The sequence below is a fragment of the Neovison vison genome, chromosome 1 (genome assembly GCF_020171115.1).
Source record: "Neovison vison isolate M4711 chromosome 1, ASM_NN_V1, whole genome shotgun sequence".
Taxonomy (NCBI): Eukaryota; Metazoa; Chordata; class Mammalia; order Carnivora; family Mustelidae; genus Neogale; species Neogale vison.
This window is the reverse complement of record NC_058091.1, coordinates 81,174,484-81,318,662: the sequence shown is the minus strand read 5'-3', so window position 1 is coordinate 81,318,662 and position 144,179 is coordinate 81,174,484. Positions and strand designations below refer to the sequence as shown.

Sequence of the window (144,179 nt, the reverse complement as noted above, 5' to 3'; positions counted from 1 at the left end):
CCATCTTTATGTTCCCCGAGAGGCCTCTCTCTCCCAGTTATTCTCCCCACCACATTTTCCTTGTACTAATTTTTTTTTTTGCTGTCATTTTTTTTAATGTTAATTTCTTGACTCCTCACATAAGCTTCATAAAGACAGATGCCAGAATGAAGTATTCACATTTATATTTGTTGACTGAAGTTATCATTAAGGCAAGTACCATAAAGGTTTTTGTTTTGTTTTGTTTTTTTGGTTTTGGTTTTGGTTTTTCTAGGAAAGGGTGTGGGGAAATGAGTTTGGACGTATCCAGTGGCATCTGTGGTTTGGTCCCTAATGTGACAAGGCCATGTACTGGGCTGGCGCCTGGCCATGGGCAGTGTGGAATCAGCAGACAGAACTGAAGTTGTGGCTCAGGCCTCATCAGCATGGCTCAGACTGGCAAAGCCTTGCCTTGGAAATGAAAGGTTTGTGAGGAACCATCAGGAAGCTAATGGGATAGGGGCAAGTGAGCTGGGCAGTGAGCAACATGGAACATCTGGCAGCCATCAGGGCAAAGGGCAGAGGGTAACCCACTCAGACCTGCCTCTTGGATGAACAGAGTGGGTCCCGCTCTGAACCAGCTCTGGGCGAGGAGAATTCCAAGTCAGGGAGGGAATTCACAGCAGCCACATTGCTGACAGCAGCCACTCCACCGAAACCCACACTCCACATGCCAGAGCTCTCTCCAGGCCAACACAAACAGCTGTGAGAAAATGATTCTTCAGGAAGTCTCTAACACAGTGTCCTTCTGGAGATGCTCCTAGAAGTTGGCACTCACTGTAAGTGCCAAGAATTAGCACTTAATCTTATCATCTGCGTTCTGGTCTTCCTTTCACTTCTGATTTGGGAGATTTACATTGGGTACGAAATTTTAAAAATTTCAAGTAGGTAAAATTAAATAAATATCCTGTCATTATGTTCTATCCTGACTGCCCTGTATCCATGAATAGAATAGAATCAGCAAAATCAACAGCACATCAGAGGAGAATAATAAATGGTACCCAACCTTTACGCCATTCATGAAAGGTATCCTTTGGAGAAACTGAACAAATGAGAACAGCTTGCCATAGGAAATATGACTACAAAGAGTTGAGACTGTTGTTAATAGGCTAAGTAGCTTTCAAACCAAGGGCAATGTGGGCAGAGGCTGATTATCTCCAAGTGTGTGAGCAGTATGACCTTGGGTTTCAGAAAAGCAGGGCAATTAATGGCTGGTTAGAACTCATAAAGGCTGCCTACTTGCTGGCATTGTCCTATGTCACTGAATGTATAGAGAAGAAATGGGTTTCTGTGGTACATGAGGAGAAAAGTTTTATTAGAAGCTCCAGTGCAAGTGGTGTTGCTAAATTGTAAAAAAGCATACATTTGCAAGAAGAGAAAAATCCAGATGTTCAAGGCCCTGGATCAGGGTGTGAGAACGTGTCACATTAACATGTTCACTGTTACAAGTAAGCCTCAAGGGCAGATTATTCAAAGAAAAGTGACAGCAAAGAATTTCCTAAAACTATCAAGAACTTTCTCTCTCTTTAGTGAGTGCACACCTATAAATTTCCTTTGTTCATTTTCAGTGCACATTATTCTTTTTGTTCAAACTGATAATAATGATATATTCTAAAATCATGTTCTTTAAGTTAAATTTAGAGCTTCAAAACAAGCAGGCTGCTATTCAATCTCATAAAGCCATGAGGTTTCTAACCATGTTTCCAGATTTACTGCCAAGAAAAGAGATTGCTTCTAAAACCACATGGAGACAACGGCTGCTCAGAGCTCCCTAACCTCACAGCATTCTCAGCTCCAAAGGCATCAATTTCATTTCAATCCATTTCAGTTCTTCCTCAGGATGGCCACACCTGTCCTGAATACTCATATCTCCAAGTCTGACTACAGCTCTCTACCCTTTACATTCTCCTAGTCAATCATTGCCATTATGTACACTATAGCCCTTCATTAAGAAGTCCATTCATCAAACAATGTATTAACAGCCTCCTCTGTGCTAGGCATTGTTTTTCCAAGACATCAATACAAGGCAGACAACAATCCCTGGGGGGTATGGTAGCCCAAGGTAGATAATAAATAAAAGATATATGGTAATAAGTAACATGTTACATGAGAAGGTGATACGTGTTCTGGAAGAAATAGGGCACACTAAGAGGGATCAAGAAATGGAAGCAGAGGTGGAGAGGGGCTTGCAGTCAGTGGCGTGCTACAGTCATCAGCTCCTCAGAGCTGGTGTGGCTTCTCTTCCGCACTGCCACCTCAGCAACATCAATTCAGTGACATCACAGTGGTAACACGAAATTGCTGAACACTTGCACCATGAAAACTTGCAAATGACATGAAGTGCAGCTTCTCTTTTCCCAAAAAAAGCACCTGATAAACATTTACCAGCATTTCACTGGTGTGATTTTAGATCAAACATGACATTTGACCAACGACATGAATGAGGTGAGGGAATTAGCCTTGTGGGATCTAGAAGAACATTCGAGGCCACGGAACAACTGTAGGCAAAGCCTGAAATAAGGAGCAAGACAAGTGTGGTAGGAATAACAAGAGATGCAGTGAAACTGAGAGCAAAGGGAGCAGTAAGATGAGCTCAGTGGAATAACTTGAGAGGAGATTGTGGAGGGCATCGTAGGTCACTGGAGGGACTTGAACTTTTACTCTGAGTATTGGAAGGTTATTGGAGGTTTTTGAACAGAGGAATGTCAGGATCTAATATACTTTCAACAGGACTATTTTGACTGTTACGTTGAGAATACAGTGAGGTGTGGGGGAGAAGATGGGAAGTAAAAGGTGTAAGCAAGACAAGGTATTCTAGGTATTCTATTCTATTGTGTAAGGGAAATATGATGACTCAGAGTACCAGTGATGGATGTAGTGAGAAATGGTTGGTTTCTAGATATATTTCAAAAGAACCTACAGGATACTTGGATGTATAGTATCAGAGAAAGGAGTAAAGGTTGACACCTAGACTTTTAGTTTGAACGATGAAAGGAGGGAGTTGACATTAACTGAGAAGTGGAAGACCAAGAGTGGAACAGATGCAAGGGTAGGGAAGGGAGGGATGCCCAGAAATTCTGTTCTGGACAAAATTAGCTATTTGCTGAGTAAAAGGTAGATGTATGAGACTGAATTTCAAGAAAACGTTCTGGCCAGGAGACAGACATTTGAGAGACATAGACAGCAGTTAAAGTCTTGAGACAGGATGGCAATGCCAAAGAGTGAGTATAGATAGTGAAGAGAAAAAGAAGAAGGATTCAACTTGGGATATGCCAAGTTTAAGAGGTCAGGGAGAAAAGGAGGGCCAGCAAAAGAAAGGGAGGAAAGGCAGCCAGAAAGAGGTAGGAGAAAAACCAAAGGAGAGAATGGGAGAAGGGAAATTTAAGACAGTAAGTATAGGAGACTCTTTCAAGGGCATCTGTTGCAAAGTAGAACAGAGAAATGGGGCAGTAGCTGGCAGTGGAATTGAGGTCATGAGTAAGCTTTGTTTTGCCTTCTTTAAAGATGAGAGAATAACAGCAAGTTTGTATATTGATGGGAAAGGGCCAGTAGAGAGAGAAACTTCAATAGAAGGGAATTTTAGTCCCTCAGCCTCTAAGGCTGGTTTCATTTCCCTCTTTTCTTCATTTCTCTCCTTAGTTAGCGTGGTCCCATGACTGGCTATTTCTATTATGCCTTTACTAACCCCCTAAAATGCCTCCTTTTTGTTACTTCTTCCTTCCCAAGCCCACCATTTTCTTTCTTCTCTAGAACTCTTGGGTTGCCATTTGGCTTTACTGCAATAGATTTATGCTACCAACCTCAGATGAAACTACAGAGCTGTCCAAGTCTTCTTTTATTCTTATATTCTTTCATGGTTTATTTCCTAACAAATGACCAAGTGTTTATTCTAATTTTTTTAAAGAAATTCTCTTAATCAGCATTCATTCAACACACATTTATTGAGCAACAAATGTATTGCAGACACTGGGGGCTGGACACCCACGGCCCATGTCTCCTCATACTCTCAGCAGTTGACCTTTACTCCACTCTACTGAAATGTCTGATGTGAATTTTTTTAATCTTCTCCCTTACATTTTCAATTTTTTAAAGACACTCTTCCCATCATTTATAAAAGATGAAGTTTCTTTGCTGGTCTCAAAGATTAACTCTTTTATTTGGGCCTTGATTCTACTGCCTCTTAATAGAGGCACCCATCCTATATCATGTATAAGGCTCAGCTCAAAGACCACCCCCTACACAGAGCTGCCCCAGATTCCCACAGCTAAAATGACTTCTCCTTTCTCACACCATGTTTATCCCTCTCAAATAGTGGTTAACCATACCTGTCCTTGCATTAAATGGAGCTATTTAATTTAATAATATTTACTATATTTAATATCCTACCAATTAATCTCACTATGTCTTTAACATTATTCCTCCCCAATTGCAGTCCCCTTCCTTCCTCCCACAGGTTAACAACTATATTGACTTTTGAACTAATCACTCTTTTGTTTTTCCTTGATTTTTTCATATACATATCTAAGTATAGATGAATACATTTTCACACACACATACATATAAGGTAAATATAAATACATATGTGAGTGTATATGTACATATATATGTGTGTGACAATTTTGCTACTACTAGAAAATCAGCTGAAAAGATTCTCTGGGTTATAGTCTGGCTTCAGACTCTAACCTTTTGGACCATCAGGACAGGTCATGAGTGAGTCCTGGAAACATAAAGTTGGGGCATTCAGCAGGAAAATGGTGAAGAATGGGGTGCTCTGCATTTCCTCTGCTAAGCTCACCATGGCTTGTCTTCACATTAGCTTGCCTAAATGTCTGATCATTTTACTCTCCTTCTTTCCCATCTTTAATTTCTCCTGTGGTGTCCAGAATTAATTCTAAACTATGTAGACAGCATTGCAGGGTCTCACTACCTTTAAAGCAGAATTTTCCACTCTTCCTCTTTTTGTTCCTTATGTCACACTAAACTACTGAAGCCGTTACATTGAACAGCAGGATTCACAGAGCACAATCAGAAGACAACCTGGTTCTTCCCTGCACAGCCCACTCCACCTGCTCTGGAACACCATCATTGTCCTCAGGGAAGTTTCAGGCAGATAGCTCATGGATAATGAAAAGCCCTGTCGTCAGTATGAGTCCTAATAATAGCCTCATTCCAGTAAACTGTTGAGTCACATATAACAGTCAGAACTCCAAATCTCACTCAAACCCTCTCTTCCTCATTGTAGGCTGCCTCACGCTTGCTGTGAGAAAAGACAGCACGACTGTCTTCTTCATTTTTTACCGTATCTGAGCTTCTGACCCTGCCTCTCCGTCCTCTGCTCATGGGGCTAACCTGTATCCTCACAGAAGGGGAGAGAGGAAAGGCAAGTAGGAGGAGAGTTTCTGCCTTGACTGGCAGCAGGGGACCTGGCACTGGTTTCCTCCAGGAAGCAAAGGCTTAAAGCTGATATTCCTGTTGGAATGTATTTGTGATCTAAGGAGGCTCACCTGGAATAAACCCTGGCATTTCTCCTGAGACAGGGTGTACCTGCTCCTCCAGCCAGTACCCTCCCTCAGCCCCTGGGGCCTCGGAATCTACTCCTTCTGTTAAGGTAACAGCCTGCTCTAAGCAAGGCTCTGGGGAAGGCTACTCTCACCATTGTGGCCAACTCTGGCCCATGGAAAAAGCACTCAAGTGCCCTTTGTCCCAACAGTCTCCATTCCCTATGCAATTATTCAGCCACAGACTCTTGACTTCGGGATTTTCCAGTCATGGATCCAGTAGCAGCCTCTTGTCCTTATAGAATCCAGTGGACATAGGTCCACATCTCTGAATGGTGTCCTTAAAGTCCAATTGGCTCAAGAGGAAAGGAAATATTTCCAAAGGGGAGGGAGACTGTTGTAGTACTCCCACAACTTTCTCCAAAGAAATTATCTGTCAGATTTCTAATCTCTTGCTAACAATAATCTCTCGTATGTAAGTTTTAGTCTTTTGTACATCTTCCAATTCTGTAAGGTTCCAAGAGATACAAAACTGGTTTTTGTCCTATGAGGGTGGTCTGCATATTTAACTTGGAACCAACAAGTGTGTCTCATCAATTCCTTTGATTCTAATTTTGGGGAGCTTCAGCTAAACCAAGACAGAACTTGTTATAGGATATTTATTTTCCCTAAAAGACTCTGGTTTGTTGTTTGTTTGTTTTTCTGAGCCCCTCTCATGTCACTTCTTCCACCTGGAATATCCACCCATCCTATATCATGTATAAGGCTCAGCTCAAAGACCACCCCCTACACAGAGCTGCCCCAGATTCCCACAGCTAAAATGACTTCTCCTTTCTCACACCATGTTTATCCCTCTCAAATAGTGGTTAACCATACCTGTCCTTGCATTGGGCAGAGGATGCCATTTCCCCTACTGAATATAAAAGCCTTTGCCATGGAGAATCTGCCCATATGATTTTGCCAGGGTTGCTATGTCAAGTACCACAGACTGAGAGACTTATATAATAAAAATCTGTTTCCTCCCAGCTCTGGAAGATTGAAGTCTAAGATTAAGGTGGCAGCAGGGCTGGTTTCCTCCATCCTTGTCTTGGAGATGGCCATCTTCTCTCTGTGTCTTCCCATGGTCTTTCCTCTGTGCTGTGTCTATGTCTTACTTAATCTTCTCTTCTTATAAGGTAAGATTGGCTTAAGGCCTACCTCAATGATCTCATTTAACTTCAGCACCCCTTTAAAGATCCTATCTCCAAATACAGGCACATTCTGATGTCCTGGGGGTTAGAACTTCAACATATGAACATTCAGTCCTTGACAATGCCTTATTATCCTTATACCTTAACATGTTCTCCACCACATAGTGCTTGTTGAACATGTGCTTGTTATCCTGTACTGAAAAACTCCTTGAAGACTTGATGCCAAAAACCCTGAGATGACAGGATGAATTATAATGCTAGTAATAAGAGAGTCATGGAAGGAGCACCTGGGTGGCTCAGTAGGTTAAAGGGTCTGCCTTCGGCTCAGGTCATGATCCCAGAGTCCTGAGATTGAGCCCCATATCGGGCTCTCTGCCTGCCTCTCTGCCTATTTGTGATCTCTGTCTGTCAAATAAATAAATAAAATCTTTTAAAAAAAAGAGAGAGAGAGTCATAGAAGATTCTGACTTCCCTCAGGGTTGTAATGAATTGGGGATAATTTATCCTTTTTTTAATAACTTTGGTTTGGAGTATAAAGGGACTAGTAATGGAAGGAAAAGAGGAAATAGTGCTGATGAATAACGCCAGTGAATATAGCACATTAAGTATCCCTGGAACATAAAAACCTGGCCAGATACCTTTTCCCTCTGATATGGCATATTGCCTCATAGAGACATTGAGGGACACACAGGAGAGCCCAGCTGCTCCTAACATTAGAAACCTCAAAGCAAATACCACCTCCCAGAATTGCCACTGCCTCGATTGGGGTCTGTTACCTCGGAATTTGTTTTTTTGCCCCAACATATAGGACTTAATTGTTTTTTTTAATACATGTATTAATTTTTTTACTTACATTTTTACATTTTACATACATTACTTACATGTTTAATACATGTATTAAAGAAGAATTACAGAAACTAGGGGAGTGAAAGTCTTCTTTTCAGGAAATGTATAGCCTCAAGAACCTATTTTAGAAGAAAACACAAAAAATTTATGTATTAAACTTCCCAGTAAAGAAGTTTGAGGAACAATAATAAAATAAACACTAAGGAAACAGGAGGAAAGAACTAACACAGATAGGGGCAGAAACTAACAAAACCGGAAACAAAGATACAACAAAGGTAATCAAAAGAACCAAAGGGGGCGCCTGGGTGGCTCAGTGGGTTAAGCCGCTGCCTTCGGCTCAGGTCATGATCTCAGGGTCCTGGGATCAAGTCCCGCATCGGGCTCTCTGCTCAGCAGGGAGCCTGCTTCCTCCTCTCTCTCTGCCTGCCTCTGTCTACTTGTGATCTCTGTCTGTCAAATAAATAAATAAAATCTTTAAAAAAAAAAAAAAAAAAGAACCAAAGGTATTTCCTTGACATAACTAATAACATAGACAAATCTTTGGCAATATTGATCAAGGAAAAAGAAAAAAATGTAATTTTTTTTGTGTTTGTAATGGAAAAAGAGCATAAGTACAAATACAACAGATAAAAAACTGAAAATACAATGGAAAACGTCATGCTAAGTGCTCAAACTTAGATGGAGTGAACAAATTCTTAGAAAAATATAAATTAACAAATTATATAATATAATAATTTAACAGTTCATGTGTATCATCTATATGTAGTCTATAAAATTAACAAAAACTTTTTATATGTACAGATATGAGTATGTGTGTGTATACATATATATAGTTTTTTTAAAAAAGATTTTATTTATTTATTTATTTGAGACACAGAGAGAGAGAAGGATCAAAGGGAGAGGGAGAAAAATATAAATAGTCTATAACATATACCTCAAAGAGGAACACCTGGCCCAAATACTTTTAAAGATAAGTTCTAGTCAGATATTCAAGGAGATTATTGCAATATTAAATAAGCAAATTGCCTTGTGGAGGAGGACAGATAAAATGAATCCTGACTATATGCCACACATAAAAATAAATTCCAGGTGGACTAAAACCTCAACATGACAAAATGTACCATGTCCCAGGTTTAAAAATTTTTTCATTTTCATACCCATCATTTTGGGGAAAACACTAAAAAGGCTGATAATATCAAGTGTTGACTGATAAGGGGTTAATATCCAAAATATATAAACTCAACTCACACAACATATATCGCACAACTCAATAGCAAAAACACAAATAATCTGATTAAAATAATGGGCCGTGGACCCGAGTAAACACTTTTTTAAAGAAGCTGTACAAATGGCCAACAGGTGAATGAAAAGGTGCTCAACATCATTCATCATCAGGGAAATGCAAATCAAAACCACAATGAGATACCCCCTCACACTGGTCAGAGTGGCTACTATAATAAAAGACAAGGAATAACAGTGTTGGTGAGGACGTGGTGAAAAGAGAACCCTCGTGCCCTGCTGGTGGGAATGCAAACTGGTGCAGCCGCTGTGAAAAACAGTATGGTGAGCCTTCAAACAATGACAAATAGAGTTCCCACATGATCCAGCAATCTCACTGAAGGAAAGGAAATGAAAAAAAATCATGAAGACATAATCTCTGCTCCCATGCTCACTGCAGCATTATTTACAATCGCCAAGATATGAAAAGAAACTAAAAGCTCATCAACGGATGAATGGATAAAGATGTGCTATATTCCTACAATGGAATATTATTTTTCTGTGGGAAAGAAGAAAATCTTGCCATTTGTGACAACATGAATGAAGCTGGAGGGCTTTATGTGAAGTGAAATGGGCGAGACAGAGTAAGACAGATACTCCTTGGTGTCATTTATTTGCAGAGTTTTTTTTAAAAAAATCAAAATTCTTAGAAACAGAGTAGAAAGTGACTGCCGGGACTGGGAGGTGAAGGAAACAGGGAGAGGATGGTAAAAGGTAGACTTTCAGCTGTAAAATGGAAAGGTCTGAAAGTGTAACATATGTAATGTAAAACATGGTGGCTTGAGCTGATGACAGTATTTTATGTCATTGATGTTTGCTAAGAAATTAAAACTTAAATGTTCTCATCAAAAACGAGATAAGTATGTGAAGTGATGGGTGTGGTTGGTTTTTTTTTTTAATTTTTTAAATTTTATTTGAGACAGAGAGAGCATGAGCAAGGAGAAGAGGCAGAGGGAGAAGCAGACTCCCTGCTGAGCAGGGAGCCTGACCCATGGCTGGATCCCAGGGCCTTGGGATCATGACCTGAGCCAAAGGTAGCTGCTTAACCAACTGAGCCACCCAGGTGCCCCAATGGATGTGTTAATTAACTACATGAGGAGGATTCTTTCACAATGTATAGCCACTCACCACGATGTACACTCTAAATATCTTACCATTTTATTGGTCATTTATTCCTCAAAAAAGCTGAAATAAAAGAAAATACCAAGTGTTGTCAAGGATATGGCCCAGTAAGAATGCTCAGATACTCCTCTTGGGAATGCCAACCAGTAGAATCTCTTTTGAGCGTAGGGAGGTGGATGGATGTTAATTGAGATTAGACATTTCACTCTTCTTGTATACCAAACCCCAAAATTTTTAAGGCAGTAACATCCTGAGGCCCAGTGTATGAATCATGTCTGGTTTAAGCTGGTTATAACCATCCCATAATCTTTTGCCAGGCACTTGCTTTCCCATTTCCTTGACACCAAGGGTTTGGCAACCTCATTTTAGCCAGTGCAATGTAAAAGGAGCTCTGATGAGGAACTTCCTGTTGCCAGGACATGAGATTATCCAAGGGCAGGGCAGGAGTAGGCATGTCATTGATTCCTCATCCATGTCTTCATCCAAATTCCAAAGTTGGATACCTCGAAAACATAAGGACTTTTTCCTCCCCCAAACAAAAGCAAAAATAAAACAAAAACAAACAAACAAACAAACAAACACACCTTGTCCACCTACCCTATTCTCTTTTTTGGAACATTGATTGGAATGAGACTGTGATGCCTGGAGTTCTAGAAGCCCTTGTGTGACCATGAGGTGGCAAGCAAGAGCAATAAGAGGATAAAAATTGGCAAGGTCTTTTGCTGACAGTCAGATAACTAAATCTTTATTACTTAAGCAATTGTTAGTGAGCTTTCTTTTAACCCATAATCAAAAATTTTCCTGATAGAACAGTTGTCTAGTAAAGTGAAAGAAAAGCTTCAAGTTCAGAAATTCTATTCCTAGAATATATATCCTAAATAATCCTCACAAATAAGCACAAGAAAACATGCTCAGAAATACTCACTGCAACACTGATTTTAATGGTGAGAAACATTAAAATGAACTAAATATTCATCAATAGGAAATATGGATAAATAATTTGAGGTCTAGTAATTCAAAAGAATGCTGCAGGAAATTTAAATAAATAAACTGGAATTACATGAATCAATGGACTAAATCTTACCAGAATCCTGAGCAAAAAAATGCAAATTGCAAGAGGATTTATACAGTATATTTATATAAAATTTCAAAACATGGAAACAATATTATATATTGTTTAAAGATGAATTAACTTATCATACACATGTAAGCCATGCATGGGAATGTTAAATACCAAATTTATTATAGTATTTATTTTTGTGGAAGAAGATAAGGAAATGGTATAGGGAACTCAACTCTATCTATAATGTAAAATCTAAAGTTGTCCATGAATACTAATTATTCTAGATAATAACAAGACTATTTAAAGAGTTCTCTAGAAGCACATTTATAAGACGCATCAAGTCCTCCTTGGCTCACTCCAAAGTTTACAGTATTTAAATTATAAAATTTGAGGCCCATAATTCATGAGAGATAACAGACAGAATAATCCATCTTAATGTATTAGACACTCCCAAGGTAATTTCTGTTGGTATCAGAATAATTCGGTAAATCATAAGTTTCTTTGCAGTGTTGATCAGAATCCTTTGTAAAGTGCTCCAATCCACACAACTCTGGATTCAATGTGCATATAAGTGTCATTCCTGCCATTTTTCTTATTCTCATTATCCTTTATTTTTCCAAGACATGTTATAAAATTGCAGTATCTTCACCCCTATCTCAGAAAGATGCTTCATTTCAAAATCACAAACCTTTCCCATGTTCTGACATTAAGGCAAGTAAGAAGCTACAAGGGAATTCAAGTTTATTGAAAAAAAGGAGATGAGAGAAAGCACTGTTTGTCCCAGGCAAATAAGACTAGTCTTCGTTCTACATCAAAGGCCAGATAAATACCAGATATAATTAATATTTTATTCTTTCAGTAAGATTTTTCCCACTGTCTTACAAGCAGTATTTCTTGAATTAACTTCAAAGTGAAGTTTCGCAAAACCTTTTTTAGACCTATGTGCTAAAAGAATTGTGTAGAAAAGAGGTGGGGCCTTAAGGGGGCAAAGAAATACCAAAGTCCTACGTTAAGCAAACAAAAAGGTTCCAGGGAATTTTGGATAAATGAAGACCAATCTGCGAATGCCCCAACTGTGAGTGTGAGAAGTAGAAGACGGAAGAGACTTCCAGAAGAGTGCTCATCCCAACCTAGTGGACAGAGATTACTGCGGAGGCGACCTTGACCAGCCCCAGAGTCCCAGAACTGAGTGGCTCAGGTCTGCTTCCTTGGGCTGAGTGAAGCAAGTGTCCCTTGGAACACTTAGGAATTCCCTGGCCATTAGAATCCCTTAATAGAAGTGCCAATTCCAATATAGTGATAACACTCTGAGTTAAAAGGACCATTAGCCTCCAGAACACAAACCAGGAAAAACCCCATCCATCCCCTGAATCAAGAGGATGGAAACACAGAGTGGTGCCATATTTCAGTCCAACGGTGGTACCCCTGTTGTCAGCTTCTGCCATGAGAGCTGGGAAAGGGCGGGCCAAGAAAGTGACAGTGGAAGATCCATGAGCATGGTCTGGGAAGCTGATCAAGCAATAGAATTGGCATGTAGGCACCAAACGAGGCTGGAGATAAGGCGTGCAGAAGCACCAGAACATAGCGAATAAGGAAGGCAGGTACTTAGGAAGAGGGGAGCTACAGAGAAAAGCAGAAGATGAAGTTAGGATAAAGAGAGAGAGAGATAATCAAGACAAAGAAGGCCAGTGGAACTACAGGGTATTATGCTAAGCGAAATAGGTCACCTAGAAAGGGACAATTATCTGATATCTCACTAATTTTAAGAATTTGAGAAACAAGCCAGAGGATCATAGGGGAAGAGAGGGAAAAAGAAACAAGATGAAACCAGAGAGGGAGACAAATCTTAAGAGACTTTTGGTCTCAGGAAACAAACTGAGGCTTGCTGGAGTGGAGGGGGCTGGGAGGGATGGGGTGGTGGAGGGAAGGACATTGGGGAGGGCATGTGTGATGGTGAGCGCTGTGAATTGTGTAAGACTGAAGAATCACAGACCTGTTCCCCTGAAACAAATAATACCTTATAAGTTAATTAAAAAAAAAAAAAAAGACAAGACCAAAGGTCACAGGGTAGGATGAGGCAATAGTTAATACAGTGTACAGAAATGACAGAGAAAGGCAAGTTCTCGTGAGGAGGATTAGGTGTGAGAACTGCCCCTACCTGTCTCACTCAGCAAAGCTTCCATCACCCTGAGAACCATAGTGGTGTCTCCAGAGGTTGGGCCTCGAGCTGCAAAGCCCCTCTTATGCTACAGCTTAGTTTCCAGCCTCAAGGCTGCTGTCTTTGTAGCTCCGCTCTCCCCCATTCCCATCCCCTCTGTGCGTAACTGCCAGCACAGGACTCTCTCTCCTTTCCAGTTCCCGCGCTTTGGGCATTGCCTCTTCCCGGGGCACCTGTGGTCTCCAATGAGTCTGAGCAAGCTGTTATGCTCAGCCTTCCACTCATCGTTCCCACTTTCTCTATTCTAGCAATCTGGTTTCCCCCTGAATCTGACTGCTGACCTTCCTTCTGAACTTGGCCGCTGGACTTGGGCATTCTCTCCAAAGGCCAGACTTTAGAATCTCTTCCCATTTGGGAAAGAGCTTGCTGGCAGATGCTCTGGAGTTCCACCACCTTGTAGAATAGAACGGTGAGCAGCACAGATAGAACAGAAATGTCCGAGAGAAAGCCGAAGATGGAGGCAACATGATGGGTGACGTCTGAGTGAGCAGTTTCAGGAACACGAGCTCTGCAATAAAGGGAGGGGCAGGAACTGATGAAGGAAACTGGAAACAAAAGAATCTCTCCAAGGAGCAGGTGGGCTGAGGCAGTCTTCTGACCTACCTCTACTTGTCTTCATTTCCCTCTTGGCCCAGAAGGACCTGCTTTCTGAACGAGACATGGGGGAGGCCATCAGAAACGGCCGGCTTGGGTGACTGTGGGATGAGAAGGGAGTATTTCCTTACAGCAGCTTCTGATAAGGACGTACTTTGAGCTGCTGTCTGCTTACTACGACTCCTTCAACGGAAAGCTCTAGTGGCCCTACTAGTTCTAAGCTTTCAGTAACCTATCTGTCTTTTCTTGCCTTCGGACACAGGAAGAGAAGCTGAGCTTCTTGGCTCCACAGGTCCCTGCTCTAGAACTATCTTTTCCAACCTACTTTGGGTAGCTAACTTGCTTTCCGAACATCCTCTTCCTGGCCTTTAAATCTCAGTCTGAACCAAAAGCTACTGTATGGGGGCGCCTGGGTGGCTCAGTGGGTTAAAGCTTCTGCCTTCGGCTCAGGTCATGATCCCAGGGTCCTGGTATGAAGCCCCGCATCAGGCTCTCTTCTCAACAGGGAGTCTGCTTCCTCCTCTCTCTCTGCCTGCCTCTCTACCTACTTTTGATCTCTGCCAAATAAATAAATAAAATCTTTTTAAAAAAAGCTACTGTATGGATTTGAAAGTTGCTAAGAGAATAAATCTAAAAATTTCTCATCACAAGAAAAAGAAATTCATAATTACATGTGGTGGTGGAAATTAATTATGTTCTGTGTGGCGATCATTTTTCTGTACATATGTGTATCGAATCATTATGTTATACAACCAAAACTAGTATAATGCTATGCTAATTATAACTCAATAAAAAATGTAAAGAAAAGTACATTTTTTTAAAAAACAGATAAAGAAGCACTGATTGTTCACATTTACCAAAATAGTTGCTCATTTTAAATGCTATCACCGTAAGGCACCTTTAGAATTGAAGGCACATAAGTTTTCTATAATTATTAGTTGACCAGCCCCCTGACTGAGAATATGTTCGCTTTCTGACGATTATAACCATTTTTCCTGTCAACAGTCACACGGATAAAATTAACATTTTGGGCTAAAAAATACATTTATGTCTGTTTATAGAATTTTTTTCTCAGTTCAAATTTGACATCGCATTCTGGTTTGGAGAGAAACTTGCTGGGTCATAACTTTAAGTCTGCAAGAAGTTCACGAAGGGTAAGGAAAAGCTCCTGTCCTAATTTATAGAGTTTAGATCATTGGAGTTGCTTTTCCCCGAGAGAAAAATCAAACGTTTAAGGGTAAGAGCACTTGAGCATTCCGAAAAACACATGGTACATTTATTATCACATGCTCTCTGTTCTTTCAATGGAGCCTCCAACATTTGTTGCTTGGCGGCTCTTATCAGAGTAAGAGAGATGAAAGCAAAGCTACAATTTGTGTTATTTTCATCCCCTTCAGTAATTGAACTTTGATTATCAAACCCCTGTCAAGTGCCATTCAAGAAACTGCAGGGAGAGACTGAGAATATGTGCAAAGATCTCTCAGACCCTGGACCCCTCCCAGAAGCAACAGCTTTGCGGGAATCACAAGCTGCCACCACACCGCTCTTGCTCCGTGGGGAATGAGCGCAGCTCAGAGATGTGTCTTTAAGGAGATGGACAAGCAAGGGTTTGGCGTCCAACGCACCACCAAGCCCGATTTCTCTGCTCGTTCACATAATAGCTGCAATCTTGGGCCAATCAGTGAACTACTCTAAACTCCAGTTTTCTCATCTGTAAAATAAAAGTAAAAATGTATACACTATAGAGATTTTGCATAAATTAAATCAGTGTAATTTAATTCAGCGAGGCCCCTGGAGTCAGACTCCTTGGGGTTCAAATTCTGGCTAGATCACTTACTTGCTATGTGATTCTGGGCAAGTTGCTTCAAGTTGTTAAGCCTCAATTTCTTCAATACACGCAGTATTGATAAAAATGATTCCTACCTTCTCCAGTAGTGGTGTAGAACAAGTGAGATTATCCACAGGAAGAATGTAGTAGCAGCGGCTGGCAGGTCGTAAGTATTCAAATGAAGGTTAGCTGTTATTCTAGAAAGCACTGCACACAACAACTATTTCCGGTTCTCTTAACTAGGTTGCACATTAATAGAAGGCAATGGTGCTAGAAATGCCAGCAGGCAGACCCTTTTCTTTACAAAGCATTTCTTTCTCTTTTTTTCTTTTTTCTCCTTTCAAGAATGTTCTGGTACACATTAGCAAAACGCCGAGGGGGAAGGGAGCCTAGAAATGCTTTAAGTGTATTTCCTTCACAATGAAATTCATGTGCTTTCCAAAGAAATGGTATCCTGGAAAGGGGCCAGTTACCGTAGGTGCCTAAGATTGTAAATAAAGCATTAAGGAAGAGACTCCGGGAGTCCAGATTAAAGATAGGTCATTATTATCATTAATATCTTCATTAACATTTTTATATGCTTTTTTAAACGTGTGAACTGTGGTTGGTTTAGGGACTGAATTTTATTCAAGATGTAATTGTGTAGGTGTTTCCAACTGTAGAACAATGTTCTTTGGGGCAGTAATTAAAAGTATAGTTTTGGGAAAATGTTGAGACTGAAGTTTTTAGATAAAACCGAGGCCTTGCCCCCGCTGCTGGTCCCAGGCAGGCCCCCGCCTCCCAGTCTTGCCTGGGCTCCTCTGGGTTCCCCAACTTCCTTACACTGTGGGAGCTTCCTCCGTGGTCAGCAGACACATCTAGGATTGGGTGTCACTTTCATTCACTTTCTGCACGCAAGGACCTTTCACATCCTAGAGGATTCTTTTTTCTTTTTTTTTTTTTTAATTTAAAGATTTTTATTTATTTATTTGATAGACAGAGAGAGATCACAAGTAGGCAGAGAGGCAGGCAGAGAGAGGGGGAAGCAGTCTCCCCGCTGAGCAGAGAGCCTGATGCGGGGCTCGATTCCAGGACCCTGAGATCATGACCTGAGCTGAAGGCAGAGGCTTAACCCACTGAGCCACCCAGGTGCCCCTCTTTTTTCTTTTTTTAACATTTTTATTTATTTTTAAAATTTCTTTTCAGTGTTCCAGAATTCACTGTTTATGCACCACACCCAGTCTCCATGCAATACGTGCCCTCCATAATACCCACCACCAGGCTCACCCAACCTCCTACCGCCCTCCCCTCCAAGACCCTCAGTTAGTTCCTCAGAGTCCACAGTCTCTCATGGTTCGTCTCCGCCTCTAATTTCCCACAACTCTCTTCCCCTCTCCATCTCCCCATGTCCTCCGTATTATTTCTTATGCTCCACTAAACTATGGAACGCTTCACAAATTTGCGTGTCATCCTTGCACAGGGGCCATGCTAATCTTCTCTGTATCATTCCAGTTTTTTAGCAGATGTCCTGCTGAAGCGAGCACACATTCTAGACAATTCTGATGATCATTCTGGGTTAGGAGAAGATGGGCAAGATGACAATTTTCACTACAATAACTCTTGCGGAGTTTTGACATTTTCTGACTCCCTTGCTTTTCCTTTTTGCAAAATGACTTTCTCACACCAGACATGCTAAATAAATGTGCTTAAAAAGTGGTATTTCATGGTTACCAGAAGGAAGTGGGTGCGGGGTTTAAAAAGGTGTTGGGGAGGAAGGAGGGCACTTGTCCCATTGAGCACCACGTGTTGTGTGGAAGTGCTGAGTCACTATATTGTGCACTTGAAACCAATATTACACTGCATGTTAACTAGCTGGAATTTAAATAAAAACTTCAAGAAAAAAAAGTGATATTTCATGGTTACCAGGGGCTAGGCTAGTGGGGAGTTATTGTTTAATGTTTAATTCTGTTTGGGATGATAAAAAAAAATGTTCTGGAAATGGATAGTGATAATGTTTACACATCCTTGTAAGTGTACTTAATAGCCACAGAATTGTACACTTAAAAATGGCTAAATTGGTAAATTTTATGTGTATTTTACCACAATTTCAGAAAGTGCTATTTCAACATTGTGGCTTAATCACTTTTTATAGACACAATACTTTCTAGTCAGAGAGCATTCAGTGGCCCCGGTTCGAGCGGCCTGCCGGTTGAGGTGGCCACCTGCAGCTACCATGCTGCTTCCCACAGGTACCAGGGACCCGATGGAGGTAACCAGAGGCTGTATTTCCTAATTTGCATATTAATTAATTGTATCTAATTAGATGTTTTGAATTGGAAGGTTTGCTATTTTTAAATATTCTAAGCACCCTCCTTTCAATGTCATCACCTAAAGGCAGGGTTTTCACTGATGGCTTCGTTGTCAAGCAAAGGATGGGTGTTAAGGGGCACAGCTTCCCACTTCTGGTGAGTCAGTTCTGACCTCTCATTGCCATTAATGTGAGATTTCAACTCGAGCCATCTAATCTTGGTATTTGGTTGGGGCATTAATATTGTGAAAGAAAATTAATCCTCCTGGAAAAGCATAAACATGTTTTTGAAGTTCTGATGCTTGAACAATATTAGTAAAATCACCTCATGAACCTGGCATGAATTATTTTCTACTTTTCAGAGAAAGTTGTCTTAGAATAAAGACAGGGTGGGGTGTCTTTCCATCCCACAGGGTGCTTGCAAGAAGGATGGTGTCTGCAGAGCTGCGACATTTTTCTCTCTCTCTCTCTCTTTCCCTGTCCGTCCCTGAGTTTCTCCTTTCAATTATCTGTTTCCAAGTCTTCTCCCCAGCTTCTCTTCTTTCTTTCCCACATGGGCCCTCTGAGGTAGAAGGTGGACAAGACAAATATTATTATTGCTATTTTACAGATTTTACAAGTGACATACAGGGAGGATAAATGAAAACAGGGCTCACTATGGGAAGAGCCAGTCCTAAACCCCATGTCTTGTGACTCTGGCCTGATGTTGGTTCCACAGTTGCAGCCAGGATTCTGGTGGTCCTGAAGTCCAGGAGGGGAACAGGGACGCAGAACCACCAGACGTAGGGTGCCAGTGACTTGGACAACAGGCAGGTATGGTGCTGAGCACAATTCATCATTTAGTTTCCCTGAAGATGCTCCCAGAAGCTCCCCTCCTGGCTGCTGGGCAGCCCTCATCCATCCATCCAGACTAGAAGAGGGTGTAGCAGGTGTTCAGGGTGGGGAGGCCAACAGGCACATATGCCCTCTGCATTTGGGTGACTGTGATGCTGAGTTCCTTTTAAAGTCAAAACTGTCCACCAAAGTCAGCCATTTTTAGCCCACATAGCTGGGGAAATATCACAATAAAATTATTTCTCAAAAAATAAATTCGGTTGTCACATTCAATTATTATCTAGTTAATTCCAGCTACACAGATACCTGATATAGGAAAAAACTTTAAAACATCTCTTCCAGGGGCGCCTGGGTGGCTCAGTGTGTTAAAGCCTCTGCCTTCGGCTCAGGTCATGGTCTCAGGGTCCTGGGATCGAGCCCCACATCTGGCTCTCTGCTCAGCGGAGAGTCTGCTTCTCCATCTTGCGCCTGCGCCTGCGCCTGTGCTTGCTCTCTCTTAAAGAAATAAAATCTTTTTTTTAAAAATCCTTTCCATTTCCCTTCCCCCAAATGATCCATTTAGTTATGTAAAAATGCGAAAGATTAGCAACATCCTGTTAATACTATGATAATCAATATATCTGTGATACAAGATCGTCGTAACTTAAGAACTCTTCATCACGCTTCCTGAATCAAGTCTGTATTTTCCCCTTTAATTATATTAAAAAAAGAAATCCTGGTCTGAAAAGCCTGAAAAGAAACTTTCAATGGGCGCCAAAAGCATTCCAGCTTTTTTTCGCCATTGCTATTTGCAGTCACCCAGAGAGGAAACATGTATGAGAGATCCCACCCAGAAAAGTCCCCTTCAGGTCACAACTGATATTCTCTTTCTTAAGGTGCCCTGCTGCGACAAGCAAAAGCCAGGTCAAAGATAGATCTTTGGGGCACCCCCTGGTGGCTGAGAAGAGTCAAGAACTCCGTGTCCTGACCCAGAAGGTCAGTAATCTTTGAGGCTTTCTAAATAGCCATCACCAAATTTTCCGTTCAACGTTGTAAATGCATTCAGATCAGGAAAACAGGAGGGAGTGGAAAGAATTTGGAATCACAAGACTTGGATTGGAGTCAGAGCTCTGTCATGTTCTAGCTATGCAAACCTGGGGCTGGCTGGTCAGTTTCCGCAGCGCTGAGGTTGAACCTGGGGTTTCTCACAGGAGATAAGAAGCAATGTCAAAACGATTCCATTATCTGATATGACCAGAAAAGGCAACTTTATGGAGATAGAGAGGAGACTAGTGGTTTCCTGGGGCTGGGGATGGGAATGGGGATTAACTATAACTGGGCATGAAGGATCTTCCTGGGGTAAGGAAAATGTCCTCAACTGGACTGTGCACAACTCAGTAAATTGACTAACAATCATTCCAGTGTGCATTTGACCTGGGTGAATTTTCTGGTATGTGAGTTATATCTCCGTAAAGTTGTTTTTTCAGATAGTAACTGGAAGGAAAACCAGGAGGGGTGGCCTGTGTAAACCCAGGTACAGAGCCAGGAAGCCTACACCCTGCACTAAATAAAAGGGAAAGGGAATGTGGGCTAAGTTAGGGATGGACAGGAAAAAGGCCCAGGACGGGTGCTGCTGTTTGGAACTGTATTTTGGCCACTTTACATTGTCCATAGCTTGTGTCCAGGAAGGTTGCATGTGAGGGGCCCAAGGTGCATTTCCCCTCCTGCAGGCTAGGGGCAGGCCTTCCGTGCACTGGGTTGGAAGTTCTGGCCATCATGGGCACTTCTGTTGAAGGGAAGACTATTTAAGCAGCTGGCTAGAGGCAGCTGCTACAAAATGACTATCTTTTTTTTTTTTTTGAAATGTAAGAACTGTGTTTTCCTTACAATATTTCTCAGTATGAGGTAATTCAGTGTGGTTGGGGATTAGATGACACTAAGGCACTGAGAAGTGGGCTGGGGGAGAGCATGGCTTTTTTTTTTCTTTTCTCTTTGCATTACTTACTAACAGAAAACTTGAAAGTGTGAGAATTTATGGAAGTGCAATAAGAAAATTCAGGAGAATATCTCTAGAGGTGGGTAGAGAGAAACTTGGTAGGAATAACACCCAAGTGAAGCTGGAAGGAAGCAAGGAAGGAAAGAAAAAAGAAAGAAAGAGAGGGGGGAGGAAGAGGGGGAAGGAGGAAGGGAGGAGAGAAGGAAGAAGGGAGGGAGGAAGGAAAGAAGGCCCAGATGATATAGCAGGAAATAACATTGTATCGTACATACCAAATGAGTTTACTATCTTTAATATAACAGACACAATCCAGAGAAAAGTGGGCAAAGGATGGCTATAGATAATTCACAAAAGGAAAGATAAGTGAATAAATACAATCTATTGTGAATAAAGTGAATAAATATAATCTATTATATTTATATTATATATATTTATGTAAAATAAAATATAATCAAAGGACATTTAGCCTGGCTACTGATTAATAACTATTATTAACAGAACAATGAGCAGGGGCTCCTGAGTGGCTCAGTTGGTTAAGCATCCATTCTTTTTTTTTTTTTCCCAATTTATTTATTTTCAGAAAAACATTATTCATTATTTTTTCACCACACCCAGTGCTCCATGCAAGCCGTGCCCTCTATAATACCCACCACCTGGTACCCCAACCTCCCACCCCCCTGCCACTTCAAACCCCTCAGATTGTTTTTCAGAGTCCATAGTCTCTCATGGTTCACCTCCCCTTCCAATTTATCCAAATTCCCTACTCCTCTCTAACGCCCCTTGTCCTCCATGCTATTTGTTATGCTCCACAAATAAGTGAAACCATATGATAATTGACTCTCTCTGCTTGACTTATTTCACTCAGCATAATCTCTTCCAGTCCGTCCATGTTGCTACAAAAGTTGGGTATTCATCCTTTCTGATGGAGGCATAATACTCCATAGTGTATATGGACCACATCTTCCTTATCCATTCATCCGTTGAAGGGCATCTTGGTTCTTTCCATAGTTTGGCGACCGTGGCCATTGCTGCTATAAATATTGGGGTACAGATGGCCCTTCTTTTCACGACATCTGTATCTTTGGGGTAAATACCCAGGAGTGCAATTGCAGGGTCATAGGGAAGCTCTATTTTTAATTTCTTGAGGAATCTCCACACTGTCTTTGGAGAACAGTGTGGAGATTCCTCAAGCATCCATTCTTGATCTCAGCTCAGGTCTTGATCTCAGGGTCATGGGTTCAAGCCCAGGATTGGGCTCCAAACTCCACACTGGGCTTTGGGCTCCAAATTGGGGGATGGAGCCTACTTTAAAAAAAAGAAGAAGAAAACAGTGAGTTATTTTTCGCCTGTGAGATTAGCAAAGATTAAAAAGATTGCTGTTGATTATCCTTAGATAAATGGTATAGCCTTGCTGGGGGGAAATTTGGCACTCTACTTCAAAATGTAAATATGCATGCCTTTTGGCCCAGCAATTCTAGTTTGGAGAATTACCTGATGGTAATAATTACACATGTGTGAAAAGATATATATGTTAGTGTGTTCATGATTGAGTTATTTGTAAAGACAAAAAAAAAAAAGAAAGAAAGAAAGGTTCTCAAATGCCCATCAACAGGGACTTGATGATTATACATCTATTCAACAGACTATCCACGTGGTTAAAAATTAAACATTTTAAATTAATAACTAAATTAAAAATGAACATGATCTGTATTTTAGGTCATGAGGAAAATACAGATATTATGTTGCTAAGTAAAAAATGTCAGTGCCATAAAAGCATAGATGACATGATCACATTTTTGTTTTAAATTATACTGTGTGTGTGTGTGCACGCGTGTGCATGTGTGTAATGGCCACGAAGAGGCACTGCCCAGATGCCCCTTCAAAAAAGGACTTATTGCCCCAACTGTCAGCCCTTTCGGAACGGCCTCACTGCAGAGCCCCTTCCTAGTGTCCCTCCCTGCTGAGCAGAGCTGATGGGCACATCCTGACAGAGGCGGGGACAAAAGGCCGTCATTTTACCTCAACGGAGAGCCATTCTGATGGGCGATTTTCACTGCAGCACTCCCTGTGGGGTCCGCTGAGGCTGTCATCAGGCCTGAAACACAGCGGTTTCCCTCAATACCCAGTGCGGCTCTCATCCCCGTCTTTCCACCAGGGTTGCTGACCCCAAGGATAATCCTTAAGAAGTATCTCTCACGACAAACTCCATCTGAGAATCTGCTTTGTAGAAAACCTAACCAGTGATTTTTATACAGACCCAGTGGACAAATTCTGGCAAACACATATCCGGCAAATATTTTACATTGGATGGGTTTTACGTTATAATTTTTGACTTTGTCTGATTGTTTTAAAATGGGTATTTATGAGTTTTGTCATCAGATGAAAATAATAAAGTGGTTTTCATTTTGGAAAATAAAAAGAACAGTTAACAGTTTCGTTTTATTCTGGTCCAGACGACCACATGGGAGTACCCAGGTTGCAACGGCAGCACCACGCCCCCTGGCGTCCGCTCTTTCCAGCAGGGAGGCGAGCGATTGTGAACGCTCTTCTGGCCCCTAGGACCCTTCCTACTGCTCCAGGTCCAGATGAAAGCTTTACTCCTTCCTCCACCAGGTTGTCAGCATATTGTTGAGGTTGCCTGTAGAAGAGCAATCTGAGAGGACTGTGAGGACCCCCTGAAGATGCTGTGTGTGCGTCCCTGATGGGAGTAGATGGACACAGGATGCCACATGTTGATAAGTTCTCAAACCTCCAGCACTTACAGGTTGCCCCACGCGTTTCATCACCACTGGGAGGAACGCACGTGCTGGGGATGAGCCCAGTGGTGTCTGCTACTCCGATTTCTCAGCTTAGAGCCTTACCTGTTTGCCAAACACTTTGTGCAGCCTGCACTCAAAGTACCTGTCTTCGAGTTTCCGCTTTGCCAGATTTGGGCTGCATGCGTGATCCTGTTCAGGGGCAGGGGAGTAAGGAAACGATAGGGTTGGAAGCCACGGCTCCTGAGAACCAGGTGTTTTTGCTTGGCCAACGCAGTCTTAGGGAATAATGAGCTAGTTATCCATGGTAGCAGAGTCCGGAAGTTGTGCTCCCCACATCCATCCTTTGTGTCTTCATTCAAAAAATTCAAAATCCAAGCTTTTGCTGGCCTCCCTTGCAGCTCGATGGGATGAAGTGAGTCAAGTCTTACTGATAGTATGTGCGCAGAATCCAAGTTCTGGGCTGTCTCCTTACCAGAAGCAGTTTCTCTTTACCCCTGTCCTGCCGGTCAGAAGGCAGGTCCAGCGTGGGTGGCCGGGAGGTATCTGTGAATATGCAGCCCAGGGCAACGCCCCAGGGACGAAAATGTGCTCCAGAGAGAAGCAGCGATGGTCCCTGTCGCGGGGAACCTCCACAGCGTCCCTTGACTACTCACACGGGGACTGTTGTGTAAGAGAGAATGGAACTCCTTTCTTGTGTAAGCCACTGAGCTCAGGGAATGGGGATGTGCAAAAACCAATCATTGTTTTTGTATTTTACTCTTATACTCGATTATAGTGTTTGCTACGCTGATGTATTTACTTCTCTGTGTCCTTCTCTAGACTATTTCTCTTTCTGAATTGCTAGCCGGGAAGAGGCATTCTGTGTTTGCCAAACATATGAATAATTGAATGCTGGGGAAACTTTGTAGACAAGGGAAGCTGGAGAACTGAATACAAAGCTTGATTTCAGTTTCCGTAACAAAGGTTTCCCCAGGTCTCTCTAGCCCATCCGCTAGGGCCCCATCAATAATGCAGGACCCAGAGATGATGAATGTCTAAGTATTCATAGCCTCCCCTTCCCTTATCCCTGGAGGAAGATGCTGGTGTTTTCCTGCTCAGCACGCTGTACCACGACACCTCCATCCGGACCAAAACCCACACCCACATTTCAGATCAGATTAATTTGCGTAAGGAGCACAGCAAAACGAAGGTTTGTGTCAGAAAAGCCTGCGAGAAGGAAGCAGGGAGCAGGCTACAGGGCAGGAATTTGTGGGAGTCTGGGAGGATGGGGAAAGGAGATGTGTAAAGAGATGAGATTATGAACGGTGTTTCTTTTTGAAAGTCGCTTGAGAGATACCAGTAAAGTCCTCTCTGACAGTGACTCCCCAGAAAAAGATCAGGCTCAGGACCCTGGGATTTTGTTTCCTGACAATAGTCACAGCTCAAGTTTCACGGCTTTTAAACCACCTCTTCGTGGAGGTCTTCAGCTCCTTCCTCTACTCATAAATTATTTCTGAGAGTTCTAGATACTATCTTTCTTGTGGCCATGAATCCTAACCCTCACTGTGATGCTGGCTGCTCATAAAATCACAGGAAAGCAACCCGCACCCTCCATCACCGCCATGGTCTCCCAGGCGCAGCTGATGTCCCTGCCCACAGCAGGGTCTTCCTGTGCTCAGGACATCTTCTGTCCTGGCCCCTTGGTCCCTAGGATGGACCAGGGAACTGACATCTGAGATACAGGTCCTTGCCATCTTCACTTTTCTCCCAGGTACATAGGCAAACGTTGAAAATAAGACTTCTTCTTTTCTGTTTCAGCTGAAAAACCATCCCTCGGTTCATACGGTTATGGTTCTATCTCCCATGTGAAAACACAAGGCAGACTCAAGCTGGCTTCAGCCGGGAGCCGGCGTTAGTCGAACTAAGCTAACTTGCAGCGTGATGAGTGGACCCCGAGTCTGCGTGAGCTCTTCAGCGGCAGGTGAAAACCCTGGGCAGGTTAACACACCTGAGCTGTGGTGTGGCTCGGGGGCACGAACCGCAACTGCCAATGGCTGGCCGGGCCTTCAGGGGTCCACAGGCACCTCTACGAGGGTGGGCAAACCCCCTTTTGTGATTCCTCAGTCTGAGGAACCCGCAGTGTGAAGACTTGGCTGGACGCGGTTTCTGAGCTTAATTAAGCATTATTATTAGTTTGTGCAAAGGAGCAAGAAGCCTAAAGCCAGGTTATGGAATATGGAATATTCAGGATATTGAGGTGATGGTAAACAAGACTACTGACTTACAGAAATGCACGTTGTTCTTGACATTTGACAAACACAATTTTGCTGTAGTTATTAAAGATACAGCTTCTTGTGGTTGGTAAGGAGACAATCTGCTGAGTGCGTGCAGAACAGTGACATTTGGGTGACATGGGACCTGAGGGCAGCAACCAGATGGCTTATTTCTGTGACAAGTAGGATCCCTGCAAGGCTGTGTGTGAAGAAGTACAGGCATTATTGGAATTTCTGTTTTACCATAGAGAATTAAGGAATATTACTGAGTGGGTTTCTGTCTATCCATCTTTATTAACAGAATTCCAGAGAGTATAAGGCCATAAAATTAATCATTTATTCAGTATTCTGTGTGAAGCATTCTACTCGGTACTGATATTAAAACATTTCAGTAAATATATTTGCTCAATAAAAAACCATGACCCGTCCTATAGGAAGAACAGAATATTTGAAATAACTGCCCTAATGTGTGGTTAACTTATGTAGAGGGCATGAAGTCCGTAGCTGTTGGCTGCTCCCAGCATTGCAAAATCTATGCAAAAATAATTGAAATCACACACACACATACATACACACACACACATGGAGTAGTGCTTGATGGGAACAGAGAAGGAAACTAGGTTTTTCTTAACTAAATGAGGTATTCCCTAACCTTTTGGATATTTGAAAGCTAATTTAAGCTCTGAAAACAAGATAAGTCTCATCTATTAAGTGATCTTTGGGATGCCCCAGGGCAACAGCAGATCCCAAATATACTCACTGAAATGTCAGCATTTCTGTTCCCCTTTTCGGCGGTGATACAGAGAGCCTCATTGTGTATTCTCCCCAGCAGCTCTTGCTGGCAGAGTCTGTGAAATCACAGTGGCCAGTTCTCCTTCCCTGGGAATGGGAATGCTGGGGCAGGAGGACTCCCTTTAAAGCTGCCTTAAAGTAAAGGGATTTTTTTTTTTTTAAATAGGTCACTGAAATTTATTTATCATATATCTAAGCCATGTCTGACATATGGGAAAATGCTATTTACACAAAACATTAAACACTAAAAAGAAATAGTATTTGTTTTTTAAAACAGTACTAGGATCCCAGGATTCTAAGAAGAAAGTTTGATTCCAGGCCTGCATTGTAGTTATCTGCCCTGCTACAAGAAACTAGAGTGGAGGTAACTGGCAATATATTTTTCTGGATTCAAATATGAATGGAATTCATATGTGTGTTTCTGCATCTATAGTTCAGATGCAAGGTTTGCCCCTCAGTTCAGTTCACACAGCTCTAGCTCACCGGTTGGAGGATGGGCTTGGCTCAGGCCCAAGGCAAGCTGAGGACACCTGAAGCTGGGGCTGGACCTTGGTGGGAGCCACTGTCTCCGTATCATTGGGCCAGCCAAGCCTCCTGCCTCGTGCTGACAGTCTGCACTCGAGGGGCTCCTCTTGGATAATAGCTAGAGGGAAAGGAAAACCGAGTTCTGGGCAAATGGAAAGAACGGGCATGGAACAATAGGAAGTGTTGTCTCCCACTGGTGCGCAAGCGCGCATATGTGGGGGTGTGCGTGTGTGTTGAGTGTGCTGTGGAAGGGTGGGGGAGTTCTAAGAGTATCCTGCCAACTCTTCTTGGAGCTTGGGAAAAATCTGATTAGATTTTTACCTCACGGGATACAACAATATATAAATATATATAAAACACCACAGAAGAATAAAGAGGAGAACTTGGCGAAGACTAAGAGACTGTGGACAGATCTGAGGAACATTTAGGAGTGTCAGTAGCACTTTGCGACTGACTGGATATGGAAAGCAAGGGAAAAGGAAGAGTGATAACCAGATTTGTGCCTTTAGCAACTGGGGCCTGTGTCCTTCTGTTAGCAGTGGAGACAGGAGGACATTGCCTGACTCACCTACCTCTTTCCTGCCACCCACAGCCGGCTGCTCTGTCATCAAACTCTCAAATAAGACTGTCCCTGAATTCCTTACTGACAATTACTTCATCTTACTTAATGACATCTTACTTAATGAATTACTTAATGACAATTACTTCATCTTACCACCGATACTAATTTTTTTAAACTAAAACTTGGGATACATATTCCTGTGTGGTCTGACATGGGCAAAACTGTCTTCCAAATGAGGATGAAAGATCCTTGAGGTGGTTCTTGTTTTAGGGCTCCAAGGTTAAGCTCCATTGGATCTGAAATGCCAGGAGTTCTTTGGTGGGGTGTGCCCTGGGTTCTCAAGCCGTCAGGAGAACCATATCTGACCTTACAAAGGCATGTGAATTAGAAGACTGATCTGGATAAATCTCAGGATTCCACAATCTTCCCAAGTGGCCTCTAAAAGAATTCTTTTCCCCAAACCATTTTTAATCTCATAAGGCCCAAAGAAAGTTAGAAAGTAACAAAGCTGCTTCTTTCTTTTTTCCCTTGGATAAAAAACAAAACAAAACAAAATGAAAAAACCCTAATGCATTTTCTTTCAATGGGCTAAAGTTCCATTTGACGATGATTGGAAATTGCGTGAAGGAAACCATCCCAGTAGGCCCTTCGGTAGCAATGGGGGTGGGGGGGTGCCCTGTTCCATTCACACAGCTAAAGTGCTCTGATGTTGTGCAGGTGGGCGCTTCCATACCAGTAAGTAATGGAGAGATAATGGCCTTTCTCTGTAACTATGGAACTATGTTATTTGAGGTTCTTTGTGAGTTATCAATTCTATTGATTAAATAAATGTTTCAAGACATCTCACTTGATCACTGCATCTTCTTTTGAGTTCTGCCTTTGGCTGTGTCTCATTTGTTGGAGGTGGGGGACAACTCCCCGTGCTGTTTTTATATGTCTTATGACAGCTCTTGTTCCAGATGTCTTTTCAAGGATATTTGTGTATGGAAGAATCTTGAAAGACAGAGATAGAGTCTCTCTCTGGGGCAGGGGACAGATTTGTTTCCTGGACAGGATAATGAAGATAATGTCCCTCTGGGACAAAGTCTGGGTAGGTTTGCTAATGTTGCCAGCAGTTCCGATCCAAGGCTCCAAGGGAGATCCAGCGGGACCCGCCAAGAGAGTCCTTGGCTTTGCGCAGGATAGAAATCAAATGCAAGCCAACAGGAAGTGGGAGCAGAGTTCACTGAAGATCTAGAGAGAGCAGATACAGATGCAGTGCCTGGGAGACTCAGAAAGGAAGGTAGCATGAGTATTGTCTTTGTTTATGGTCTGGGGATTTTTACTGAGGATTGCGGTCTGGTGTGTGTGTCTTCTTAGGCATCCAAGAACCTGTTAGAACAAAGACAACAGCCCAGGTGTTATTCCTTGCAGCCAGGGGGTCTTGGCTTTGGATGCCTAGCGCTGGTGGTCTGGAATATGCATGTAAGAGCTCCATCGGGTCATTCTCACCTAGTACTTCCTTAGATTTTACTTATTCTAAAGAAACTGTTAAGTCCTTGTCCCTTCCAGGAGGACATCCATGATTTGCATTCTGAGGCATGCATAAAGTGGGGTGAGGGAGCAGGTCCCAGCAAGAACAGAAGCAGGAGCTATGGCGAGTGCTGTGAAGTGTGTAAACCTGGCGATTCACAGAACTGTACCCCTGGGGCTAATAATACATTATATGTTAATAAAAAATTAAAAATTTAAAAAAATGAATAGAAGCAGGAAAAGGAGCAAAAGCAGATTTTCATGGAGTCCTTCAGTTTCCCTGTCTCACTAACATCTCACTATAAGATTGGGTGTCTCCTTCCCCCTAAGGTGGGGGGGTTCGGGGCGGACCTTATGAGAACATGGAGCTCATTTTGCCTTCTGTGCTGTGATAAAGTTGTTTGTCTCTGACCATGAGTCTCATGTCTTCTGCCAGCTTCAGTGAAGCTGTGGTTGGCTGACTTGTTAGCTTGCGAGCAGGGTAGAAATTTCAGACCCTTCACAATTCTTGATACTATTTTGTCTTGTCATCTCTTGAGTCATCATTTGACTTGAAGTTAAGGGAAATGTTGGTGAAGTTGTGATGAGAACAACAAAAGGCAAATTGAGTGTGTTTAATGTTGCTCTCGTGGGGGGCAGCTAGCTTCCTGGTTATGTCTCGTCTTTCCCTGCCCCCATCACAGTGAGCACCAGGCCAGTCCACCAGTGGGCACACAGTTAGTATTATTATTTGTTTCACCATGTACTGAACACCGCTCTGTACCAACTGTTCTTCATGCATGATCTCTGTTTCTTGCTACAGTTTTGAAAGTTTGGAAATTTCCCTGGCAAAAGACTGAGAAAAGTAAAGGAACTTGTCCAATCTTACAGAGCCCAGTAGAGGCAGGTTTCCTACCTGCATTTATCTGGTAGCAAAGCTCATTTCCACCTACTGTAACCCCATGCTACCCCAGTTATGCAAATGAAGTTGAGAGCAGAGCAAGAAGCCTTTTAGTGGTGATGTTGACCAGTCCGCTTAACCTCTTCTTCTTAAATGACTACCATTACCCCATTTCCAGATTTGCCATCCTATTTTATTTAACTCCGGCTATTGCCAGTTCAGAGCAGCTTTTCAGCCCTTATTCCGCTAACATCTCTTTTTGAACATACAGATATTAACAGTATTTTTTCACAGCTGATTAGAAATCTGTATGTGAGGAAATGGGCTAAGAAGGATTGAGTCATGCATGATCTAAGACAATAATGACAGGAAGTGTAAGTTGAACTGACCCTTGATGGCACTGAGAAAGTAATCTATGACCTCAGCCTCCAGTCCGTGGGATTTAAGACGCATCCACCGGAAATCCGAGTTGGGAGCTCACGTCTCCAAGTCTTCTCCACGGGGGCTCGTTTGAGGGATGGCTGCCGTCCAGCCCGGTATTTCCAGGAAATGAGATTTCAATTCCTTGTAATGTTAACTTAAAAAAAAAAAAAGGCACTTGGACGATTCTTGAAAAGAGATGAGCGTTTGAAAGAAAGCTGAATGAGAAGATAGAAAAACCTACAGCTGGCTTCCATCCTCTGCTGCCTGGACCCTCCACCACATAGGTACTGGCTGTGAAATGCCCCATGGCCCGAGAGTAGGTGGTGGACCATCCCCTACATGAGCGACCAATACGTGCATCCCCAGAACTCCCCAAACTCCTCAGCTCTGGGGATGTCTTGGGGGGAATGGAGCATTTGAAAACAAAAGTGTGTTTACACATTCACTCTCGCCACCCGTTGCGTTACTACTGTATTTTCCTAGCAGATTTTTTATTTTTGTTATTGCCTTCAGAATAATTCCAAGGTAAACACACTCTCAAATATATCAGGATTCAGTAGTTAACTGTTAGTTTAAACTGTCAGCAGAGTTGAGTGGGCGAAAATCATACAGTTAAGCCATTTGGAGAGACAGAAATGTAAGAAGACCAGTATACTATGTAAAGACCATTAGACTATTATTCCTGTAAGAGGACTCAGGAGATGCTTTCAAGTGGTACAGAATGAAAAATATCGGTACATGGGACTTACTGGATTGACCCACATCTCCGAGGCTCATGGAGAAGAGCCAATCAAGGGCAAGATCTTCCTTCTCCCTGCTTGGCTATTCCTTCTTGCTTGACTATTTCCATTCTGTCCCAGCCACGAAGCACGGCCTCTTGAACAGCGTGGGAGTGCTCTAGAGAGAAGTGGTGAGACCAAAGGAGGGGAGAGGACTGGGCCGGGGAGGGTGCACCCAGAGCAAGTTCCTAACAAGAAAGAACAGAAAATCAGAGAGATCTGCAGAGAGAATGAGTGAAGATTTGAATGCAGATTTGAACACAGTTTAAAACAGCCTCTGGGCCACTTCTACATACAAGTCAAAGCAACTCCAGTTGGCAGCCCTGTGGGCCCCAGCCAGCAGCTGGCATATTTGGGGGTTGATGTGAATCTTGATCACTGGAAATCTCATTCTGCCTGGCTTTGCAGAGCCATCCCATGGTTTGATGGGCAGAACAGTAGAGTCTCTCATTATCCAAAAGCACTGAGGGTTGTGTGTGTGTGTGTGTGTGTGTGTGTAAGCATGCATGTGTGTAATACACAAATGTAGAAGAGAGAAAATCCAGCCCATTCAGATTTGACCTTCCATATTATTTTACTTTAGTTTGTGAAACAATGTTCATTTCTTATTAATGTTTTTTATTTGCATTTTTTGTTTTTGTTTTGATGTGAAAAATGTGACGTAGCTTTGAAAGCAATGGAGTACTGGAGATGAGGCGTGAGATGTTGTGGAAGTTGGGGTGTCTGACCCCGGTCTGACTTGGTGTGTCATCTTCTCATCTATGTATCTCTGCCCATATGTCTCTGGGCCGGGGCACATCTTCCTCTGCTTTTCTCTCTGTATTAATTTTTTGGTAAATCATCTGTCTCCGTCTATTTCTCTCCTCTGTTTTTTGCCACTTTTCCCTGAACTTTCCCTTCCTTTTCTTCTCATTCATTTATTCAAAGTTGGACTGACTGCCAGCCACTGTACATTGTTTCCAGAAATTATAAAACTCCTCCTTCCCCCCAACTCTGAATCCAGTAGCTTTTTCATGCAGGCACTTTGATTGGTCTTATTTTCCAAAGTCAATGACATTTGAGGGAAAAAAAAATTGTTTTGACCATTTCCCTGACCTGTGATGGAGTTTTCTAGGGCTACACATCATGTCAATCCTGTGTTAGTCTACACAGAATGTTGATACCCTTCAAGGCCAGTAAGAAATAAGGTAGTAAAAGGAGAACTAGAGCTTTCAGGCATAGAGAAAGAAAAGACAATCATTTCTGTAAAAATGGAACATTTAATCAAACTGTTTTTAAACGTTTAAAAACTTTCCCAACATAAAACGCATGGCTCTGTAAAGCATGGAACAGGAACTGAAAATAGGACAAACTGGTCAGAGTTTGAGTTTTTCCAAATCTATAAACAAGGCTTTTCAATCTCCAAACAATTCAGACTTGTGTCTGGGATACTTGCTAATTTATTTCTCGGAAAACAGACGTCCACGGGGCCTCCGTTCTGAGTACTTCCAGAATCCTGTCCACCGTGAAGCCTCCAGAAGCCATCTTGCAGGTAGTTGGTACTAAACACATGTGGGTTCTAATTCATTAGAGAAAAAATAAATATGCTGGCAATTACTTTTCCTCTGGAATACTACGCTATTGCCCTTTCTAAGAATCTCTCAATGGCCTATAACTCCTGGAGGCCTCATGTTTCACACCAATAACTCCAGTGTAGTGGGAAACTTAGAAGACAGAAGGAAAGACAGTATTCATTATTAATGAAAGGACTGTGCCCTTGAAGGAAACACAGGGCACTTAATGTTCAGCTTACCTCATCTTTCCATCAATAAATCCATGCTCCCTAATTGTTTATGGCATCCTTTGGTAGGCTCAGTGGAGAGGATGACAACTAATTAACAAACACACTTTGGCCTTAATTAAGCTGCCCTTTCCTGCCTATGACACTACTTCAATATAAATGAAGATCTATCCTTCTGTATTTGACTCCCAATATAGAACTGAATTCCAGATTAATTTGCTTAAAGCATAATCCAATTAAGTTTCACTTAACTAATGTAATGTACATATTTTGTGTTTTAAATAAGGATGGGAATTCACTTAAAAGATTAATTTCTATTTTTCCTCCCCCTTCTCCTGCTCCTTCCTAACCAATGGTCAATGAGGGTATAGTCTTCTAGGGCTACTGTAACAAAATACCACAGATTGTGGGGCTTAAACAACACAAATCTGTTTTCTTTGGGTTTTGAAAGCTAGAAGTTCATGAGGTCCTTCTCCTTGGCTTATCGATGGTTCTCTCTCCCTGTGTCTTCACACCATCCTCCCTCTGTACGTGTCTGTGTCAAAATCGCCTCTTCTTATAAGGCCCCTAGTCAGATTGGATTAGAGCCCACTCAGATTGACTCATTTTAGTACAAGCACCCCTTTCGAGGCACCTTCTCCAAATGCAATCATATCCTGAGGTACAGAGGTTAGGGATTCAACATGGGAAGTTTGAAGGAACACAATTCAACTCATAACAGGGAAGAAGAGGTGACATTTCCAAGGGGAGGGAGTGCAGTTGAGTGGTTGAGGGCTCCGCTTCTGGAGCAGACCACCTGCATTCAGACTGTTGCTTTCCCACCTGCCCCCTGCGTGACCTTGGACCAACCACTTAAGTTCTCTGCCCTCCAGTTCTTCCATCTGTGAAATGGGTTAATAATCATGCCTACCTCAGGGGGCTTTTATAAAGATTATATAAGTGCTTTATACCCATGAAAGCCCTCAGTAAATTGTTTGTATAATTATTTCAAATTTTTTCCTTAAAATGTTTGAGAAGTGTTTATACATTTTCCTCATGGGGAAATGAATGCTGTGCAATATACTATAAAAACGTGATTAGTGAATTGAGATTAGTGGTCAGTGAATTGAGATTATTTTTTTAGGACAAGGGCTCGGATGGTGGCAGAGTATAGGCTTGAGTGAAATCTGTGACATATGGCCCAAATCCATTTCATGCCCTGATGCAAGGGTCATTATGTTTTGAGCATAAAAGAAAATTGTGATTATAAAATCAATTAAATTTAAAAATATAATCACAGATTTCAGTCCAGCCTGTCCCCTGCCATCCTCCTCATGCCTGTCCTAACTCTCCTCCCTCATCGAACCAATGGCAGACTGCAGCTGCATGCGTAGTTACACCTGAGCAAACCAGTTCCAAGATCGGGGCTTCCAAATTCAGATGTCTGCCTTCATTTTCATAACAAAACCCTAATTCTGGACCAAGGTTCTTCTTTACTGCTATACACAGGTAGCTAAATATTTCTGGAGAAAATGTGATGACCCTGTGGGCTGGCTTCACTAAAATACCACGGTATCCAGCCTCTCCTGGGCCCTCTGCACCCCTGAATCTTTTTCCTTATCCCTGGTCCACATTGTCTCCCATTTTTCTAGGCAGCTATTTCCCATTCTTACCTCACATTCAGTCCTGTACCCATGACAATTTTCGTATTCTTCACAGGGAATACAGTGGTTCTAGCAACACCAACCTGTGTGACTGCACACACCCCATGTTGAAAAGCTCTCCTCTGGGCCTTGGCTCTTGCACAAGGGAATGCCTTCTTTTCTCCCAGACTCCTCTGCTCTGGTCTGACTTACATTTATTCTTCTTCGAAGACTTGGCTCAAACATGGCATCATCTTCTCCGAAGCCTTCTTCAATTAGCAATAATCACGCCTCGGATAACCCTCATTGGCTACAATACTGCCACTGCGCAAAGCTCGAAGCCTTCTTCAATCAGCATTCCCACCTGCCTTCAGCGGGGTTGTATCCCTCTGTGGTGCTTCCCCCACACCCTGTCCACATCTCTGGTTCTGTCTTTATGACATTGCTATGCCATTGTCTATCGACGAGTCCATCTCTCCCAATACACCGAATTCCCTGTGGCCAGCAACGCTGGGTGTTCATCACTGATTCTCACCATCCAGTGTAGGAGATGTCCCATCTTTCCTTCATTCCACAGACTGCATCAAAATCATTTATGGGTAGATCTCCTAAGAGACAGAGGTCAGAATCTTACTCATTTTTCCTCCTGGGTCAACTGGGGTTCCTGGGAACAAAATCTACCTGTGTTGATTTAAATACACAAGGATTTTGCTAAAAGCAATTGGATAGCTCGCTGAACCAGTAGGGAGATCAGAAAGTCAAGCTTGAAAATAGGTGTGAAGAAAGGAAATTAAAAACAGCTATGGCCACAGTCTAAGCCACAACACGAAATAGGCCACTTGACACCAAAAGGCACTGCCTTCCCACTGGCACTGTTGACTGTTGCCAGAAACTAGAGGCTGTTACAGCATCTGCCATAGTCCTCCCTCTTGGTGGGTGATCCACCCTCCTACTTCCTTCCTACTTCCTTTGAGGCTCCTCTGGGTCCCAAATCACCCTGCGGTACATACATCTGATTGGCTGAGCCTCAAAGTACCAAGAGTCTGAAAGCAGGAGAAACTGGGAAGGTGAGTTGTTGATGTTTGCAGCCTAGTCAGAGAAGGTGGGGACATTTCTCAAATGAGGAAGGTGAATCAGATAATGGTGGCCAGAAAAAACATGACAAATATCTACTACAGATCCCTCAAGATTAGCACAGCCTGGCAATAGTAAATGCTAAATAAAGACAGATAAAAAGTAAAGTATGAATCAATCTCCTCTGTGTTTCTAGGAAGCCACACTGCCCAGGGGAATCTTGACCTGGCCCTACAGTCAATATTTTTGAGGAGGAAGAGACAAGGAGGGAAAGGATGGGAGAAAATGAGTAACATGTGTGACATGCTGTGATGTGCTGGCCACGGTGCAGTCACATTAGGTAAGTCCCTCCTGGTGATATGACTCTCACTGTCCATCAGTGTGATGTGTGGGAGGCAAGGACCAGTCATGGCTGTGTGATCACTGGGCTCATCCGTGGGGCCTAGCACAATGCTGGCACACTGTAGGTCTTTGATAAATATTTGTTGGTGTTGAGCAATTCTATAGAGGAGATACTCTGCCGTTTTGCTGATGTTCAGTACTCTGGCAGTCCCAAAGCCAGAGAGTAGCAGCTTCCCTAGCACCCAATCTCGTGTTCTTTTCATCATCACACCTGAATGGATGCTAAAGTACGGATAGCCAATATGCCGGTTATTGGGAGGAGTGACATCAGCAACATGGCAGCCTAAGATGCTCCTCATTTTTGTCCCTTTTAACATCATAAATTTGGCAACTATCCACAAACAGAAGGGATTCTGCGGGAGCTGTGGGGCCCAGCAGCATATACCAAAGGACCCGCTACCTGGGCATTGGGCAATCGACAGACCCTAGTATGGGCTATGAAACTGCCAGCAGCCTGTCAGCTGGCTCCAACTCCTTTCAGCTTGCTGTAGTCCAGGAGAACCCAGAAAATGTGGACTTGGGCAGATACCACAAACAAGGGAGACTATGTAGAAGTTCCAGGGTCTACAGAAGAAGTTCCAGCACTCTGTTGGGGCAAAAACAAAATGAAAACCAAACCAAAACAAAACAAAAAAAGAGTTTGGATGCGTTTGAGTAGGTAAGAGGAATTTGGCCCACATTATCCTTCCCCCCCTTAGACAGCACAGCTTAGAGAAAGAGGAGTCCAAGGATCCTTCCCCTGGGAGACAGGGAGCATTGAGTGAGCGCCTGGGATGGGTTGGGGTAGTGGGCACAATAAGTGAAAGGGATTAAGAGGTATAAACTTCCATCTATGAAATGAATAAGTCATGGCGATGTAATGCTTGGCATAAGGAACACAGTCAATAATATTGTAATAACTTTGTCTGGTGACAGATGGTAACTAGACTTATTGTGGGGATTGTTTCATAATGGAAAAAAGAAAAAGAACCAATGGGCAGAGGAACAGAATAGATATTTTTCTGAAGAAGACACACAAATGGCCAAAAAGTACACGAGAAGGTTTTCAACATCACCAATCATCAGGGAAATGCTAATCAAAACCATAATGAGATATCACTTCACATCTGTTAGAATGGCTGTTCTCAAAAATGCAAGTATTAAATGTTGGCGAGGATGTGGAGAAAAGGGAACATGTGTGCAGTCTTGGCAGGAATGTAAATTGGTTCCTCCACAATACAAAGCAGCACAGAGGTTCCTCAAAAAATTAAAAAATTAAAAATCTGTATGATCCAGCAATTCACTTGGGTATACTGCAGAGGAAATGAGAACAGAATCTTGGAGAGCTATCTGCAGGCTTCACTGCAGCATTATTCACAATAGCCAAGATATGGAAACAACCAAAATGTCCACTAGCAGATGGATGGGTGGATAAAGATGTAAGGTGTTATACATGCATATATAGAACAATGTAGGATGTTTGTATATATAATGGAACATTATTTGGCCATGAGAAAGAAGGGCATCCTGCTGTTTTGGACAACATGGGTAGATCATTGAGGACATTACAGTGAGAAAAAGCAGACAGAGAAAGACAAATATCGTAATGATATTCCTTATATGTGGACTCTAAAAAATCTGCACTCCTAGAAATAGGGAGTTGAATGGTGGTACCAGGGACTGGAGTGCTGGGTGGATTGGAGAGATGTTGGTCAAAAGGTACAAACTACGGTTAGAAGATGAATAAATTCCAAAGATCTAATGCACAGCATGATGGTTATAGTTAATAATACCATATTATATACTTGAAAGTTGCTAAGAGACTAGATCTTAATTGTTCTCACCATAAAAAAGAAAATAATTATATGACATGATGGAGGTGTTACTGTGGTCATCCTGTTGCAATATATCAATTATCCAACTAACGCGCTATACATTTTAAGCTTATACAATATTATATGTCAATCATATCTCAGTAAAATATGCAGGGTATGGCTTGTGTAAAATTCTATGGATTGTTTTAAGCTTCTGATTCGCAAAATCTTTCTGAGGATCTTGTGGAATTGGAATCTGACTGCTTGCCCCCCACCTCCCAAAGCAATGACATTATTAAGTGCATCTTCTTTCAGATTATAGGTTTTTATGAAATAGACTCTGATCTCTTGGCTCACAAGGTTTCAAAGCTCAGTTATATCCTGGCTTTTTAGGTAGGCGTTTTCAGTCTTCAGAAGACGGAGCCGGTTTTCTATAATGACCAAATGGCGTGTCCCTTGCGGCACCGTCAGCGTTCTCCTGGCCCTCTCCTGGGCTGGCCTGTGTGCCTGTTGCCCAAACGAGACTGGTTTTGGAAGAAATGTTTTCATCATGAGAGTTGCATGCAGGCAAGCCTCCAGCCTTTGCTGGGCATTTTACACGTTCCAGCCTTTTTAGTTCCTCTATCGGAGAAGCTTCATGCCCCCTAGTGGTGAGCAGCAGAAAGCACAAGCTGACCTAGATTCCCTTCCACGCCGGCCGTTCTCTTGTTAGAGACGTCACTGTCCAGAGCGAGCAAGCGCAGGAAACCAACAAACAACTCGCCGCGCCCCTGTTGTCCAGGGCCTAACAGTTGAAAACCTTTTAATGAGGAAAATATCTCCATGGACAAAAAAGTATTTACGCACATTTGATGAAAATAAAAGGGAAACTTCAGCAGGGCACACCTGACTATCATATGTGGACAGGGCCTGGAGGCCAACACGCTGTGAATGGTCGCCTGGCGTGGCACGGTTCAACCCCCTCACGGTGTTCCTGTATCTCCTGAGGCGCTGAGCCAAGGCCAAGCCATTGAGGGCTCCCCTGCTTCAGGGTGGGCTTGGAGAGGAAAAGGAGACCGGCCCTCAGCCTGGACAGCTCAGTGACCATCAGGAAAGGGCTGAGCCATGGTTTTCTTTATGGAAGCACACAACGACTCAATGGGAGATGACTTTGGCCTGGCCCTGATACAGTCGCATTTCTTGTGGGAGCTGTCTTGATACAGTTGACAGCACACTGGCTTTGAAATCAAGTAGTTCCTCCTGCACCAGATACCACTGGTTAGCTGTGTGCTTGTGAAAAATTAACTTAGTCTCTCTGTAAACAGGGTTAATGGTACCTTTCTCGCCTAATTCCTGTGCGAACTAAATATCTATCTACCTACCTACCTACCATATCATACAGACTCACACACATATATGAAGCGTCTAATATGATTCCTAACACTTTGTAGGTGCTCAGTGACAGGCAGTTCCTTTATTCCCCCACATTTTCACCATTGTATATGCTCCTCTCAGATAGCTCTGTGCTGGAGAAGCCAGCAGTCCATACACATAATCGGGCTGGACCCTATGAACATTCCTGCAGTCTGCATATACGGCTCTTATTCCACAGACAGACAGGAAAAACAGACTCAGTTTACCTGTTTATGAAATTTCTTAGGCCTGATTTTTAAAAATTCCAGTATATATGCCGTGTTACATTAGTTTCAGATATACAATATAGTGATTTAATAATTTTATATAGTACTCAGTACTCATCATGATAAGTGTACTCTTAATCCCCTTTAAAGGTCTCAACTTGTATTTTTCAGGTTTGTTTTTGTTTTGTTTTGAAATGACAATGGAGATCTGAAGCTTGGAATTTCTTCTGTAATCTAGCCTTGGTAGGGCACAAGCAATCTTATTTTTCTGTGGCAAATATGAGTTGCCTTTAACACACTGAGATTCTTATCTGACCCAAAGACTCCCAGGTTCCCTTCACTGGCTAAAAAGGAGTTAGGATTAGTTGTGGGTGCCAAAGAGGTCAAGTGTGGTGACAGCAGGCCCTGCAGTGAGGAGGGGCCCTACTGGAGTCAATGCCCAGCAGCTCTGGCCACAGGCTCTCCTGGCATCCTGTGCAAAAATGCCAGCCTGCCCACACCCAGAAGCGTTCTCTCCACGTACTCACACCAACCTCGGGATCCAGATAGGTCTCCCAGGATGGAGTGCAGGAGAGGTGGGCAGCTGACTGCCCATTATAACTGCCCCTCTGTGTCAAGTTTTTCTGTTCAACTTTTGGTTCAACTTTTAAGTCCATCTGTACTTGGGAGTAATCAGGACGATTTTCTAGGATCAACAGAGCAGTTTCTGGAAATTATTTCTCATAATTATGCAAGCTGACAACAAATAGGGTGGTTAATACGGCGACATGTTCTTTGTATATCCCTTAGACGGGATGATGAAATCAATTGGAAAAATATTTTCAGACACCTCACAATTGACCTTTATAATAAAATATATTCTATTTTTGTCAGGTGCTTTCCCTGAGTTGTGCCTAACTAACTCTGAGTCTCCTGACTCAAAGGTGAAGGGAGCCTCTTGTGTATAGTCAACCCTAATGGAAAACACTGGGGAGGAAAAGAAGAGAGGCAGAAATGTGGAAATGTAGATTAAATGGTCATTCTTCTTTTAAATGTCTGAAGTGTCTCATTCACTAAGTATTTATTCAACATCTACTATGGACACCGGAACTCTTCTAAATACTGGGGGCACATCAGTGAGTAAAAGAGACAAAACCTCTGTTTCCCTCATGGAGCCTGCCTTCCAGGGAGGGAAGACAGTGCCATGATGAGCCCTCTTGGAGCCCAAGGCAAAGGAGAAATCAGTAACATTGATCCTGCTTTTCAAATGTTGATATTTTTGCTCATATCATGGACTTTTTTTTTTTTTTGCATTTTCATCTTTAAAAATACTGCATCAAAATATTTATCTTGCCTTTTTTTTTTTTGGTGTCCCTTAAATTTTGTGCCTGAAGCAACCCTCACTCTCCTCATTAGCCCTGGCCATAACACAGATGCAGGTGGAAGCGCGGGAGGGTCTGAAGGGCAGCACCCTCATCTCCCCTTCCAGACCTCTGTAGGCGTGGTTCCCCAGCTGCTGGAGTGCTGACCACTCACAGCTGGATCCCTGCCCCCAGGGAGGCTAAATGACAATGGTACCCATCAAAAGCCAGGTGAGGACAGATACCTCACTGAGCCCCAAGTCAGAGCCACAGGCAGAGACGGATGCACAGAGAGCTGGGGGAATGGTTGGATTCCCTAGGGGCAAGATCAGTCTGTGCCAGTGATTCTTGGACTAGTGGCATCAACGTCACCTGGAAACACCAGTTCTCAGGCTCCAGTCCAGACCTACTCGATTAGAAACTCTGGGGGTGGGGACCAGCCATCTGTAGTTTCACAAGGCTTCCAGGTGATTCTGATGTACTGATTCGTACAGTCAAGAGAAAGGACCAAGAGGAGGCTAAGAGCAGCTGTGCCAACAAGCAGTCAAAATTTTTTGACAAGCTTTGGATCTGAACTAATTTTCAGACTCAGAGCCCACTAGCTGAAGGGAAGGCCAGGTCCTCAGGAAGAAGTATCTCAACACCTTGACATGTCTGCATGACAATGACTACCCCAGTCCTTCCCCAAAGGGACCAACAGATATTTACTTGGGTACCCATACCTCGGGCAAAGGAATTAGCCCCAGACTTCGGGAAGTGTTGGACACAAGGTCTTAGTTGATAACGGGAACCAGTATGCTACAAATCACGGTCCTCAGGCAGAGCAGATGTGTGTGGGGTTCAGGTAATAAATGGACTCCCAGCCCAGGTTCACTCCACAGTGGGTCTAGTCAGTCCGGGGACCCACCCCGTGCTTATGTCCCTGGTCCTTGTATATAATTGAAATACTCAGTTCTTGGAAGTTGACAGAATGCCCACTTGCTTATATTGACCTGTGAGCAAAAACTATTATAGTAGGGAAGGACAAGTGGGAGGCTCTGAAGCTTCCCCTGGATCCCTCCTGTGGGCAGACTGCAACTTACAAACATCCCAAGGCAAATAGCAGAAACTAGTGTCATCCTTAAAGACTTAAAGGAAGCAGAGAGGTAATTCCCATCATACCTTCTTAACTCATCAGTCTGGCCCCTACACAAATTATGTCCTGGAAGATGTCAGCAGAATATCCGAAGCTCCGTCAATTAGCAGTTCCACTTGTAGCAGCTGTGGTATGATCCACAGGCCCCACTACAGCAGCTGATCTAGAGGCCTGAAACCCATGGCCTCTTTCTTCTCCTCTCCATTCTAAGTTTCCCTCACCCTTGGTTAGGACCTGTGATGGACAATACCATAAATGAGTAAATGTTATAGTATGTTAGATGATGAAAATGCTATGGAAAATTGGTTAAGGGGAGAGATGTTTTACACTCTGGGTTAGATAATTTAGGTATTGTAATTTATGGTTATGGTAGGTTTCACTGAAGTGACATTTGAACAAAATCTTGAAAGTGAGGTTGATCACCTCCCGGGGATGGGTGCTCCACAGATAGAGCAATAAGGGTAAAGGCCCAGGGGCTGGTTCATGTCTGGAGAATTACAGGAACAGCAGGTTTGGTGGTAGCATGTGGCCAGATGTATAGGGCTTAGAGGTCATGATTATAAGGACTTGGCTTTTACCCGTAATGGATGGGGAGCCACTGGAGGAGGGTCTGAGGTAAGAGTTATCATGACCTGACTGCATTTATTTTATTAACAGGATCGCTCTGATTACTGTGCTGAGAACAGCCTGTAGGGAGTCAAGGAGGGGAAAACAGTGGCTTGGAAGGGGGGCAGATAGTAAATTTGGTGAGAAGTGTCTAGATTCTGGATATATTTTTAATAGAGAGGCCATAGGATTTGCTGACAGATGGGGTGTGAGATACAATAGAAAGTAAATTATCAAGGATGACTCAAGTCGTTGACCCAAGCATCGGCAGGATAGGGTATCCACTTAATTTACCAAGATGGGTAAATCTGGGAAAGGAGCACATGGAGAGGGACAAGATCAGGAGTAGAATTTGGAACACATTGAGGTTCAGACGTCCTTTAGATAACTAAGCAGATATGTTGAACAGGAGCTTGATCCTGGCATTTGGAGCTCAGGAAAGGCATCATCAGCTACTAGGTAGGTTCTGAGAGCCCTATGATTCTGTGAAACTAATGGGGATAGAAAAGAGCCAGGGGCCACTCAGACATTAAATGTCTGTGAAAAGAAGAGGAACTGGGTAAGTTGCAAAAAGACTGAGGAGGCCGGAAGAGGTAAGGAAAACCACAGGAAAAACCACAGTAGGAAAAGCTACTTCCTGCTTTGTGGGCAATTATGAAGTTGAAAATTTGGAAAATGTTAAAATGTATCTTAACTGCAGAGATTATTCCTAAATGTGCTGTCCTGTGCTGTCCTGGAGGACAAGTGAAGAAGGGTTTCAGGAGGGGAGAGTTATCAGCTCCATCCAATCAAGAAAGATTAGGACAGAGAACGAGCACCGAAGGTCACCTTGATAAGGCTATTTAGACAGTGATGAGGCCAAAAATTTCAGTGGAGTGGGCTCATCGGAAGGCAGGAGAACTGAAGACAGGGGAATAGACAACTCTCAAAAAGTTTTGCTAAGAGGGGAAACACAGACATAGTGAGGAAATAGGGTCATGTGAGGTGTGTGTGTGTGTGTGTGTGTGTGTGTGTGTTTTACCCAATGGTGGAATAATACAGTAGGGAGGGAGCCTGGGGAAGAGTGCTGAGTCTGTGTCCAGAAGAGGCAGGAGGGGTGGGATCTGGCACACAAGTGTAAGGTCATAGCAGTGTGGACAGTCCCTCTGTTGCCGCGGAGAGAAGGTGCAATTCCTCTGCTATTCCCAAGGAAACAAGGTTTCTGGTAATTCAGAATTGCCTCAATTTAGCTTTTTATTCAGGTTGACACTAGTAATGTCACTTTGGTCAGGTTATTTAGTATCTCTAGGTTACAGTTACCTAATTTATAAAATGAGAATAACAGTACTACCCATTTTAGAGAGTGCTGGGAGGATTACATGAGTTAAGAATAAATATTTTCATCTAGGGGTGCCTGGGTGGCTCAGTGGGTTGGGCCTCTGCCTTCGGCTCGAGTCATGATCTCAGGGTCCTGGGATTGAGCCCCGCATCGGGCTCTTTGCTCCGAGGAGAGCCTGTTTCCTCCTCTCTCTCTCTGCCTGCCTCTCTGCCAACTTGTGATCTCTGTCAGATAAATAAATAAAATCTTAAAAAAATTTTTTTTCATCTAAATATTGAAAAGTGCTTAAGGAGTAACTAGCATACAGTAAGCAATCTAAAATAGGTAACTTTACCCTTTACCAACAGATATTTTTAATGGAGCAATAAAAAGTGAGGGGAGTTGAGATGTTCCAGAACCTATTCTTTCAAAAAAAATTACTTAGGGGTGCTTGGCTGGCCTGATTGAGAGAGCACACAATTGTTGATCTCGGGGTCATGAATTTGAGCCCCCTGTTGGCTTCAGAGATTACTTAAATAGACTTAAAAAAAAAAAAAAAAAGAAAAGGAACAGTCTATTAAAAAAAAAAAAAGAAACATCTCCACTTTAAAAAAATTACTTAAATGTCTGAGCTTTTCCTTCATTTGTCATTGGGATCACCTGAACTATGAATAGTATTGATGTGAAAATAAAGTATCATATATTAAATATGTTTTGAAAAGTAAGTACTAATATTATGATGATTGATATGTTACATTATAGTTAAAATTTCATCGGGGTAAATACGTACTTAAAATCAATTTAGAAAAATTTCAGTTGCAGTGAATTTAATTTTGGCTCAAAGTTTCTTTGAAATTCAGTTTATTGTAACATTTTTGGGGAAAACTCAAACATCCATGTATCTAATTATAATGGAATTAAAATTTCACAGCTTTTGTAACCTTCATGAACACATAATGATATTGGAAGAAAAAGGACTGGATAGCGTCTGGCAGCTGACTTCCCATTCAAGGATGTATTGTGTTATACAGATATTTTATGTTTTTCAATCTTTACTAGTTCTTGGGGGCAAAGTCTATAAATAAGGAAGCGTCTGCAGGAGTTTACTGTGCTCCAGGTGTCATCCCCCATCACACAGAATCCTCTCAAGAGACAGAAAATCAAAGCTTTCTGATGCGCTGGAGCCCTTAAGGCAGCTTTGCATTTCCTTTCTTGCAAAGCAGTTTAATTTCCCAACAATGATAAAATAAGATCATCACAGATCAATGTTATGTGAATCCTCAATTTGAAGTTAACCTGGGTTATCTGTAATCCTAGAAGGACTAAAGTAGGCCTGAGACACATGTATCTTCCCGTCACCCTGGGTCTACTTCCTGCTTTGTGGGAAATTATGAAGTTGAGAATTTGGAAAATGTTAAAATGTATCTTAACTGCAGAGATTATTCCTAAAGAATAGTTTCAGAGTAATATCCTTCACACACTCCCATCTATTTTTATTTTTGTCCAAGTGTTTCTAAAACCTGTAATAGTTTGATAAGAAAGTAATGCACAGGAAAATGGAGGCCTGATAAGCAGTGACACAGCAGACAGCTCCCTCTGTGGCCGGCAGTGTGAACTGCGCTTCCATCACGCCCTGAGAGGTTTGCAATCCTCGGAAAATCGCGTCTGTTGTTAGGTCAGGAATTTACATGTTTCTTTTAGGAAAGATGATCCAAGTGCCTTTAGAGACATGCTCTCTCAACTCAGTAACTATAATAGAAACAATAAAGGTCATAGAATTATAGAACCAATAACCCCAAGCCCTGTGAAGACATTAGTGTGACAGAACCGCCAACTCAGGACTCCCAGCCCATTGCTGGAGACTGACCCCACCCACGGCGCTGGGTGCTATGTGGCCTGCTCACTCCCACACCCTCCACATCCCTCTTTTTTTTTTTTTTTTTTTAAAGATTTTATCTTTATCAAATGACAGACAGAGATCACAAGTAGGCAGAGAGGCAGACAGAGAGAGAGAGGAGCAAGCAGGCTCCCTGCTGAGCAGAGAGCCCATTGTGGGGCTCGATCCCAGGACCCTGGGATCATGACCTGAGCCGAAGGCAGAGGCTTTAACCCACTGAACCACCTAGGCACCCCCTCCACATCCCTCTTGAACCGAGTGAACGCTGATCCTGAATCTGTAACATGAGGATGGGTGAATGGTTGGGGAAGATTAGAAAAAGGCACAGATGGGGGCCAGCCCCAAGGTAGATCAGAATCTACAAAGCACCTGGAGCAGAGTAACCCAGAGTTAGCACAGAAAACAGGGCCACAAAGAGGGACAGTAAAAAAGCAGCAGCAACAATGGACCTTGAGAAGGCCAGAGAAGCTGAGAGAACTTTCCAGTTCTAGGATCATGGAGCCTGGTTAGAATTCCTTTTCTGCCCTTAATGAAAGTCCGTGCTATACCCTTACAGGGAACATTTAAAAAAAAAAAAAATTAAGATTATTTATTTATTTGGTGGGGAGGAGAGAGAGAGAAAGGCGGAGGGAGCAGAAGGGGAGGGAGAAAGAATCTCATTTAGACTCCACCCCGAGTACAAGCCCAACTGGGGGCTCGATCCCAGGATCAAGAAATCACGACAGAGGGGGCGCCTGGGTGGCTCAGTGGATTAAGCCGCTGCCTTTGGCTCAGGTCATGATCTCAGTGTCCTGGGATCGAGCCCCGCATCGGGCTCTCTGCTCAGCAGGGAGCCTGCTCCCCTCTCTCTCTCTGCCTGCCTCTCTACCTACTTGTGATCTCTGTCTGTCAAATAAATAAATAAAATCTTAAAAAAAAAAAAAAAAAGAAATCACGACAGGAATGGAAACCAAGAGTTGGGCGCTCAACTGACTGTACCACCCAGGCGCCCTTACACTGAAGATTTTATTTCAGTTAGCCTTTTAAGTTTTTCCTTTTTGTAACTCCATAATACCTGAGTCAGAAATGTCTAATCCTCTGCTTCATGGAAAGATCCTTCAAGACAGAAAGGTCATATTGCTGGCTAGTGATCATTCAGTTCTAGAACTGATTTACCTGATACCCAATTTGCAAGGCTCTCTGGTTTCCTTTATGTATCAGTAGGCTCTGAAAAAGTTAGATCCAAAGTATTAAGCAATATTTTGATACTGGCTTGCTTTATTATGAAAGTCTTAAACCATGAGAGCTCTCACATAAAAAAGCACCTGGTACCAATGTTTGCTTCTTGGTGGTTCAGCTTGAACTCTAATCAAACAGAGAGAAAACTGGCCTAAAAACCATTCATGCTCACAAGATAAATAACTCATACCCGAAGTCTTGGGGAGATCAGGCCCAGTGTGTATATCCTATTTCCCTTCTGGGACTGTATCCTGAATTGGCGTATTAACATAGACATATCAACAATTTTGTTAAGTCTAACTTCTCTGTCGAGCTCACTTTTAAGTAGTAAGTACAATATTTAATACAAGCTTAATAATAATATTTAATACAAGTATTAAATTTAGATGCATCTTTAAGCTTTTAATAAAGACAGTGGAAGTGATAGAAGAACAACAGAAAAGGGTGTCATAGGGAGCAATTACCACAGCTTCCTGTATATAGGTCTTCTGAGAAACAGGGAAGGGAATGTGTGGGCAATGGCGCCCCCATATACCTGAGGGGCTACGGCATGTGTCACATGGGCCATGGACAGCAAAACCCCTAGTGGAGTGAGTACATATGGGACCCAGGAGCCTTCTTTCATCCTCTTGAATGTTCACAATATGGAAAGCAGACATGGAAGAGGTGATTCTGAACACTTAGGAATACACAGTGGCCTAGCCTGCCACACTGTGAGTTTGTTAAATTTGGAACTTGACTGTCTGGTAAACTGAGGTTAACCTGGCTGCAGGTCGTCCCTGGTGATCTAGACTTTCAGTGTAGTTTGATTCTGAATTCTTAAGTGTTGTGGATTGGCTAAATTTGAGTTTTAGGTATCCCCTTTGTGGTTGACCTAAGATTTTCTCTAGAATTTGTCTTCCAGCCATTCTATCAGCTAGGTGGGTTTTGCACTTGAGGAAGGTATTAGAAGACAGTGTTTATTAGAATTAAAACTCATCAACAAAGAGTAGATATCTATTACTAAATTTCTGGCATACCTTCAGAAAAAGTTTAAAGTTTAAATTAGGCCAAACAGTTAAAGGTATCAGAATAATAAGCTGATTCTGTCTGTATTTCTAAGAAACACTAAAAATTACAATAATAAAATCCCTATTATAAATCTTAGACTATCACACATACACTGAAGACCCTATCTTTCACAGAGTCAGAAAACTCATTTCATAATTATAATAGAGTTGAAATTCTGGTTTGGTCTCATAAAGGATATTAGGTAAAATTTTTATTGTGTTTAAATAATTTTACGTTATTGGGGCACCTGGGTGGCTCAGTTGGGGTTAAGTGTCCAACTCCTGATTTCAGTTCAGGTCATGATTTCAATGGCTGTGGAATCACCCCTGCATTTGGCTCTATGCTCAGCATGGAGTCAGCTTGAGATTCTCTCTCTCTCTCTTCCTCTGCCCTCCCTCCTCTCTATCTTTCCCTTGCTCTCAAATAAATAAATCTTAAAAAAATAATTTTATATTATTAAAATGCTTTCAAGGACTTCACTGGCCTGAAATAAAAATATTCTTTTTTTTTTTTAAGACTTTATTTATTTGACAGAGAACACAAGTAGGCACAGAGGCAGGCAGAGAGAGAGAGAGAAGCAGGCTCTGCACTGAGCAGAGAGCCTGATGTGGGGCTCGATCCCAGGGTCCTGGGATCATGACCTGGGCCGAAGGCAGAGGCTTTAACCCGCTGAGCCACCCAGGCACCCCTGAAATAAAAATATTCTTACATGTTGATTCAGAATTAAAGGTTATTTTTACACTTTCCTTTTTTGACCAGAAATACGATTTTTGAGATTGTACCTATTTCCCTCAAGATGCCCGTGTGCAGGAGGACAAGGGGTGTTAGAGAGGAGAAGGGAGTTGGGGTAAATTGGAAGGGGAGGTGAACCACGAGAGACTATGGACTCTGAAAAACAATCTGAGGGGTTTGAAGTGGCGGGGGGGTGGGAGGTTGGGGTACCAGGTGGTGGGTATTATAGAGGACACAGATTGCATGGAGCGTGGGTGTGGTGAAAAAATAATGAATACTGTTTTTCTAAAAATAAATAAATTGGAAAAAAAAAAGATGCCCATGTGCTTCTTTGGTACACCCTAAATACCATGTAAGAGAAAGTCTTGTGGAATCACATAGTGTAAGAAAAATAGGACATAGCAGGATAAAATGTGACCTCAGGACATTAGACATTTTCAGCTCTGAAACTTGTTCAGGGAAAAACAGCAGCAGTAGTCCTTCTGCCCGCTGCTGACTCCCCTGTGCATCCTCAAGACCATGAGTTTAGCCTGTAATACCATCAGCTCAGAAAGGGAATAGATTGCCTTAGGGGGTAACTGATTCTAAGATTTGAGACAGGAAAAAAAAATCAAAACGTGTCTGGAGCATGCTGTTGTTTTCAGATACTATGGATACTTTTAGAAATGTCAGAGTCCTGAAAGGACATTGGCATCGATATAATGGGACTTCCTATTGATCAAGTTGTGAAGACTCCGAGCATCAAATACAACAAACATAACAGAAAAGTAGACTGTGATGCAAGTTTAAATTTTTTAGTAAGGAGTGTTCATATTTTATTTTTTAAAGGTTTTATTTATTTGAGAGAGAGAGAGCACACAAGTGGGGGGAGGGGCAGAGGGAGAGAGAGAAGCAGATTTCCCCCTGAGCAGGGCACCCAATGAGGAACTTGATCCCAGGACCCCGGGATCAAGATCCGAACCAAGGGCAACTGCTTAACAGACTGAGCCACCCAGGCGCCCCACACTGAGTATTTTATTCCTTCTAATAATTCTGTCTCTTTACAATATTTATAAATATAGTTATTTCCAACCATGTAAGCCATCAAAGAAAAAATACACAGAACTGGGAAGCTGGCCAAAGGATCCTGATAGAAGGTACTAAAATTAAAAAACAGGGTGGGTTTATTAGCATAAATAATAGGATATCAGGTGAGCACAAATAATAACCAGGTAGCAGGTAGCACAGGTGATCATATACAATCATTAAGGAAGACAGACAATTTAACACCATATTTTAAAACATGAATTATTCAATGTCCTGAAGAGATAAGTTAACTATACAAACGAAACCCCTCATTACCAAGAAATGAAAGCTCTAGAATCAAGATGCCCAACAGGGAATGCAGCCATTTTCAATAATGAAAACAGAACAGATCGAAATACCTGAGTGACAAGCCAACAGGTTAGGCACTACAAGCCATGCAAAGCTTAATGCATCATAGCTGCAAACCACAGCAAGTTTCAAAGATAAACACTTATAAGAAGAGGAATTAATAGTTTACCCCCCCCCCACACACACACGAGACACAGCTCTGCATGGTGACTCACGACTGAATCACCCCAGTCCATTACACATTCAGGCCAGACAGCGTATAGACCAAGATTCACCTGGTCAGTAACCCAGATCCTCTCTTTTTCCCTCATTTCTGGTCAGACCACTAAAATGCAGGCAAGTACTGAGACACTGGGAATAGATCACATTAAGAATCATATTACACTAGGAAGTTATTAAGCACGGAAATAATAAGAAATTACCCAAACCATGGTCTTAATGTTTTAGAATAGGTTGAAGTGAATGTGCAATAATACATTTTATAATCACCGCTTATAGATGTCTTTTACCAGCTATTTAAGGTGTTATTTCAAATGATTCAACCATATTAAATTTGTACTCACAATTTAAAATTTTTCAGAAAATTTAGTCAATTTTGCAATTAACATGTAAATACTCAAGAAAATTTGGGGTTCCTTATTTTCTTGGTATGAATTTAATGAAGCAATCTTTAAACAAAGTATATACAGTTTTGGGTATTCCTCACATCTAAATGTGCCTCAGACAATGAAAGCCTCCATTAATTATTATTTTAAAAATTCATAATTCAGAAGAGAAAGTCTATAACTATCAAACCCTAAAAGCCCCTGCTAGAATCCAAAGGGAGAAGTGATTTTAAAAGGACTTAAGAAAGACAAAGCTTGAGGTGTCTATTTCTACCAGTCATCACTTGCTTGGTTTTGAAGGACAAATGAATCGTAACTTAGTAGGAATCACATTTCCCTACTAACCACTTGGGTAGATGCCATGACATGTGATTGAGATTACTGAACATTCTCCTTCTAACTACAGGATTTAGGTTGTGCTGAGGGTAGGCCCCCCAATGAAACAAAGAATCTGAAGCACAAAATGTTAGCTCGAGAAAACAGGGAAAACTCAAAAGGTAAGTACTTCACAAAGCTACAGTTTGACCAGCTGCCAGATCTTCAGGAATACCATGGAATTGTAAGGATGCCTCTCAAAGAAGGAAAAGCATTAGCCCCATCTAATCTGACACATGAGAAAAGATACAGAAATAATATTACAAAAATCACATGGTTTTGATAAATCCTAATAAATATTCACCACACTTTGCCTATCTTGGGTGAAGAATAAATTATGAAACAACAACAAAAAAAAACAAAAACAGAAAAGAGTTCATCTAACCTATTAGCTTCCTGAGGGCTACCTTCCTGGCATTTGTTCCTGAGTGAATGGGAGAAACAATTTTAGGAAGATCCAAGTCCCAATTAAAGAAAAAAAAAAGAGAGAGAGAGAGAACAAAATCAACAAAAAACCCAAATCAAAACAAACAGAAACATCTTTGGGAATACAAGTACTCCATCTGCAAAGTTAAGCACAATGTTGATTAATTCCAGTGCTGGTATCACACTGCCCAACGTTGATTATACAACTTTGCAAGTCATGAAGATAAGCCTGAAATTATAAAACCTGCTGGGGGAGCTGGTATTCAGAATGGTACTCTTGATAGGGCCAATAGTTCTGTACATATATAAACACATGTCCATACCCCGAAGGTGCTGTGTGGAGTTGGGGAGGCTGAAATTTGACCAGAAAGCTTTTCATGATTATGGCTTTCTTCTTATTTCTTCATTCCAATCAAAATCCAGTGCTTCATCATCTAGTTCCGATAAAGTAAAGAGAGATTTTTTGGAAAGAAACAATCTCTCACTGGACCCCTCCAGCTGAAAAGTTTTCCTTTTCCTGCCAAGCACTGTAGCTGCGGCCCCGGGACGAGGGCTGGTGCCTCTCACCCCCTCGTTCTCACTTTCAGGAGGAGGAGGGGATTCTGACTTGGATTCAGAGGGGGAAGTAAAGGAGAAGTGTGCCAGTTTGGCTAATGTGCAAGCGTGAACCTTGCTGCTTTTAATATTGCGTGAGACCTCTTCCTTTCTGTCTCTTTGGCAAGTAGGAGGAGAACGCCCAGTCTGGTTCCCAAGCTCAAATTCAGGCTGGGTTACTCTTCCTTCAGGGCCAGGTTTGCTTTTCTCTCTTGGACTGTCTTCCTCCAGTGCCTGCTGTGACACATCCATTGCCTGATCCTGTTGCTGATCTGAGTTTCTGCTTCCTGAGGTAGAGGCCAACTTCTGTGGACCCTTTCCAGGCACAACTGCTTCTCTGTTCACTCTCCGGAGAACTCTAGGACTTGGAACTGCTCCTTTAGTTGTGCCAGGAGACATAGGGCTGTGGTCTTCAGGGGAGTGGGTCAGTTTTGACTTCTGTTTGAAAGTAAATTTCGCCAGTTTGGCCAGTGGGGGACCTGGACTCTCAGCACTTCCAAGCTCAGGCTCTTCCATTTGAGCAAGGAATTTCTGTCTCTTTCTTTTGGGAGTTTCCAGTGCTCCTTTGGGGCCACACAAAGAACTGGACCGAGGATGAGAAGGGGCTACGGGCTGTACAGGCACCGTGGCGGGGTTCCTGCACAACTCCTGGGCGCTGGCCTTGCGCAGCTGGTGCAGCTTCCTGGAGACATGATGAGTCAGTACTGAGTCCGGCTCGCCAGCAGACCCTGCTGCCTCTGGAACGATTGCTGCCTTTTTTGCCTCTTTCCCTTCAACATGGTCTACGTGGTCTGGCCTCCGTGAAGCTTCTGTCTCTCCTGGTGCTGGAAGCTGTCCAGTTTGCATTTTGCTCCTTTGGCCTGGCACACCCTTCTTCTTACCCTGAGCTTTGTTCTTGAAGGTCTGCAAAGCCATTTTCCCACCATTTGTTTTGGGAGATACCGGCGCAGTATTTTGAGGTTCAAGCTGATGAGTTGCTATGGAGTCAAACCAGTCCAAACTGTCATCTTTGCTATTTTTGTTCTCAGCAGAATGTTTTCTCTTTGCTGGTCTGCTAGGCCCCCCATGGGATAGGGGATCGGAAAGTGGGCTTCCCTTGGGACTGGGTCCAGGAGAGGAGGTCAGCATGCTCCAGTTCACTTCCTGCTGTGCTGACCAGATTCCGGACTTTGCTGCTTCTCCTGGGTCATTTTTTGAGGATCCTGGTTTAGTCTCTGCCTCCACTGACTGTGGCTGGGATTGGTGCACATTCTGATTCTGTAATCTGTAGCAGAGATAAATAAGGAACATGTATTGAAAAGAAGAGAATTTGCACTAACCTTTCCATTTCTTGAGTCTCTGAGATGCCATGTAAAGGGCTTGAGTCCAACATAATTCCAAGTTCATGCCAAATACAGCCTCTTAGAGCAGCAGGAGGAAATTATCCTTTCTCATCAGTACAGAATTTAAGTGATTCTGATAATCATTTTAAAAAGTTAAATAAAGGAAATGGAGTAGCAGGTTTGTCTACTTTTTAAGCTCTCCCTACAAGTCTGTCTGAAGGTCAGTATAAAAGGCTCATTCTAATCTCTCCTGTTGAATGTTCTGCCGCAAGACAAGCTTGTCGCTATCTGCTCAGCAGCCGAGTGCTGAGCAAGTGGTTGTTTTATAGCCGGTTTGCAAATGAGAAACAATGAGGAAGAGCAGAAATTATGATCTCCTCATACGTCTCTACCTGAGTACTGAATGTTGGTACACCTGAAAGTCACCTTCCTGGGGCGCAGAGACCACGCTTCCCCTGTACTGTGGCTCACGCTGCCCCAGGGGCATCACATTCATGGCACACAGCCTCCAGGCAGCTGGGACTTCTTTCCTGCAAAACTCAGCCCACACTTCAACATGAGCTCTGGGCAGCCTACTCTCTATCAAGCTGACAGAGAGGTGAAACATACTGACCTCCTGGACTGATCTGATCAGTGACAATCATTTTTAATTGTGGGCATATTAGAAACTGAAATAATGCGAGAGGGCCAATTTGTAACAGACACGGTAGTTCCTCAAAAGGAAAAAAGAAATATTATTTTTCTTCAGAAAGCCCTTCCTAACAACTTAGAAATAGCTTCTCACAATGGCCACAGTCGCCAAACTATGGAAAGAACCAAGATGCCCTTCAACGGATGAATGGATAAGGAAGATGTGGTCCATATACACTATAGAGTATTATGCCTCCATCAGAAAGGATGAATACCCAACTTTTGTAGTAACATGGACGGACTGGAAGAGATTATGCTGAGTGAAATAAGTCAAGCAGAGAGAATCAATTATCATATGGTTTCACTTATTTGTGGAGCATAACAAATAGCATGGAGGACAAGGGGCGTTAGAGAGGAGTAGGGAATTTGGGTAAATTGGAAGGGGAGGTGAACCATGAGAGACTATGGACTCTGAAAAACAATCTGAGAGGTTTGAAGTGGCGGGGGAGGGGTGGGAGGTTGGGGTACCAGGTGGTGGGTATTATAGAGGGCACAGACTGCATGGAGCAATGGGTGTGGTGAAAAAATAATGAATAATGTTTTTCTGAAAATAAATAAATTTAAAAAAAAAAAAAAAAAGAAAGAAATAGCTTCTCAGTGTAAGGGGCAACATGACCCTGCTTCCACGTGTTCCTTTTCCATTCGAAAAGGAATTAAACCAAAGAGAGGATGAGTAAATTATTCTAAAAATCATGTGTAATCATAGAAAAGGCAAAGGAGAAAAGATATTAAATTTAAATGAATTTTAAATTTAAATATATTTAAATACATTAAAATGTTAATGGTAGGCCTCTCTGGGAAATAAGATTATATGTGATTTTTGCTTTCCTAATCTATTACTGTTACTTTCCAAAGTACATTACAGAGAACGTGTATTACCTCTTATGATCAGGGAAAAAAACCCTCAAAATTATTGTAAAAATACTGGGTTATATTCACTTACTGTAGATTTGGACACATCAGTACAAAATCCATATTCATTGGAGTCATAACCATACAAAAAAGAAATAGCTTTCAAAATTACTACTATCTAATATACATCAAACTGAGGTCAGGGATATTTGTAATTGTTAAAGCTCCATAAAAATGTTCTAGAAGATAGGGAATTTTAAACGGGTAGAATAATTAAGCTGTCCCAATTTAGTCTAATTCTGACTTTGGGAATTAAATTCTCCCTGACATAAAATGCCGGCAGTTTTACTCTACCTTCCTAAAACACAGCTTCTTTGCTTTCTGTTTTCAGGTGGTGACAATGGCCACCATTTGAGGATGGCTCTCACTTGCAAGCATTTTCCAGAAGAAAAGTGTAATAAAAATACAAATAGTTGTATTACTCATATATGACCCCCTTAAGGGATAGAGAACTCTTTCCTGCGGGGATAAACCCATCTGCTACTTGAGTTTTTCTCACATGGTAAGATTGGCTTTAGCTGTGTCTTGGAGGCTGTTCACTTACATTTGCTGGGCACCTGGGTTTATAGCTTTGAGGATCAACACCCTGAACATGACCCTGCATTTCAAAGATGTCTATACCAGAAGAAAAGAATATTTTAAGGTAGAATCCTTTTATTTTATTTTATTTTTTTCCCCCCAGATCATTACCTATTCTTTTTTCTTTATCTTTCCCTTCAGGTGGGTCATGTTGAATTTGATAAGTCCAGCTGCGATTTTTCTATCCCAGAACACCAATTCTGAGCTTCATAATCTTTTCCTTCCTGAATCCAGCATAGGACAGCTTTTGGCGGTCTGCATGACCAGTTTCTGGTCAGTCAAAATGAGCAGCCTCTCCAAAAGCCAAGCCGGGCCCAGGATAGGCTGAAAAGGATCCCCTACATCAAACCATGAAAGAACCAAAGGAATCGCTTTCATCTCAATACCATGCTCTGGATCATTCAAAAGCCAGAAGACCAAAAGAAAACGGGGTTGAGTTTTTGTAAAGGGCAAGATGACTGCAGGCTGGCGCTTGGGTATTAGCAACACACAGCCAGTCCCCACACTGCCCCAGGAAGGCTGTGCTGGAGTCTGACACAGAATGCTAATGCAAGAAGGCAGTGAGGGAAAGGAGAAAATTCAGGAAAAGAATTCTCAGGGTTCTACTGATGGCATCAACTGTCCCACTGCAGTCCCCACATTCTCCTTCAGCATCTGCTCTGCTTCCACACCTCAACATTCACCAGCCCCCAGATTTGAGGTCAAGGCCAAGTGCCGCCTCAGGGCAGTTACTGAGCCACCTGCACTGACCACGAAGATACCCAAAAGGATATCCCAGTTGCTGCTCACTTGTGTTTCACAGGTACACACTCCAAGTCTAGCTTTTTAGAAGCTCATATACGCCAAGAGCAACCAAACACTAAAGTGGGGGCAAAAATTCTTTAGGTAATGTAAAAAGCAGAGTTTTGAAGCATTGCCTTTGTCACCCTGTGAGATGAGAGACCAATTTTCCTCTTCAACAAAATATATCATTCTCACTGGGGATTTTTTTTTTTTTTTAGTCTGTTAAATATGTAGAATTTTAAAAGACATGACTTTGAGCATGTAGGGAAGGAAAATCATGATGCTAAAGGGAGGGTCAGAGCTGTTGCTAATGAACCAGGAGGGCCCTTCCCCGGTCAAAGTCAGTACTAGTTATTTCTACTTCCCTAACTTGCCCCACATGCTAGCTACAGCTGGCCTAAGAGCAGTCTGGGCCTGAGTCCCTGAGTCTTCTGTGATTTTTCTTTCACCAGGTTTATATAAAGATCAAATACTTATTATGCTTGGAAGAAACTCTAAAAACATTAAGAATAAAATTTAAATACTAATAAACACTAAGATTCTTTATGTAAACTCCCCTGTACATGTCCTCTCTTGGCAAGGAAAAATGATAAAGCCAAATTATTAAAATACTTTGTGTCTGGGTCTGGCCTGGGATAGAGCACCTTCCTGGAGTCCAACTTCTTTCTCAACAGCATTCCCAGCCACCTCTCTGAATAGCACTGCTCTACTTCTAGTGCGCCAAAGAAAAACAGAAGAAGCAGTCGCAATAAACAGAATGAAGCCCACTTAACAAGATTTCTTGATTCCATGGAAACTGTGTGTCTTGAGTGTAAACTGTGACTAGCCAACCTTGGTGCTTCTCATGTAATTGGGAACCAGTGGTAAAAATTCAGTAAATTAATATATAGTTTGCTATATATAGTAAAGAACCACTCAGTGTTCTCTATGAGGCTCACCAAACCAGCAAGCCAAGGAAATGTAGCTATGGAAGGCTCCAAAGAGGGCAGCCATCAGTTCCCCATTCTTGTATGTCTAAGTCACTCCCATCAAGAGGTGGTGTCTGTTTCCCCCTATCTTGCATGGGGCCTGATCTTGTGACTTGCTCTGACCTTCAAAATGTGACAGAAATGATGTTGTACCACTCTGGCCCAGCTCATAAGAGGCCTGGCAGCTTCGATTTTTGTTCTGTTGGAGCCTTAAGCTGCTGCCCTCTTGTATAGAGCGGCCAGCCATCCCTGCTAAGGCACCACACATGTGAGGCAAGCCTTTCTGGATGTTCCAGTCCCACCTGAGCTCCCAGCTAAACACAGGTGTGCTGCCAGCCAACACCACGTGCAGCGGAGAGAAGCATTCTGACTGAGCCCCCCTGAATTTCTGACTCAGAATAGTGAGCGCTAAAATGGTGGTGGGGGTGTTTTTTGTGTGTTTTTTAAGCCCCTGAGCTTTCCCGTCATTGATTACTTAGAAACAGGTAACTGAGCCAATCCCCTTCAGATAGTACAGATAAGACTTTCCACTTAATTTCCACTTCTTTCATTTCACTAAATGTCAAACAAAGATCTTCCATTGTAAGTTTTGCTTGGACTTCTTTGCTCACCTTTCAAGTCTTCTCAGCTCTTCACTCAAGAGGTCGTGTAGCTCCAGCTTTTCCAGAATAAGCTCGCACTGCCTCTGGTACTGCTTCAGAGGGTTTTCAGGAAAGGCAGTGTGGAGTGCATTCACACCTCCTAACAGTGCACCTCCCTGAAGGGGTGAGAAAATGGGAAATAGCAGGGGAGTCACCAGAAAACACCCACTAGAGACCACAGCTCCCAGATCAGCTTTCTCCACCCCCGTCTTGGGTATCACAATCACCTGGGGGCCTTTTCCAAATTTCAGCAGTTCTCTGCCCCCATTCCTGGCAGCAAGTGTTGCCCCAGGAAGCACACTGCCTCTAGTGGGACCATGAGCATCCCTCAGATGTGCTGAGGGAAAAAAGAGAGAGAGACCCACTACTGTACCCAGTAGGCCAAAGCAATGCTACTGATGCAAAGGGTATTTCCACAAGTTTTTTCCCCTTCTTTTACATGGTTTCCTTTGGATCTAGTTCCTTTGGATCTATATCCAGAATATGATCATTTTTATAACTTCTGGTATGCTCTAAATTGTCTTGTCTTTTTTTTACACGATTATAATTAGGGTTCAAATATTAGGTGCAAAATGGTGCTTCACCTGCATTGAAGATTCCATCACTGACACAGCTGTCACGGCGTCTTCCAGAGTCACAGCGTCACGAAACATCAGGCGAGCGTGAGCTAAGAAAATCAGGAAGACAGAAATATTTTTAGAAAGTATTTGAGGTGATATATGCAATACTTTATCTGAGGCACTTAAAAATTATATTTAATGAATGCACTACTAATCACAAATTCATTTTACTAAAACAAGCACAAAGGTCTAATTTCAACTAGCTTTAAAGTTGTTTCTCTAATAATGGGCCTAATCTTGCACAGCCCAAGGCAATTCTGGGTATTTATATGAAAAAGTACTCTGGGCTCCAAAAGGAAAGGGGTTCTAGAAGCATATCTCTAATACTCAATAACTTTTAATCCTTATCTTCTTGTCTTTTATAGAAATACATAGTATAAAACTTGTTTCTCTTCTCTGACACTTTTCTTTATCTGTGGATTTTTCAAAACTACCAAACTCACCAGCCTGCATTTGGGGTACTTCTTGTCTTAATATTAGCTATAAATCCTTGACAATGTAAAGTGCATTGGTTTTACAGAACTTTTTATTAAGCATTCTGTCATCACATGATACATCAGTTCATGTGGAATTTTTTAAAAGAATTTAACAAGAGCTATGAATAAAAGTCACTGTTGGGAAAAAAGTCTTGAGATGCAGGTTCCTTGTATGAATGCACGAAGTCTCAGGCCTTTGGGATCGGCTAGTTTCTTACGTTAGTGGTGGGGTGTAAATGGCAATTAGTGAGAAAAAAACCCAGAGAAACCATAGGAAACAACTCTAAATAAGAAAGTGTTCGATCCCAAATGCTAACAGACTGTCACTAAGAAACAAACATTAGTAAATAAGACTTTCTAAATTAATCATGTCTCTAAGATTCCGCTTTCTTAATGATGCTACATTCTACTCAATACCCATAATCTGTCCCCAGAAGAACGGAAGTTTCATAGCTCAGAGCCTTTACTCTCTAAGTGACTATGAGCACCTTAGGATTCTTCTTATTCATCTTTGAATTCATGGTGCCAAGCTCCATGCCTTGCACATATTGGGCACCCAACAGAAGTATTATTTGTTGAATGAAATAAACCTTCTGCTAATCGGATCAAGCTTTCCAACAGACGGATGGTGGTCCGGGCAGCGTTCCGGGAATCACTCTGCCGCTGCATCTGGTAGTACCGGAGAAGGACCTGATTACCCTCATCAGACAGCGTGGGCTGGAGATTCCGAATCAGGCAGAAGTAGGTCTTCATCTTTTCCATGCTCCAGAGCTTCTCTGATTTGCTTGGGTAACCTGTATGTATCAGGTGCTAGGTCAGTAATTTCTAGGAACAGGTAAACATCTCGCTTTAAGGGTTTTGATAAAGTTCTTACACTCATTTTTTAAAAAGATAACCTTTAAGTCTGTGGCCACTAAAACCTAGATCTGACTCTGCATAGCACAGAGTTCAAGAATAAGTAGCCTTAGGATCTAAGCTCAATAAAGGTAAACTTCCTACAGGGGCTAAAATTATCCACAATAATTCTGGTCCATCCTATAGTAATACATAGTATTTGAGTAAATCTAATTAAAGAGAAACTTACATTTAGAGATTTCTGTTTCATAATTCAGTCCACTTTTCTTCGCATGCAAGAGATGAGTGATAATTATATATCATAAGGTTGCCTCCTTTCATCACGGAGAACACATGTACTGACTGTAATATCATCGGTAGGCCCTAGTCCTTCTACTCATTATTCTGGGCACACTAAATGGCTCCTCTGACTGCCTTCTATGCGAGCACTGCTCTAATGCTGCTTAGGTAGGGTACCTTGGGTATTTATTTCATTTTTTTCAAAGAGAATTTCATGTGCTTATGTCTACTTTTTCTTGGTCAACTTGAATGATTCATCTTAACGTACCTTTGTTTTCTAAGATAAAGGAAGAAATTATACGATCCCAGTCTTCATTCTTGGTATCGAGCAGAACCAGGATCAGATCAAATCGACTTAAGAGGGGGCTGCCAAGGGCGATGTTCACAGACACAGACTCGTGGGTGTCATATTGGCCTTTGGGGTTAGTTGCTGCCAGGATGGTGGTCCTTGTGTTCAGCTTGCACACGAGGCTATTCAAAGAAAGGGTACAATTCACTGACTGTTGAGATTCAAATAAAAAGCAAAATTAAACTTGTTAATAGAAAGGGGCTACTCTTGTACCCTGAAAATCTAGAGAGGCTTGTGTGTAAGAGGATGGGGAATGATACAAGGATGTATCAAAAACAACAGAGCTGAAGGAAGTACACTTAAAGTAGCCTATCCTGAAGAGAAGTTACTACTGATTAAACACTTCTTATGCCCCTCCTATGAGCAGACCCCTCTGCTGGGTGCTAAGAGGTATACAAAACTAACTAAATATGAATACTGCTCTTAAGGAGCTTGCAATCTACAAGCCACAATGGTAAGAGAGGGAAGACTGTGGTAAGTTCTAGAAGGATAAAGTTCCCAGGGGAAGTAAAGATAATGTATACTCATTTGTGTGGATGGAAAAGATGATTAGAGAAACATTATCAAGTAGCTTCATAACATCTGGACTTGAAGTGGGGGTAGACAGGTGTGTATATATATCCACACCCCTACACATAAATATGCATGCAGACATACCACACACACATGCTTGTGAGACTGAAGGTGAGGGGCAGGGGTAAGGGGGACTTTGGAGAATGGATAGTGGATGCAGCAAAACTTCCTATGTGTTCGCTTCTTTTGATTTTTCTAGAAGTGAAAGAAACAAGAGTCAGAAAGAGAGAGGGAGGGAGAGAAACAAAGGAAGTAAAAGACAGGGAGAGGGGGAAAGGAAATCAGGAAAAATAAGGATTGATTAGCATCATGCCTTTCGTTTGTTCTGCATATAACTGACACTAACACAATGTTACATTAGTTAAGTGATTTGACAAGTTTATACATTATGCTATGTTCACCACAAGTGTAGCTGTTATCTGTCCCATTACATCGCTACTACAATATCACTGACTATATTCCTTACGTTCTGCTTTTTATTCCCATGACTTAACTCAATACAAAAATGAACTAATTCCCTCTTCCTTTTGCCTGTTTTTCCCAAACTCCATGCCCCTTCCCTTTGGCAACCATCATCAGTTTGTTCTTTGTAGTTATAGTTCTGATTCTGCTTTTTTTTTTTTTTTAAGATTTCATTTATGAGTGGAATCATATATGGTATTTGTCTTTCTCAGTCTGACTTATTTCACTCAGCATAATATCCTCTAGGTCCACCCATGTTGTCTCAAATGACCAGATCTCATACTTTTTAATGGCTGTGTAATATTTGTGTGTGTGCATGCATGCATGTGTGTACGTACATACACATCACATTTTCCTTATACATTTGTCTACTGACGGACACTTAGTTTGCTTCCATGTCTTGGCTGTTGTAAATAATGCTTCAATAAACATAAGAGTGCATGTATCTTTTTGAGTTAATGTTTTTGTTTTCCAACAGTGGAATTACTGGACCATATGGTGTTCCTATTTTTAATTTTTTGAGGAACCTCCATACTGTCTTCCACAAAGGCTATACCAAAGGCCACCAACAGTACATGAGGGTTCCTTTTTCTCCACATCCTCACTAACATTTGTTGTTTCTTATCTTTTTGATTTTAGCCATTCTAACAGGTGATATCTCATGATAGTTTTGATTTGCATTTCCCTGATGATTAGTGACACTGAGCATCTTTTTATGTGTCTGTTGGCCATCTATATGTCATCTTTGGAAAAATGTCTATTCAGGTCCAGAAAAATTGTAAACAATCCACCAGTAAAGTACAAGAATAAACAAATTTAGTAAAATGTAAGATACAAAATTATTACCACGAAATTTATAGCTTTTCCATACACTAACAATGAAACTGCAGAAAGAGAAATTTAAAAACAACACCATTTACAGCTGCACCAAAAAGAATAAAATACCAGGGAAGAAGCTTAACCAAAGAGGTGAATGACCTATACTCTGAAAACTATAAAACACTGATGAAAGAAACTGAAGGCAACACAAACAAATGGAAAGATTTTCCAGGCTCATGGGTTGGAAGAACAAAAACTGTTAAAATGTCCACACTACCCAAAGTAATCTACAAGTTCAATGTAATCCCTAACAAAATACCAACATTATTTTTCACAAAACAGAATAATAAAAAAAATTGTATCGAATCACAGAAGACCCCAAAAAGTCAAAACAATCCTGAGAAAGAACAAAGATGGAGGTATCACAATTCTAGATCTCAAGATATATTACAAAGCTGTAGTAACTGAAACAACAATGTACTAGCACAAAAAACCAGAAACATAGATCGATGGAACAGAACAGAGACTCCAGAAACAAATTCATGATTACATGGTCAGTTCATCTATGAGAAAAGAGGCAAGAATATACAATGGAAAAAAGACAGTTTTTTCAATAAATGGTTCTGTTAAAATTGGACAGCTACATGTAGAAGACTGAAACTGAACTACTTTCTAATACCATGAACAAAAATGAAATGGATTAAAGACCTAAGCATTAAACCTGAAGCCATAAAAATCCTAGAGGAGAACATAAGCAGCAAGTTCTCTGACATCAACCATAGCAACTCTTTTCTTTTCTTTTTTTCTTTTCTTTACTTTTTATTCTCTCTCTCCTTCCTCCCTCTGTCCCTCCCTCCCTTCCTTCCTCTTTCTTTCAATAGATTTTATTTATTTATTTATTTATTTGAAAGAGAGAGAGAGAGAGAGTGTGTGTGTGTGTGTGTGTATGTGTCTGCTTGCACAAGCAGGGAGGAGGGGCAGAGAGGGAGAGAGAGGGACAAGCGGAGTCCACACTGAGCCCCTGAAGTGGGGCTCAATCTCAGGACCCTGAGATCATGACCTGAGCTGAAATGGAGTCAGACGCTTAACTGATTGAGCCACCCAGGTGCCCCATATAGCAACATTTTTCTAGATATGTCTCCTAAGACAAGGGAAATGAAAGCAAAAATAAACTATTGGGAATATATCAAAATAAAAAGCTTCTTCACAGCAAAGGAAACCAAAGACAATTTACTGAATGGGAGAAGATATTTGTAAATGATAAATCTGGAGGGGGGTTAATATCCAAAGTATATAAAGAGCTTACACAACTCAGCACCAGAAAAACCAAACAATCCAATTAAAAAATGGACAAAAGACCTGAATAGTTATTTTTCCAAAGAAGACATACAGACAGCCAACAGACATAAGAAAAACATCACGTTTCTGGGGAGAAACAGTGAAGGGTAAACTGAGGAGGTCTGGGCACCATGGGCAAGTTAGATGGCCAGGACCCATGGAGGAGATGAGGCAATGGTAGGGGAAGGGGTACACAAGTCCTGAACAGAGCAGGGGCGCCAAGGGTATGGCTATGCCATAACTTAGATACTGTTCTTAAATTTATTAATGATGGCCAAGTCCCCAAAATAACATGGAATCTTCATTAAAATAACAAACATAGAGTCTTTTCTCTCTGTAAATCTGAATGCTCTCCACTCAATGGCCGTTTTTAGTTATAGCGGCATGTCTGCCTCTCAGCAGTCACAGACCAGTGACATCAGCAAACATGTGCTACATTTGCTAATGTCTGATCTATTTCCAGCTGGCTTTAGCGATCAGCCTATGCCCTGAGACTGAAAAAGTATGAGAATCTTTATTTGTGGTAAATGGCACAAGACAACACTCATCAAAGAATGACAAACAAGGCACTAAATCCCCCTTTAAAACCAAATCCCCTTTTAAAAAATTACTGAAAGGGGAAAATTCTGAACAGACAGTCAGCATCTTACAATTTATGTGCCAAAATGGCTTTGTAAAGGCAGTTGTTTAGAACTTGGAATCCAGTTTGCTGAAAACAATGTAGTAAATTGTTCCTAACTAATCCCGCAAAACACATTTCATCCACTCTGAAGTGAGGCTGTTTGCCTTTATCATAGAAAGGAATATTGCTGGAATACTGGCAATGAGACAAAATACAACAGAAAAGAATTTAAAAAATTATTTTCAATGTGAGGTAAACTTGATTGCTCTTCTTCTCTCTGACCAATGAATAGATTTTAAGCCATTTCCTGTGTGCAGAGGATGGGACTGAGAATTCAGGAAGGTGTACACTGGTCCCTGCCTTCAGTCAGTTTACAACAGAACTGCTGGAAGATGGGGAGGCACCGCACAGCGCCTGCCAAGCAGCAGATGATGGCATCCCCGTCACCATTAGCATCGGAAAAGCACTTCTGTGGAGGCTCCTGGGTATCAAGATATCCATGATGTGAGAAGGAAGATGAACAAACACACACAAAAAGTGGTGGTGAATTATTCCTAATCAGGACAAAAGAAATAAGCTTAAGGAAGGGGAGTAAGGACAATTTTATGTGAAGGAAAGGGCTTCCTGAGGAGCAGTTCGTGGAAATGGGAGCGATGAAAAACAGAGGAGCAGTCACCTGAAAGAGGGGAAGGTAGTGTCCGTGCCTGTTGGCTACAGGTCTGTGACACAAACTAACATTACTGCATTAAACACTGGATGGGGCTTTAGGAGATGCAGATACCCATACACAGTCGAATCCCAAGTACTTTGTGTATAGTGGTGGCTCACTGGGTAACTACTGAATGAACTCATGAATTAGGGTAAGGTGACAGTCATTTTTCCAACCCGTAGGACCTCTGCCTTCTCTGATAACAATAATGAAGGTAATTACCATATCTGTAATGGCAAGCACTGTGCTAGGCTTTATGTATGAACACTCTCCCTAAGATGCACAATCACCTGAAAGGTAGATAACATATCACTGGCTTGGTAATATGGAACGTAGAAGTTAAAAGATATTAGTAACTCCCCGACAGGTGACAGAGAGCGGCAGAGCTGCCATTCAAACCCAGACCGGTTAGCTCCACAACCAGTGCTCTCTACCTGCAGACTGTCCCCCTGCCCCCCAGTGGTGGACCATCTAGAACAGTTCCTGTGGTTGTAGAGAACCCCACCTGATGCTTTAGGTAGTCACTGACTTGCCTTATCTTCTTCCTATTGGATTCGATCCTCCTTGAGGTACTGTGACTTACTGTTATCCTCACCTGCCTGTCTCATATTAAATGCTTATAAACATCCACTAAATAAAGGCAAATAAAAAATAAAGCTTTACCTAGTTCTGTGTTTCTAAAATTCAATGCCATTCTATAGTTACAGGTTTCAACAGCGATAAAATAATCATGCTAATATATATGTTTTTCTACATTTAGTTCAAGGAAGGAAAACATTTCAGTTTCTGGAAAAATCTACCTTTTTAAAAATTCAATTAATTAACATAGAGTGTATAATTAATCTCAGAGTTAGAGTTTAGTGATTCATCAATTGCATATAACACCACTGTTTATTACATCATGTGCTCTCCTTAGTGCCCATCACCCAGTTACCCCATCCCTTCCACACTCTTCCCCTTCAGCAACCCTCAGTTTGTTTCCTGAGAGTAAGAGACTCTTATGGTTTGTCTCCCTCTCTAATGTCATTGTATTTTATTTGTCCCTCCCTTCTCCTGTGGTCCTCTGTTTTGTTTCTCAAACTCTACATGTGAGTGAAATCATATGATAATTTTTCTATTTTTAGTCCACTTGTTTATACTTTCCCCAAACCATAGTAATAACTTTTCTAGACATTGCAAAGTTAGGTTACATAAATTATTTTCACTGTTACAGGCCCTCCGGGAAGTGCTTTTGTTTTTGCAATCCTCTCCCAGTATTCTCAGTGCATCCTTTAAGGGGTGATGCCCATCTCCATTCATGGCTTTAGTCACTGTCGATATGCGGGGACCCCTAAGTTCAGTTCTCGCTTGTGACAGTGGCTGCTATGTATTCACCAAACTTTGTTTCCCTTTCGTCCTAGGAGCAAAGCCAGACCGTGTTTCCCTTCCTCTTTTATGGTCAAGTAGGACTGCAGGGAAGAAGTATTGCCAATGGAATGGGGGCGGAAGAACACAAGCCATTTCCGACGGGCGGGGGAGAGGGTTGTCCCTAAAAGCCCTCCCGTGTAACCCTCCTCCTCCTTCTCTCTCTTTGTCAGTACAGACAAGGATAAGGCCATGGAGTAAGAGAGCCACCTGAAGGAGGAAGCCTGGGTCCTGAGTGACTGTTTGGAGCAGAGCGTCCCACCCTCAACCCACATCTGACTGTGACATGAAGCAAGAAAAACTTCCTTTGGCAAAATACTGCATGAAAGAGATGAGCGTAGGAAAGAACTGACCAGTTCTCAAGCAGTAATGAAAGACAGTGCACAACTCAGAAAAGTGACATGTTAAAAGGTTGTAAAAAACAACTACTTCCAGACCCCAGAGAGTAAGAGCAAGACTGAAAAGGCTTTGAACAAGAGCCCCAGGAAATTTGCTCAGTTGTACAAAATGACCCAGGGTAAGTAAGGGTGAAGCCTTCAATTTTTTAGACAAAAGTCTTACTTTGGGCTGCTTTAACAAAATATCATTGACTGGGAGGCTTCAACAGCAGACATTTATTTCTCACCATTCTGGAAGCTGGAAGTACAAGGTCAAAGTGCTGGCAGATTCAGTTCCTAGTGAGAACCCTCTTCCTGGTTTGTAAACAGCTGCCTTCTCACAGTGCTCACATGGTCTTTCCTTGTTCTCTCTCTCTCTTTCTGTGTGTGTGTGTGTGTGTGTGTGTGTAAAGAAAGACAGAGAGAGAACGAGAGAACTCTGGTCTCTCCTCTTCCCACAAGGACATTAATCCCACTATGGAGGCACTACTCTCCCTAAGGCCTCAACTCAGTATTATCACATTGGGGATTACGGCTTCAGCATGTGGATTTGGGGGAATCACAAATATTCAGTCCATAATGGCTTCCAGTTTTTTTATTGTGGTAAAAGAATATCCATAACATGAAATTTACCACCCTACTTATTTTTAAGTGTACTGTTCAGTGGTGTTAAGTATATTCATATTCACACTGTTGTACAGCTAATTTTCAAAACTATTTTCATCTTGCAGAACTGAAACTCTATACCCATTAAACCACAACTCCCCATTTCCCCCTCTTCCCAGTCCCTGAAAATCACCATTTTACATTCTGTCACTATGAATTTGACTACTCTAGAAATCCATATAAGTGTAATCATTCCATATTTATCTTTTGGGGCTGACTTATTTCCCTTAGTATACTAATGTCCTCAAGGTTCATCCCTGTTGTAGTAAATAGAATTTCCTTCCTTTTTAAAGCAGAATAGCATTTCACGTGTGCACGTGTGTGTGTGTGTGTGTATATCACATTTTGTTTATGTATTCTTCCCTCCATGGACACTAGTGTTGCTTCTACCTCATGGCCATTGTGCATAGTATTGCTGTGAACATTCCTCTTTTACTTATCCTAATGGTGGCTATCTTCAGGCCGTCTAAAACTGAAGGCTTCACCCTTACTTACCCTGGATCATTTTGTACAAATGAGCAAGTTTCCTGGGGCAAAGCCTTTTCAGTCTTGCTCTTACTCTCTGGGGTCTGGAAGTAGGTGTTTTTTACAAGAAGAAAACAAAAACCCAACAAACCAGGCTCGAGAATCTGTGAAAAAAATAACTCTGAATCCTGGCACAACCAATTGGTGGGAAGCAAAGAGATGAGAGGCTTCTTTCCAGGGGATGTGTGCTGCCCAAGAAACCACAATCCCCCCTCTAAAGAAATCCTCTGTTGCTTTCAAGTTGTAAAACAACCTGGGGCAGAAAGGGCACCAGAAGTGCAAGCAAAAGAAGGCAAAACAGATAAAATGGACTCCACCAAAATTAAAAACTTTGTGCTTCAAAGGGTGCTATCAAAGAAGTAAAGAAACCCACAGAATGAAATTATTTGCATATCATATATCTTTGAAAGGACTTATATCCAGAACATACAAATATCTCCTAAAACTCAACAATAAAAGGACAAATAATCCAGTCCAAAAATGGGCAAAGGATTCGAATAGATATTTCTCCAATGAAAATACACAAATGGCCAATAACATGTGAAAAGATGCTCATTAAAGAAGTCGTTAGGGAAACGCAAATCAAGACCACAGGTGGGATACTACTTTAGACACTAGGATTGTTATAATCACAAAGACAACAAATGTTGGCAAGGATGTAGAGAAATGGGAACCTTCTTGCAATGCTCAAGGGACTGTAAACTGGTACTGTGGTATTAGAGAACAGTTTGATGGTTTCTTAACAAGTTAAATATGGTTCTCATATGAGCTGGTAATCCCCTCCTATTATATACCCAAGAGCAATGAAAACATATATCCACGTAAAACTTGTATGTGAGTCTTCTTAGTAATATTCATAATAGCCAAAAAGTAGAAACAGCCCAAAGTTCCATCAAATGATGAATGGATAAACAAACTGTGGTCTAACCATATAATGGAGTACTATTTGGCCATGAAAAGGAACAAACTATAGGTCCATGCAACAACTTGGATGAACCTTGGGAACATTATGCTAATATTCTTCAGGACCAGTCCTGAAGACTAACGTGCTCTAGGACAGAAGGGGCCAGGGCTCCTGAGTGACTTCGTGGGCTAGAACTCCTCTCCCACATACAGATGAGCCAGACACAACTTAGACTGCACTAAGCCACTGTCTGCTAGTGCAGTGAGCCTACCCTGAATAACACATGACAAATCTCTCTAATGAGCACCAGATCCTTTGGCTGTGGCAAAAACTACTCCAATGTTTGAGCGGTCTCCTCGCCAAAAGAATTAGGCCAAAAAATAGCCTGCAATGCAATAGTCACATATGTTTCTAGATCATCCAACATTTCTAGAAGGGTAAGAATCCTCAAAAAAATATACAAAATAAGACTATGTTAATGATATCCTCAAAATTCATTAGATACATATTTGATAATCTTCAATGCTAGGTATACACACCCTCTCCTTTTTTTGCATAAGGTTGATAAAGCTAGATTGATTCAATGAAGGGTAACGAAAAGGTCACAGGCCAGGACAGGAGTCAACGTACTGCTTATACAGAGCATCTAGAAAGAACAGAAACTCTTGAAGTACATGATGTGAATGTACATCTTCACATCCTGGTGGCATGCTTGGATCCTCTAAGGGACACTGCTTGACTTGCTTCAGAGTGTCCTCAGTCCCTTAGGAGTCAGAGTCCTCTCAGTGGGGTGGCAGGGAGGACTTGTTCCCACCTCTCCCTGTCTCCCTGCCTGAACCTGGGACTGATGTGAGGCGGAGGCGAGATGCAGGTTCCCAAGATCCAGAGGAAGAGGCAGCCAGGTAGCCTGGAGTGCAGAGCAATCATACCTGGGAGCAGGGGTTCCTATGCCCGGCTCATCAATGAGAACCAAGGTGGGTTTTAATAATAGAGTCCCAGGTCCCATCTCTGAGAGTCTGATGCGTAGGCTGGGCATGGCCTAGGAAACTGAAGATCAGCTGAGTGGGACTGGTGCTGTGGCTCTTCTATGACCGTTAGAATCGCATGTAAAATAAACGCCTACTTGTCTGTCTCGCTACAAAGTTCTGAGCATCTTGAGAACAAAGGCTCTGTCTTTTCGTCTTTGTGGTTTGAGTAGCTAGCAGAGAGCATAACATTGCTCAGTGCTCAAGATACATTTACTGAGCAAAACAATTAATTGCCAACATGGCTGTTTTTAAAATTTAGACTGTATTTCCTACCTAGCCTTGTGAGTATAATTTAGTAGCACCAAATATATAATTGCAATATCAGATTTTTCCCTATAATGATTCTTAGCAAATAGCAAAGGAATCCTCTATTACTTAAGAGTCTACTGACACCCCGCCCTGGAATTCTAACTCAGTGCAGTGTGTGCAAAGAGACACATTAAAAACAAGCAAGCAAGCAAGCAAACAAACACCTGAGAAATTTCCTGCAGCCTTGGAGGTCAGCCAGATACTCTGATTCAGTGGTTCATACTAATATCCTTAAAGGATATTATAATTCAAATTTTAAAAAATCCTTCACATATGTGGAACTTGAGAACCAAGGCAGAGGAGCATAGGGGAAGGGAGGGAAAAATGAAACAAGATGAAACCAGAAAGGGAGACAAACCATAAGACACTCTTAATGTCAGGAAACAAACTGAGGGTTGCTGGACAGGAGGAAGGTGGGAGGGATGGGGTGGCTGGGTTATGGACATTGGGGAGGGTATGTGCTATGGTGAGTGCACCATATGGTGAGGTGAATTATGTAAGACTAATAATTCACAGACCTGTACCCCTGAAACAAATAGTACACTATATGTTAATAATAAAAAAAAAAATCCTTCACAAAGTAATCAGACTTTAGTCACTTGAAACATGAGAAAAAGAAAGAAAGCAAAAACAGACGCATTTAAGAATTCCTAAATGTGATGTTATAAGGTATCAAACAACTTAAAGAAAAACATGAAGTGTTCTCAGAAAAAAGGGCTCAGTATATCTGGATGGTGTTAGCTTTTGTACTGCTGGCTAAATGAAGAAGTCTTTGAACTGAGGAGTGAGGAGTAGGCAAGGTCTTTTAAGGGTAAAATTCAGAGTAACTTTATTTTGCTTTGGTATAATACATGATTAAGTATTCCCTTTTCACAGGTAACCCTTCTAATCTGCTTACTAATTAACAACTTGATATGCTTCATGTCTCTAGAGACATTTTCTCAAGAGCTCTGAATTTGGCAAATAACTGTGTACTTTGCATCAGGAAGATTAACAGGCTTCTAATTAAGGAGAGAATGAACTGAAGATTCTGAAAACTGTTAGCCAAAAAAGGAGATGAGCTCCTGTTGGAGGCAGACACAAACTCTTTCATAAACTGCACAGTAGCACACAGATTAGGTGCCATGAAAAATGAACATGAGGGGCGCCTGGGTGGCTCAGTCGGTTAAGCAGATGCCTTCAGCTCAGGTTGTGATTCTGGGGTCCTGGGATCGACACCCACGTTGGCCTCCCTGCTTTGTGGGGAGTCTGCTTCTCCCTCTCCCTCTGCCCATGCTCTCTCTCTGTCTCACATGCACGTGTGTTCTCTCTCTCTCTCAAATAAATAAAATCTTAAAAAAAAAGAAAGATAGAAAGAAAAATGAACATGAACTACAGGAGAACTTAAAGATGTTTCCGTTATTCCCGCCACCAAGCAGATGATACGTACACACTGTGCACTGAAGGCGCACTTGACAGCCATCCCAAGAACAAAACCAGTATGTGCTATTCTTGCACTGTTCCCTAAGTGACATTATGTCAAAGGACACTTCCTCCAGCTGGAGGAAAAGTACCACATAATTGGTGGTAGATGTGATCTGGGGACAAACTGTAAAACCTAATACAGAACTTGAACAAGGTGTGACTAAATAGTGTCTTTATAAACCCCAACATCCTTTCTACCAAGCTCTTTGAGACCCACTGAGCTCGAGACCCTCCTCATTCAGAAGTATCTCCTATTAGATGGAGGAACTACAGTCACCAGGCTATTCTGTCTGCCCAAACTATAGCTCCCAGCACTGACGAGCCGACCAGCTCGGACAACTGCCAGAGGACTTGATATGTATTGCTTAAGTGATTCTTTTGTCTTCAGTATACAGGAGTTCTGGACAGGCCAGTCACTGGAATGTTCGTGAAGCCTGTAACTCCACAGACCCTTCTTTGTGAACTGCCTTGCAGGAACAGTGGGCCAGACCAGAAACTGGGAACCAACTATCGGCAGTCATTCCCGAGCTGTTCAGAGGCCTCGAGCTGCTGCTGGATGAGTCTACTAGGGACAATGTAATCCACGCTCTTTTGAGGGTATCTGAAACGGACACAGCAGGGAGAACTGAACTACTAAAGAGAACTGAACGAGTCTGAAAGATCCACAAACACACACACACAGAGAAACAGTCACAGGAAAGTATCTGAGTCACAATAATGGGAGAACAGGAATGCCTGCTATTTTATACCTACTTTGCACAGACTCCCATTCCCCAAATTATGTTCCAGCCAAAGGAAGCAGCTTCTTTTTTCCTGTCCCTCAGTTTCCATACTTGTGAAAAGGGGGTTTTAATGATTGCCTGATATAGAACTATTGTGAGAAAGAAATGGGTTATTACATGCACAATACTTAGAATAGAGCCTAGCACCTCATAAGTACTAGATAAATACAGATATCCCTTATTATCCAAACTCCTGCTTTCTGAAAAAGGAATATGAATATAGCAAGATAAATTTTCTGATAAATTTCTTGTACCCAAATTCTGGAACAAAATAGATTTGGCTAGTAATAATTGTGTTACTTATTATAGTTAAGCACCTCATCATGTGCCAGATACCACGCGGTGTGATTTACCAACCTTCTTTTTCAATTTTATTGAATTCCATTTGACATGTAACATTATATAAACTCAAGGCATATGACATATTGATATGCTACACTTAAATATTGTAATAGGTTGCCATTGTAGTGAAAGTTAGCACTTCCATCATGTTACTTAATTACCATTTCTTTTTTAATAGTGAGAGTGATTAAGACCTAGTCTCAGAGTGCCTGTTTGGCTCCCTCTGTTAAGCCTCTGACTCCTGCTTTTGCCTCATGATCTTGGGATTGTGGGATCAAGCCCCACGTTGGGCTCTGTGCTCAGTGTGGTGTCTGTCTAAGGTTCGCTCTCTCCCTCTCCCTCGGCTCTCCCCACCAGCAAAATAAATAAATCTTAAAAAAAAAAAAAAAAAGATCTAGTCTCTTAGCAAGTTTGATGATTATAATACAATACTGTTGTTTATATTCACTATACTATGCATTAGATCTCCAGGACTGGTCTACCAGTTGTAAGTTTGTACCCTTAAAAAACATCTTTCTTTCTTCCCCAACCTCCAAGCCCTGACAACTACTATTTTACTCTCTGTTTTTATGAGTTTGATTTTTTATAATGCTATGTATAAGTGATATCATACAGTATTTGCCTTTCCGTCTGACTTATTTTACTTAGCATAATGTCCTCAAGGTCAATCCTTGTCAAATGGCAGATTTCCTTTTTTCTCATGGCTGAATGTATTCTACTGTATATACGCATACCACATCTTTTTTATCCATTCATCTGTTGGTAGGCACTTGGGTTGTTTCCATGTCTTGGCTATTGTGAAGAACGATGCAGTAAACATGCCAGTGCAGGATATCTCCTTGATATCCCATTTTCATTTCTTCTCATGTCCACCCAGAAATGGGACTGCTGGATCATGTAGTAGATCTTTTCTAATTTTTTGAGGAAACTCCATACTATTTTCCATAGTGGCTACAACAATAATACATTACTATCAACAGCGTACAAGGGTTTCCTTTTCTCCACATCTTTTCCAGTACATGTTATCTCTTGTCTTCTTGGTGATAGCCATTCTAACAGGTATGAGATGATGTATCTCATTGTGGTTTTGATTTGCATTTCCCCAATGGTTAGTGATGTTGAGTACCTTTTCATGTACTGGTGGGCCATCCCTATGTCTTCTTTGGAAAAATGTCTATTTAGTTCTCTGCTCATTTTTTAATCTGATTGTTTGCTGAATGAGTTCTGCATATATCTCAGATATTAACCCTTTATCTAATATATGGTTGGTAAATATTTTCTCCCATTCCATAGGCTGCCTTTTCAAGATACTGTTGCAGCAGGACATGTTCTACATGATAGAGCTGGATACAAGCATGCAGTCCCAGACCAAGTCAAGGCACCTGTTCCTCTTTGAGTAGTACATTGTCATCTTTAGCAAACTACTCAGGAAGGGTCCTTCACCCCAGTCTACATGTTTGAAAGGAGAATCATGACAAATTACTTGCTCCCAGATGAGAACATGGACAGTGACCCCAGCGAGTCTGCACTCACAAAGAGGGAGACTTCTGAGCAGATCATTCTGCAAGCCATCAATACTGACATCCAGTGAATTTGGGCACAGGACACTAATCAAGTCTTAGAAACACAGTAAGACCCCTTAAATGCTGCCATGGGACCTCATTCATCAAAGACTACTATGTGCTGAAGGGGGATGACATCGGTGCGAACCAAGGTGAGGTGGTCCTTGTCCTCACTGTCAACACGTGCCGGATGTTGTCAGCCTGCTAGCAACCATCCCCTCATAAGTGAGGCCTGGGTCCTGGTGTCTCTCACCAAAGCTAGACAGCAAAAAACAGTGACAAGAGCACTAAATAAGTGCCGCATGGGATTCTCGAGCAGTATGTGGATTTAACAAACTGAAAACCCACCCCAAAATATGAGCATGTGGTAGGAATCACTGCTGCTTATTCTCAGTGGTACCACTGGAATCACATGCAGGAGGTCATCCAGCCCAGACCTTTCCAATTTTTGTTGTTGGGGGTGGTGGTTTTTCTTCCCTTTTTACTTATAATTTTCTCTTTTCTTATAATTTTCTTTTTTTCTCTTTTCCTCTGTAGTTTTCATTAAGAAACCTCCTGAAGCCTTAGGTGATGCAAAGCCTGCCTTCCGTTGCTCCATTTTCCCACAGGAGTCACTGGACTGGACTTCTATTTTTCCTGTAGTCAGTTACCCACATATATATACCTGAAGGTGGTTTTTCCCCCTTCAAAACAAGGAGTTTAGACATCAACTAGAGAAGAAGTAAAATGAATCATACAGCTTTAAGCATCAGCACGAGCATTCTACAGGAGAATTCCAGTTAGCGGGTCCTAACCACTAGAGAGAGCCGAATGAGGTTGAAAGACCCAAAGACGCCCACGAAAAAGCAGTCAGAGAAAGTATCCAAGTCACAATAATGGGAGAGCAGGTTTGAAGGTGAGTACCCTTCGATACTCAGGTGGCAGTGACACAATACAGCTGCTATTTTATATCTATTTTCAATAAACTCCCATTTTCCAAACTACGTTCCAGCCATCAAAAGGTGCAGCTTTTGCCACCCAAGGTACCGTAGGCCTAAAGTGCGCTTTGGGTAACAAGAGCTCTTCTCATTATAACTTTAAAGGGCCTTCCCAGCCATCATTCACCCTGTAGCACTCGATATTTCATCATGTTTTGGCTGACAGATCAAAGTTCCTGGACAGATGGAGGAGCCTAATGATGATGGTGACAATGGCCCATAGTCACTTATCACAATTTCAAAATCCAAAAAGTTCTGGAACAGCAAGTTGTTCATAGTTAATTTGGCAAGAAAAGCTGACCTAAATTGATGTGTCTTTATTCCATTTAGTGTAAAGTTTCATAAGCTTCACCTCAATAGAATGAAAATGTCTGATTACAGGATGCTGTCTCCGGTGTGGCTAGTAGGTTTCATAATATAGACATATGCACTGTTACTTTCCTAAAATGAAAACAAAAAAATCTGAATTCCAACAAGTATTTGGCCTCAAGGGTTTCTAAATAGAATTATAGACCTATAACAATAATTTAACTGCATTTATTATAGGTCAGATTAGGGCGCCTGGGTGGCTCAGTGGGATTATAGGTCAGATTATATCAGAAGCCCTTTACACGGATTAACTCATTTAATTTTCACAGTAGCCCTCTGAAATGGAGTAATTCTCATCATCTTATCAAAGAGAAAGGCAAGGTAGAGTAGTCCAGTAAATTGTCAGTAATTAGCTAGCAGGTAGTAGAGCTGAAACCTCAACCCAGCCAGACTAGCTCAGATTCTTCCTCTTAATTATTATAATTCTTTCAATACCCAATGTGTTCTTGTAGTCACTAAAAAAAGAGGTGGAGCCCTTAACGCAGTTTCCTGAACTTGTTCCATGTCTAGCATAGATCACATTCAATATTTCATGATGTAACCTGAAACCATATTTTATATATGTATATGTTCTGCAATCAATCAGCCTTTGTCATGGCTGGGTTTACAGCATCCCATGGGTGGTACCTTAAGTGTTATCTATTTACTCATTAGATGCCTGAATTCCTTACACAAATCTTTTCTAGTCTATACTTGAAGGACCACATAACCGTACAAGCCACCTTTTTGACTTCTAGGCAGCTCTAACCACTAAGAGGTCTTCCTTGTACTAATTCTAAAACACTTCCCTGGATTTTCTGGCTATTGATTCCAAAGGATATAGAAAAGTTTAATTCCATCTCTGTATATTTTGAACCCTTTAAAACAATTATAGAAAAGTATTTCTCCAATTACTCTTTCTAGAAATGGTTCAAAGAAAACATGGGTAATATTTTAAAAATACACAGCAGAAGTTGGTATGAGTTGAATGAGAAAGAATAGCTTAAAAAATAAAATGTTGATTTCCAGGTTTCCAGAGGATGATGGCAGCTACTTATGTCTAAATTTCTCCACATATCCTTCAGAGACCTTACAGATAATCAAGGGAGCAAATAAACCCATAAAACGAAACTAAAAAATAAGAATGAGAGCGAATACTGCAATGTTCAATGTACATGGAAATCAACAAACAGACATTAAAATCTGGCAGAGCTAATTTAGAGCCCACAAGGCCATAGAAAGATTAGTCGAGACTAAGTGAAAAGGAGAAGAGACCAGTGGGTTCCTCATGATGGTGGAATACAGCTAACATCACCCTTAGAAGGATAGAGTTCCACAGAGAATAGGGAAATATTGAGAAAAGTTTTGAAACCTTGAGGATCAAAGCAGTGACTACTGGGGAATAGAAAGGGGGACCTGAAAGTTCTTGAGAGCAGTGGTGGCTTTCTTGGGAAAGCTCCTGAAATAGATGGCAGTGACCAGCAAAGGTCAGGAGTCCCTTGGAGTCGTGGTGATCAGGGGAAGGGGAGATAAGCAGTGGATGTTAAAGATCCTACTAAACAAATAAGAAACAGAATCAGAAGACACATCAACCACTCCCTTAACCTTCAGAAAAAAAAAACCACTATCTGTTAAGTAATAGGCGCTCACGGAGATTACTCTGAACTAAAAACTAGTACATCCTCCAAACTTCTCACCATCACCATTATAGAATAACTATTATTGATTTAAGAAAAGATAAGACATTTTAAAAGTAAAGGAAGTAACATGCAACATCTATATAAAACTACTTTAAGAATCAAAATACCTCAGGTGATAAAACCCCTTTCCAATAACCTGCCATAAAACCCACAAAGCAGAAGAAATCTGTACATAATCTGCTCAATTTAATGTCCTTAAACAAACATTTGCATATGTGAAAAAACACTCCAAATAAGAAATTCAAGAACTCAAAACAACAAAGTACAAAAAAGAAGATGTATATCCAGAGATGACTCAGGGAAGAAAAGTAAGAGAGAGAGAGAAAACAAAATAATTTCAGGGGCGCCAGGGTGGCTCAGTCACTAGACGTCTGCCTTCGGCTGGGGTCGTGATCACAGGGTCCTGGGATGGAGCCCAGTGTCGGGACTCTCTGCTCGGCAGGAGGCCTGTTTCTTTTTCTCCTACTCCCCTAGCTTGTGTTCCCTCTCTCACTGTTTCTTTCTTTCTCTCTCTCTCTCTCTGTGTCAAATAAATAAACAAATCTAAAAAAAAAAAAATTTCAGAAATGAACATTTAAATCTGAGACACCAAAGACTCAAGACTGGAAATATAATAAAGAGTGCTATGAGGAGGCTAAAAACACCAAGAGAATAACAAAATGCAAAAGAGCTAAAAAGTCTAAGACACAAGTTGGTTGCTACAGAATCTAGACAAGGAAGACCTAAACTATATGTAATTAGAATTTCTGAAAAACAAAAACATGGGACAGAGCTTAAATATATAAAACTGTAATTCAAGAAAAAATTCAGAAAGAATTTTATATTTCAAAGGGCCCACTAACATCTAGACAAACCAACCACGAATAATCAACTGATACATAGCCTAGTAAAAATATTATATTTAAAAAAAGAAAAGAAACCCTTCTGGGCCTTCAGGCAAGAAAACCAAATCACCTACAAAGCAAAGGCTATCATAATGGCATCATATTTGCCAACAGCAACGCACATAGCAAGACTACAGAAAAGAAAGTGTAAGTCCCTATAGGTCTTCATATCCAGCCAAGCTGTTTTCAAGTATCGAAGCTATGAAAAATAGTTTGAAACCTGTACAAACTCAGTGTAGTATTCAGGAGCCCTTTCCAAGGAATCTCTTAAGAGGATAAGCTTCATTTGAGTAAGAGATGTCAGAGATGCTCTGGATTGATGGTGAGCACTGAAGACAGTTAATTTTAGATCAAAGATCAAAACACAAGAAGGGGTACAAGTAGAAGAGTATGTGTTATCTGTCCTGTCAAAGTATGAATAATATAATCTTTTTTTTAATAGTAAAGAGAAGGGAGAAGGGGGAAAGTACAACTCATTGATTATCACACAGGTAACAGACTCAAAGGTATTATTTAAAACTCCCAACTGAGGATAAAGGGGCTGCTGGCATTATAAAAGGTATTTTTTTTTTTTTAAGGTAAGTCCAAGAATAGCTGTTGGCAAACTTTAGGTGGCAGGTCAAATCCACTTCACCTGTTTTTGTAAATAAAGTTTCAATGGGACACAGCCAAATCCAATACGTAACATATTGTCTATGACTTCTTTTGTTCTGTCTACATTGTAGACATTAATGTAGTCATATTGTCCAAATTAACAGAAGTGAGTAGTTGTGTAAGAGATGGTATGGTCCACAAAGCCTTAAATATTTACTATCTGGGCCTTTATAGAAAAAGTTGGCCAACTCCTAATGTATAACAAAAATACAAACCTTCCAAAATCCCAAATACATAGAAAAAGAAACGTAGTAAATTTTTAAAAAATGAAACAATTAACTCTAACCATATTGGTAATGCCAATAAATGTAAATGTGCTTAATTCATACATTAGAAGAAAAAGATCTTCAGGTCATTCATAAAGCAAAATAAAGTAAGACCAACTGTATGCTCTATATAAGAGAACAGACTGAGGCAGCTTTTCTGCCCATAGGTCCTGTCCCCATGTTATAATAAAAAGACCCCAAAAATAAAAATAAAAAAAAAAAATAAAAATAAAAAACATAACCGTAAAAGACAGGAAAAAATAGGATGGAAGAGGTAGGGATAAGAGTGTTTTGAAAAATTTAAAAAAGAACAAACTGAAATCTAAAGGTTAAGCATGAAGGAATGAACAAAGATATATTAGGCAAATGCACTAATATGATATCAGGAGTTGTGATCTTAATACCGCGCAAGGCAACTTTCTGACCAAAAGCCAAAGACAAAGAAGTATAAATGCCAAAGCCACAGCAACACATTCAGAAAGAAAAAGCTATGAGAGATACAAAGAGAACCCAGCAGACACAGAATAACAACAGATGAATACAACATTCTCAGTCTAAGACATGTCAAACATACAAAAGTTAAGTAAAGATACAGGGGACCTAAACAACATCATTTATAAGGCACAGTTTACGTGTGTATATTACATGGTGATCACAGAGAACAGAACTTCTCAAGCACACATGGACCAGCCATGGAGCTGTCTTTATATTAGGCCACCAAAACAAAACAAAACAAAAAAACAAAAACAAAACAAACAAAAAACCTTATGAAGTTCTTTAAGGGACAAATAATATAAACAACAACTAGAAATTAATAACATCAAAACGTAAGTAAATTTTAAAAGTTTCTTCTACTTGAAACTAAAGAACTCTTTAAAGCAAATTCTTGGTAGAAAGGGGGCATACAAATTCAAAGTGCAGAATTTCTAAAAAAATATGAAAAGATGATAATGAGAATACTACATATAATTATTGAAGCAGTACCAAAGAGGATATGTATATATCTATATCTATCTATCTATATATACACTATGTTTTGCATAAGAGATTCAAACACATGCTCATGCAACCCCCCACCATGTGTTTTTGCTTATTTTTGCAAAAAAACAAACAAGGAAGGATAAATCAGAAACCAATAAAAAACATAACCGTAAAAGACAGGAAAAAATAGGATGGAAGAGGTAGGGATAAGAGTGTGGTATCTTTGGTATATCTTTTTATATAGTATTGACGTTTGAAACATGTTTTACAAATTCAGAAAATAAAATTTTAAAAAGACTAAAAAAAGCAAACTGTAAAAGTGAACACAAGCATAAATTTAAAACCCTATTTCCTAACTATCAAGTCAATAAGATGACCACACAAAGAAAATAATTAATTCAAATAACCTTTGAATATGCATTCTGACCAAATATGACTTTATTGGAGTATATTCTAAGAATAAGAAAAACTGCAAAGAAGGCTTGAATATTAGTTTTTTTTGTGGTTGTTATTACTGGCAACAGTGTTGGTATAATAATTCTGAAATTATTTGGCAGACTTGATTGAGTTCAGAAACACAAGGAGTTCTGTGAACTTTCATATACATATGAAATAAAATAATTTTGGAGTGTTATAAACCCTAACTTACCCTAACCTAACAGGACTGGTTAGAAAACAAAGATTTTTCTTTTAAAGTACACAAATACTTGCACAACAATTTAAATGTACTTAATACTGCTGAACCATGCTTAAAAATGGTTAAGATGGTAAATTTCATGTTTGTGAATTTTACCATATGGTAGGCATGGAGCCATGATATTGACATCTACCAAAGAGTAAGTTGAGACTTCCCTTGGAAGAAGGGTTTTGTTATTTTCCTTTCACAGATGACTATATTGAGGTCCAGAGGTGGCAATTATGTTGCATAAGACCAGAAAGTAGTAACAGAGACTAGAATTGACTGTGGGTTTCTCTGACCTCAGAGCTTACGCTTTTTCTCCCATAAACAATTGATTTTTCAAAAAGAATATTAACAATTTAGTTTTGCTTATTTTTAAATATAATTTAATTTTTAAAAACATTTTGAGATAAATAAGATAAATAATAAATAAAGAAGATAAATAATAAGTAAATAAATAAATAAGATAAATAATAAATGAAAGATAGTATTTATTTATTTGAGAGAGAGAAGGGGAGAGAGAGAGAGAGCACCAGCAGGGGGGAGCAGAGGAGGAGGGAGAGGAAGAGGGAAAAAATTTCAAGCCCACTCTGCGCTTGGGCTCCATCTCACAACCCTGAGAACACGACCTGATCAGAAACCAAGAGTCTGATGCTTAAGGGACTGAGCTACCCACGTGCCCCATACTTTTGCTTTATTTAAATGAAGGGACATTCACTACTTTTGTTATTGTTGAATATTTGTTGTTCTGAGTAGTGATAGTGGCAGTTTTAAGGACTTTTACCAAGAATTCACAAGGAGGGAAATAATTCCAGAGGAAAGGTGTTTGGTCTTTTGGACACTAACAGCTGCCCTTCCTAGGTGTTGTTTCAGGTCATAGCCTCTGCCTGGAAAATATGGAGCCTAACAACTCAAGGTGGAAGAGATTCAAATCCAAGTCATATGCGTAATCTGTTTTTAAACACAATTTTAAATTCTTGAATAGTATAAAAATGTGAAATCTGGTTGAAATACATGTTCAGGCCAGCATGCATTAGAAACATTATGTTCAGAAGCAAAAGCAGCACATGCTAAATGCTCATCCACGTGTGGTGGCCCTGTTACCCCTGGGAACTGGCTGTCCAGTAAGTTCCGAGACTTCAGGAACCTAAGCTGTGTTTGTACAACAAGGTAATTAAAAAATATCTTCACTAAATTGCTCAAGTTGAAACACTTACAAGATGGAGAAATTTAAAAAGCAAAACATTACATAATAATACAGTTATGCAACATTTACAAACTGTGTTTTAAAATGCATGATAAAAAATAAATAGTAAAAATGTCTTTATGAATCCAGAAGTAGTTATGTAGGGTGTGGAACAAATCAGAATGCCACCAAAATCCAACACCTGGATGAATAAGAACTACTGTAAGGATAATAACTAGAAGAGAACAAAGATCCTATAATTCCTGGAATGTGGTAAATTATAGTAATCCTTAAATGAAATAGATATGCCAAAAAGCTTCAAAAAATAAAAATTCTGGCATATATGTAATGAAGCTGAGAGGCTAAAATATCAAGTCTGATCCATGCCACAGTTCAAAGAGGTATTAAAGTTTGGATAGTAGTCAAGACAAAAAATTGAAGAATTTTATCTTGAAAAGACAACCATACAAATGTTTACCATAATAATAACCATAATATCAATATCTACTGTGGTACAATGGTCAAAAAGTAAGCCCTTAAGAAAAGTTCGTAATATCTTATCATTCAAAGTGCTTCGCATGCAAATGTCCTTTGGTACATATTACATATTTGACAAATGGTTTAAAGGAGAAATAATTTGAAACTGACTGTAAATATGAGTAGCACATGTTTTCTAGTTGTAAACTGTCTCCTTTCCCAATGAACAAAAAATTCCAATCTGAAAATTATTCATTAAAATCATTTCCTTTAGAAAATGTCACTACAAGTTAAAAAAAGGGTTTTACTGATGATAAATATATTATCTCTCCCTAGACTATTGTTCCTTTCCATTCCCTTCATCTATTCTTCTGTGGTAGCTTACTATCTAAGTCCACCACCAGCAGTCAAACTTAGGCCATGAACTTGTACCCATCCATACACTGTTACCAATCTGGGAAGAGAGAATTACAAAAAAAAGTAAGTGTTTGGAAATTTCAATAGCAATTTCACAGAATGATTTCAAGTCTGTTGAATCTAAAAATACAATATATGGAGGAAATAATTAAAAACATGGGTTTAGGGGCGCCTGGGTGGCTCAGTGGGTTAAGCCACTGCCTTCGGCTCGGGTCATGATCTCAGGGTCCTGGGATCGAGCCCCGCATCGGGCTCTCTGCTCAGCAGGGAGCCTGCTTCCCTCTCTCTCTCTGCCTGCCTCTCCATCTACTTGTGATTTCTCTCTGTCAAATAAATAAATAAAATCTTAAAAAAAAATAAAAATATGGGTTTACATTAAATTAAGGATTATTGTGGTATAATTTATGTAGAGTAAAATCCAACTTTTTTAGTTGCCCCTCTACAGTCAATCTCTTCTCCTAATGCCCAATCCTTAGCAACCACTAATCTGATTTCTCTTCTTACAATTTAGCCTTTTCTAGAATTTCATATAAATGGGATCATAAACTAAGTAGTTATTGTGCCTGGCATCTTTCACTTCACATAGCACTTTTAAGATTCAATTATGCTGTTGCATGTATCAATAGTTCTATCTTTCTAGTAGTATTCTACTATATGAATTTATCAAAATATTTATCCATCCACCAGCTGATGGATTTCTGGGTTATTTTCAATCGTGGGTGATGATGAATGCTGTAAGCATTTATGTGTAAGTCATTTTTTTGGTAAATAAACATCCAAGTGTTCTAGCACCATTTTTTAAAAAAAAAATGACTATCCTTTTTCTTTTGAATTATCTTGGCATTGTTCTTAAAAATCAACTAACTTTATATCTATGATTCTATTTCTGGACCCGTATTCTCTTCCACTGATCTATGTCTATCTTTATACCCTATCTTGATTATTGTAGCTTTATAGTAAATCCTGAAATAAATTAAATTTTACTGATCTGTTCTTTTTCAAAATTGTTTTGGCTATTCTATTTCCTGTGCTCTTCCATATAGAATTTAAAATTGCCAATTTCTGCAAACTTGCTGGGATTTTAACTGAAATTATATAGATTCGATAGATCCCTTTGAGGAAAACAGGTATCTTAACAACATTGTCTTCTGATGAATGAAAGAGTATGTATCACCACTTACGTAGGTCTTCTTTAATTTCTTACACCAGTGTTCTGTAGTTTTTATTGGAAAAATCTAGAATGTGTTTTGTTAGATTTATCCCTAAACATTTCATATTTGTGGATACTATTATAAGTGGTATGTTTTACTTCAGTTTCTAATTATTCATTGGTAGCATTTAGAAATATAATAAATTTTTATATACCCATCTTGCATCCTGTGACTTTTAAAACTCATTTATTAGTTCTAATATCTATTTCATTGATTCTTTTGAGATCTTCTATGGAGACAATCATGTCATATAGACAGTTTCAGCTTCTTCCTTTCCAAACTGAATGTCTTTTATTTCTTTTTCTTGCATTATTAAAATGACTAGAATTTCCAGTATAATACTGGCCAGAAGTGGTTAAGACTAGACATCCTTGACATGCTCCCGATCTTAAGTGGAAAACATTTCACTTCATCAGAAAGTGTGAAATGCTTCTTTTCAGTTTTCCATAGATGACATTTAAACAGGCAGGTGGACTTTTCTTATTTGCTGAAAATGTTTATCATTATTAGGTATTTAATTTTGTTTGATATGTTTTTTACATCTACTGAGATGTTTTCTTTTTTATTCCACTGATATTATGAATTTACATTGATTGATTTTCAAATATTACATCAACTTTGCATTTCTGGATGATCCCCACTTGGTTGTAACATATAATCTTTTTAATATACTGCTGGATTTAATTTACTTAAGTATTATTAAGAATTCTCATGTCATGGGACACCTGGCTGGCTCAGTTGATACATCATGTACTCTAGATCTCAGGGCTGTGAGTTCAAGCCTCACACTAGGTGTGGAGCCTACTTAAAAAAAGAAAAAAGAATTTTCATGTCTTATGTCCAGTGAATATCATTCTGTAGTTTCATTTTCTTGTAATGTCTTGGTCAGGTTTTGGTGTTTCCATGGAATATTTTTTTGCCATCTTTTAACTTACCTACGCATTTGAATTTAAAGTCAGTTTCTTGAAGGCAGCATTTAGTTGAGTCTTGCTTTTCTATCTAATCTGACAATCGCTGCCTTTTAATTGTTCACATGATTATTAATATAATTATTGATATGGCTGAATTTCTACCTACCATCTTGCTAACTGCATTTTATTTGTCCCATCTATTCTTTGTTCACTTTTTCTTCTCTTCTTGTATTCTTTTGTGTTATTTTTTTATGATTCCATTTTACCTCTACCACTGGTTTGTTAGTTACACCTCTTTTATTTTTTAGTGGTTGTTCTGGAGTTTACATCTTTAACTTCTTACAGTTTACCTTCAAATAATATTATAACACTTCGTGTATAGCATAAGGCCATTAGTGTCTGTATGGCCATGAGAGTTGTTCTGGGTATTGGCCTTGTTGCTCAATGTATCACAGACTTTGAATTCTTTCACTGTTGAGCTGTTGTTACTTTGTGCATCTAGATAGGGGTTGTAGCGCAGTGCTGGAAGACCATTCTCAGTGTTTCTACTCTACCTTCAGCTTTCAGCAGTCACCGCATACCTCACCAAAGAGGGGTCTCTTTCAATATCCCTGTGCCTTCTCTACTGACAGACTGCTTGTTACTAGGTGTTAGGCTTATTTGGGGGCCAAGTTGGTTTTTGGTCTCCTGTTCTGAGGCAGTGTCTGTGAGCCTGCTTTTGGATGGGATGGACTACAAAACTGTAAACCTTTCTGTCCCTTCCACCTGGTGGCAGCAGAACCCTGCCATCTATCTGTGGTGGTCCTGGGGCAGGAGGAGTTGTTCTGTTCTTGTCCCCATGGTACAAACCTCTGTTTTGCCTTGGTTTAGGAAGCTGAACCTGAAGAGTGTTTCCAGCCCTTCCCTCACAAGAAGGCTTTTACTTCTACCCTTCTCCCGGAAGAACCATTTTGCCTAGCTCCTGTGGGAGGGAAGGATGATGCTCTAACCTCTTCCTGAAGTAGAAAGGTTTTGGGTATTTTTGCCTCTATTCTTCTGCCAAGATGCCATGGGTTGCAGACCTGTGGAGAATGGCTTGCAGCTGAGAACTCCCCTTGGATTTGGAGCTCTCAGTTATTCAAAACTAACATGCTAGCCCATGCTTAGACATCAAGGAATTTTAAAAATTTTAGTTTTTTCTTATTTGCTTCTACAGTAGCCACCTCTTCCTCTCATCTCTGTCAAAGGTGAACAGTTTGTGTGCCTCATCCCTCCTCAGATGGGCTGTCACACTTTAGAATTAAGTTCCCTTGATTTCCTTCTAAATCAGCTCTCTGATATGTTCAAGGGAAGTTATGATTTTTGCAGGCTATTTTTCTTGTTAGGATGGAAGTGACATGCTCTTACAGCTTTCCACACCATGGAAATGGAAGAACAACTTAGGTTTATGTTTTGTATATCTTTTCTTTTTAATTTCATTTTCTAAAATAATCTTACAACATATTTACAGATAGCAAAAAAGGTTCATACTAATTCACACCTAGCAGAGGGTAAGGTACGAGGTATGGGTAATCAAATATTTTCACTTTAAATAAAAAATTCCTAACATAGTAATATGCCCACTGTAGATATACATTATTGAATGAGAGAATAAGTTGGATCCTACATTGAAAGCTCTTCATAAGTCCCCTCCATAAATTAAGTCAACCTACATTTATACTTTAGTTTTGCCGTTCTTCATCCCAACAACTCATTTTTACTTCCTCATACACCACCATGGGGATGCTAACTTGTGTCTTGATGAACATAACTGATAATCCCTGATAAGACCAAACATACCTTGCAGTTCAATAAGGTTCACATTTTTCCATGATCATATTATTAACTAATCTCATTATTTCCATAGATTTTAAAGAAAAGAAACTCTTACCCAGCCTTAGCAACACTTATGGTTTGTTGCTCCATTGCCTCGTGGATACTGGTTCTGTCATGCTCTTTGAGGCTGTTAAACTCATCGATACAGCAAAGGCCCGCATCTGCCAGAACTAAAGCACCAGCCTCCAAATTCCATTCTCCTGAGTCTTTCACAGCAGTTACTGTCAGACCTAAGGAAACAAGCAAGCCATGTCAGCTTTTACTTCCCAAAGCATTTCTTATACCTATGAGGGAAAAGTACCTACATTTTAAATGGAAAAGAGTCAATGCTTTTATTTCTCATCTGTCAAGAGTGAATGGCATCAGACAGATCTGGTGGTTCCCAAGGGGAGGAGGAATGGGAGGATGGACAAAATAAGTGAAAGGAATTAAGAGGTACAAACTTATAAATGAGTCATAGGGATGTAAATAAAGTACAAGCATAGAGAATATAGTCAATAATATTGTAATAACTTTGTATGGTGACAGATGGTAACGACTGAGCACGGTAAGCATTTCATAATGTATCTAATTGTCGAATCACTATGTTGTATACCTGAAATGAATATAATATTGTATGCCAACTATACTTCATTAAGAAAAAATGGATGGCATTAGGAAAACTGTTTCTGGTATCTAGGCACTGGAAGGCCTCAGAAGATCCTATGTTCTAAAAATATAAGATGTGTTATTAAGTATTTTATAGCAACCAGAAGTCTCCAAATTTTCTCTTTCCTTGCTAGGTACCCTTACTGAACAGAAGGGGCAAATAGATCTCCAGAGATCTTCTGACAAGAGGTTCTATATAATAGGCTGTTTATAGAGAAGGTCCAAAAGACAGAAAACAGGAGATAGTAGAGTCCAATGATGAAAACGAAAAGTTTGCTCCTAGTCACAGCAGAGAAAGATGACTCCTTTAATATGTCTTTTTTGGTATTGATTCATCCTTTATACCAGAATGGTCAAAAGCAAGGACTCTGGGGGCACCTGGCTGGTTCCATCAATTAAGCATCTGACTCTTGGTTTCAGCCCAGGTCATGACCTTGGGTTTATGAGATTGAGCCCTGTGGTGGGCTCAGTGCAGGGTATGGTTGAGATTCTTTCCCTCTTCCTTCCCCTCTGGCCCTCTCCCAACTTGTGCATGTGCACTCTCTAAAATAAATGAACAAACAAATGAAGTCTTAAAAAAAAAAAAAAAAAGGCAAAGGCTTTGGAGTCACACAGACTTGGATCTCAAATTCTGGATCTGTCATTCTGGTTGTGAATACTGTAGGCAAGTATCCTAATATGTTTTATAAAACATATAACAATGGAATGTATCTTACAGAGTCTTGGATGTTCAAATAGAATATAATAAAACTCTTTAAAAGGTATATGACAGATACTGAATACTTATAATTGTTGATGATAAAAATTGATAAGCTAGACTGACCAAGAAAAAAAGAGGAGAAACAAGTTACAAATATCAGGAATGAAAGGGGGATATCACTATAAACTCTATAGAAATTTAACTAATAGTAAGTAAATACAATGAACAACGCTATGCCCTAAGTTTGATAACTTAGATGAAATGGTCAAACTCTTTGAAATATATAAACTGTGAAAGTTTATCTAAAAAGGAATAGATAGCTTGCATACTCCTGTATCTACTTTGAAAATTGGCTATGTAGTTAAAAATCCCACAACAAAAAAAAATCTACAGACTGAGATGACTTCATGATGAGTTCTACAAAACATTTATGAAAGAGATAATACCAATTCTACACAAAATTTTCAAAAATATGGAAAAACAAGGAACACTTCCCAACTCATTTACTATAGCCAGCATTATTAAGATACCAAAGCTAGATAAAGATATATTAAAAGAAAACTACAGACCAGTATCTCTCATAAACACAGATACAAAAATCCTCAAAAAATACAAGTAAATCAAACAATCCATAAAATAATAGATTATAACCAAGTAGGGTTTATCTAAGGACTGCAAGGCTAATTCAACATTCAAAAATTAACCAGTATAATTCACCATATCAATATCAAATAAGGAGGAAAAAAGCAAATAACCAAGCCATTATATTCAGGAGAAAAACCTGACAAAACTCAACAATTATTCATGATAAAAAAAAAAGTCTCTCAGAAAGCCAGGAATAGAGTGAACATCTTCAGTTTTATAAAGGGTATTTACAAAAATCATGACATATTTAATCATAAAAGACTGAATGCTTACCCCCACCATCATCCCCAAGATCAGAACAAGGCAAGAAGATTAGCTCTCATTACTCTTATTCAAAATCTTGGTGGAGGTTCTAGCCAGTAAAATAAAGGAAAAGAAATTAACAAACATCAGATCAAAAAGGAAAAAATAAATTATATATTTTCAGGCAATATGATTATGTATAAAATTCCAAGTCATGTACAAAAGAGCTACTAGAACTAAGTGAGTATAGCAAGGATGTAGGATGCAAGTCAATATACAAAAATCAGTCATATCTCTATATATTAGAAAAATATTAAAAACTGCAGTTAAAACACAATACAAGTTGGGGCATCTGGGAGGCTCAGTCAGTTAAGTGTCTTTCTTCGGCTCAGGTCATGATCCCAGTGTTCCCAGTCGAGCCCCACTGTTGGGCTCCCTGTTCATCAGGGAGTTTCTTCCCCCTCTGCCCCTCTCCCTGCTCATGCTCTCTCTCTCTCAAATAAATAAAATATTTTTAAAAATAAATAAAAATAATATAATTTATAATAGCACCTGAAAATATGAAATACCTGGGTATAAATCTTTAAAAATGTGCAAGATCTGAGCTGTGAATTTGAGCCCCACCTGGGTGCAGATTACTAAAAAAAAAAAATAATAATAATATTTACAAAAAATAATGTGCAAGATCTGTATGTAAGAACTACAAAACACCGATGAAGGAAATCAAAGATAACTAATTAAGTAAAGAGATATTCCATGTTCATGAAATGAATTGAAAAACTCAGTATTTATTTATTTATTTAAAAGATTTTATTTATTTATTTGTCAGAGAGAGTAAGCACAAGCCGGGAGTGGCAGGAAGTGGCTCCTTACTGAGCAAGGAGCCTGATGCAGGACTCAATCCCAGGACCCTGGGATCACGACCTGAGCTGAAGGCAAATGCTGAACCGACTGAGCCACACAGACATCCCTGAAAAATGCAGTATTTTAAAGATGCTTCCCCAAATTGTTCTATAATTATCCCTACATTGGTCTATAGATTCAATGCAATTCCAAGCTCAAAATTTTTTTAAAAGATTTATTTATTTATTTGAGAGAAAAGAGAGAGCAAGCAGGTGATGGCGGTGCCAAGGGAGAGAGAGTCCTAAGCAGACTGTGCACTGGGCACAGAACATGAAGAGGACTCAATCTCACTACCCTGAGATCACGACCTGAGAGAAAACCAAGAGTCAGACACTTAACCAACTGTACCACCCAGATACACCACCCCTCCAACAAAATCCTAATGTGGTTTTTCTTTTTATAGAAATTGACAGTCATCCCAAAATTTATACGGAAAAGTAAAGGAAATAGAAGAATCAAACCAAAAAACAGAGTAGGAGGTCATGATTTAATTTCCACATTTACTACAAAGCTACAGTAATTAATTCAGCATCATATTAGAAAAAGAAAAGACAGAGAGAACAATGGAATAGAGTCCAACAATAGGCCCACACATTTTGATAAAAATGCAAAAGCAATTCTATGAAGAAAAGATAATCTGCTCTATAAATGGTGCTGGAATAACTGGATAGCCTTATGCAAAAAGGAAAATAAAATCTATCTTGATCCCTATGTCAAATCTGATACATAAATTAACTCAATGAATGAAAGGATCTAAATGAAAAACATAAAACTTATAGATGAAAGCTCATAGAAGAAAATACAAGAGAAAATCTATGTGAGTTCTTCTGTTTTCCAGTCCAGCATTTAAGGAGCTCAGAAGTTGCCACAAGTTGCCACTTGTTTAACAGTAAGTAAAAACCTGAACAAACTGAAATATCAGTAATTATTTTAAGATGTATTAGAGAAATGAGGTCACAGGGTAAACTAATGTCCCCCAAATTAAGAAGACAGACAGAGAATCACAACTTACCAGGGCTGTTACCTCTATGGGAACCAGTAAAGAAACCTGAACTGTAATTGATGAATTGCTAGAGGCTCAGTGTGGACAACTCTGAGAATTAAAACTCCATTCATGGGGGACTCTAGACTTTAATGAGTTTTAGCTCCAAAAGTCATCCCAGGTTGTCACATTAAATACTGGCAATTTTTCTCTGATAGTATAAACAAAGAGATGGAAAGTCAAAGAGAAAAATAAAAAAAAAAAATTCTTGAGATCAGAAACAGTGGAAAAGAAAGGAAGAATGCTTTTGGTGGGCTCATTAGTGGACTGGACAAGTCTGAGTAAAGAATCTCTGAATGTAAAGATAGTATAAGTTTCAGTGGAAACTTCCAAAACTGAAAAGCAAACAGGAGAAAAGGTGAAAAATAACACAACAGAAGAAAGGGAAAAAGGCACAGCAATAATATTTGAAGCAATAATGACTAAGAATTAGTCATTAATTGATTAACTAATGTCAGACACCAAACCATGGATCCAGAAAACTCAAGATAATACTAAGCAGGAAAACTGTTTAAAAAAAACCCACAAAACTACATGGAGGCACATATTTAAATGTCAGAAAATTAAATGTAGGGCACCTGGGTGGCTCAGTGGGTTAAGCCTCTGCCTTCAGCTCGGGTCATGATCTCAGAGTCCTGGGATCGAGTCCCGCATCGGGCTCTCTGCTCAGTGGAGAGCATGTTTCCCCCTCTCTCTCTGCCTGCCTCTCTGCCTACTTGTGATTTCTCTGTGTGTCAAATAAATAAATAAGATCTTAAAAAAAAAAAAAAGGAAGAAAGAAAATCAAACGTAAAGAAAAAATTTGGAAAGAAATCAAAGGAAAAATACAACTTACCTGCAGAGGAGCAGAGATGAGAATTTTATCAAATTTCCCTCAGAAACCATGTAAGTAACAAAGATAGAGTGAAATATTCAAAGTATCAAGAGAAAAAGCCTGCCAGCCTAGAATTCTGTACCTTTTGTGAAATTATGTTCAAAAGTGAAAAAGAAAAAAAAATTTTTTTGAGGCAATTTGTTGCCTGGAGACTTGCTTTGCAAGAAATACTAAGGGAAGTTCTTTAGAGAGAAGGAAAATGATATAGGTCAGAAGCTCAGATCTACACAAAGAGACCTGGTTGGCTCAGTGGGAAAAGCATACAACTCTTGGTCTTGGGGATGTGAGTTTGAACCCCATATGGGGTGTAGAGATTACTTAAATAAATAAATAAACTTAAAAAAAACACTTCATATCTACATAAAGTAAGGAGGAATGAAGGACTACATAACATAAAAACTTCTGTTTTTCTTATTCTTAATTCACCTAATAGTAGTTTGTTAAAAAATAATAGTAATAATGTATTCAAATATGTATGCTTATATGTGTTTATGTTCAAGTGAACTGAATGGGAGCAATAATAAAAAGGATGAGAGGGAAGAATTAGAAATATCTTGCTAGTTACAAGGTACTGTGCTACCCATGAAGTATTTTTAGTGTTATTTGAAAGTGGACTTGGATTAATTGTAAATGTATATTGCAAACTCTAGAGCAACCAATTATGAAAGTTCAAAAGAAACATAATTGATATACTAAGAGAGGAAAAAACTAGAATCAGATAAAATGCTCAATTAAAACCATAACAGGGATCGCGCTTTCAACCCGCAGCGTTGTGTTTTTTGAGTTGTTTATATTGAATTTCCGTCCTCAGGGTGGTCCAAAATGGACCCCAACTGCTCTTGCTCCACCGGCGGTTCCTGCACATGCGCCGGCTCCTGCAAATGCAAGGAGTGCAAATGCGTTTCTTGCAAGAAGAGCTGCTGCTCCTGCTGCCCTGCGGGCTCTGCCAAGTGTGCCCAGGGCTGCATCTGCAAGGAGGCGTCGGACAAGTGCAGCTGCTGTGCCTGATCCCGGGGAGCCCATTCCCGATGTAAAGAGAACCACATGTACAAACCTGTAGTTTTTTGTGTGTTCATACTACCTGACCCAATTGCTACATTCCCATTTTTGTGATCTCTTTGAATGAGAGTAAATTCATCTAGATTGTTCTAACAAAAAACAAACAAACAAAAAAAAAAACATAATAGGCAGGAAAGTGGGAGATAAAAACAGGAACAAAGAACAAGCACAATAAATAAAAAATGCTAACAAATATGGCAAGTATTAATCCAGCAAGATCAATAATCACTTTGAACATTTATAGTCTAAATATAATAATTAAAAGACAGATTATCAGAGTTGATAAAAAATGACCCAACTATACATTCTCTATAAGAAACCCATTTTATTTTCACTTTTTTGAAACCCACTTTAAATATAAAGACATGCAGATTAAAAGTAAAGACAGAGAAAGATATACCATGTTGATACTAATCCAAAAAATATGAGAGTAACTTTATTAATTTCAGACAGAACAGATGCCAGGGCAAGAAAAATTATCAGGGAGACAGAGGAACATTACATAATGATAAAAGGGGGTCAACACTCCAAGATGACATAACAATCCTTAATATTTATGGGCCTCAGAATATTTGAGGTAAAAACTAGTGAAAGTCAAATGAGAAGCTGATGAATTTGTATTATAGTTGGAGACCTCACCACCCCTGTATGGGAAATGGACATATCCAGCAGGCAGAAAATCAGTAAGGCCATAACTGAACTTAAAAGGACCATCGATCAACCGAACAGAACAAGCATCTATAAAGGACTTCATCCAACAATAGCAGAATGTATTTTTTTCTCCCATGATCCCATGGAATATTCACCAAGATAGACCGTATGCAGGAAGATAAAACACAGCTTAGCAAATTTAAAAAAGAAATCATAAATCTCTCAGATCACAATGTAATTAAACTAGAAAGCAATAACTGAAAGAGAACTAGAAAATCCCAAATTATGTGAAGATTAAAGAACACACTTCTAAATAACACATGGGAGAAGGAAGAAATCTCAAGAGAAATTTAAAAATGTTTTGAACTAAATAAAAATGAAAATCTAACATCAAAATGTGTCGGATGCAGTAAAAACAGTGCTTATAAGTGCATGTATTAGAAGGGAAGAAAGATCTAAAATCAATAATACAAGCTTCCACTTTAGAAACTAGAAAATGAAGAGCAAATTAAATCCAAAGCAAGCAGAAGAAAGGAAATAATAAAAATTACAGCAGAAATCACTGAAGTTGAAAGCAGGAAATCAATAGTGAAAATCATTGAAACCAAAATTTGTTCATTAAAACCAAAATCTGTTCTTTGACAAGATAAATAAAATTGATAAGCTAAGAAAAAAGAGAAAAGACACAAATTACTAATATCAGAAAGGAATAGGGGACACTGATCCTATTGACATGAAGCAGATAAAGAAGAAATATTACCAACAACTTTATGCCCACAGATTTGATAACCTAGATGAAATGGACCAATTCCTTGAAAAACATAAGCTGCCAACTCACATAAGAAGAAACAGACAATGTGAATAGGCCCATATCCATCAAAGAAATGGAATCAATAATTAATAACCTTCTAAAATACAAAGTATCAGGCCCAGATGGCTTCACTGGTGAATTCTACTAACATTTAAGGAAGAAATGATACCCATTCTCTACAGTTTTTGCAGAAGACAGAAGTATAGGTAATACTTCCTAACTCATTCTATGCCAGCATAACCTTAATAGCAAAACCCCAACAAAGACATTATAAGAAAACTACAGCCTATATCTCTCATGAACATAGATGATAAAATCTTCAGTAAAATATTAGCAAACTTGTGCTCATTTTGGCAGCACATATACTAAAATATTAGCAAACTAAATCCAACAATGTATAAAAAGAATTACATATAATGACCTAGTGGGATTTATCTGAGGTATACCAGGCTGGTTCAATAAGCAAAAATCAATTGATATTATTTATTATATCAACAGACTAAAGAAGGAAAAAACCCCACAGAACAGATTCGAAAGTCCATTAATAGTAGAACAGAGAAATTGTTGTATATTCATACTGTGGAATAAGATAGTAGTAAAAAATGAAGTGCAGATTAATAAACACAATACAGATGAAATATTAAAATACAATACTGAGCAAAAGAATACACACTCTACAATTTCATTATTGTAAAGTAAAAATACCAGGCAAAAACAAATTAGTGCTAATAGACCAGACCTACATGAAATACTAGGGGAGTCTTTCGGGCTGAAATGAAAGAGCACTAAGACAGTAACTCAAGTACACATAAAGAAATAAAAGATACCAGTAAACTAACTACATAGGTAAATATTAAAGATAGTATCAATGTAATTTTGTTTGTAACTCTTTTCTTCTGATTTAAGTAAAAACTGCAGAAAGCAAAAATTATAAAACTGTGTATTTTAATTTTTCTCTGATAGTATAAACAAAGAGATGGAAAGTCAAAGAGAAAAATAAAAAAAATTCTTGAGATCAGAAACACTGGAAAAGAAAGGAAGAATGAAATAAATTAAAATTTATTTCAATAAATAAAAAATTATTATTTAATTTTAAATAATAATAATATTATTATTAATAAATAAATTAAATCAGCTTATAATGTATAAAGATGAAATTTGTATGACAATAATAGCCCAAAAGAAGGTGGAGGGAACAGAATTTTTTTTAATTTATTTATTTTCAGCATAACAGTATTCATTATTTTTTCACCACACCCAGTGCTCCATGCAGTCTGTGCCCTCCATAATACCCACCACCTGGTACCCCAACTCCCACCCCCCCCCGCCACTTCAAACCCCTCAGATTGTTTTTCAGAGTCCATAGTCTCTCATGATTCACCTCCCCTTCCAATTTACACCAACTCCCTTCTCCTAACACCCCTTGTCCTCCATGATATTTGTTATGCTCCACAAATAAGTGAAACCATATGATAATTGACTCTCTCTGCTTGACTTATTTCACTCAGTATAATCTCTTCCAGTCCCGTCCATGTTGCTACAAAAGTTGGGTATTCATCCTTTCTGATGGAGGCATAATACTCCATAGTGTATATGGACCACATCTTCCTTATCCATTCATCCGTTGAAGGACATCTTGGTTCTTTGCATAGTTTGGTGACCATGGCCATTGCTGCTATAAACATTGGGGTACAGATGGCCCTTCCTTTCACAACATCTGTATCGTTGGGGTAAATACCCAGGAGTGCAATTGCAGGGTCATAGGGAAGTTCTATTTTTAATTTCTTGAGGAATTTCCACAGTTCTCCAAAGAGGCTGCACCAACTTGCATTCCCACCAACAGTGTAAGAGGGTTCCCCTTTCTCCACATCGGAGGGAACAGAATTTTACTAGAACAAAATTTTTATATACTATTAAAATTAAATTAATATTAACCTGAATTAGATTGGCTATAAATTAAGATACTATACCCCCCAAGAAAATCACTAAGAAAATAACCCCCAAAAATACAGTAAAAGAAGAAAAAAGGTATTAAAACGATACACTAGAAATTACATCAAGCACAGAAGAGGGCAGTAATGGAGAACACGGCAACAAAGAGGACATAAGCCATATGGAAAACGTATGGAAAACATCCTACCTCATCAGTAAGTATGTAAAAGTAAACAAACACTTTAATAAAAAACAGTTTGCAGAATGAATACAAAGACATGATCCAATTATGTGTTGTCTACAAGAAACACACTTTAGACAGTAACCAAGAGGATTGCAGTGGCTATGGTAATATCAGAGAAATATTTTAATATTGTTTTTAAAATATGCTAATGTGAAAATATATTCACAAGTGAAGACAAGTAGGTTTATCTCAGAAATGTAAGATTGAGGTACATCTGGAAACCAATTTATGTAGCATTCTCATATTAATAAAGGACAAAAAGCACATGATCATCTCAATAGAAGCAGCAAAAAACATTTGACAAAATTCAATACTCTTTCATGTAAAAACACTCAAAAAACTAGGAACAGAAGGGAAATTCCTCAACCTGATAAAGAGCATCTATAGAAAACCCACAACTAAACATCATTCTTAATGGTACAAGACTGAATATTTTCCTAAGATCAGAAACAAGATAGGGATGTTCACTCTCACTGTTTTGTTTGTTTGTTTGTTTTAAGATTTATTTATTTGAGAGAAAGAGAGCATGTGGCAGGGGAGAAAGGCACAAGGAGAGGAAGAGGAGAAGCATACTTTCCACTGAGCACAGAGCCCCATGCTGGTTTGATCCTAGGACCCAACGTGGAGACAACGACCTGAATCTAAACTAAAAGTCGGAAATTCAACCAACTGAACCACTCATGGACCTCCCTCTCACTATTTCTATGAAACACTGTATTGGAGATTCTGGAAAGGGCATCTAGGCCAAAAATGAAATAACAGGCATCCAGAAGGGGAAATGAAGAAATAAAATTATCTTTATTTGCAGATAGCATAATCTTGCGTATAGAAAATCCTAAAGAATCCACAAAAAATTATTACAACTAATAAATGAGTTCAGCAAATTTGAAGGACACAAAATCAATTTTAAAAAGCTGTATGCAAAAAAAAAAAATAAAAAATAAAAAGCTGTATGCCTGTACATTTTTTTTTAAGATTTTATTAAATTTTTTAAAAGACTATTTATTTATTTGACAGAGAGAAGCAGAGAGGCAGGCAGAGAGAGGGGGGAAGCAGGCTCCCAGCTGAGCAGACAGCCTGATGCAGGGCTTGATCCCAGAACCCTGAGATCATGACCTGAGCCAAAAGGCAGAGGCTTAATCCACTGCGCCACCCAGGGCCCCTATTAATTTTTTTTGAGAGAAAATGAAAGCTTCAGTGAGCACAAGCAGGGGGAGACAGAGAAGCAGACTTCCTGCTGAGCAGGAAGCCTGACGTGGGGCTTGATCCCAGGACCCCAAGATCATGACCTGAGCTGAAGGCAGAGGCTTAACTGACTGAGCCACCTAGCCGCCCCTACACTTTCAATGAGGAATACAAAAATGTAATTAAGAAAATAATTCCATTACAATAGCATCAAAAAGAACAAAATACTTAGGATAAAGTACAAAGGATACTTAGGATAAAGAATAAATTTAACAACAACAACAAGAACAAAACTTATACCCTGAAAACTATAAACACTGAAAACTAAGAACACTGTCCTGACTCTCCCCCTGTCGCGGCGCTTCCTCTGGGTGCCTCAAAGGACAGGCTCAGGCCCAATGCCTGCTGTGGCCTGGGCTCGCACATTCTTCCCCAGGCCCAGTAAAACCGAACCCCAGTGAAACCCCAAGAAATTGAGGATGACTTAAGTAAATGAGAAGACATACATGTTCATTGACTGGAAGACTTAATATTGTTAAAATGACAATATTCCCCAAAGGATTCTACAGATTCAGTGCAATCCCTATTAAAATCTCAACTATCTTCTTTGTAGAAATTGACAAAGTGATGCTAAAATTCCTATGGAAATTCAATGAATCCCAAGTAGCCAACATAATCTTAAAAAAGAACAAAGTTGGAAGACTCACACTTCCTGGACTTCAAAACTGACTACAAAGCTACAATAATCAAGACAATATGGTGATGTCGTAAGGATACAGACCAACAGAACAGAACTGATTGTCCAGAAACAAACCCATACTTTTACGGTCAATTCATTCTTGGGGGAAAGAACAGTCTTTTCAAATTATACGGGCTGGGAATTTAGACATCCACATGCAAAAATATGAATTTGGACCCCTACTTCACATCATATACAAAAAATAATTCAAACTGGGTCAAAGACTTAAATATAAGATGCTAAAAGTATAAAACTCTTAGAGGAAAACTACCCAACAATTCCACTTTGGGTATGTATCTGAAGAAAACAAAAAACAGAAAAGATACATGTATTACCATGTTCACTGCAGCATTATTTACAATAGCCAAGACATGAAAACAACCTGTTGATGGATAAACTGTAGTATATAAACACAATGGAATATTATTTAGCCATAAAAAGGATGAAATCTTGCCATTCACAACAATAGGGATAAACCTTGAGGGCACTATGTTCAGCAAAATTAGTCAGAGAAAGAAAAATACTACATGATCTCTCTTACTTGTGGACTCTAAAAAAGTTCATAGATAGGGACGCCTGGGTGGCGCAGTTGGTTGGACGACTGCCTTCGGCTCAGGGCGTGATCCTGGAGTCCCGGGATCGAGTCCCACATCAGGCTCCCAGCTCCATGGGGAGTCTGCTTCGCTCTCTGACCTTCTCCTCGCTCATTCTCTCTCTCACACTCTCTCTCTCAAATAAATAAATAAAATCTTTAAAAAAAAAAAAAAGTTCATAGATACAGAGAATCAAGCTCATAAAACAACAGATAAATTGGTGGTTGCCAAACTAAATTGGTATGGAGGGAGAAATGAGTGAGCTGTTTTTTGTTCTGTTTTGTTTTTTAGTTTAAATACATTGACTATTTTAGGGGCGCCTGGGTGGCTCAGTGGGTTGGGCCGCTGCCTTCGGCTCAGGTCATGATCTCAGGGTCCTGGGATCGAGTCCCGCATTGGGCTCTCTGCTCAGCAGGGAATCTGCTTCCTCCTCTCTCTCTCTGTCTGCCTCTCTGCCTACTTGTGATCTCTCTCTGTCAAATAAATAAATAAAATCTTTAAAAAAAAATACATTGACTATTTTAATATTAAAAAACTTTAAAAAATGAAACTATTAAAATCCTTGGAGAAAACAGAAATAAAGTAAATGTATAAAATGCTTCATGTAAATAAAACAGGTGTAAATCTTCATGACCTTTGATTATAATGGCAGTGTTTTCAAAAAGTGACACCAAAAGAAAAACAAAAAAAGCAAAATAAATTTAAAAAGAAAAGCTAAATAGATGAATTGGGCTTTGTCTAAGTTATAAGCTTTTGGGCAGCTAAGGCTACCAACGACCAAAAAAAAAAGGAAAAACCCCTCACAGAATGGCAGAAAATTTTTCTGAAACGGATATACCAGTCTCTGAAAGTCTCTAATAAGAGACTTGCATTTAGAATATATAAAGAACTTGTGCTCGCTTTGGCAGCGCATATACTAGAACATATAAAGAACTCTTACAACTCAATAAGAAAAAGACAAAAACCCAATTGTTCAAATGACCAAAGGATCAGAACAGACATTTCTCCACAAAAGATACACAAATGGCCAATAAGCAAACAAAAAATGCTGAACAGCTTTCGCCATCAGGGAAATATAAGTCAAAACACAATGAGATACTACCTTCACATACCACCCATGGCTGTCATCAAAGACATAATAAGCACTGGCGTGGATGAGGAGAAATTGGAACACTCACACATCGCTAGTGGGAATGTAAAATTGCGTAGTCACTTTGAAAAACAGCTTGGTAGTTCCTCAAAAGGAGTTATCATATGACCCGGCAACTCTACTCTTAATTAAGCATGTAACCAAAGGAATGGAAACATAGGTCCTATACAAAAATTTGTACACAAATGTTCATAGCAGCATAGCTGTTACTTTAAAAAAAAAATTACTGTGTAATTATACTGGCGTTCTTAAAAGTAGATTCTTTATATGCCGGATTCAAGGCTTTGGCAGGCACAGATTCTACAAACCTAAAATCTGTCAGTTCCCTATTAGTTCATTTATTTGTGAAACTTTCCCCCTTCCTATCCTTTCCAGTTTTTGGCCTCTTCCACACGACCCTGCATACGAGGCCTCCAATCTCACCAGGCCTCCCTGCCTAGCTTCCGTCAAGCGAGGCTCCATCTGATGCTGATGGTCTCTATAGTAACCAACTAGAAATGCTGCTATGCTTAGCAGTGGCTTTGTGCAATCAGTGCTCTAGCCCAGAGAGGTTTTAAAAACCTGAGTCCTTTCTCGACTTACCACGCATTTCCCCTGATATGGGGAAAAGAGAGCATCTGATGAGTGAGAAAGGTGGAGGGTTAAAGAGAAAAGGATTGAATGTAAAACATGAAAGATGGATAAGTGGAGACTGAGTTCAAGAGAAAAATGAATTTAGAAGGAGCTTCATTTATTAAAGGGGTAAGAACACATGGTAAATAACTAGATACAAGAAATAGAAAATAATTATTAAGCACTTCCATTCATATTCTTCTGGTCAGAAACACTATAATGATATTAACATCAACAAACTGTCAACAACAAACATAATTATGGTGCTTCAGAAAGCTGACTGATGTCACTGATAGCTATCCAAAGGGTGTTTTACAGTGGAGTCCAGTTATGGATAAGGGATCAGACATCATTTATATCTTCAACAAATCTGTAACATAATGATGGATGGCAGTGAACACAAAATAGTGAAAATGTTATTAATGAGGTGGAACACAGAATGGGGGAGAGGAGTCATACTTTATGTAACAAATACGGAAACCTCCAAAAAAGTATAGCAAGGCATTCTAGGATGTGTAGGTCCATCCTCCCCTACATATCCCTTTTGCAACAGGAGGCTTGACCTTCTTGATCCTCAAGGGGGAGACTCCCATAGCTTTGCCTTGACAAAAAATTCTCCTCTCATTCCCAGTATATACCTGCGCTAACCTCTTTCATGGAGCTGTATTCCTTAAGAGTTCATTAATCAAGACACTTCTACCGTGTCTGCCAGCCTATGGGTTCTTCCAGGAAATGATACCAATTGCTTTTTCTACACATAGAGGTCACTTTAAATATCTGACAGAGGAAAGAGAATGGAGAAGCACTAGGTCAGAAATTAAAGGAACAGGTTTCTGAGCACCTGTGTCTTCATTTGTTATGTGGGAATGATAATACGTTACCCTCTTACCATACCAGGATGTTTTGAGGCTTAAAAGCAGGTTATTTAAAAATTCTTTACAAATGATAAAAAAAGCATCATACCATATATATATACATACATATATATATGTATACATATATACTATATACATGTGTGTATGTGTGTAGGGTATAGAAGTGAGTAGGGTATAGAATAGAACATGTTAGATGGAACTTTAACGAGTTATTAAAGTTCTGTGGGAGGCAAAATACATATGTATACATATATACTATACACACATACACACATACACACATACTATACATACTATATCACATAGCCTTTATTGTGATACCCTATTTTGCCTCCCACAGAACTTTAATAACTCGTTAAAGTTCCATCTAACATGTTCTATTCTATACCCTACTCACTTGATTACATAGTTATCTTTCCAATAAAGTCTATATATGTTTAGTCTTTGACTATGCACAGACATGAACACAATTTCACATAATAAATGCTCTCTCTATATAATTAGTTATTAAAATCATTACTGTAGTATTTATTCCTTTTAGAAATGTAAATGCCAACAAATCTTGACATTCTACATTTATACAGAAAATCTTATATAAAGCTATAATTAAGGGACGCCTGGGTAGCTCAGCTGATTAAATGTCTACCTTCAGCTTGAGTCATGATCCCAGGATCCTGGGATTAAGTCCTGCATCAGGCTTCTTCCTTAGCAGGGAGCCTGGTTTTCCCTCTGCCTGCTGCTCCCACTTCTTGTACTCTCTGACAAATAAATAAATAAAATCTTAAAAATAATGTATAGAACTATCATTAAATTTTGACATCCTACAACTAATAAATAATTGGGAGCCCTTTAAACTAATTAAAGATCATACTATGACAAGACTTACATGAGTTTTTTTTTTTTTAATGAGGACAATAATGCAAATGTCTCTTTACAGAGAATTAAATGCAGGACTAATATAATTACCCCAGGTGGAAATCCAGGATTTGAACAAAAGCAAGAGGTTAGCACTTCCATTCCTATGATAACTTATGCAGCAGGCAGGAGCTGAGACTTGATTTAAATCTTAGTTATAATACATTTTAATTCAATTTAATTCTAGTTCATTTTAATTCACTCTTTTCATCTTGTTTTGTAGGTGACCTCAATTTAACTTCAAGTTTAGGATTCTTAGAAGCCCTCTGCAGAGCAGCTTTGGAGCAAGGAAGAAAGCTGCATCTTGTCCCTTCAGATTTTAATTTGTATGCCCAACACCGGTAGGTACTTTCTCTGAATAGCTGTGGCATACCACTCCATACCCTGCCACAACCTACTGCCATAGCTAAATGATCACCTCATTTCACACCACAGAAACCACTTGATAACAGACCAATAACTGGATTAAATAAACTGAGATTGCCAAATAAGCCTAACTGTGAGGGCAAATAATTATAGCTGTATTGTTTTGTTAGGATGACCATAACAAAATACCAGCTTGGATAGCTTCAACAATATAAATGTATTTTCTCACAGTTTTGGAGGCTAGAAGTACAAGATTAAGGTGTCAGTAGGGTTGGTTTCTTGTATAGCCTCTCTTTGGCTTGCAAATAGTTGCCGCCTTCTTCTTCTTTTTTTTTTTTAAACCCTTATTTTCTCTACCCCATCCTTTCTTTTCTCCCTTCAAAGCACTTAATTTTTTTAACATCTTAATTTTATTTTACTTTTTTTCATGTTCCGAGTCATTGTTTATGCACCACACCCAGTGCTCCATGCAATATGTGCCCTCCTTAATACCCACCACCAGGCCCACCCATCCCCCCACATCCCTCCCCTCCATAATCCTCAGTTTGTTTCACAGAGTCCACAGTCTCACTGTGTCCTCAACATGGTCTTTTCTCTGTGCATGCTACCTTTGGTGTCTCTTTTTATGTCCAAATTCCCTCCTCTATAGGGATACCAGTTAAACTGGATTACAACCCACTTTAAGGAACTCATTTTAACTTAACCATATCTTTAATGGCTTTATCACCAAATACAGTCACATTCTGAGGTACTGGAGAGTTAGGGCTTCAACATATGAATGGGGTGGGGGGGGATACAATTCAGCCTATAACAATAGCTAACTAGGGTCATTTATCTCTGAGAGGCACTAATTTAGGCTTTGTTCATCTTGGAACCCAGACCATCTCTTTCAGCCATCCTTCCTGCACTTAAACTGTACACACAGAAGCAATTTTGGAGATTATGTTCTATGCAGCTCTCCATCACATGGGTCCCCTTGGGTACTTAGTAAATGAAGACACTCATGGTGCCTCATCAGTTGCAATATGGTTAGCTGCTTGAGTCACCAAAAAGTTGTCCAGCAAGAAATCTTATGGATTGTCTCAGAAACCAGTGACGCTTTTGCAATTTTTTTCCCTCCATGAGACACCAGCTCACTTTGAAACATGCCATGGCACATCTGGGAATCCCTCTGACCTTTCTTGTAAAGTACTGTCAATGGTGAGGAAAGAAACTATTGGAGAAAGTGCTCAAAGGCTCTTTAATGTTTTCAAGGAGCAATAATAAAAGAGTTAGGACAGGCAACATAAGAGGCCCAGAGCCAATACTTGCAGCTTTCAGTGGACTATTAAGGAGGGTCATTTCCCCCTTAAATACTATTGTTTCCCCCTTAAATACTATTGTATATGACATGTTAAACAAAAGGTTTAAAAGAAATAAGCCAAACTAGTGGTATCCAGGTTGATCTTTTCAGTTGAGGCATCAAGTTTCATGGAAGATGTATCTTATTATGACATACTTATGGTCAGACTGCAAAATACACTTTATTTTACCAAGCTTATAACGTCATTTTTATAAAGTAAATTAGAATCTCCTCTTAAAAGTGCCTGTGAAATCAGAAAACTGTATACACCATTCTCAAGGGAGTCATGTTTTCATCTTCAAAAGGCCATTTATCTTACATATCTAGTGTATCTTAACAGCATACAGCAATTAACACTTCATTTTGGCTAGTGTAAGAACCAGCAATATTAGGAGATAAGAGAGAATATAGTTTATCAGTTACAGTAATCTGCATCTATTACCACACTAAGATTCAGTCTATTGCACATAAAAAATTGGCCTTGAAGAAACTTTTCTGGTAGATCCTAGCTTACTGTTTAATTCATTGCCAATAAAATAAGAACCCCTGCTCTAAGTAGTTTTCCTAAATATGGGGAGGCCTAGTATTACCTGTGCCATATAAACTTTCTAAAGACCAGCAGATAAAAGAAATCACATCAACAGCAACCTACTTAAGTATGCACAATGCCCAAAGAATGACAACTCAAAATTCTGGGCACTATACTAAGAAACAACTCTTTCAGCACAGATGATACTTAAGAAATAATACTTTCTCTGAATTTAATTAGCCAAGGTCATTGGTTTCACCGAAAACAATGAAAGAAAAAAAATAATGGTTTATGAACAGCATGTATTAAAAGAAATCTTTATGACTCTCTTACTAGGTAAACAAATTGTTCAACAGCCCCACAAATGTGTTAAAACCTCTCCCTTTCCCCACAATGGTAGTCAAACAGCCTAAATGAATCCACATGAATGCCGATGAATCAAGCAGACTCCTCAAAACTTGTTTGTGGTGCCAAAAATTGTTACTAACGGTTTAGGTCGTAAATTTTTGAAAATCACATATCCTGGTATGCTGCTGTGTCTTTACTCTTCCTTTCCCTTTCTTATCGTATTTTTTGCCCTTTGGTTTCCTGACACTTCCATTTTCTCTTTTTATGTTCCTGTTACGCTCACCAAACAACAGAAACCTGGAGTGTAACTAATCACATCTCTAGCAATCTTTTTCTTATTCTAGGGCTTCTGAGATTAGAACGGGAGACCCAGGTGCTGCCCAAATATTACCTATTCAGATCTTCCAAGCAAAGTGTGCGTGGAAAAGCCTCTCTTCACCCTTCATTTTGTCTATTTAACTTAAGGCACTGTAGTGCCCAAACGCAGATATTGACCAAGAATTAGGTTTCCAAAATGGCTTTGCTCCTTTCGAGCTGGCATGAGGTCTATAAAACACAATTTATTTCCACTGCAACCAACCCTTCCCTCTACCCCAAATGTTACCCTGTACGGAGAGAGCTGAACCTAACCCCGTGTAGTCAACCGAATCACAGTTGCTAAATTGAGTAGGGAGACGGCATAGCCGTTGGACTGATGTAAAAAGAGCGTTAAAAGGAAAAAAAAAGAAGAGAAAAAACACACCCCAAGCAGAAACCACACGAAGCCAAAACCCGAGGGGCGGGCGTCGCCCACAATCCCGCCGTCCCGCCGCCTCGCCGGCCGCGAGCACGCCTCCTCGCCGCAGCCACGCCTCCTCCGACCCCCGCCCCGCCCCGCCGCGGCCACGCCCGACGTGAGGCGCGGGAGCCGCCGGGCCGGAGGCGGGGCCTGCGCCGCCCCTCCCCCCCGCCGCCGCCGCCGGCGGCCTCCGCGCGGGCCTCCCAGCCCGTATTCCACTCACTTTGTTCTCCGCCTTTGTCCTAATCCACACCAGCAGGTGGAGCCGCAGTTAAAGTTTCCGAGTCCATTCCGGGAGCGGGAGCCCATCTTGCTCGCCGCCGAGGCCCTCGCTGGAGGAGGAGGGTCAGAGCTCGGGTGCAGCCAATCGCGGGCAACGCTGCTAGTTATCAGAGCAGAATGGGCTGTAGTTTAGTGAAATAGGAAAGCTGCAAAACACTGTGGAGTGCTCCCGTGTAAATAAAAAGAGGAAAAAAAAGTTTCTCAAGTCGCCGCTGCACGACGTCGGGCAGGCGCCGGGGCGGGGGTCTGCGCTCTCCCGAGCGGCCGCGCGCTGGACTTTATTGTGCCGCAACAAGCCCCCGTTCCCATTGTTTGTGCTTTTTTCAAAATATGGCAAAGGTTCAGGTGAACAATGTAGTGGTGCTGGATAACCCTTCTCCTTTCTACAACCCGTTCCAGTTCGAGATCACCTTCGAGTGCATCGAGGACCTGTCTGAAGGTGAGTCGGGCGCCCGCCCGCCGCCGGGCTGTCAGTTGCGGGCTGCAGACGTTGAAAGTTTCCCGGGCCCGGCCTCGCGCGGGCGGCCGGTGCTCGGCGCCGGACGGGCGGCGGGCTCGGCTCTGCGGAGGGAAACTTGAAGTTGATGGACGACGGCCGCCGAGGCGCGCGCGGCGTTCGGCCGCAGCCGGGGCGCCTGCCGTGGCTCAACTTGCGAGGAACTTGTTCAAGCGGAGGTAGCCATGTTGTCAGCTTTGTCTGGCGGGCGGGCGGTTCGCGAGACCCGCACTCGCGCCCGCCGCGCCGGCCGGGGGTCGCGCCGGACTGGCCCCGCGCCGCGAACGGCCTCCGCGGCCCCGGCACGGAGGCTGGGAAGGGAGAGGCATGTGTGTGGTCGCGCCGGCGAGTTAGCAGCGGAGCCATCTTACCAAGAGTAGAGAATTGGGCCACCGACCCCGGCGTCACGACGCCTCCTCTCCGCGCCGCGGGTGACGAACACGGCGCCCCGCCTGCCCACCTTCCTGCCCCCGAGGGACAGGCAAATCCATTTTTAGAGCTTACGCCGGAGTTGCCCCACTCTCTGGCGTGGCCGTGCCCGGCCGCTCCGGGGAGGAAAGCGAGGCTGTCCTCACGCTGATTTCTGGCTTCCTGGACCAACCAACGGGGGAGGCGGGCGCAGGCTCGGCCCCTCGGCGCCGCGGGCCGGGCGCCGGCGCTCCCCGGGGACGACGGGTGCTCCCCCGCGGCACTCCCCGGCCGGCGCCCGGGATGCTCGGGGCGCCCGGGGATGCTGGCGCTCAGGCTCGCCCAGACCGGCGCGGACTCCTGTTCGTAAGGACGGAAACCACCTCTCCTCCCTCTCAGGAAAAAAAATACTACTAAGCTAGAAAGTTACATTTAACCCAAGAGCAGACATAAGTAAAACACCGAAATAATTTCCAGGACTTAATCACTCGCTTCTCAGTAGTCTGAGAGACTTTTCTTCAAGAACGTGTTGAAATCTAATTAAAATAACTCCACATCCAAACACCCTGAGCATAAAACACAAAAGTGGGCTAGGAAATAACAGGTAAAGTCCTGATAGCAATGCAAAGATTTCTACAATTTTTTCTAGGTTCGTTTGAAAGACTCCAAAGATATTTTTTTAAAGTGCAGTAATAAATATTTAGAAGGCTAAAACTTGCCACGGTTTTTATCTTTGCCCTTAGATTTTATTAATCCAGTGCTTTCCTTTTAAATTTGAGGAGAAAAAAATTCAACTTCATCAGTGATCATTTTACAGTTAAATAGCGGACATGCTTATTTGAAGTTATAAGTATGTTTAACAAAAATGCATTTAAAATTACGCTAATCATGGTTTATAAAGTATTTCACTTAAAAATTAGTTTTTAATCTCTGCAAAATATATTTTATGTAGGGTGTCAAAGTTTTCAGAATATAAAAGCAAGACCTGCTTATTGAAATAAACTTTTAAAAGTTGTACATACATTTATAAAGTAACAGTCCTCTGTACTCAGATGGTTTCCACCATCACCTGTAATTAACACTTTAATCTGTGCTCTTCCAAGAAGTATTAATGCATACATAAGACATATATGCATATATGTGTCTTATGTGTATGCCATATTTTAAAAGACAGTTCATTTATTAAACTAATTTCTATTAGGCCACTGATAATAAAATTAAAGGGGATTTTTCTTATTACTCTGAAACCATTTGATTACTTTCCCAGAGTACTACTATAATCATTTAAGCTACCAGGTCAATTTTTCATACCCAACAGTAAGTTTTCCTTTTTATTGCCAACTATATATAAAAATGGGCAAATGCAAGAGAAACCACTTGATCAGTCCATTCCAACATACTATATGATTTAAGCTTTACAAGTTCTTCAAATTATAGGTATTTCTAAAATGAGGCCTTGCATTTTTTAAGAGCCAGTTTTGGACAAGGATGATAGATGATTTAGGATGTTACAGGGCTTTGACATTGCATGGTTGAAACCCACCATTCATTTAGAATTGTTCCCATTTTTAACTGGCATCTATTCAGAACTTAGCTGAATCATGTCAGAGTTTTATGATACTAGTATCAACAATATACTTACTTACACTTTTACACCTCTTCCTAGGGCATCTATACTGGTTATTTAGCATTTTTCAAAAGAGTTTAAGCTGAGTCATACTGAAGCTGCAAAGGAATCTTTCAAAAAGGTGCCATGCTTGTGTACTCCACCTAGAGGCTATGTGGATTAAGGAAATTAGTTTATTTAGCAAAAGCTTATAAGTTCCATACTTTTATATTGCAGTTCTTTAAAAAAAAAAAAAAATCTATACTTAAAATGAAACTACAGAATATTCTGAAGAGAAATTTTCACTTCATGATTTTGTCTTAAAATTTCCAAGCCAGAGGTTGGCCACCATTTTAAAAACATGCTTAAACTTGATAGGAGACCCAGGATGTGTTTGATCTGATGGTCCCCAAACTTGTACAAGTTTTGATTGACCTTCATGCTAATCTTTGGCCCTCTGGAAACTGTTGATTCTTGGTTTCTCTAACAAAATGGAGCCATTAAGTTGATCATTATCAATAATTCTAAGCTACTGTCAGCTAAACCCTTACAGTGAACCAGAATTGAACATGGTGTTTCGTCTTTTTAAACTTCAGGCTTGTTCTAATTCCCAAAGATTACATACTTTACACTCACCACATACCTTACCAAGTACGGTAATTAGTTTAAAATTCCCTTGGTGACTTCCCTCACTTCCAACCATAATTGCAAATACTTGCAGTTGGGGTTACCATGATTAAGTGAAACAATTAGTTAACTTTTTAAATAAATGAATAAACCCCAACAGATAACGTGTGTATTTGATTCTATCCCTTCTCTTCCTTTGTATACAGGGGACAGGGGGATGAAAGGAGAGTTTTAAAAAAAAAAGAATAAGAATAAAACAACTGATGCTAATTTATAAATAAATTACTGAGCATTTTAAAGTCAGTAGCTACAGCAAGGATCTCATTAGCATAAAAATTAAGGTACAGGTGTTCACTGAGTTACAGCCTGTGCTCCTTAAGGTAGATTATCTTTCCATGGCCTCTGTCTGCACCCATCTCCCTCCACAACCCCCCACACCCAGTTAAGTTCCTTTATCCCACTATTCATTTGAGAGCCAGAAACAGAAGAATTATTTCCTAGTTTTGGTTTTGGAAGGAGCCCAGGCTTTGAAGTTGCTGAAAACAACTTGGGTTCTGATTCTTCGGTTTGGTGAATTTGGGTAAATTACTTAGCTTCTTGGGGACTCAGCTTCCTTGTTTGCCTAATAGTATAATTAAATCTATATGATAAAGCTGGTGAGATTTAAATAACGGTGAAATTGACAAGACCAATGCCCAGCACAGAGTAGGTATTTTATAAGTATATAATTCTTGACTCATGTTCCTATACCAGACCACAAATGCCTTATACTAATTACAAAGCCAAGAGGACTATGTATATTCGTACAAATAAATACATATGAAATGAACAAAATACAAAAACTGCAGGTAACAATTACCAGACTTACCCTCAATTGGCAAATTTAGTAGGTTTTACACTCCTGTTGTAAGTTTGTCCACTTAGCTTCTGTATTTCCTACATCATTGATACCTATCTAGTAGATATCTCAAACTTAACATGTCCAAAACTAATTCCTGGTTGTTTTTAATCCCTATTCCTTGCAAAAAAAGGTGACTGACTCTTCCTGCCTTTATCTTCAAGATTTATCCAGAGCGTGACTGCTTCTCATCCCCATGGCTACATGTGGTCCAAGCTACCATCAGTTCTTGGCCTCAGTTGTTAAAAATATCCACCTGTTTCTTCCCTCATTATCTTACAGTCCATGCTGAACGCAGGATCCACAATGATCCTTCTAAGATGAAAGCTGGATCATGTTATCTTTCCAATCAGAACCCTCCCAATGGCTTCCCATGCTACTTATAAAAGAAGTCTTCAATGGCGGCCTTTAAAACTTTGCATAATCTGGCCATGCCCCTCACACTCAATCTGATGGTCAGTTTTTTCCCCCTTTATTCAGTTTGCACCAACCCTGATCTCCTTGCTTTTTCTTTTTTTTTTAAGATTTTATTTCTTTGACAGAGAAATCACAAACTGGCAGAGAGGAAGCAGGCAGAGGGAGAAGGGAGGCAGGCTTCCTGCTGAGCAGAGAGCCCGATGTGGGGGTGATCCCAGGACCCTGAGATCATGACCTGAGCCGAAGGCAGAGGCTCAACCCACTGAGCCACCCATGCGCTCCTACTCCTTGCTTTTTCTTGAGCAAGCTAAGCATGCGCCTACTTCTAAATATTTGCTATTCCTTCTAACTAAATACCCATATTGCTTCTTCATCTTTTAATCTTCATCAGCAAATAAATGATCTTGTGAGATGAGAGATGCAGGGAACTTGCATCTGGAAATGTGCTAGAAGATGGAAATATAAGTGGGCTAGGACAGAGCCATGAAGTACCTCATAGGTCCTCAGAAAATGACTGCTTTCTTAGTAAGAGAATAGACCTAAAGGAGCTTCAGTAAACTGCAGTTTATCATACAATATGAATAAGTAGTACCTATTACTATTTCTCTTCTCTCTTTAGGGAACAAAAATACATACACAGTCACACAAAAATGGCAATACCACAGCAGCACTAAGTAGATTTTCAGTGTGTGACCTAGAAACACCCCTCTGGGAGTGCTGCCATGGCCTTGGTGTAGTGAATCCAAGAGGCAGGCTGCACAGTGCTAAACACCTTAGGAGGACCAGAAGGTCTCAGAGGTGATCTGTATTTGCAATGGTCTTCCTCCCCCTTCTAAAGAGGCGGCAGCTCCTTTGAACGAGCAGTAGCTTTACTCATCTCTGGGTTCTTGTAGCAGAGCACTCTGTAAAAGGTGCTCAATGAAAGCTGAATTACATATAACAATGGCATAAAATGTCTTGGGTTGCACTTTAGTGTATCTTCCTCTTACTCGCGTCTGTTCCCACCATCCGTACTCCTTATCAAGTGGTTATAAGGATCCCTGGTTTCCTCACCTACGATATAAAGTGGTGCAGTGAGGTAAAAAACCCAACTGTGGCCCCTTTCACAGTTGATGAGCTGAAGCCCCTTATTTCTGAGCCACAAGGGAAGTTGGCTAATAATGATTTCCCCACTTTGGAGCTATTTAATAATCTGGATCTGTGCAACATAATATGGGGCAGCCCTTCCAAAGCGTGCTTAGTATTAGTAGCTTGTTAAAAGATGACATAGGTAAAAAGTGTGTGTGGGGGGGGGAGTGTTCCATAGCCGAACAAACTTGGGAAATGCTGGATTAATGTTACTGGTGTTCTTTACTGAAGAAGTCTCACAACACGTACTCTGCCAGTGTGCTTTAGGAGTCCTCAACAGAAGGCTGTAGCATTTCCCAGTTTTGGGCCATGTTGTTTTGTTTGCTAGGAGCCCTGCCCAGGGACTAGTGTTTCACAAAAGAACATTTTGAGCAAGTTTCTGGTAAGAAATAGAAGAATTTCATAAGGAGCAATTCAGTGCCTTCCTGGATTTTCTGCCATGAGAAGCCAATTTTAGCAGCCAGTAAATGGCTTAAGTGGGCATTAGAAGGGTCTTTGATGCCATCTCATAATGTAATTACTGAATATGAAATAACGTTTTGGTTTTTAACCCTAGACTTGGAATGGAAAATTATCTATGTGGGCTCTGCAGAAAGTGAAGAATACGACCAAGTTTTAGACTCTGTTTTAGTGGGCCCTGTTCCCGCAGGAAGGCATATGTTTGTATTTCAGGTAAGACTATTCTTGGTAAATATATATGCCAAATACATTTCTAAACTCTAATCTCATGGTCCTTATCCATTTCCTTGTCGGTTAAATACTCTATTTCTGCTGTATTCACTTTTTATCTGCTTCTGTTCTGCTGTGAGAGGTTGGCGCGCCGTCTACTCCAGAGTGTGCACAGAACTCAGTAAAGCTCCCAGTGTCCTGGCACATGCGGTGTTTAATTTGGGGTTCTGCCTGTGAATAGTCCTATAGTACCAGACTTTCAGGGGGGCTGGCCAGCAGCCCAATATAGGGATCCAAGTCATACTACAACTGGCATAGTTAGTATAGTAATATGCATCTTCAGTTTATGGTTTCAGCCAATTAGGAGTAATGATCACAAGAAAAACAACTTTCTTTCATCATAATCAGTAATTGAGCTAGGTTAATAAATAGATAGAGAGCTACTGCATAAACTTGAATCATTGGAATTAAGGTCCAGTGGTTTACTAAAGCATCTAATTTATACATAGTATAGAGGATTACTGTTACAAATCTGCTGCTCTGTTTATTATTTGTTAGGGGAAATTCTAATACAAATTATGTTCTCAGGTATCACTGACAGTATTTGGGTCTGTGCCAAGGCTTTAGACACTGTCTTCTGTATTCAAAGTGTTACTTCTTTTAATCCATGTTAAATTGTTGTATAAAGCTATTCAGTCACTTCTGATTATCCATGCTTATTAGGAGATATTTGTAAGTAGCCCAAAGAGTAGCCATAGGTTGAAAACAAAACAAAAAACCACTTCACTTTGTTGCAAGTATTTCTACAAGAGTCCCCATTAGTTAAGTAGAACCCACTGAAAAGACTTCATCCAGAAAGAAAATTAACTCTTCCTATCCCTGACCTCCCCCATCTTTTTTTTTTTTTTTTTTTTTCATTTCATAGAAGGGACCAATTTAAGTGACTACTGTTGGTCAGCTAATCCCATCAGATATGGGCCAAGAATTATAAACATATGGTATCTCGGTCTCCTAGCCTTAGTGCCTTTTATTAAAAGCCAACAAGTAATTTACTATGTTTAAACAAATGGCTAAATAAAGCTCAGATATATTAGTTCAAATCTACTGATTAAAAGTGCTGTTAAGCCGAGTTCGGTGAGTGCATAACCTTGGTGAAAGATGTGGGTACTAGAGAATGTGCAGAGGGAACCAATGCAATTACAGACCTTCTTCAGATCCTGGCTCCGTTGCTTATTAAACACGTGCGCCTTTAGACAGGCTCCCTAGCGTCAGTTAGTCACTCTATAGCCGTCTATAAAATGGGGATAATACCTAACCTCATTAGAATGTTAGGAGGATTAAATGAGGAATAAAGTAGTTAAATGCTATCACTGACAAATAATGCCCTACTTCTATTATTAGAACTAAATTTTTATTCTCTTAAATTCTTGAAATTGTTACATAAAAGCAGCAGTATTTGCTTTAACCCACAAGCTTGGAAAACCCATACATCACTGATGATAATTCATAATGTGGTAAGAAACTTGGATTGACAGGTAGTGATACCCCTTTTTATGCTACCATAAAACCTGCAAATAAATCCCTTGGCTTTGAAACAAACCCTTAAATGACTTTTCTCTGTGTTTATGTTGTTAAGAACACTCTTAAGCTTTTGGCTTGGAGTGAATAATTTATTCAAAAATATTTCCCTCCAGTGATTTTCCAGTAGTTTTACATTGGTATCAGTGTTCGTGTTGCCAAAAAGGACAGAGAAAGAAGCATGCGATTTAAATCAGATGGTCAGCCTGTACATTTACAGAATTCACCATGATCAGCGAAAAGGGACTAAAATACAGTTTTTGTCTTGTACTTTAAACAGACTGTCACAGTATTCTCCTGGTCTGCCATGAATAAACATATCTTTCACCTGAGCGTGTCAAAGCCTAGCAGGAAGATGTCCAGACATTTGCCTAGTACTGCTGGTTGAAGTTAAAAATCTGTACCTATCACTTTATCCTAAGTGATCTGAGAGGCCTATGGGTTTTTCTACTTGAATATGAATTTGCTGAAGTTGAATCCTTTAGCAAAAAAAATTTAAAACACAAGCATGGCTAGTACCAGTCTACTGAGGAGATGGGAAGCACTGTGAGGGGAAGGTTTCCATAGTAGTACTGAATTGCTTCTTTTTCCCATTCTCCACTCATTTCCAGGACATTAGAATCTCTTTGGGTAACCTGGAAGTAACTAGACCCCTCTGCGGGGAAGGGGGCACACAGGATCTTTAAGACAAACAGTATATTCTCAGGACAGGCCCTTAGTCCCCCTGCCAATCTCTCTCAAATTAGTCAGATTACTTCATGTCAGGAATTAAGTTAGAATAAATTTCAAAATACTAAGTATATACTGAGTGCCCAGAGCTATGCCAGACATGAGATTATAAAGATGAACTGGATAGAACTTCTGCTCAGTCCAGGCAAAGACTGAAGGGTAAACATATCTATTTAGGTTACTGGACATACATTAATAGATGGGTGTCAAGTAATTTTAAGTGCAAAAACAGAATATAATTAATTCTACCTTCTGAATCAGAAAGGGGTTTACTGGGGTCACCTGGGTGGTTTGGTTGGTGAAGTGTCCGACTTGATCTCAGCTCAGGTCTTGCTTTCAGGGTTTTGAGTTCAGGCCCTGTGCTGGGCTCCACACTGGGCATGGGGCCAATGGGCTTCACTAAGGATATATTTCATACAAATTTAGAAAGATGAATTTTGTAGGATGTTAGGGAAGAAACTTACGGTCAAAAGAACAGTATGTGCAAGGCACAGAGGCATGAAAGATTACCACTGCATTTTAAAGAACTCTGTCTAATCCTAGAACAAGAGTAAGAGGTGTAGAATTAAAGGGAGTGTGAATGGTTGAAGACAAATTGTAAAGGGCCTTATAAATGAAGTTAAAGATCAGATTTTTATCTCTGAAATGGGAATAATCATCTGGAGTTTTTTAAACAGGTAAAGGAATAGGAATGGATCTTTGCCTAGCTAATGTTGGCAGTAGTACAAACAGCAAGTGAGCTGGAAGATTCCAGTTAGAAAGTTATTCCAGTATTCCAGATAAGACATGAAGACGTGAACTGAATCTTCAGAGATGAGAAATGTTGCAACAGGCTGGATAGGGGAGGTAGGGAAGAGAGGGTACTGAAATTTTTAGCCCATGTCAGTGTTTTAGCCTAGATGGATATTGTGTGCCTTTTTGTGTCATCTGCATGTGGTAGGTACACAATAATTATTGTCTTTAATGATAATGGCTTGATAGAGAATGTCAGCCGGGGGTGTTGCTAAGCTATAGCACTGGCTAAAGTGTTCACCCAGGCACAGGGATGTTCTTTAGTGTCCTGGCAAGAGCTGGCTGATCTGCTGGGATGAGCTCCATCCCTTCAGCACTCAGAATGGCTGCCTCAGGTCACAATCCCATGCCTCACTGTCACTGCGCATCAGCCCAGGCCTCCTCCTCACCAGTCTCCTTAGTGCCTCTCCCACTGCCATGGATGGAACCCTAGCCTTTGCCCATGCTGTTTGCCTTCTCTAGCTCACTTGCTTCACCTTCTGCATTCCTCAAGATTCAGCAGCTCGATTCAAAACATCATTAGGTATATCTTCTTAAACCAATCTTTACCTTGGTTCTATTTCCGTAGTATGTGTGGTTTAAAAGTACACTATATTTTAGTGGCTATCAAAGTCATTCACAATAGATGATTAATATTTCTGAAAATCTGCTATAGAGCTACTTCTATCCCATTTTCAGTCTTATGTTAATTTACTATTAGAATATTTGTGCAAGGGTGGGAGAGTGGGTGTGAGAATATGTGTCCTGAGTGTAAGAGAGAAACCAGTATAATAAACATTTGCTGCCAGCAGGCTGTGTGGAGATCATTGAATATTTACTAATTTAGGTTTAAAAATTATGATTGGAAATTATGACTAGAATCAACTAGACTATTGGCTTGTTTGCTGTATTTTATAAGAAGTTTTATAATTGAGTATTGTATAATCCCATATGAACTACCATACGGTCGGACTAGATTTATCTTCCTATAAAAGTAGTGAGGTTTTCAGGTGCCCAGAGTAATTAGCTATACTGTGGAGAAATATTTGAACTATATTTTCTGACTATAAGTCAATCTCAAAAATGAGCATTTGCCTTCCCAGTATGATTTCCAAGTTTTTGTTGTTTTGCCCTTAACTGACGGTGCTGAAGGTAACCAAAATGCGTCTCGCTTGCAGTTAACAGCCTTTTATGATGTGTTTCTTTTCTTTTTAAATTATTGTAGGCTGATGCACCTAATCCAGGACTCATTCCAGATGCAGATGCAGTAGGTGTAACAGTTGTGCTAATTACATGCACCTATCGAGGTCAAGAATTTATTAGAGTTGGCTATTATGTAAATAATGAATATACTGAGACAGAACTAAGGGAAAATCCACCAGTAAAACCAGACTTTTCTAAGGTAATGACGATTCCTTTTTCATTACTTTTACTATACTCTTTTTTAAAGTAGATGCCATTTCATAGTATATTATGAAAATAGCTTGGAGACAAAATAAATTTGACGTCCTTGTGCCAAATGGGCACACTAACTGTTCCATTTCCATACTTGACCTCAGACCCTACCTCCTGATGAATCATTAGTAATTAATGTTGGTCAGGCACTTTCAGAGTCTCTTCTAGTTTAGAAAGTTGAAAGTGCCTCCTCTAAGAGATAGTAGTTTACAACTTTCTCTACGGCATTTCCCGTACATATGTATTAGAGATGAAACCAAAGGTCTTGGAGTATCTCTGGTTTTGGAAAATAGCTTCTGAGTGAGAAGCTGAAACCTGTGCTTCAGAATTACAGAGTCTCAGAAATACTTCCTATTTTATGATTTTTTTCATTGGGACCTGACAGTTTAGTAACTGGTGACTTATGCGAGATTGAACATAACACTCCCATCTGCCTGAGCATGCAAAAAAAATTACATGGGAGTAGAATGGAATGTTCTTTCTGATAATGAGGCTGGAATATTTAATCCTGGTATGGGACCCTCCAGTGATTCAATGTATTAGTTAACTATAGGGCACCTTGTATGGCAAAAACAAAAAACTAGAATACTTTCTGAGAATGAACCATAATAATTAAAAGGTATGAAACCACTTATAATGAGAGTTGATATTTGGGGTAATTTTTATTTTCTTTGGAAATATTACTGAAGAGACACCGTATCAACCTAAAAAGCATACTAATTAGATAAAGCATCCTGTGAAGAATCCACCCTCAAGAAAGAAGAGATTGTCTCCCTTTTAAGAAACAGAAGTATAGAAGGGTTAGATATGTTGTTGTTTAGTAAGAGATCTGGATGAATTCCTTCAGATCCTTCATTTCCTCTCCATTAGTCTAAAATTTTTTTTTTTTTGCTGTAGCCCTAGTCCTTGTGTATTAGTTATGTTTAAGGTGCTTTACTAAATTTTATGCCTTTGTATGAATTTTAGCCCTTTAGCAGTACTGATACAAAGAACCATTTGATTAAGCTCCTACTCATGTATATTTAACTTTCTTAATGTTGTCTGTTTATATATGTCCTTCTTCCTTTAGCTTCAAAGGAACATTTTGGCATCTAATCCCAGAGTTACAAGATTCCACATTAATTGGGAAGATAACACAGAAAAACTGGAAGATGCAGAGAGCAGTAATCCAAATCTACAATCACTTCTTTCAACAGATGCATTACCTTCAGCATCAAAGGGATGGTCCACATCAGAAAACTCACTAAATGTCATGTTAGAATCCCATATGGACTGCATGTGACCACCTGCCATCCCTTTAGTACAAATTAAGCTATAAAAACACACAGAACTATTTGAAATTCCGTAAGTACATAGTCAAGACACAATGTGAAGAATTTGTTTAAAAACATCCTGTAGAAAGTTTATAAGAAAACCAGTATTTGAGCAAATTGTGGAATATAAATACAACTATTTTTAAGTAATTTTTTTCTCTAATGTGTTATTTTATTTGTTCTGAAACTAATCTGATTAAAGCATATATATTATTTTCTTCTCTGCTATATGTAATTAAAGCACTTATAAAGAAAAATATAAACCATTAGACCAGGTTGTAAAGCTGTCTTAGCCTTTTGGACAATAATCTTTGGACCACTATTTTACTGGCCTTCAGAAGAAGAAACTTCCGACTTCAACTAAAATGTTTCTTTCTGTGATAAATAGTTTGGCTTAATGTGAGGGGCAAATTTCCATTCTTTTTTGTCAATGCCCTTAAAGAAGGGATTTGAAGTCCACTATATGCTACCACGAACTTTAGGACCTGATTTTCTAGGCCACCTTGAAGCCTCTTATGGCAACTATTACACGGAATGTTAGACAGCATTCAGTTTGGTTTCTAAGATAATAACAAATGTGGTTAATTGTTCTTAAGGTCCTTTGTTTTATAACCATTTAGGACATCCGAATACTCCTTGAATCATCCATCATTTCTACCCAGTGACTTCAGCATGTCAAGAGCAGACATAAACGCGCTAAGTTTAAGAACAGGATATTATAATGACTTAGATCTATTCATGAGATTTATAAAAATACAATGAACTTAACCCTTCAAAATTAACTTGATTATCTGTTGTTGACAGTGTTTATTAAAAAAAAAGAAAGTGGATTTGGGAAGGTGTATTTAGCTTTATCATAATAGATGAGTCACTATTTTGGAAAAATACCTATTTTCACACATGTGGTACTCTTCTCCATATCCCTTGACACTCATGCAGAATAAGATTAGGCATATTTGTGGTTGACATATTTTAGATAGCCTTTCCAGATAAGTTTTTAAAAAGTAATCTTGGAAAGGAATCCATTAACTAAGTGGGCCAAAAGGTTCTTTTTCTTTGATGAGAGCTAGGTCCTTCCTCAAAGTTTCCTGTGCTTCATTAAATTAAGTGTAGAATATTCTCATTACTCTTGCTGCTAAGCAAGACATTAGCCATATGATACAGTTATGCAGTGCCTTTATATCTAAAACTTTTATACTGCACTTTTTAAAGCTTTTATTTTGAGGAAGGGAAAAGGGCATTTTGTCTGAATGTGGAATTTAAGTTGTATATATTTCCTGTCATTCTAAAAAAAGAACTTGTGAAGGAAAATTTTGCTAAATGTTAAACTTTGAAATTTAATATACCACATTATCAAAATACTGTCCACTAACTAGTTCATAGATTTTAAAAATAAAATACATCCAGCTGTTAAAACCATATGAAGAAAATTTCATTTTTGTCTATTTGCAATTAAAGGAAAATGTTAAAATATTAAAATGAAAATAAAAGTAAAATTTCCAACAAAGAGCTCAGTGATTAATATAACAAGATATGGGCTTGTTAGAAATAAAGCATATATAAAGCCAAATTACCAAATAAAGCAATTTACTGCTGAGTTTTTATTCCGACTAATTATAGTGACTGATTTGTATTAATACCAAGAGTTAGGTTTTTACATCAATTTGTAAACAGCTAATTTTCACAAAAGGTTAAGACTTACGTTTTAAGTCTTCTTTCAGAATTTTTATGATTCTGTAAGATTTAGAACTCCAACTATAGCACAGTGGTTTTATTTCCCCCGCGTTTAGCTTCATTTAGAGACACTATATGAAGTATAGCTAAAATGTTTGGAACCGTTTTTTCCTTTTTGATCATAGTAAATAGTTCTTTCATGAAAAGATAAATATGAACCAATTACTTACACCACAGAAGAAAGAAGCAAGTAGGCTGGAGGGAATGAGGATATCAATTGAGCTAGAAATCTGAGGAGCATGCATGCACTTGTTCACTTACAACCTTCTATAACCTTAGGCTTCCATGTGGTCTTATTGTTTGGTTTTAAGATTTGGGGTTTCTAATTTTACCAAGGAAGTCTATGGAAGCAATTTTTGAAATCCCTAATTTTTTAATCCCTGATACATATAAAAAAGTATATGACTCTGAAACACAAGTATTTATATGTTAATTGTTATGAAAATGTATCCATATAGTGCATCTTTATTGTTGCAGTATATTCTGGTATCTTTTATTGTATTTCATTTTTAAAGTGCTGGTTTTGACTCCCTGAACTGGCATTTATGACTCTAAGGGACTGTGATACGCAGTTTAAAGAAAGGCTAGTCTGGCCTTTTGAATAGATGAGACTTAGCAATAACTTTTCTTTCATTCTAAAATTTATATTCCCCGTAACTGTCTTTTGGAGTATGATCTTGATGCTTTAAAAAAAGAGAAAAGTGCTAGGACAGTGAATCAGCAGCCATTCACTTGAAAACTGTCCAAATATTCTGAAATTACTGGTAGCCCACCAGATAGCCTGGATGCATTTCTTGGCCCTCCATATAGTTAACTTACGAAACACTGCACATAATTACTTGGCAAACGCTTTTATTTGATTGTTACCGGCATCACTTTATAAAGAACTCTAGAACCCTGGGTCATAAGAATTTTTAAATGCACATAAAGTGTTCTTTATATATTCTTGTTTACTACCCTTCCAGTATGCTGAACCTTGAGTTGCCTCTCCATTCACAAATCCCTTCTCATCAATGCTTAATGTACTATTCAGTTATATTTCAAAATCGAAAAACCCCTTAGAATGGGGCTTTCCTCATGTAGGACCATTAATGCAGCATTTGCTGCTTTATGAGAAGTTTTATAGTATAAGTTTCTCATGAGAAATTTCAGCACAGGCTTCCCTTAATAAGTAGCAAAGAACATTTGTAAAATGTGTGAAACCAAAGGCCCATTACAGACAGAAGTACAGGAGAAATATTTCCCCAATCACAACAGTGTAAAATACAAAATCACATCAAGACAGGCTTTCTAATAATTTTCCTAAAGTTACTTTATAATCACATCCTGACATTTGATCTGCAGCGGCTTTTAAGTGTACTTGAAGAATCATTGCGATATATGAATGAAGCGCCACAATGCAGTGAAAGTGTGCTTTCCACGTATTAAGACAAATTTTCTACTGAATTTTCAGTAGGAGCTACTGTTGCCTGTGAGATCTACAAGCACAAAAATGCCTCAAGCTCTATGCCATCGATCTACTTTGATAAAGGGAGATTTTTTTTCCCCATTTATCTCAATGTTTTGTTTACTAGGTCTCCATAAAATGCCAGATGGTGCATGCTTTTTCCACATTAAATACGATCTTTCAAAACTAAGATGCAAAAAAATATATGGAATAAGTTTTAGGAAAATTAAGTGAAAGTGGAGCTTTTAAAACATTTTCTTAGAGCTACAGAAGTAGGTGCTATTTATTTTCTTTGATTTTTGGCAGTAACTCAAAAATTAGCTTGAAATTTATCCTATGTTAGGTACTTTTTCATCAGAAAAACATTGTGTTACTGTCTGTTGTAAAGTCAAATTAACTGAAATTGTCATGTAAAATACCTGCACTAGTAGATCCAATTCCTGTGGTGAGCACAGAGCGTGGTGTAATCTTCGCTGCATACTTGAGGAATTGAGATTTCCCTGTGCCAGGATCCCCAACCAATAAAAGATGAGATTCGCCTAGAAAAAAGTTAGTAAACTTTCAAATTTCTATGAAAAGACCCATGAATTAAGTGTAATTAATCAAGAAGAAAATGGTATACTTGGAATGCCAACACAATTTACATTTTATGCTTCTGCTATTTACTTAAGGTCATTTAAGGACAGACTTAACCAGTTATCTTTAGAAAAGTTAACTATCATCATAAATAATAATTTTAAGTGATTTATGAATATGATATTTATAATTTAATAGACTGTGCTATTTCCAGATATTCAGGCATATGCCTAACATTTAAAAAATTTTTGGCTTATAAAGTTTCTGATTTTATTTTTTATTTTAAAGATTTTATTTATTAGCGAGAGAATACAAGCAGAGGGAGGGGCAATCAGAGAGGGAGAAGCAAGCTCCACACACAGCAGGGGACCTGATGTGGGACTCAATCCAAGGATCCCAGGATCATGACCTGAGCTGAAGGCAGACACTTTTTTTGTTTTTTTTCAATTTATTTATTTTCAGAAAAACATTATTCATTATTTTTTCACCACACCCAGTGCTCCATGCAAGCCGTGCCCTCTCAAAGGCAGACACTTAACCAAGTGACCCACTCAGGCACCCCTTAATCTATTTTTAAATACCAAACTACTTGGCTAAATCTTTGCAAACAAGCCATACAAATATTTTATTCCATTTTTATTTAAGTATTTTTAAGTGTTCAAGCCTTTATAAGTGCTTTATAAGTATCAAATCGCTTATGATTATAACAGTTAAATGAAGACCTTTTCATTTTATGCAAATTGTAGTAATTTAATGAAATAATCTAACTTAAAGTACTTATTTTCAAATGTAACAAATGAACAATAAGTATCTTTTGGTATGTATTATCTCATTCATCAATTTATTCAGTTATACTCAAGTATTTCCTAAATACATTAATAGGAAACTCCTTCTTAAGCTCAACATTTAGCAGAGTGCTGGAATTTGATCAAAACATACAATACACATAAACTTTTTATACTTTCTATTCCATATTGTACCGTATGGTTTTAGAAATCTTACTAACAGCCTTGTTTATAACAGTGTCCTTTTAGTCTTTGGTTATTATGACCCTCAGGAGGCCTATATAAGGGCCTTAATAAACCTACTTTATGCCAGATTCAGGTCAGTTAAATGTGTTAGCTGCAAAAGAGCTTTCTGCCATTTGAACATAATTATACACTTAGAGTAATCTTTGCTTGAACGTATGACCTACAGCAGCACCTCATGGCAGATGGCACTTCTGCAACCTGCCAGCAGAAGGGGAATCAGCAGGCAGATGACTGAGAGCAACAGTCTGAGAGAAACACACTGACAGTCACAGATGGAGAGACACTGACTTGGAGACCTTAAAAAGCACTATCTAATCTTTTCCTCTTGAAGACAGACTGGGGATCCAACGGAAAAGTTAGTAATCAAAATGTAAAGATTTTATTTTGTGGCACCTTTACAGACTGGAGCAAAAATAGATGTTCCTCAAAACACTTAAAATTTCTTTAAGTCTTTGGAATTCTAGAAATTACCTTTTGATATATAGATGCTGGACTAAGTATTGGGCAACTGTCAACTTTAAAAAGATTATGGTTAATGGGGCGACTGGGTGGCTCAGTGGGTTAAAGCCTCTGCCTTCGGTCCAGGGTCCTGGGATCGAGCCCCACATCGGGCTCTCTGCTCGGCAGGGAGCCTACTTCCTCCTCTCTCTCTGCCTGCCTCTCTGCCTACTTGTGATCGCTCTGTCAAATAAATAAATAAATTCTTTTTTTAAAAAATATGGTTAGAAAATAAAGCTCAAAAAGTCATTTTTATTCAGGAAAGGAAAATTCTAACTTCTCACCTTGTATGTATTAACATTTCTCAAAAAGTTTTAATAGGTACTAACCTCTGACCCGTGTTCCTGTAGCATCGGTCCTTTGAATCCCACCAGCCAGCACCAGGGCCACAGCAAGCTTTACTAAGTACATCCCAAAAACTTGAGGGCACAAGCTGGCCAATATTTCATTCCTTCCTAGGAAAGGCAGAAAGGTCAGATGTTATCAACAGTTTTCAAGAAATCCTATCTGAAATTTCTTCTTATCCTAGCTTCCTAGAAATATACTCTGCCATCTAATATCAAGAGAACCACTTCCAAATCCTACAGGAGTAAATAACTGTTTTGGTCCTAAAATTCCTTCTCTTATTAATGCCACGATAGGAAGTCTGCTTTTTTATTCCTTGCTTTTTATTTTTATACCTGCTTAAGTTTCTATAAATTTATCATACTTTACAGAGACAGAAAGGAATCTCCTTTATTCCCTCATTAAGCCAACATTATCCCTTTAAAATACCATTGCACTTTACTCCACTGCCTAAATAAAATGAAGGTGCTCAATCTCAGTAAGTTGGATTGCAGGAGCCAGTAATTTTTAAATACAAGAGGTACTTGGAGCTCATGAAGCTTCTCCATTGGTCTAAGAAAGAAGTAAAATAATTTACCCTGTGAGTCAATTCAGCATTTGCTCTGAACAATTTGGTAAAGTCTCTTTACCTAGAATAAGTTACCAGGGTATCACAGTATTAAAAAGATCATATAAACTATAATTCTAGCAATCCAAGAGGGAAGTCTCAGATTCTTCTGATCATGTGTTGCTTAAGGTTTTTTTTATTTTAGAGAGAGAGCATGAGCAGGAGGGGTAGAGGGAGAGACAGAGAATCTCAAGCAGACTCTACACTGAGCATGGAGCTCAACTTGGGGCTTAATCTCAAGGCCCTCAGATTATAACCTGAGCCGAAACCAACTGCGCCACCCAGATGCTCCTGATCACGTGTGGGTTTTTTTGTTTTGTTTTGTTTTTTAAGATTTTTAAATTTATCTTCTTGATGGTGGGGGAGCAGTTACAAGTAGGGGGAGCAGCAGGCAGAGGTAGAGGGAGAAGCCGGCTCCCCACTGAGCAGGGAGCTGGATGCAGGCCCCCATATCAGGATCCCAGGACCCTAGGACCACGGGATCATGACCTGAGCCAAAGGCAGATGTTTAACAACTGAGCCACCCAGGTGCCCCTGATCATATACTTTTTTAAAAAAGATTTTTTATTTCTTCATGTAACAGAGGGAGATCACAAGCAGGCAGAGAGGCAGGCAGAGAGAGAGGGGAAAGCAGACTCCTTGCTGTGCAGGGATCCCGATGTGGGGCTCGATCCCAGGACCCTGAGATCATGACCCGAGCCGAAGGCAGAGGCTTAACCCACTGAGCCACCCAGGCACCCAATCATGTGCTTTAAGTAAGAGAATATCACTGTTTGAGTTTCTGTTTTCAGAAATGTCAAAATACCAAATCTGAGAATCTGCCTACCCCACATACAAATAAAGCAGGTATTTCATTTGATCACTGGCCTAATTAACCAGCAGGGGCTCTTAGAACCTATACCATCCTAACAAGCCTGTACTACGCTTGTCTTCTCTTACGTGGAATTCACTACTGTGAGGGTACTTTCTCTACATGCTGGCAACTAATTTGTGTGTTTCAGGGCTTCCATGTTTATGCTCATGTTTCAGAGGCAGCTCTACTTGAGGAAAATAATCGTGTAAATATTTAGCTGATTATTCCAGTTCCAGAAGCTTTTCTGCCAAAGCATTAGGGAAAGGAAGAGGGCTTTGTCCAGAATTTATGGCCTTATGCACAAAAGCTCCTTATTGTAATGAATCAGAATTGATCCAATGACAATTAGGGTGACATGACTTGGGACGGCAGAAATGTGAAGAAAATCTTTTAGTAAAATGAGGATCAGTAAAAAGAATTAGTAAATCCTAGAAGGCAGCTCCTTAACCACCAAAGGGAATCCCTCTCTTTTCTGAGGAAGAAAGCCCAGAGAAAAAAGAGGAAGAAGGTTTGGGATCTAAGCAAATAAGACATTACAGCAGGTAGGTAAATTCTGATCAGAATTACACACACAAAGAAAGAAGGAATAACCCCAACAAGCAGGTTTAGGAGTAGGCAAACTGACCTGGGAGACTTCTGTGACAGCTGTGCTGAATAAAGGTAGATTCAGTGACTGATGTGCTAACAGGAAACATACCCCAGTGGTAAAGAGCACAGACTCTGGGATTAGAGGCCTGGATCACATCCCAGTGCTACTACTTACTACCCATCTGACTTTGGGCAAGTTTCTTAACCTCTCTGCCTCTATTTTCTTATCTGTAAAATGGAATGATAATGGTATCTTATAGAACTGTTGAGGATCAAAGGAGTTAATAAGTGTACATAGAACACTTATTATCAAAGGAGTTAATAAGTGCACATAGAACAATACCTGACACACTTAACTATTAAGCTATTATATTACTCTATTACTTATGCTTATTTCTGATCGCAGTATTTCCTCCCAATGTAGTTAACACAAAAGATATAAAGTGAGGTCTGAAGTACCAAAGAAAAATAAAGGGGAAGAACTATTCCCTTAAATTTGTTGTCTAAAGTTCCTTGAATCATGGCAATAGATGCCATGGCTGTACCATGGAAGAGAATGCATTAGAGTAAGTACTCCCCCAACTCTAGCTCCCTCCCAAATTTCTGCTTCTAGACCATGCTAATAGTGTGTCTAGAGCCTACCAGCTCATTCTTGTGGCATGGCCCTCAGTTACCCCAAGGAGAATAGAACTTCCTAAACCTTCCCAGATCTGAGTCATCCCTGAATCTGTTCACATGGCCCAACAGACCCCAATCCCTCTATTTGGGTTTCTGTTCAGCATCTAGGCCCCAGGGTCAGAGGATCCCAGATGTTACTGCAGACTGGAATAAAGTCTTCACCTTCTAGACAGTACCAGTGTCAGATCTTAGTGAAGCAGATCAAACTCCAAGAGCTGAGGAGTGAAATCCCTGGTGTTAGACTAGCAAAATGGAAGACATCCTTCCACATACAGCTCTCCGCTTCCACCACCCCTTCCCTTATTTCCCCCAACTAGCACACATACACTTTGAATTGGTGAAGTACAGTACTGGTACTGGGTACTCAGAAAACTAAGAAAGCAGAATCCATTCGCACTAAAAAAAAAACATTGCCCTGTTTTCTCTCTCTTCTTATGTTTCTTATAAGGTCATTATATTTACTTCTTCCTTTTATCCAGGAAATGAGCTGTACAACCATAACCTTCTAATTGAAACAAGATAGACTCTTGAATTGATTGCACAAAGCACTTCTCTTGGTCTGGGTAGAACACTATATGATACCCTTCCTTCACTGTAACAGGAACAGCTGAGCTGTGTGGCACTGCAATTAGTAAGAAATGACTGTGGTCCATGGAAGAGTTACAGATTTTTGTGAGGGCCTGACCCTAAGAAACAATTTTAAATACAGAAATTCCTTTAAAAATATATATGGTTCTTAAAGGGCTTGCTTAATAAAGCCATGAAATAGAGAACCCCACTTTAGTATTTAAGAATAAAGTAACTGATATGTGTGAGACTTGAGATGAAGTTTATTAAAAATAGTCTATCACAGGCTTCAGTTTATTTTTCTCAGTAGATGCCTCCAAGGAAGAATGAAAACAGACGTTTGAAGATTTAACTGGTGTTTTATATCTTTGGAATTTTTAAATAAAAAAATACTCTATGAACCTAAAGGCTGTAATGTTTTAGTTTATGTATCTTACTGCCCCAATCAAAAGTTTTTGCTGTGATGACAAAGCTTATATTTTGCACCCTTCTATCTCTCATCACTTCTTTCCTACTGACTGCATATTTAAAAATCTTCAGTTAAAATAGTGTGAAGTTGTCTTTATTATCTCAGGTACATGAGAAAAGAAATAAGACTTTCATAGGATGACGTTTCATAGTAGGATGTGTTTTGTCTACTTACGGAGGAACTGTATATTTATTGGTAAAGAAGGGAGAAAACTGGCAGTACAAGAGATGTCTAAAATAATAAAAATGGAAAATCTCTTGTAATCCAGCTTTTATTTTCCACAAAGATCTCTAAATTAAAAAAGACTATACCAGCAAAGGGCTCTTCAAAAGGAAACTCATGGCTAAAAGTACTGACGACTGCTACCACCTTTTGAGTTTAGCCATTGAGTTTTCTAGCATGCAAGGCTCCTCCCAATCACAGACCTCATATTTAACTACTTAATGAAATGCCATTAATAATTATCAGCTTTTTTTTTTTTTTTTAATCAGAGAGAGAGGGTGAGAGAGCAAGCACAGGCAGACAGAGTGGCAGGCAGAGGCAGAGGGAGAAGCAGGCTCCCTGCAGAGCAAGGAGCCTGATGCGGGACTCGATCCCAGGACGCTGGGATCATGACCTGAGCCGAAGGCAGCTGCTTAACCAACTGAGCCACCCACGCGTCCCAATAATTATCAGCTTTAAACCCTTAATCACAAACCTGCAAAGGGATCACTTTTATAGGACTCCCAAAAATCCTCAAATTCCTTTTGGACCTCCTCATCCATGATGATCCCTGCAGACTGCTCATTATTTACTTGGACATAATTGGCTTTCAGGACTATCTCTACTTCACAGCGCACATCTTGCTGAAAGGGCTTCCACCGTTGCATTACAACTCCGTAAATAGTGAGGTCATCACCTAGGAGAGAGCACCAAGTAGCAACAAAGTCCAGGAGGAGCACACTGCTTGCTGGACATAGACTTGCATCACACAGATCCAGAAATAAGAAATAAACCACTCTCCCACCAGGTTTAGAATAATAAACACTCATCCAGAAAACAATATGAAGGCTCTTAAAAACAACAACAACAACAACAACAAAAAACAATATGAAGGCAAAGGAACACCACAGGTTTCCTACTTTTCCCTTCTTCTGTTTTTGTTTGTTTTTACAAGCACTTGTATCTTTAGCTAAAAGCTAAAGTCAGCATTTTTATTTTTCTTAATCTGCCACATGATAATCACACCAAATTATTACCCTTCACTGGAAAAATAGCTTACCAGATGATTTATTCATTGTTATTATAAGGGGTGAAATGTTCATCTTCTAATAATCCCTAACCATACAGTTCTCATTTAAAGAATATGTAGAAACTGCAGCTGGAAGGTTAAGCTATAATCAGTTTGGTGTCAGGAAAGGAGACAATCTAGTGATAACTGACCCTAGTTTTAGTTTCCTATATATTAATTTTTACGTGACACCTTTACTGATATTTTACTTACTGCCTTAAAAAAAACAGATGAATGAACTAAGAAATAAATGAACACTGTTTTACTTCAAAGCTCTTTTTTATAAACTATGAAAGCACAAGATAAATCCTGCTTGTTCCTTCTGGTTGGTTCCTTCCCACCTGAGGAAATTCTATTACTGGTGATCAGAATATTAAACTTCTACAGGTTTTCCTAGGAGGCCTTGGGTCTTTCATGGGCACATTCTCCAAACACTAACATCTGTGCTTATTATTACATACAATTCAGTGCATCAATTAACAGGTATATATGAATGAATGGTTGGCATTCGGTATTTTGGTATAAGAGATAAGGGGGCCAGAAGAAAAGATAAGCCTAGTCCTCAAAATCTTGTTGAATATAAGATGTTGGACATACTCCAAATCCAATATGGTATTTATAATTTGTGCAATAAATAGCGTCTCTGAACTAACTGGCAAGTCTTCATTTTCCCTGTGTCAAATATATGGTATTTGCTGATGCAAAATGCCTTTTACTCTCTAAGTTTCAATGTGTAATGTATAATCTGTGGGGCTTTTGATTTTCTAAAGAAAGTGTTCTGTAAATGCTAAATGAATGGAACTTGTGATAGCAATGACACAACAGAGGGCTTATTTCTAGCTAAAGGCAACTTTATAATAAATGGTGACAAACACATTCAGGAGGTGCTTTGCATGTGTTTTCAAGATCTTTCGAAGCCACTGCTTGGATGGTTTTCAAACTAAAGCAAGAGTAATGATCATTTACTATATTGTCTGCCCTTAATTTTTAGGTGAAAATGACGGGGGTAACTTTAAATGAGCACTTGGAATAGTCCTTTACTATCATTTTAATGAATTATACTTAGGTTGTTTCTAAATTAGTCAAATGGAAACTTTACTTTTAGATACAGCACCCATTATTGAATTAATCAATAAATGATTATTGAAGTAACTGACTTCAATAGCAGTGATAATGTGAAAAATGTAGTGTCCTGAAAAATGGCCAAGAGCACTGATTTTATCTCAAATCTCAGCTCCTTCACTCACTGATTATGTCCTAGGGCAAATTATCTCACTTTGCTGAGCCTACAAGTTTTGACCTATGAAATAGAACTAGTTATATTTATGTCACAGGATCATAGTGAAAATTAAGTCAGAAAATGTTTGTAAATTACTCTTACAATATCTAGAATATAATATACGCTCAGCAGCTATTAGCTATTATACTAAGCCTTGTTGTTACACTTTTCTGTACTAAGTCATAAACGATGTCATTTGCAGGGAACTACAATTCTTACTTTGTAGCAGCCTCTGTCTTTGTGCTGCTTCGTCTTCTGCAGCCCATTTACCACGGCAGCCACCCCCAGCCGGACCCATCTCTGATCCCCTGCTGCACTGGCAGTTATCAGGACACAACCACCGACTTTACTACTCTGCATGTGTCAGATTGGGGTTCCCAACCAGACTGTAAATTCCTGAAGGGCAAGGATTATGCCATTTATCTTTTCATTCTGCAGAGGTTTGTAGCAATGGATAAATGAAAAAAGCGCTGTTGATGAACACTTCCATCCATTATTATTAGTGACATGTGAAAGAAAAATACCTTTAGATTTTTTCAGATTCAGTTTAGATGTACTGCATGAAAACATCTTATTTTCTATCAAAGGATACTGTCATGTTCACGCTAAGCTTACATAAGCACTACTTTGCTGATCCAGGTATTACAGGTTTTGGTTAAAATCTAGAGTCCTATATGAAAAAAGAACTTTGCCACAGCCTGGTCCATTTAGCAGGCAATCCATGATCAAAGTTGTTATTTCCATGAAGTACTATTTAGACAACTATAAACTGTTAATATATTTGACATAAATTTCAAACTATAGGTTGGTGATTCTTGGGTGGATGGGGGCAGTCTCTTGACCAAGAATTACTTTTGACCCTAGATACTGAACTCCCGTATTTCCACAGTTGTTTGCCTCATCGTTTTAATGAAATGGCAGCTCAAAAATATTTTATACATGAAGCATTTGGAGAAATCTATGTTAAAAGAAAAAGAAAATGGAATTTGGAGAAATTAAGCACTTTTGATCTGTCTGGTAGGAGAGAATAGGGATATAGAATAAGAAATTAGACATACCTGTTTCTGCCAAGGGACTTATTTGCGCTCTAAGTTTTCTTTACAGACTCAGGGTGAGTGAGATTAAGATGTGAGTAAGAACAGGAAATACTTAAAGCAGGGAATGTTGAGGTGAATTAAGAAACAATCGTTGATACCCAGCTGAAGTTCACCAGCCATTTCCATTTTCTGACCTACCTTCAATGTAACTTAAATATTAAAAAGCAAGTGGAGGGGCGCTTGGGTGGCTCAGTGGGTTGAGCCTCTGCCTTCGGCTCGGGTCATGATCTCAGGGTCCTGGGATTGAGCCCCGAATGGCTCTCTGCTCAGCGGGGAGCCTGCTTCTCCCTCACTCTCTGCCTGCCTCTCTGCCTACTTGTGATTTCTCTGTCAAATAAATAAATAAAATTCTTTTTTAAAAAAAGCAAGTGGAAATTCCTAGGCAAACAGTAAAAGCAACAGTTTTAAGGTTATTTGGAATAAGAAGAGGAAAGAAAAAGAAAAAGCTCTCAAACCTTCTTCACAGACACACGTCTGGTCAAGGCCTTGGGAATGTGTATGGGGAGAAGCTGCTGGCTTTAGGGGCAGGCTGCCATCTGCCTTTTCTAGGGCTGGAAACAGTAACCTCAGAGAAACTGACCAAAGTTTCACAGTTCTAGGATAACTTTTTTAGGGACTGAAATTCTGCAAATCCAAAAGACTTTTCAATTCCATACTAGAGTCTTCAGTGCCTGTCAGTTTTGGTAAAAAGTTTCTGATTAAAACTTTCAGATTACCCCTTTGAAAGCAATCCCCTTGGTGTCTGAGATCTTTACCTTTAGCCAACTAGTGCCATGTCGATTTTACAGCCCTAGCTTCTCCCAACAACTGAAAAAAAGCTCCCTTTATTCTCTTATTCTTTCTTTTCACATTACATATGTAAAATAATACATTTGTTTTAAAAATCCTTTTAAAATATCTATTTTTATTAAGAATATCTCATATTTAAATGTGGCTATTGCGGGGCGCCTGGGTGGCTCAGTGGGTTAAAGTCTTTGCCTCTGGCTCGGGTCATGATCCCAGAGTCCTGGGATCGAGCCCCGCATTGGGCTCTCTGCTCAGCAGAGAGCCTGCTTCCCTTCCTCTCTCTGCCTGCCTCTCTGCCTACTTGTTATCTCTGTCAAATAAAAAAAATAATAATAATAAAAAAATAAATGTGGCTATTGCAGAAGAGAGTACTTTTTAAAAAAAAAATTTTTAGAGTACTCTCTTGAGTAGCACTGCTGATTTACAAAACCTCTTATTAATTTTTCCAATAAAATTCGTCCCTACCTACTATATTCTTTATAAAAACAGTAATTTTAAAATTCAATGTAGAACACTTCCATTCCATACATGTGGGCTGATATTAATCCTGACCTTCCACAAATACTTTTTTTTTTTTTAAGATTTATTTATTTTAGAGAAAGAGAGAGTGAGCACAAGCAGTGGGAGGAACGGGGGGGAGGGCAAAGGAGATAATCTCCAGCAGACTCTGCCCTATGCAGAGAGCCTGACACAGGCTCAGTCCCACAACCGTGAGATCGTGACCTGAGCTGAAACCAAGACTCAGACACTCAACTGACAGAGCCACCCAGGTGCCCTTTTCCACAAAAACTTTAAAGTTTGATTCTTCCCAGGCTCCCCAATGAGAACAAGAGCAGCAAGATGAGTTGAGACAGGGCAAAAGAAAGCTATGAGTGGTCTGATTAGCCTCAAAATCAAAATATAACCAAGATGACATTGCAATAACCCCTTCTGGAGTCCTCAGATTTCCAGAACAGCTCTGAGGCTCACAATCTTTGTTTTGCCAAACATTGTAGATCATCCAGACCAACTGCCATCATGAGACCTAAGTCACTACCAAGATGCTGTACACCCTATGCTTGACTGTCTCTGGGAAAAGAAACTCACCATCATCTGAGTCCCATGGTGAACCCCTTATATTATTAGATATTGAGTCAAAAATGTACCTTCCTGGAGCTTCAGCCTGCTGAAACCCAAAAGTATCTTCTGTAACAGTAATTCCATTTCTGTATGACAACCTTCCAATTAATGAAAAGTTGGCTGTCAAGTCCTTCCTGAGGCTTCTCTATGCTAAACACCCACAGTTCTTTCCAATATGGTTTTAAGTTCCTTTCCAATTTGGGCAATTGGCCAATAGAAACACTGAGATCCCTCAGAGGACAAAATCAATGTCACCAGCACAGAGAAGAGAGGAATAATCACCTACTTTCTTCTAGATAGCAATAAGAGTACAGTAACATCTGACAGTCATACTATCTGATGCATTTTATTTAACCAAAGGCTAAATCTACTACAATTTTTAAAGTTGCTGCTGTTAAGCAAGGATATACTGAAAAGACCAACCTGGACAAAAGTCAATAGATCTGCGTGCATATTCTAGTTCTGCTACTTAACTCTCCACGTGACCCTGGGCAAGTTGGGTTCTTCATTTATAAAACAAGTGACTGGATAGGAATGCTAAGTCAGCTTTGTTCCTGTTATGTATCACCTCCCACCTCCACACGAGTTTCTATTCTCAAGATGAGCAATTAAGCCTTCACACTCACTTCCCAGTGCTCTTGGGAAAATAAAAAGTAGTTTTTTCCTATTCAGTACTTTAGGACATCTTATATAAGCTAGCAAAAGCTAATTCTCACCAGATTTGCAGCTGTCTACTAAGTCATCTTCCAGGATAACTTTCATAGATCGTGGAATACTTCCAACAGATAGCCTTTGCACCTAGCAAGGAAAAGCAGACACATTCTGAGTATGCTTAAATACATGCTTAATAGAAGCCTAGAAGTTCTTGAAATTACTGTTTCTATTTCCCTGGTATTATCATACAATTAATTTAATTATGATTGGGATTTATAGAATTTTCTTGAAAGTTGTGCTTATTAATCCATTTACAAACTCACTAAAACCAGAGTAAAATAAAAACACCATTATGGAAAAATATCTCCAAATATAATCTACCTTGTGGATGGTCAAAATAAACATGTACTCCAATTAGTAAACATAATTACAAGGTTACTTACCTAGAAGACATGTAGTTTTTTCCTGACCTCTAGTCCCAACACTTGGGATCAGTCACAGTTCCTTTGATTATTCCTTAGTGACAGAACCCTGGTTTTATTCCACATGGACATGGACATAATAAAAAGACTATATTTCCCAGCTCCCCTGCACCTAAACATGGTGCATGACTAAGCTCTGGCCAATGTAATATGAGTAGAAATGGCGTGAGAGACTTCAAGGAAAATGGCTTGAATGGAGACTTGGAGTAGATGGCTGATGCTGTTGTCTGTCCCTCCAATTCCCTCCTCCTGGCCTAGCATACGGCAGTGACAGAGCTGTAACTACCATCCTGGACTAATAATAGAGGCCATGTGTTAAGAATGATGTATAAAGAATGACATGAGTTTGAGTCCTCAATGCTGAATGCGCCTTTGTGTTTCAGCGGCAAGTAAAGGAAAACCTTGCACACTCTGACATGTTAAAGAGTGTCCATGTATGTCTTATTGGACACAGCAAATAAAATTGGGCCTAAATCCCAAATCCTGACCACTCCAATGTTCAGCAATCACTTAAACCCATTTAATTTTTCTCCTATCCCTTAAATACAGCTTGTTTGAACTTTTTAAATATTCACTTAATTTTAACATAATTACTGTCAGTCTACAACCCTTTTGCCAATGCTTTCTATACAGAGATGATTACTGCATGTCTCTAAAGACTGTATTCTGATATATGTGCAACTATACTGTATGATGACACAAGTTCCATTTATAGTCCTGTATTGGTTTCCTAGTCCTGGTAATTTGCCCACAGCTGAAAAAACCTTCTTCAAACTTGTTATTTTTCTCATTTATCTGGTCATTTACCTGTTCCTGAATTTTGATTTCCTGATAATCTCTACACCTAGTTGGAGATGAAGACAAGCCTGAGAGGCAAGTGAATTTTGAAGAATCACAGCTCTCCAAGCTGGGACAGGAGGATGGCCGGCAGAAGGTATAGTACTGCTCAAAGTCAGCCTTGACCACAAATACATGTTTGCATTTGTTACACATGTAATCCCGCTCAAACTCCAGGATCTTAACCAGACTTGTTCGAATCACTGTCCCAGTGACAGATAAAAAGTGTCCCACATCCTTGGTTTTAGGGATGTGCTCCCTCACCAACTCAGGACAAACAGGCAAACCTAATGGAGAGAAACAACAAAAACCCATCAATTTACATCTTGGAATTTGACTCCATGGAATATATTCTTTTCATATTTCCTAGGGAAGAAGGTCTAACTTCAGAACAAAAATTTGAGTTCTTTTTAAGAAAAAAAAAAAAAAATCAGATCAGCTCAACCAAGAAAAGAGAAAAGGATTATTTGAAAAATAATCATCAGTGGACTCTTTCTAAAAGTACATATCCAGGGGCACCTGGGTGGCTCAGTTGGTGAAGCACCTGCCTTCAGCTCATGTCATGATCCCAGGGTCCTGGAACCAAGCCCTGCCATCAGGCTCTCCACTCACTGGGAAGTCTGCTTCTCCCTCTCACTCTCCCTCTGTGCTCTCTCTCAAACAAATAAAATCATTAAAAATAAATAAATAAAAGTATACATCCAAATGACATAATAACCAGAATTTTAAAAAGGGCTGGTTTTCATAAGAGGGCCATCACAGTAGAATCTAAATACAGCATGTAACTGTAACCTCATTCAACAAAAAGCATACTACCACAGGCAACACATAAAATCAACTGATGACTGAGTAAACCACAAAGCTGAGTGATAAAGGGAGGGAGGGTAGTATAATGACCAGATCCCCAAGCACTAGAGGGCTCTTATTTTTTTTTAGTTAGGTTCGGAATTTATTAATATATAAATCTGTTTCAAAGCCTTGAATCACCTAGAGGTTTAACCATATCAGCACCATTTATCCCTTAAAAAACTTGTTTTTCACCATTAATGAACAGGCAACTCTTTAAAAGGTACAAAATGCCAAAGAAAATCCTTTTTTTTTTTTAAGATTTTATTTAATTTATTTGACAGAGAGCAAGTGCCCAAGCAGGGGGAGTGGCCAGTAGAGGGAACTTAAAATAAGCTTTAAGTAAGCTTAAAATATAAAGATAAGGCCATATGTTAAGCAAAAGTGACCATATACAATCAAAATCTTAACACTGAAATAGATGCTAAGACAGTGTTTTCCTAGAAATGTCAACTTATTTTAAATTTTCTGTCTTACTACATATGTTATTAAGTATGTTCTTCAACACTACCAGTGAAAGGGTGGCGGTGGTGTGTGATGTACATCAAGCCCGGCATCAGACTCTCTGCTCAGCGGGAAGCCTGCTTACCTCTCTCTCTCTGCCTACTTGTGATCTCTTTCTCTGTCAAATAAATAAATAAAATCTAAAAAAAAAAAAAGAATCCCAGAAGACAAAGAGCCATGTATATCCTGTAAAGACAAACCAGAAAATGTCTTAGGTTCCTAAGGAGACTGAAACATGGAGGCAACCTGTTTTCATAACTGAATGCCTTTCCTGGAGTCCAAGATGAAGCTGCAATACACCTAAAACCAGACTATTTCCATTCCTGGATCATTCTGCTCGGGACACCTCCCTCCCTGCCTTACCTTCTCTTCTTAAAATCTCCAGTGAATCTGCTAGAATTCACTCCTTGTTCTGTGGGCTAATATATCTTGCACCTACCATGAGTGAGGCATGCATCACATAACATAGAAGCTGCCACTAAGTTCCTTTACTGTTATGTTCAACATGCACACAGAGACATGTAGCTCTGGGCATATGAACACCATTGTTAAATAATTGACTATATAGCTATCTCCTCTACAACCCTGAGCTTCTTTAGATGAGGGACTATACCCTACTATGTTGGTTTCCCAAAAGACTTGCAAATGCCTGAACTTAATATGTTTGTAGAATGAATGAGCCATGGTAATAACATAATTTGCAGTTTACTTTTTCAGAAAATTAGAAAAAAAAAAGAAGGCTAAATTTACCTGAAACCAATAGGGTCACCTAGGCGGACAAAATTCAAAATTTTGGTATTTAAGCTAAGCATGGAAACATATTGAAACATAAGGACATCCTAAAACTAAAACCATTCTTAAATACCATTTCAGTAACATTAACTAAAATCCCTTTTAACAATCTTTTTGCAACATTATTATAAAGTAATATTTGTTCTTGATCCTACCAAGAGATTATCTAGTGTCCTAATGCTTAAAGATTTATAATATTCCTAATTTTATTCTAGATAAAATACTACTTTTTCAATTAAATCAAATATATGGTCTTTTGGAGGGGATCTTAATTAGTCTCCAAAAAGTTCTACTATACTGATTCATCTTTTTCGAATCACAGCAAGCATTGTTGTTGATTATAAATCCCCACCTTTCTGAAATATACTATAAAGTATTTCTAAACAAAACAGTACATGTGTTCTCCAACTTAATCCGCAATAATTTAAAGACAGAGCTTTGCCACAAGCTGATTGCTCCACTACAGCATCTTAAAAATTAAGATACTTAATCTGTCATTCATTCGACAAAAACTGAGTGCCTAAACAGGTGACCAGCATACTACTAAACTTGAGATATAAAAACAGTAAATTTCCTAAAATTGTTTTGAAGATCACAAGGTAAAATGTACCACTTTCCTAATTCTTAGTATTATCAATTCTTTTGTTAGTAGTCATGAACGCTCATAAAGCTGCTCTGAATTACAATTTTATACACACATATTGATCTATGTATATGGGCACACTAACATAATGTTGTCTCCATACAGTCTCCTTCCCCTTGGTTGGCATGGATAATATCCCAGCCTTCCAAATGTCCAGAGAACAGTATAAAATCATTACTCTGCTGTAAAAGTGACCACCAACTACACAATAAATATATTTTTAAGTATAAATATCAATTATGTCTTAGTGCTGAGTTCAATATGTGTTAAAAATTCTCAAAATGTTTCTGGAGAGTAAGTAGCAGTAAAATCCTTAAGAGATTTACCTGATATCCTGGCATGAAGGTTCTGCTTCATAGAGGCACCTTCAGGTTGAGAAAGGGACTGGAGAATTGTCAAGGCCGATCTTCGCAGAGCGCTATCAAAAATTGTTAGTACTTCATTTGGGAATGCGTTGAAATATTCCCCAATTTCCATGTTAGTCTCAAAAAGTGTCATGGCATTAACTACAACTGGGTAATGAGCATCTTCATCACTTTCCTTCAAGATTAGAAGAATATCATTCTTATGGTATTCCGAAACATAGGATTCAAACACTTGACCAACCAGTGTAACTTGATCACTATTCATTTTGAATCTAGGTGATTAAAGAAAAAGACCAGATTATAACTTTGATATTGTGATTTAGACACAAGTTTACAAAAAAATAACAAAACAAGCTGGTTGTAAATTGTTATGGGCCACACTATAAACTCAAAATATTATTTGAATTAAAATCTTAATTAGATCTGAATTACCTGTTACAGTCACTTAGTAAATGTATTAAGAAAGTGAAGCAAAACCAAAGCCAAAGAATTCTGTTTATACTGATCATTGAAATCCAAAATGGTCCAATAGCTTTCCCTTATCTTTTCCAAACTTCCTCATTAACCCTATGAAATGCTATGAAAAAGGCCTTTCCCCTTTTTTTAACCACATTCTATATACACATTTGTTCTCAGGTGTAAAATCTTGAAAAGCAATCTTCTGGCTAACATTACTTCTTTGCATGTGTTGTAGTTCTAGGTTTTTTTCATACAAAGAACATATCCTCCTTTCTCTCTTTCATTCTCTCTCACTACACACATACATATTCATGGGTTTTCAACTACATAAATGGAACATACATGGATAGCCAGTTCTGACTTGAATAGTTAACAGATCTGCTTCAGAAATTTACAATTTGAGGTGAATTTGTTTCTCATTTTCTCCTCCTAACCTAGGAAACCTACTGGCTTCAGCAAAGACAGCTGTCAAGAGTGTAAAGAAACTAGGTAATTAAATGGAGGAAAGAAAAGGAAAATTGGTCTTTAAATGATAAATAACTAGGACTGGAAAATAAATATACTGTATTACATTACTTCACCTATCTTATTCCTCTGGCAATACGTATTTTTTAAATTTGTACCTACAGATTAAAAGAACCTACCCCCATTCTGTTTTCATGTATACAGACAGATATCTATCATACTAGTATACCATGCTGGGAATTAAAAAGCACAATAAAAGATCTTCAATGCCCTCAAGAGAATCAAGAGACAGATCAAATAAAACAGTGCCCTAATAGTGGTAAAAATGTAGTATGAATAGAAGTACAAAGGAGAGGATGAAATTTAAATGGAGTGACAATCATGAACATGGCAATGGGCAGTTCCAAATAAACGGCTGAAATCGATTATCAAAGAAACTTATTTGGTTTGGAAACCGAGAACTGGAGGACAAATGTGCTTTAATTTGTCATTTCATTCACCCACCATTTATTGTATTTGGTCCAACAAACAGACGAAAGAAGATGATTTATGAAGTTCACATTTCAGAAGTTCACATTTCAGCATCCTATGTGTTACACAGGCTTTTTAATATTTTGCCTTTTTGGGAACCTACTATTCTAGAAGGTGTAGAAGGAATAAATGGGTATGTGTCATAGGCCAAGAATTCTCACAATTACAGGACACCAGTGTGAGACTGACAGATGGGTATACGTATAACCAGGAGAATGAGTGAGAACAAATTATGGCCACTGCACTGATAATTTGTTTTGACTAGGTAACATAAATGCAGTCAAGGGTAAAGCAGAAAAAGCACTTGGAAACAATTGATCACACAATATATCCAGATCGTGGCCTTTGCTTAAAACAAACAAACAAATAAAAAAACTGGACTCCCAAGAGTTGCTACAAATGAATCTCTAAGATTCCATAAATGCGTATTAAATTTGGAGCCACAAGTTGAGCAATTCAAAAGACAGCTTCACATAGGGCAAAAAGGTAACTGCGGAGTTCATGATTCAAATTAAAGTCAGATTAAATTCTGCCTAGTCTTTGCTGAAATGGCATCTTAGAATAAAGAGAAAAACAGCATCCCCCTTCAAAATCTGCGCAAAACTGTTCAACTCTAAGCAGTTTGCTACCCCTATAAACATGCCTACCCTTATTGTTCTACAACCTTCAAGTTCCCTTTCCTTTTACTTATTGAGTGAGGTCAAAATTAACAACGACGTGCTACTTCATCCTTTGGACCGCGTGAAGCGTCCACGAGAACCAGGAGCGCTACTAAGCCGCCACTTCCAGCTGGACCACCGGGAATCCTCGCCCGCCCAGCGGCCGCGCCACACCCACCGGGAGCCCCGCCCCCTTGCCTGTCCCTGCGGCGCCCCATCCTAAGGCCCGCCCCTCTCGCCGGCAGCCCGCGTCTTCCAGGCACCTCCTCTCCTCCCCGCCCGCCCGCTCTGCCGCCCGCTGGCGCTCGGCAAACGTGGAGTCGGGTTGTACTCAGAAGGCTGCTTTCCACTCTTCCGTCTCTGGGCGCAGCCCCTGCCCTACGAAACCTCCGCAGGACTCTGACACTACCCGGGCTCGGCAACCCGGCAGCTCGGTCGCCCGACCAATCCCGGAGTTGAATAGTTTGGGAACTAACAGATGTGAGCGAGGCTTAGGACGAACGGGGGGAGAAAAAATAAGAGGAACGGTGAAACCAGGCTGTCACTTACTGGCGGGCACGAAGTGTCAGAAGTCACCGAGACACGCTGCTCCCGAGGCCAAGGGGCGCGGAAAGCTCCGGCCTGGCGGCGGGGGCTCGAGGAGGCCGCAGGGGGCGGGGCGGGGCGCGTGCGCCGGCTGCTTGAGACGCCGGCCGCGGGGGCGCGCAGGCTCCGACGGATCTGCGTCGCGCCTGGGCGAAATAGACACGGCGCCGGCTCCTCGGCCGGGCCCGCGCACCCGACGGACGCCGAGCCGCGCACCGCCTCAACTTCGCCGTTCAGGTGCCTCTTCCGGTTGGAGAAGCGGGCGGGCGCGCGCCCCGCCTGGAGCTGTGGGACGCTAGAAGGTGGGGCGGGGCGAGGCCGTGGGCGGGGCCAGGAGGGCCGGGGCAGGGCCCGAGGAGTTCCAGGGCGGGGCCAGGCTGAGCCTTCCGCCCCAGGTGGAACCCGGAGAGCGGGGCGGTGCGGGGCACAAGCTGCCTGGATGGTTCGCGCTTTGGGGCTAAGAACTCCGGCAAACACAAGGTCACAAAGATTTTCTGCTTTGTTTTCCTCTATAACCCTCCCCCTCGTATACCATATTCCCCACGCACTCAAAGCCTCCGCCATGTCAACATACTCAACAGAGTTGTGCATTTGTTACGGTGAACATACACTGAAACATCATCATCACCCAAACTACAAGGTTTACGGTCTTGTTCGCTCTTGGTGTTGCACATTCTATGGGTTTTAACAGATGTAGTATAGTAACATGTATCCACCATTGTTGTATTATGCAGAATAGTCTCATTGCCCTGAAAGTCTCTCTTCATGCCTCCCTCCCACCTAATCCGTAGCAACAACTACTCTATTTACTGTCTCCATAGTTTTTCCTTTTCCAGGATGGCATGTATCATTGACACAGGTTTGAATTGTATGGGTCAACTTGTACATGGGTATTTTACAGTCCTGGAAATGTATTTTCTCTTACGATTTTTTTTTTTTTTAAGATTTATTTAAGTAATCTCTATACCTCACCTGGGGCTCAAACTCATGACCCTGCGGTCAAGCATGGCAAGCTCTTCTGACTGAGCCAGCCAGGCATTCCTCCTTACGATTTTTTAAATAACACAACACTTTCTTCTCTCTAGCTCACCTTACTGTAATAATACTGTATATAATATGTATAAAAATATGTATTAACCAATTGTTTATCTTATCAGCTTCTTGTCATCAGGCCATTAGTAATTAACTTTCTGAGGAGTCAGAAGTTATATATGGATTTTTAATGTGTGAGGGGGTCAACCCCAACCTCTGTGTTGTTCCAGGGTCACCTGCAGTTGAAATCATACAGTATGTAGTTTTTTCAGGTTGTCTTCTTTCACTTAGTTTCATCCATGTCTTTTCATGGCTTGATAGTTCATTTCTTTTTGGTACTGAATAATAATCCATTATCTAGATATACCACACTTTATTTGTCCCCTTACCTACTGAAGGATATCTGGGTTGCTTCCCAGTTTTGCCAGTTATGGATAAAGCCAGTATATTTATCCATATACAGGTTTTTGTGTGGGTAAAAGTTTTTTAGATCCTTTGGGTAAATACCAAGGAGCATGATTGCTTCTTGAATGAATCATATGGTAAGGGTATGTTTAGTTTTGTAAATATGTCTTCCAAAGATGTTTTGCAAAGAGATCATACAATTTTGTATTCTGGCAGTAATGAATGAGAATTTCTGTTGCCCTACGTCCTCTCCAGCATTTGAGGTCAGTATTTTGGATTTTGGCCCCTCTAACAGTTGTGTAGCAGTATCTCATTATTATGTTAATTTGAAGTTTCCTGATAACCTATGATGGTGAACATATGCTTACTTTTCATCTATATATCTTCTTTGGTGAGGTTTCTGTTCAGATCTTCTGTTTATCTTTAAATCAGATTTTCTTACTGTCTAGTTTTAAGAGTCCTTTATCAGATGTGTCTTGCAAATACTTCCAGTCTGTGGCTTATCTTCTCCTTCTCATAACGTTGTCTCTCACTGAGCAGATTTTTAGTTTTAATTATATCCAGCTTATCAATTATTTCTTTCATGGATTGTGTTTTTGGTGTTGTATTTGAAAAGTCATCACCATTCCCAAAATCATCTAGGTTTTCTCCTGTGTTTTAGACTTTTATAGTTTTATGTCTTACACTTAGGTCTGTGATCTACTCTGAGTTAATTTTTGTGAAGATGTTAAGATCCGTGTCTAGATTGTGTGTGCACACATGCTTACGCACATATGTGGATGTCCCGTTGTTCCAGTAGTATTTGTTGAAAAGACTATTTTTGTTACATTTGTCACAGATCTGTATTGCCTTTTGCTCCCTTGTCAAAGATCAGTTGACTGTCTCTATTTAAGTGGTTTGTTTTTGGGTTCTCTATTCTGTTCCATTAATCTACTACTCTGTCCTTTCACTAATACCGTATTGTCTTGATTACTGGACCTTTATAATGAATCTTGAAGTCAGATAGTGTCAGTCCTCCAAATTTGTTCTCTTTTCAGTATTGAGTTTTGGCTCTTCTGGGTCCTTTATTTCTCCATATAAACTTTAGAATCCTTTTTGTCAACATCCATAAAATGCCTTGCTGGGATTTTGACTGGGATGGAATGAAACGATAGATCAAATTGGAAAGAACTAATATTTTGACAATATTGACCCTTCCTATCTATGAATATGGAATATCTATCTCTCCACTAATTTAGCTCTTTGATGTCTTTCATCAGAGTTTTGTAGTTTTCCTCATATAGATTTTGTACATATCTTTTTAGACTTGTACCTAAGTATTCCTTTTTGTGTGGGG

At 39.9% G+C, this 144,179-nt stretch overlaps 3 protein-coding genes and 2 non-coding genes across 7 annotated transcripts; 2 read left to right on the top strand and 3 right to left on the bottom strand.

The window, feature by feature from the left end:
* Positions 1 to 17,069: 17,069 nt before the first annotated feature.
* On the bottom strand, positions 17,070 to 17,178 carry LOC122897648. Its single transcript, XR_006382582.1, has one exon. It is a non-coding gene; the product is annotated as a U6 spliceosomal RNA (small nuclear RNA).
* Positions 17,179 to 34,835: 17,657 nt separating this feature from the next.
* Positions 34,836 to 34,973, bottom strand: LOC122897384. The gene has a single exon (XR_006382522.1). It is a non-coding gene; the product is annotated as a U4 spliceosomal RNA (small nuclear RNA).
* Positions 34,974 to 49,793: 14,820 nt separating this feature from the next.
* MCM9 (minichromosome maintenance 9 homologous recombination repair factor) lies at positions 49,794 to 141,567 on the bottom strand. Of its 3 annotated transcripts, none has more exons than XM_044249870.1 (13): positions 141,371 to 141,566; positions 138,669 to 138,979; positions 135,528 to 135,844; positions 134,301 to 134,382; positions 128,731 to 128,931; positions 124,256 to 124,381; positions 122,241 to 122,360; positions 87,135 to 87,309; positions 60,568 to 60,770; positions 59,756 to 59,959; positions 58,654 to 58,736; positions 58,040 to 58,185; positions 49,794 to 53,438 (listed from the first exon to the last, which is right to left on the bottom strand). In XM_044249870.1, the coding sequence occupies exons 2-13, from the start codon at positions 138,970 to 138,972 to the stop codon at positions 51,962 to 51,964; spliced, it is 3,438 nt and encodes a 1,145-aa protein (XP_044105805.1). In that variant the 5' UTR covers positions 138,973 to 138,979; positions 141,371 to 141,566; the 3' UTR covers positions 49,794 to 51,961. The 3 variants fall into 3 exon arrangements, with proteins under 3 accessions (XP_044105805.1, XP_044105814.1, XP_044105823.1); XM_044249879.1 differs by having other exon boundaries at positions 59,864 to 59,959; XM_044249888.1 differs by lacking the exons at positions 49,794 to 53,438; positions 58,040 to 58,185; positions 58,654 to 58,736; ... (2 more) ...; positions 87,135 to 87,309; positions 122,241 to 122,360 and adding an exon at positions 122,365 to 122,390 and having other exon boundaries at positions 141,371 to 141,567.
* LOC122907163 (metallothionein-1-like) lies at positions 92,957 to 93,142 on the top strand. Its single transcript, XM_044249915.1, has one exon. The coding sequence runs from the start codon at positions 92,957 to 92,959 to the stop codon at positions 93,140 to 93,142; it is 186 nt and encodes a 61-aa protein (XP_044105850.1).
* ASF1A (anti-silencing function 1A histone chaperone) lies at positions 106,517 to 118,790 on the top strand. The gene is made up of 4 exons (XM_044249900.1): positions 106,517 to 106,984; positions 112,682 to 112,797; positions 117,098 to 117,274; positions 118,397 to 118,790. The coding sequence occupies exons 1-4, from the start codon at positions 106,876 to 106,878 to the stop codon at positions 118,607 to 118,609; spliced, it is 615 nt and encodes a 204-aa protein (XP_044105835.1). The 5' UTR covers positions 106,517 to 106,875; the 3' UTR covers positions 118,610 to 118,790.
* Positions 141,568 to 144,179: the final 2,612 nt, after the last annotated feature.

Bases quoted from the DNA above. Each gene is read 5' to 3' on its own strand.
- ASF1A (XM_044249900.1), top strand. From the start codon at position 106,876: ATGGCAAAGGTTCAGGTGAACAATGTAGTGGTGCTGGATAACCCTTCT. The intron at 112,798-117,097 runs GTAAGACTATTC...AAATTATTGTAG, and splicing joins GGCATATGTTTGTATTTCAG to GCTGATGCACCTAATCCAGG. The intron at 117,275-118,396 runs GTAATGACGATT...TTCTTCCTTTAG, and splicing joins TAAAACCAGACTTTTCTAAG to CTTCAAAGGAACATTTTGGC.
- MCM9 (XM_044249870.1), bottom strand. From the start codon at position 138,972: ATGAATAGTGATCAAGTTACACTGGTTGGTCAAGTGTTTGAATCCTAT. The intron at 135,845-138,668 runs GTAAATCTCTTA...TCTCTCCATTAG, and splicing joins CCTTCATGCCAGGATATCAG to GTTTGCCTGTTTGTCCTGAG. The intron at 122,361-124,255 runs GTTAGTACCTAT...ACTTTTTTCTAG, and splicing joins TACAGGAACACGGGTCAGAG to GCGAATCTCATCTTTTATTG.
- LOC122907163 (XM_044249915.1), top strand. From the start codon at position 92,957: ATGGACCCCAACTGCTCTTGCTCCACCGGCGGTTCCTGCACATGCGCC.